Source organism: Perognathus longimembris, chromosome 3 (genome assembly GCF_023159225.1).
Source record: "Perognathus longimembris pacificus isolate PPM17 chromosome 3, ASM2315922v1, whole genome shotgun sequence".
NCBI classification, from domain to species: Eukaryota; Metazoa; Chordata; class Mammalia; order Rodentia; family Heteromyidae; genus Perognathus; species Perognathus longimembris.
In genome coordinates this window covers 75,033,664-75,160,867 of record NC_063163.1, presented here as the reverse complement: position 1 = coordinate 75,160,867, position 127,204 = coordinate 75,033,664, and the positions used below count along the sequence as shown (strand labels likewise).

Genomic DNA, 127,204 nt, shown 5'->3' with positions numbered 1-127,204 from the left:
ACAAACAAAAAAAAGCTATCCTGGGCAGGAAAATCCATGGGACTCTTATTTCTAATGAACCACCATAAGACCAGAAGTAGAGCTGTGGCTCACATGGTAGGGTGCAAAGGCTGAGCGTGTGAGGGCTGGGGGCCTCCAGCTCCAGTACCAGCCAATCTTCCCTGAGAAGGGGGTCCCAGGCTTCCAGGCTCCTGTCCGACATGGAGGCACCCGGGAGAACACAGCTGGCCACACAGTGAGCAACTCTTCCACACTCAGAGGTGGAAGGTGGCACAACACTCACCTGCCAAACAAAACCCCACTGTCCTGCTCTACACCAACTATAAAGGTACAGACTTCAAGGTCAAGCACAGTAGCATTTGAACCCCTGGGCAAGTGGGAGAAACAGGAAAGACCACAAGAAACATGCTCAGTGCCCCAGAATCACAGAATGGAAGGAGTCCTCACCCAGGGCTGCAGGGAAGCGAAAATGAATTTGCTTACTCCAACTGTCAGCAAGTCAGGTAAATCAGGTATGATTTGCCACATCCATGGAAGTTCCGATTATAAATTCATGTGCTGGGAAAAGTTTCTACTAAGTGTGAGTTTATCCCAAACTACTCATGATAGTTTTTCTTATCTTCCCCTTAGTAGCACAAACTCACACAGTGCCAGCCAGAACTATATAATAAACCATGGGAACAACAGGAAGCCCCATAGTTTTTGTTGGTTTTGTTTATGTGTGTATTTGTGCATGTGCCGTTCTTGGGGCTTGAACTCAGAGCCTGAGCCTTGTTCCTGAGCAATCGGCTAATTCCTGGGCTTAAGGAATTCCCCTTTATGTTTCAAGGATTCTGGGACTTTGGGTCTCCTACCGTGAGCCCAGCCCAGGGCAATAATTAGGATCTGCCCAGAGGGCTGCCAAGAAACAGTCATCCCCAACACTGAGGGAACTGAAGGGGTGGGGCAGGGGGAGGCTGCAATCTGCCACTGGAAACTGGGACAAAGACTATTTTATTACAGGGCGAAATCAGGTCAGCCATCAAAATACACCAAGCCCTTTTTTCTCCATGTAGCCAGAATGTAAACATGGCCCTTCAAAGACTTCACAAGGGGTGCAGATTCAACTCAGACACAATTCTGTGTTTGCAAAAGCAAACACCTGGAGATAGTGACTTTACCTGCGGTCTTGTAATAATGCTTATAATTCTGGTAATTCTAGGAGTCCTGATCAATCGGTTTGTCCGAAGAACCTTTCATCCCCAGAATTTCTGAGCAAACACTCTGCCTGTTATACACAAACACAATTGGTGTGTATGAGTGTGTATGTGTGTGTGCCGATCCTAGGGCTTGAACTCAGGGCCCGGGTGCTCTCCCTGAGCTTTTTGATTCAAAGCTGGTGCTCTACCACATGAGACACAGCTCCACTTGCAAAAGTTTTTTTGAAACAACCCTGAGATATCACCTCACTCCAGTTAGAATGGCCTATACGCTGAACTCAGGCAACAACAAATGCTGGAGGGGGTGCGGGGAAAGAGGAGCCCTTCTCCATTGTTGGTGGGAGTGCAAATTAGTACAACCACTTTGAGAACAGTATGGAGGTTCCTCAAAAAGCTCAACATAGACCTACCCTATGACTCAGCAGTACCACTCCTAGGCATCTCTCCTGAACAACAGGTCCCAAGATATCAAAAAGACATCTGCACTTCCATATTTATTGCTGCACAATTCACAATAGCCAAAACATGGAAACAATCCAGATGCCCCTCCACAGATGAATGGATCCAAAAATATAGTACCTATACACAATGGAATACTACATAGCCATTAGAAATGGTGAAATATTGTTATTCTCAGGGAAATGGTCAGAACTGAACAAATAATGTTGAGTGAGACAAGTCTAGAACACAGAAAACAAAGGGGCATGATCTCCTTGATATATGACTGTTAAGGTGGGGGGAGGGGGAGACAGTAGAGACTAGGTCTGCGAAACCAAAAACTTCTTGTCAAATGGTATTTCCCACAGGTTTGGGTCAGCAACCCTACATTATGCAACTAAAATCAAACAACTACTCAACATATAAAGGTCAAAAATAGACTTCTTAGTGGATCACAATAGCTCAAAAGCTATGTATGTACGTTCATATAAGACAAGGATAAGCAAACTCTATTGACATTACATTTAAAGCCCTAGGTGAATTTCCTTTGGCGTAGGCCACTGGCTACTGTATATGTTTTTGGTACACTGTGTATTGTAAATATGTCTACCTGACCTAGGGAAGGGAAAGAAAAACAGGGTGTAAGATATCACAAGAAATGTACACACTGCCCCATTATGTAACTGTACCCCTTTTGCACAACACCTTGTCAAAAATTTGTTTAATTAATAAATTATTTTTAAAAGGGCTGGGGATATGGCCTAGTGGCAAGAGTGCTTGCCTCGTATACATGAGGCCCTGGGTTCGATTCCCCAGCACCACATATACAGAAAATGGCCAGAAGTGGCACTGTGGCTCAAAGTGGCAGAGTGCTAGCCTTGAGCAAAAAGAAGCCAGGGGACAGTGCTCAGGCCCTGAGTCCAAGGCCCAGGACTGGCAAAATAAAAAATAATATATATATATATATTAAAAATGCAAAAAAAAAGTTTTTTTGATGGTTAATTTTGGAGATAAAGAGTGTCCCAGCCCGGGGTTGGTTTTGAACCTCAATCCTTGGCTCAGTCTGAGTAGCTGGGATGAAGGCGTGAGCCACCTGCTCCCAGCAACTCACACTCTCCCCTTCCCCCCCAGAGGTGCACACTTTGCACATTCCCACTTGGTGTCTCAAATGGTTAAATGAAAACAGGTCCAGAGACACTAAGCACTTGCCAAGGGAACTGGCCTTCAGTGTGTCCCCATCCTCCAAGCCCCGGGTGTCTGACTTGGGGCCAGGCTGTGGAGTGCTGCACTGGCCTGGCAAAGCCCTTTCCTCCGGACAGGGCAGCAGGGCTTCCCTCCTCAGGGCAATTCCTTCCAACCAGCAAGGTCCCATCTGGCCTCCATTGGCTCATCCCAAGCAAACAGGTAGGGCCCAGGGCTGTGGAGGAGGCTGAGATCCGAGGATCACAGTTCGAAGCCAGCTCAGACAGGAAAGTCCATGAGGCTCTTATATCCAGTGAACCAACAAAAAGCCAGAAGCAGAGCTGTGGCTCAAGCGGTGGAATGACCAAGTGAAAAAGCTCAGGGAAAGCGCCCAGGCCCAGACTGACGGCAAAAATCAAACCAAAGCCAACAACACTGGGGCGTTTCCAAACGTCACAAGAGGAAGGGTGATGTCACAGAGCCTCAATCTCCCCCCTCCCCCCCGGGCCCGCCACGTGCGGGACTGGACATCGTTGGGCATCCCCATCCCCAAGTCCCCTGGGGCACTCGGTCCCGAGCTCGGGTCGGCCTCTGCGGGAGACGTGGTCGTTAGTCTAGCTGGCCTGGCCGCGCCTCGGGCGGCGGCTGTCTCTGCACCCCTCATTGGACAGATCCGCAGCAGCAAACAGCACCGTGACTGGCTAACGCTTCATGGACCGCCCCCACAGCGCCTGATTGACAGGAGCAGCAGCCATTCCCTGGCGAGAATGGAATCTCAGGCTAATTGGGAGGTCAGAGTCTCACCAACTCCATTGCCCCAGACTGGCTTCGAACCTCGATCCTCAGCTCTCAGCCTCCTGAGCCAGCTGGGATGACAGGCATGGTCACCAGTCCTAATCTCTTTTGGAGGTCTGCAGCTGCCTGACCTAAAGTAAGTATACAGGAAACCTCCCTGTGGGGAGGAGGAATGACTGCCGGAGCCTGGCGCCTGAGGACGGGGCACAGGATAACTCTGATCCCCTGCTTAGAGGCGGCCCACCCACCACCAGCCACCGCAGACGTGCCCTGAGCATAGCAGCCGGGAGCTGGGGAGGTGGCACTGGCCGTATACACATAATACACATAGAATACACATCTGCTCGCTTGGCACTTCACCTTGAGGAGAAGAGGCAGGCAATGGGTTCCCGTTGACATTTCACACAAGATTGTGAAGAGAGGGAGGTGTCCATTAACATGAACTGGACAATCTCTGAGGGCTGGGCAGGCAGAGGAGGGGAGGGCCTGCCTTAGGAGGAGGTATTTCAGCCCTGCCATTCTGCTCAAGGCTTGCACCCAAAAGAGAGACCGCCCTATGCAAAGGACCTGAGGTAGGAAGAGGATTGTCCAGCCAAAGAGAGGGGAAAGGTGGATAGAACAGCACGCCTGGGCAGCAAGCACAAGAGAGTGAGTGGCTCAATAAAAAGACGGATATCCAGGTGTTGGTGACTCACTCCTGTAATCCTAGCTACTCAGGAAGCTGAAATCTGAGGATCATGGTTCAAAGCCAGCCCGGGCAGGAAAGTCTGTGAATCTTTTTTCTAATGAACCACCAAAAAGCTGGAAGCAGGGCTGTGGCTCAAGTGGTAGAGCGCTAGCCTTGAGCAAAAGAGCTCAGGGACAGTGTCCAGGCCCTGAGTTCAAGCCCCAAGATCCCCCTCCCCCCAAAAAAGCAGGGGTTAAGACACTAAGGAATCTTTCCCTGCCATGAGACAACACACGTTGGTACATTGGACCCTGCATAGGTGGCTTCATGTGATGTGGTCTCATCTGAAAAATGCATGCATTCAATGACAGAGCCTACTGCAGGCTGAGGGCATAGCTCAGTGTGCTCAAGAGCCTGAATTCAAACCCCAGTGCTGCCAAGAGAGAAAGAAAGACATTAGCTTGTTGGCTTAGAATTTGAGCATTACCATCTGCTAGGCAGTGGGAACAAAGTGTCGAACAAGTTCAGCATGGCTTTTCTTTCTCAGGGCCCTGAGATGAGTGGAGAGAGGGAATAGATGTTAGACAGTTAGTGGGGTGTGTGTGTGTGTGTGTGTGTGTGTGTGTGTGTGTGTGTGTGTTTTGCATGGGTGCTGTCCTTTAAGTTTTTTCTGTTCAAGGCTGGTGCTTTACCATTTGAGTCACACTTCCAGTTTGGGCTTTTTTTGATATTTAATTGGAGATAAGTGTCTCACAGACTTTCCTGCCCTAGGCTGGCTTTAAACCATGATCCTCAGCTAAGTGTTAGTAGATCACCTCTCTGATCCTAGTTACTCAAGAGTCAGAGATGTGAGGATCACAGTTCAAAGCTAGCCTTTGCAGGAAAGTCCCGGAGACTCTTATCTCCAATTAACCAGAAAGCTGGTAAAGCACTAGCCTTGAGCGCAAAAGCTCGGGGACAGCACCCAGGCCCTGAGTTCTAGCCTCAGGACTGATAAAAAGACAAATACTCCCTACCCTCCCTACTTCCCATGAGCCTCAGATCTCAGTCTCCTAAGTTTCTAGGATTGCAGGTGTGAGCCACCAGCACCCAAGTGATTCCTACAAACTTGATATCCCATTCCTCAGAGGATACAATCTGACAAAATTTGCACAGCAGACACAAGTGCATGTGGTGCTTCTATAAGTGCATTCTGCTTATTAACTTGTATTCTTGAGAATTATTTTCTCCACACTAGGAGTTTAATACCAGGATATCCAGGGACCTCCTATTTCTGACTCTGTGTTTGAATTCCCAGAGCCTGGAAAGCAGAAAGTGCTCAGTAGAATTTGATGAATGATGAGTGAATGGCCACCCATCTGCCATATAGCCAATGGCAGACATTCTTTAGGACTCCAGTGAAATAGTAGTATCTGCTATTAATTTATTTAACATGTATTATGTGCCAGCAAGCTAAATGCACACCATGGTGAGGCAGGTACTCTTATTATTAGCCTTCTCTTTGGCTGGCAGAGGTTCTGAGAAGTAAATTTACTTCCTCACACTCATGTAGGATTTGAAGTCAAGTCTGTGTGCATGTGTGTGTGTGTGTGTGTGTGTGTGTGTGTCTGTGTATGTGTGTGTATACATGCATGCATGCCTGAGCCAGTCCTGGGGTTTGAACTCAGTGTATGCACTTTCCGTGAGCCTTTTCCCATGGGGCTGGTGCCCTACCACTTAAGCCACGGTGCCACTTTGGGCTTTTTGATAGTTAATTGGAACTAAGTGTCACAGACTTTCCTTCCTGGGATGGCTTTGAACCACGATCCTCAGATCTCACCCTCCTGATTAATCAGGATGACAGACGTGAGCCCCTGTGCCTGGCTTGTACCTATCTAAAGTTGAGTCTTTGTGCTTGTCAGCTATTCTTTGAGTCTCTCTTTGGTTATTAATGTGTGTTGAAGCACCTGGCAAGCAACAATCCACCCCAGTGACTTGTTGTCTGATGTTTAAAGTTCAAAACAAGGCACTAGAGAGAGGCCAATTAAAATCACACACTGAGACCCCACAATTAGAATTTGCTAGAGTCTGCTGTCAGCAGCCCTGCTCCCCAGTTCCCAGCGCCCATCAAGTCAGAGGTCCATGGGGTGGCTCTCCCTGGGGTTCACATCATAGACAAGAAGGTTCCAGTGTCCCCTGGCAATACAGAGCCCTTTGGGATGTCTGCCCATACAACTTGCCCTAACAATCCCTGAGCGTCCTATTCTAAGTTTCCTGAGTGAATCCACCACGGGCCTTGCCCGCCACGGACCTTCTCCAGTCACCGAGGAGTTTGTTAAAAGTTGGCCTGCAATTTTACACCTCCAATTTCATTTGTGCAAATTAAAAACAAAATTCTCTAAGGGCCTGCTTGGGTGCTGCAGGCGGGGGAGCTTTAGAGCTGAGCTCAGGGAGAGATAATGAGGTTACACCTCACCCCAGGGGCTCCTTGCTTCCGCTTAGCTTGCAGTTGAAACTTTGCTGGCTGATTAGTAACAAAACAGAGAGGAAGAACTTTTTTTCTTCCCCCTGAGAAAGTTCCAGAAATCCAAACATCCTGCAATGGGAAACCTTGGGCCAAAGTGTCTCTGCCTTGAACGTGCCACCCTGAGGGCTCACCAGCCACTAGCGGCTCACTCCTGTCACTCCAGCTGCGTAGCAGGCTGAGATCTGAGGATGGCAGTGTGAAGCCAGTCTGGGCAGGAAAGTCTACGAGACTCTTATTCCCAATGAACCACCAAAAAATAGGCAGAAGTGGAGCTGTGGCTCAAGTGGTGGAACATCACAGCCTTGACTTAAAGAGCTCAGGGCCAGCGCTTGTAATGCCCAGATTTCAAGGCCCCCAAAGACAACCATCAGAGTCCAGAGTCAAAGCCAAACCGCAAGGGTCATTTATTACGAGTTCAAACCCGGACCCCCCCCCCCACGTCCCCCCCCCCCCCCCCCGCACTCATTGCCAGTGACGCTGAGAGGCCCCGAGCACAATTCCAGCATAGCTTTTATAGACAAGTACAGGGAAGTTGGGGAAGACCCCTGGTTACAAGTACATGATTGGTTGACATTTGCCCTAGTTTACTGGTCACCTCAGGATTGGCCTGGGTCTTCCCGCTGAAGCATGGCGCCAGACGGCTTTAACCTTGGGGTACAGATCCGGGTGGGCCTCCAGGAGTGGTCACATAGCCACATTCCTGGAGCCAGATGGTTCCTATCTCTTGTGCCCAGATCCGGGCCGGGGTCTGAGACCGGGCACTTAGTCATGTCCAAACTTGAGTGGGCTCCGGGCGTGGACAATCACGTCCCGGCGCCAGATGGCCGTTATCTCCAGTGCTCAGATTCGGGTATGTACAGAGTTCACAGAGGGGTGTGTGTGGGGGGGGGGGGCGTGTGGTTACAGAGTAGATATAGGAAGACTGCTGGTATTTCTCCACTTCCCCATGGGTCAGCAAGCAAAGGTACAGAAGCAAAATAGCTGTTAGGAACATAATGGTCACAATTTTATTCTCTACGCTCTTCACGCTCAGGCCTTGAGTTCAAGCCCCAGCACTGGCACTAAAAATAAACAAAATCCAAGCAGAAAGCACTCATTTGTCAGTTATGTTTCCTAGGGCATTTTTTTTTGCCAGTCCTGGGGCTTGAACTCAGGGCCTGGGCACTGTCCTGAAGCCTTCTGTGCTCAAGGCTAGCACTCTACCAATTGAGCCAGAGAGCCACTTCTGCCTTTTTCTGCTTTTGTGGTGCTGAGGAATCAAACCCAGGCCTTCATGCATGCTAGGCAAGCACTCTACCGCTAAGCCACATGCCCAGCCCTCCTAGGGCAATTTCATTCTATGAAATCCCACATCTTTATTTATGCCATTTTGTTTTTCTGACTACACTGGATTTTGTTTTCCTGTAAGAAATCTATGAGTAGCCGGGCCCTGGTGACTCTCAACTGTCATCGTGGCTATTCAGGAGCCTGAGATCTTAGGATCGCCATTTGAAGCCAGCCCTGGCAGGAAGTCCATGAGACTCTTACCTCCAATGAACCACCAGAAAACCGGAAGTGGTGTGGTGGCCCAAAGTGGTAGAGCACTAGCCTTGAAGTAAAAAGCTCAGGGACAGCACCCAGGCCCTGAGTTCAAGCCTCAGGACTGACCAAAGTATAAATAAATAAGTCCTTGTGGAATGATGGATTTGCAGTGGCTTCTGTAGGAATTAGGAATCTTATGATCCAGGCAATCCTCTGTGCTTCTCACTTTCCCGCCTGCCTGCCTGGCCGTTGGTGTTACCCAGGCAGGCTGCCTCCTCCACGCAGTGCTTCTGAGCTTCATTCCAGAGCTCCGACTTTCCTTAAGTGGTGGCAGGAACCCGGAAATGCCAACTCATCTTTGGGGCACTGCTCACAGAAGGAACCTGAAGAGGTAAGGAAGTCGAGTCAGCTCCTCTGGGGCTGGGAGCTGTGCTGCTCCCTGTGCTGAGCCCCTGATGACAATGTGCAATTGCTATCCCGAACCCCACCATGTGCTGGTGATGCTTTCCTCTCTGAGCCCAGTCCAAAACAGAGTACTGCAGCACAGGCGGCCTCCGATTCTACCTCACGTTGGAGGGCCATGGATGTCAAAGGCCCCTCGCAGACTTGTCTTCTGCAAGAACTGCCACCATTGACAGCACTTTAAAGGACAGCATCTCTTTGACATTGCTGTAAAGAATGGAGCCAGAGGACTGGGAATGTGGCTTAGTGGTAGAGTGCTTGCCTAGCATTCGTGACGCCCTGGGTTCGATTCCTCAGCACCACATAAACAGCAAAAGCCAGAAGTGACTCTCTGGCTCAAGTGGTAGAGTGCTAGCCTTGAGCAAAAAGAAGCCAGGAACAGTGCTCAGGCCCTGAGTTCAAGTCCTGACGGGCAAAAAAACAAAAAGAGAATGGAGCCGGAGTCAGTACACACATGCTCAGAAAAGTGCTGGTAAGGGCTGGGAATATGGCCTAGTGGCAAGAGTGTTTGACTTGTATACATGAAGCCCTGCGTTCGATTCCCTAGCACCACATATATAGAAAATGGCCAGAAGTGGCGCTGTGGCTCAAGTGGCCGAGAACTAGCCTTGAGCAAAAAGAAGCCAGGGACAGTGCTCAGGCCCCGAGTGCAAGGCCCAGCACTGGCAAAAAAAAAAAAGAAAAGTGCTGGTAAAATCAAGACTTCCATGCTAAGGAAGGGATCACATTAGTAGTACATTCAGAAAAGTGTTGAGATAATTAATGTAAGCGCTAGGGAAGAGGGTAGGAATCAGTAAATATGTTTAGAAAAAAGTGCTGGGATAGTCAATGATTCCATTCTGGGGAAGGGGCCTGGATCAGTATATATATCCAGGAAAGTGCTGGAAGAGTCAAAAACTTTCATTTTAGCTTAGCGGTAGAGTGCTTGCCTAGCATGCATGAAGCCCTGGGTCCAGTTCCTCAGTACCACATACACAGAAAAAGCCAGAAATGGCGCTGTGGCTCAAGTGATAGAGTGCTAGCTGTGAGCTGAAGAAGCTCAGGAACAGTGCCCAGGCCCTGAGTTCAAGTCCTAGGACTGGCAAAAACAAAAAACAAAAACTTTCATTCTAGGGGAAGGAACAGGGATCAGTTTGCGTACTCAGAAAAGTGCCTAGATAGTAAATGCTTCCATTCTAGGGAAGGGAGCAGGGGTCAGGTCAGATACTCAGAATTCATGGGATAGCCAAGACCTTTATTCTAGGGAAGGGAGCAGGGGTCAGTATACACACTCTCAAGTCCCACCACTCAAATCTGCCCCTGATTTCTTAGCATTTCCTGCTCCAAAGCCTCACTTTGCCAGAATATTTCTCCCTGCACAATGTCCCTTTTGTGTCAACCATCCCCCCGGTCCATGCAAGACTAGCAAAGCCATCGCAAGGGGCAGCTTATATTAGGGAAGCTGAAGGGAAAAGGCTGGGATAGGATTTGTTTCAGTCATGAGAGCAAGGGGTCAGTACATACATACACAGGAAAGTGCTGGGATAGTCCAAACTTCCATTCTAGGGCCAGGAGCAAGGGTTGGTACACACATTCACACTTAGAAAAATGCTAGGCTACCTCAGGCTTGTGATTAATTCTATTCGAGAAGGAGATTACTGCGCTCATCATTGAACATCTGTGTATGATGGCATGCTGGCGGCCGTAAGCTTCCTCCTCCTCTGCGGTGGGGATCATTGAGGAATAACACTAAACCCAGAACACCTCTGGGGTTCACACCTATTCTCTCCCCAGTCTCCAGACTTCCCCGACTTCCCTGGCTCGCGGTTGCTGGGAGGAGGCTCTGTCCAGCCTCTGGCCTCTGTGCCCTCCTCTAGGGTCACAGTCACAGGAGGACACATCCAGCCTGTGGGAGGAGACACTGCTCTCCCTGAGTGTCAGAGGTTCCCTCCTCACCCAAGGGGGCTCCAGCCTGGAGATAAGATGCCATCATCCCCAATCTTGGGGAGACATTACAGGCATTGAGGGGAAGATGGTTTGTCCCAGTAATTTCCACATAATAGTCAACCTTCTGTAAGCGGGTGGGTCAGAAACTTCTGGAAGCGAATAGGGTAAATCCTCAGATCTCAGCCTCCTTCTGTGTGTCTGTCTGTGTGTCCGTGGGTGTATGTCTGTGAGTGTGTCTCTGTGTGTCTGTGAGTGTGTCTCTGTGTGTGTCTGTGTGTGTCCTGAGTGTCAGTGTGTCTGTGTCTGTGTGTATGTGGGTGTGTGGGTGTGTGTGAGTGTGTGCCCATGGGTGTGTGTGTGTGTGCCCATGGGTATTTGTGTCTGAGTATGTCTGTGTCTGTGTGTGAGTGCCTGTGTGTGGGTGTGTCTGTGAGTGTGTCTGTGTGTGGGTGCCTGTGTGTGGGTGTGTCTGTGAGTGTGTCTGTGAGTGTGTCCATGGGTATGTGCATCTCTGTGTTTGTAGTTTTCTTTGCGGAATCATTGGAAATATGAATTCTCATGGACCCTCCTGCTTGCGCTGGCCTCGAACCTCCATCCTCAGGTTTCGGTCCTCTAGAGAAGCTGGGATTCCAGGCACCGTGGGGTGGCTTCATCCCATCCCATGTGGTGGTGGGGGCACGGTGAGGCGGCCATGGGGCATGGTTCCCCACCTGACCCCGCCCCACCTGCCCAGGCCCCGCCCTCCAGCCTAGACCACGCCCACCACCCACCCCTCCACAAGCCCCGCCCACCCAACTTGACCTCTGCCCACTCTGGCTGTCAGTGAGGCGGGGACACGGTGGGCTCAGTTTTATTGGTTCCGGGTGGGGGCGGGGTTAGCACAGGGGCTGCGCGCGCAGCCACAGGCCGCCCTCTGCGCGCAGGATCAGCTCCGGCTTCCGGCACGGCTCGGGCCCCGAGGTGTCGGGCAGCACGCGGAAGCGCAGCAGCGTCAGTGCCAGCGCCACCTTCATCTCGCTCAGCGCGAAGGTCTGCCCGATGCAGTTCCTGCAGGGAGCGGGGGCCCCGGCCGGAGTTGGGGGACGGGGGAAAATGGGGCCTCCAGCCGGAGTCGGGGGATGGGGGAAATGAGGGCCCCTGGCGGAGTCGGGGGATGGGGAGGTGGGGGCCCCGGGTGGGGTTGGGGGATGGGGGTGGCGGCCCCGGTGGAGTCGGGGGATGGGGGCGTGGGGGCCCCGGGTGGAATCGGGGGTTTGGGGGGAGTGGGGGCCCCGGGTGGGGTCAGGGGATGGGGGTGGGACCCGCCAGGCTGATTGGGGGGACCCTGACCGGAGTTGGGGAGATGATGATCCCAACTGAGTGGCTGGAGGACCCAGGCTGGACTGGGTTTGGGCGGACTGGGGGTGTTCTGGTCCCCAGCTCAGACCAAGGGGCGGGAGGAGCTCAGAGCAGCTGCCCCCCCCCCCAATCTCCGCACGGTTTCCCTGCCCTCCCTGGCTGCAGGAGGCCGGGACTGTGAGCCCCGCTGTCCTGAGTCTGCCTGAACCCGTGCGCCTCAGCCTGGCTGGCCTCACCTGGGCCCCGCGGAGAAGGGGATGAAGGCCAGCGGGGACCGGTCCTTCCCCTGCTCCAAGTCGAAGCGAAAGGGGTCGAAGACCTGCGGGACACAGAGGATGGGGCGCTGGCAGCGCTGGTGGTTCCCAGTCCCCCGCCCCCCACTCGGGAACCCGGGGCGCAGCACCTCGGGGTCTGGCCACACCGACGGGTTGTGGTGAATCCCAAAAATACTGATAAGGCAGACGACACCTGCGGGAGGGGACATGGTGACGGGCGGGCCGCGTGGTGGGCCCACTCCCTGCCCCGGAGGCCCCGGCCAAGGCCACACCTTTGGGGATGACTCTGCCGTTGGGCAGCGGAACGTCCTGAGTGCAGCAGCGGGAGATGACGGTGACTGGCGGGTGCAGCCGCAGGCTCTCCTTGATGCACATGGTCAGGAAGGGCAGCCGGGCCAGGTCGTCCCTGAGGGCAGTGCCCCCCCCTCCCATTATCCAGGAAGCAGAACCAGAGCCACCCAGTCTGCCTGCCAGACTGCCTTACCAACTGCTTCTGGCCCTTAGTCTTTGATAAGCCTAAACCTTGACAGTTTAAGCATTAGAACACGAAGTTAAGAACGTCCTAGAAGAAAATACGACCCCCGGAAGTGGTGCTGTGGCTCAAGTGGTAGAGCACCAGGATGGAGCTGAGGAGCTCAGGGACAGCGCCAGGCTCAGAGTTCAAGACCCACGACCAAGGTAAGAGTCCATGAGACTCTTACCAAAAAGCCAGATGTAGAGGTGTGCCTCAAGTAGTACAGCGTCAGCCTTGAGCAAAAAAATGCTCAGAAACAGCGTCAGCCCAGGACCTGAGTTCAAGCCCCAGGATGGGCACAAAAAAAAAGAAAAAAAAATCTGTCCTTTGCTAGCCAGGCCTAGTACTTGCCTCTGAGCTCAGTTTTTATTCCCACCAAGCAATGCCGGAATCAGGAAAAGGAGCCTCCTTTCCCCTCCTGGGGGTGCGGAGCCGAGGAGAGGAACGGGGGACCGGCCACCGGGCTCTGCGCTCACCACTCCAGCTCCTTGGGCTCACGGTCCCTCAGGAGCTCCTGCACCTCCTGCCGGCAGCGCTCCTGGTGCTCCGGGTGCTTGGCCAGGTTGTAGAGGACCCAGGAGAGGCCGCTAGCCGTGGTGTCATGGCCTGAGGGGCAGCAGGGCAGCCGTGGGTCACTGGGCTGCTTCAGCACCGGGGATCGTGGACAGCGCCCGGGCAGGGCGGAGAGGAGCGCAGCTCAGGATGGGGCCATCCACGATGGAGGGGCTCCTGCCCTATCTCTAGCTCCCGTGTGGGTCTGGAAAACCTCACCTTCAAACATGAAAGTGTCAGCCTCCGCTCGGACGTCCTCATCCGACAGGGCCTTCCCATCCTCATCCTGGAGAGAAAGCAACGCTGCAAAACCACAAGAGGCCCAACCACAGATCATCTCTGAGCATCCATCTTCCAGCCAAAAACTCGGAACCGCCCTGTCACCAGTGCCCAAGGCCTATGCCACAGGCTCCTAGCCTGGGTCCTTGTCTCCTAGCCACAGCTCTACTACTGGCTTCTTCATGATTAGCTGAAGATAAAAAGTTTCACAGATTTTCCTGCCTGGGCTGGCTTTAAACCATGATCCTCAGATCTCAGCTTTCCGAGTAGCTGGGATGAAAGGCGTGAACTACTGGCACCCAGTTATTCCTCTTTCTAACTCTCCTCCTCCTTAAAAAAAGTTTTTGTTGGATAATATACTATTTTCACATACATATAATGTACACACACACCTATTTAACCATGCTTACTCTGATCCACCTCTCCTCCAACATCTGCCTGAGTTCTAACGTCCCCTGCACTGAGCCCACGTTGTTTTCTTCCCATCCACAAAACCCAATCTGCCCTGCCGTTTCTTCCCACACTTGATCACAAGCCGCTGATGAAGTAGCGAATGAAAGAAAACTCATCTCTCCCATGTCCTGGGAGCCCACCTTGGCCAACAGAAGCACGTCGATGAAGTCCAGGGTCTTGGCCTTGGCCTTGGCTTGGAGGAAGTCATCCAGGCCCTGACGGGGGAGGGTGCGGCGCCGCTCCCGGATGACGGCATCCGTGAAGGCGTGCACCAGGTTGCAGGCCTTCCGGAAGCGGCGGCCGTCAGGGGTCAGCTGGTACAGGAAGTCCAAGTGCAGAAGCGGCTGCTGGTGTCTCTTCACCACCAGGGCGCTGAGCTCCAAGATGGCAGCGATGTACTCGCTGGGCTTCCTGCAGGACAAGCCCAGAAGGGAGGCAATCCCTGAGCCTCCCTGACCTCCAAAGGCTGGCTTTGAACCACAATCCTCAGATCTCAGCCTCTGGGATGGTGAGGTGAGGCACAGTGCCCAGCTCTCTCTCTCTTTTATATCACTCACCTTGAGGACTCTGTCTCTGTGATGGAAACTTTACTCACATGGGCATGAAAGCTTCCGTGGTTCCTGGGAAAGCTCAAGGGAAGTTTACACCTTTTGCCAGACTTTGCAATATTCCTTCCAGCCTCCTCTCCCCTCCAGCCTCCCTTCCAAGTTGTCTCCTCACTACCTGCCTGGAAAGACTGATTACCCAATCTCCCTCCACATCCTTTAAGGACACATCTGACCTCCCTCTTCCAGAAAGGCCACCTTCGTTCCCCTTTAAGTCCACCCTATCTAAGTCCACCTTCTTCTAACTCCTTCCTTGGGTCCATAGCTTAGGGGTCCACATCCTGGATAGGACTTCACTCCTTAACTCTACCCAACCAGCAAGGTTTCTCTAGAAATGAAGCCTGGAAATGACCCCTGCACATATGGTCCCAGGGACTCACTCCTGGCAGTTGCTGTCAAAGCTGAAGACACATTTCAGCAGACTGTCCAAGGTCATGAGGCTGATGTGCTCAAACATGTCCAGACGCTCGATGCCCTCAGAGATCAGACGCTGCCACTTGGCCTGACCAGAGAAAGGGACTTGGCTGAGGCCAAGAGTGACATAGCCTCAGAAGGGACAGAGCTGGAGTCCGGCACCGTAGCTCATGCCTGCAATCGCAGTTACTCAGGAGACTGAGATCTGAGGATCTCAGATCGCTCAGATTAAAGCCAGCTGGGGCAGAAAAGTCCCTGTGAGACTCATCTCCAATTAATCACCAGAAATGCCAAAGTGGAGCTGTGATTCAAGTAGTAGAGAACTAGCCTTGAGCCAAAAAGCTCAGGGACAGCACCCAGATCCTGTATCCAAGCCTCAGGACCTGCACCAAAACCAAAGAAAATAGAAAAAAACATAAAGTGAGGGCTGAGAATGTGGCTTAACTGTATGTAAAGTGCTTGCCTAGCATGCATGAAGCCCTGAGTTCTATTCCTCAGCAGCACATAAAGAGCAAAAGCCAGAAGTGGCTCTCTGGCTCATGTGGTAGAGTGCTAGGCTTGAGCAAAAGAAGCTAAGGGACAGTGCCCAGGCCCTGAGTTCACCCCAGGACTGATACTAAAATAAAACAAAAACAAAGTGAGTGTGGCTCAATCTTCACCCCTTAGTGGAAATTGGAAAATCACGTGGCAAGGTTTGGGTGAGGGTAAAGGAAGAAGAAAAGAATTGGGAAGGGGCTGGGAATGTGGCTTAATGGTAGAGTGCTTGCCTAGCATGCATGAAGCCCTGGGTTCGATTCCTCAGTACCACATGAACAGAAAAAGCCAGAGGTGGTGCCGTGGCTCAAGTGGTAGAGTGCTAGCCTAGAGCAAAAAAAAAAAAAAAAGCCAGGGACAGAGCTTAGGTCCTGAGTTCAAGCCCCAGGACTAGCACACACACACAAAAAAAAAAAGAATTGGGAAGGAGACATTTATGAAAGACATAGAATTTTCTTTCCTCCACACCCACTTCTGACTTTGTGAGGAACCCTCACTGGCCAACACCAGGTGAGGGAAATGGATGGAGCCATCACTCCTTATAAATCTAAGCTCCCAAGTGCAATTCAGAGTCTTTTTGCTCTCATGGAATGGTGTTTGTGCCATCAGAACAGCAAGGGAGGGAATCACAAGAACCAGAATCCAATCATCCCAATTAAGAACACTTAAAATCAGCCTGGAGTTGACTAAGCCCCAGTCATGTCAGAAGCACAGGGCCAAGACCAGCCTCAAAGAAACAGAACCTACACCATAAGCACCTACTGTGCACCATAAGAGCACCTACTGTGTGCCAGGTGAGCACCTTCTGTGTCCCAGAGATGTGATTCCATTGTCTCCTGGACCAGCCTCAAAGTTAAAGAGATTTCTCTCCTTCTCATTTGGCAGAAGCAGAAATCATGGCACAATGAGAAATGATGATGTCCTCCCAGCTGCCCCTCAGAACCCAGGCCCCAGACCAGATCTCCATTTTCCATTTGGGACCCCAGGTCCGGGCACTCACATGCATGATATTCACACTGTCCTGGAAAATCTTCAGGTATGGCTTCAGGATGTTGAAGTGGAAGGTGGGGGTCAGCATGCGGCGGTGGCGACCCCACTTGTCCCCTGCGCTCAGCAAGAGTCCATCCCCTGGTGGGCAGCATGCGCAGTGGGTGAGGGCAGAGCCCCTGCTTGTCCCCAGGGCTGTCCCCCTTCCCTGTCCCACAGCCACTCACCCAGCCAGGGCCTCAGTAATCGGTAGAAGACCAAGTCCTTGATGGCAACCGCCGCTGGTGAGAGAGAAAGCCATCAGGAGTGGATGGTCCAGCATGGGGGTGCCATCCCTCCACAGCATGGGTTGGCCTGATATGACCATGCACCAGCTTGCCTTGTCATGCCTCCCGCATGGCCCAACATGTCTGCCCTAATCCTAGCTACTCAGGAGGCTGAGATCTGAGGACTGTGGTTTGAAGCCAACCCAGACAGGAAAATTTGTGAGACTCTTATCTCCAATTAAGCACCAAAAAGCAGAAAGTGAAGCTGTGGCTTGAGTGGTAGAGTTCCAGCCTTGAGCAAAAAGTTAAGGTTCAACAGCCAGGCCCTGAGTTCAAGACCGAGTATGTGTGCCAGTCCTGGAGCTTGAACTCAGGGTCTGGACACTGCCCTGGAGCTCTTTTGCTTAAGGCTAGTACTCTACCACTTGAGCCACAACAGTACTCTTGGTTTTTGAGTAGTTAATTAAAGATACGAGTCTCACAGGGACTTTTCTGCGTGGGCTGGCTTCAAACTACCATCTTCAGATCTCAGCCTCCTGAATAGCTAGGGTGCCAGGTGTAAGCCACTGGTGCCCAGCAATACTGGCTTCTTCCTAGTTAAGGAGATAAAATATATCTTAGGGGCTGGGAATGTGGCTTTGCAGTAGAGTGCTTGCCTGGCATGCATGAAACCCTGAGTTCGATTCCTCAGCACCACATAAACAGAAAAAGGTGGAAGTGGCGCTGTGGCTCAAGTGGCAGAGTGCTAGCCTTGAGCAAAAGAAGCTCAGGGACAGTGCCTAGGCTCTGAGTTCAAGCCCGAGGATTGGCAAAACAAAAAAAAAAGTTTCCAATTTGTTTGTCCAGGGCTGGCTTTGAATTGGGACTTTCAGATCTCAACCTCCTGGGTAACTGGGATTACAAACTTGAGCTGCCTGCGCTGGCCCTAGACTGCCTGAATTATTAATCATTCAATCTCTTGTTTCCCAAGTCAGTCTTGCTAATGGTGGCATGTCTGCCAGCCCTTGGCTGTTGGGAATCATGGGTAACATGAGGATTCTGGACTTTGAGGCCAGGATGAGTCAAGTGAATTATGGCCAATTTATCAGCATACTGTGGTAAGGTGAACTCTCTCATGGTACTAAATTTATGTGATCCTGGATCCACACGCTGAGGGCAGGGCTGCTTTGAAAGGAACAGTGACACGCAGAAAGGCAACTCCATCACAGGGAGACAGATTTCACTGGTATTTTTTTTGTGTGTGTGTGCCAGTCCTGGGGCTTGAACTCAGGGCCTGAGCACTATCCCTGGCTTCTTTTTGCTCAAGGCTAGCACTCTGCCACTTGAGCCACAGTGCCACTTCCACCTTTTTCTGTTTATGTGGTGCTGAGGAACCAAACCCAGGGCTTCATGCATACAAGGCAAGCACTCTACTGCTAAGCCACATTCCCAGCCTGTCCATCGGTATTCTTTGATACCTGGGTACAGCCATGCCTGAATGCCACTTCATCCACTCTGCGGGTGGTGATTCCCTCTCTGCTTACATCACACTTCATCCATTGCTCAAAGCCATGAGTAAAAAAACCTGGCAGCCACAAAGAGCCATGACCTGCCCTAGCAGTGTCAGAGCCACAGCCCCTAAGAACATGGCCTGGTCCCATCCTTGGCCTGGCTGGTCTGACGTGGGGAGGGCTGAGGCCAGGGGAGGGTCCAGGCTGGAGTGAGGGAGGGCTCCCAGTAGAGAGACCAGCCGTGAACTGGTGCTGGTGCTTCAGGTGCTGGACCTGGAGGTGATCACAGCTAGTGGCATGTGTGGCAGACAGCCACAGCAATGGAGGGAGCCAGCAGGAGAGGAGCCAGCAAAGACCCCAAGGGAAAGACATGGAAATCAGGAAGAGATGAAGCAGGGCCTGCAGGCATGTGGTGGGGGGTGAAGGCTCCAGGCTCTCACACCCACAGCGCCGGCCACTGCCAGCTCCCGGAGATACCTGAGGCATTGAGGACAGATCGCACGATGTCAGGGTGGCACAAATTGATGAGGGGAAATATGGGACCCAGCCACACCATAAAACCCTGGGGGTAGGTGCCCACCAGCGCCGTCAGTTCCTTCATTCCCTGCTCTGTGGGTGGGGCCTGCAAGCAAGACAAGGGAAGGGGGTCACTTCTTGAATGATTTCTGAATTGTGCCCCAACCCAGGAAGTTTGAGATAAAATTAGCATTTGCCCCAGTGGAGTGAGTAAGGAAGATCTAACATCCATGGGGGAGGACTGGATAAGACAGAGAGGCAGGGGTGTCGGTGGCTCATGCCTGTCAGCCTAGCTACTCAGGAGGCTGGGATCTGAGGATTGAGGTTTGAAGCCAGCCAAGGCAGGAAAGTCCATGAAACTCTTATTTCCAGTGAACCATCAGAAAACTGGGAGGTGGCAGTGGTTCAAAGTGGTGGAGTGCTAGCCTTGACCCAAAGACCTCAGGGACAGTGTCCAGGCCCTGAGTTCAAGCCACAGGACTGGCAAAAAACAAAAACCCACCAACCAAACAAACAAACAGCAGAGAAGGGGCCTGATTACTCTTCTTATTTTCCTCTCCGTTCCTCTCTCCTCCCCCTAAACACCAGAACTCTGGGTGAAGGAAAGTGCCAGAACTTATGCCAGCAGCTTCTCTCACCCCAGATCTCCACCCAACCTTTGTCTCCCACAGAATTCATCACACAACCTGCCACCCTGGTCCCACAAGCTTGCAGACTGCACATGAGATCACACATGAGGTACCATCCTGGATCTTGTATTATGTAATTTCATAAGCCAATTTTTCTCTTCTTTCTGTCTTTCATAAATAGATGGTAGACAAATAGATAGATACATAGCTGATAGAATATGCACATACATACATACATACATACACAATACATGCATTTATATGCCCTGTGTGTGTTTGCTTGCAAGATCAAAGATCATTCATTTAGTCAATGTGTGTTTGTGTGTGTGTGTGTGTGTGTGTGTGTGTGTGTGTGTGTGTGTGTGTCCTGGGGACTTAAACTCAGGGCCTGAGCGCAGTCCCTGAGTTTGCTTGATTTTTTTTTTTTTTTTTCTCAAAGCTTGTGCTCTACCACTTGAAGCACAGCTTCGCTTCCAATCTTTTCAGGGGGTTAATCAGAGATAAGAGTCTTATGGGCTTTACTGCCTGGACTGGTTTCCCACCACGATCCTCAGATCTCAGCCTCCTGGGTAGTTAGATTACAGGCGTGAGCCACTGGCACCTGGCCAACATTTGATTTTTTTTTAATCTTTAAAATTTTTTTGTTTTTTTGCCAGTCCTGGGGCTTGAACTCAAGGCCTGAGCACTGTAGTCCCTGGCTTCTTTTTGCTCAAGGCTAGCACTCTACCACTTGAGCCACAGCACCACTTCTGGCCATTTTCTATATATGCAGTGCTGGGGAATCGAACCTAGGGCTTCATGTATATGAGTCAACACTCTTGCCACTAGGCCATATCCCCAGCCCCTAGCCAACATTTGAAAAACAAAAACCCCAGGCATGGGGTGGCTCAGAGTCAGCCCTGGACGGGGCCCCTGTGAGACCTTAAGTCCAGCCACAGGACACTTGGGACACTTGCTGGGAGGATATTTCCCTGAGGCATTTCATGGGTGCACCAAGAAGGAAAGACGGTGTGGAGAAGAGTGCAAAGAAGGATGCGGCTGGAGGGACAGTGAGGAAATAAGATTTAGTGGGAACAACCGAGACCTCAGCCTACAACTTTCACCAGACTCCTCTAGTCCCTCCACCAGCAGACCGCTTGCTGGCACTCACCAGGCCCAGGTGCCCCAGGAGCCAGTTCCGCCTTGGGGGCTGCGGGAAGCATCGCAGGCGTCGAGTGTTTGCACAGAAGGTGCAGACGTGGGTGAGGACTCTAGCCAGGAGCCAGCATGCCCCAGCCAGCAGCAGCAGCAGCCATGGGGAGGGGACCAAGGGCCCCAGGCCCGGCCAGGACAGGCTCAGCCACAGCATCCTGCAGGACAGAGGGCCTGAGGGAGCTCCAGGGATGCTGGACGGGGTAGGGGAATGGAGGAGACACAGTACAATCATGGGAGAGGCCCTGAAAGGTAGAGGAGGATGAGGAAGAGGAGGAGAAGGAGGGAGAGGAAGAGAAAAGGAACAAGTGAGAGGGGAAGGACACTGGTGGCTCACACCTGTAATCCCAGATACTCAGGAGGCTGAGGATCGTGGGTCAAAGCCAGCTTGGAAAAGAAAGCCTATGAGAATCTTATCTCCAATAAGCAGAAAGTAGAGCAGTGGTTCAAGTGGTAGAGCACCAGCCTTGAGTGAAAAAACTCAGGGGACAGTGCCCAGGCCCTGAGTTCAAATCCTAGGGAAAAATAAGTAGAAGGAGAGAAAAGGAAGAAGGAAAGGACAGGGTGGACAAGGACAGAGTGTAACCTGTGGGAATTAGAGAGAGATGGGTATGAACTTCAGGAAGAAACCACAGCGGCCTTTGTTGCTGCCCAGTCTTGGGCAGACATCTTTCTGGAGATAGCCCAGCCTTAAGAAAAGCCCTCCCATAAAGTCAGGAGCCTCCCTCCTTACTGTCCCGGTCCTGGAACCTTCTTTGCTGGAGTCACTTGTTCCTCTTTCCACCTCTTCTCCGGAATTCAGTGAGGAAATTTCGGTTGGGACTCCTGACCTGGCGAGATTGTGGGGGCTGGCTGGGCGAGCCAGCCAATCCCCTGCAGGATTGGGGTGGACTGGCCAATCCCCTGCAGGCCCAGCTGCCTCCTCCCCACCCAGGCAGGTGGCCAGGACACACGGGGGCGGGGCTGGCCAGCCAGAGCAGAACAAGCTCTCTTGGATGCAGTGTGGGCATCAGACTCCTCGCATTCAGCCTCCCCTCAAGATGCAGGGGTAAGGGGGATCCCTAAGTTCCAACATATGCAAGTGCAAGTATAGGGGATAAAAGCAAGACTCAAGGCCAGCCTTGGTCCCAGAACATGTCCCCCTATGGTGGCCCTGCTCCTCCTCAGAGAATTCAGGGACTGAGACCTGCCAGCCTCTGCCCAGAAGCTGCATTGCCTGCGAGACTGTAGGGCCTTCCTCTAGAAGAACCCAGCCCCTTGGGGGATTTCCTGGGTCAGATTCCAGGGATGCAGCCTGGGTTGATAAGCCACACCTGGAGGCTGGGCACAGAGGGAGCTGGCAGAGGGAGCTTGGGCAGTGCAGAGTTCAGGAAGGGCTGGGCACCTGCTTTTCTGTAAAAAGTCTCTATAGCAGTTTAAATAATAAGTAACCTGGCAGGCACCTTTGGCTCATGCCTGTAAATCCTACTCAGGAGGTTGAGATCCAGCCTGGGAAAAGAAAGCTTGTGAGACTCGTTTCTCCAGTTAAGTACCAAAAAGATGGAAGTAGAGCTGTGGTTCAAGTGGTAGAGTACCAACCTTGAGGAAAAAAAAAAAAACCCTCATGGATAGCACCCAGGCCCTGAGTTCAAGCTCCATAACCAGCACACACTTTTTTAAAAAAGTAATCAACTGAATAAGATAGAAGATGATGGGGCTGGGGATATGGCCTAGTGGCAAGAGAGCTTGCCTCGTATACATGAGGCCCTGGGTTCGATTCCCCAGCACCACATATACAGAAAATGGCCAGAAGTGGTGCTGTGGCTCAAGTGGCAGAGTGCTAGCCTTGAGCAAAAGGAAGCCAGGGACAGTGCTCAGGCCCTGAGTCCAAGGCCCAGGACTGGCCAAAAAAAAAGATAGAAGATGATGATAAAAAAAGATAGATATATAGACAATAGCTAATTAGAGAGATACATGATAGCTAAATATATAGATGGTGGGGAGGTGAGCTAGGGTTGGGGGGCAGAGGTCAAAGCCTCCCCAGAGCCAGGGAGCGGGGTCCGCCCATTCCCACCCTCAGAGCAAGAGCAGCTTGTGTGCACTTCAGGGCAGAGGACAAAGACACAGGTGCCTGGCGGGAACACAACCCAATCTAGACAGTTACACTGACTGAACACACACACGTGTATGCACACACATACATACACCCCCACATGGCACACACCTACGCACGTGCCCGGAACCCAACACTTCAGGCCCTGCTGTTCCCGCAGTGTCCAGCAGAGGCCACCCCTCCTCACCCAGATGGTGCAGGCTCCAGGGCAGCCTCCCCAGCACTGGAAGGGGTTTTGAGATTGACACAGCAGGTGCGCAGAATCCTGGAGACCCCCAGATCATACGCCGCCTCCACTCATTCACCATCCTCTAAGCACCATAGGACCTTTACCTCTCCAACATCACATTGCCTAAAGGGATTCAGCCCCTCACCTCACCCAGCAGAGATGGAGGTAGGAGAGGGTTGGGAGCAGGGTGGGGTAGGCATGAGAATAAGCCTTGGGCATTTCTGAACAATCTACCAATTCAGTTTCTGTATTCTAGGGTCATCAAACTATAATCTGCAGCCCAAGGCCATCCTGTGATCTCTTTTTGTGTGTGTGGGCTAGGAATGGTTTAGAAATTTAAAAAGGCTGGAGGAGCTGGGCTCCTCCTGTACTCCTCCTGTACCAGGGGCTCACTCCTGTACTCCTAGCTCCTCACTCCTGTACTCAGGAGGCTGAGATCTAAGGAATCACAGTTTGAAGTCAACCCAGGGAGGGAAGTCCTGGAGACACTCATCTCCAATAAACTTCTCAGAAAAGGTTGCAAGTGGTGCTGTGGTTCAAGTGGTAGAGTGCTAGCTTTGAGCAGAAAAGCTCAGGGACAGTGCCCAGATTTTGAGCTCAAGTCTCACCACTGACAAAATAAAAAAAGGAAGCAAAGCCTTGACATGGATAGATCTCAAATCTAATATGCTTATGTAAAAAACCAGGTACCAAAGCTACACACTGCACAATCTTGCTTACCCAATATCATGGGAAAAGCACAATTGTAGGTGTAAAGAATAAATGCATGGGTTTCTACAGAATAAGAGTAGAAAGAAATTTCTGGCTGCCAAGGTAAGGCTAGGGATGGGCTGCAACCTTGCTGTCTCTGTTCTGCACAGTCTACTTCTCATAACAGGTCCCCCAAATCAGTGTCTTGGGAACTGGAAAGTCAAACTTGTTCTGGGAAAACTTGTTCCACCATATCCAGACCCTCCATTTAAAACATTATGCATTCTTTGCTATAAAAATAAAATCTCTGGGCCAGATGTTTATGGCTCATGCCTATAAGCCTAGCTACTCAGTAGACAGAGATCTGAGAATCATGGTTCAAATCTCCAACGAACCACTAGAATGCTGGAAATGGAGCTGTGGCTCAAGTGGTAGAGTGCCAGCCTTGAGCCTCGGGGGCAGTGCCCAGGCCCCGGGTTCAGGCCCCAGGACCTGGCAGGCCTGGCTCTGGCCATGACAGCAGCCAATCTCCTTGCTGGGGAGACAGGTATAAATGTTTTTTGCCCAGGCTGGCTTCCTGATCTCAGGCTGAGTGCCAATGGGACTGGACCAACCTTGGCTGCTGTACATGCATCTAGTCACCGCCCTGTCACCTGCAATGTGGGGCAGGGTGGACTAGGGCTATGGGCAGTACCAGCCCTGACCTTGCCCTCAAGGGCTGTCAGCCCTCCCCCAAGGAAGGGAGTCAAAGACCCAGGTCCTCTCAAAACGACACACGCTGGGGACCCGGACAATGGCTCGACATAAATTATGAGACTGCAGGGCTGAGACGTGGCTCGGTGGTAGAGCCTTTGTCTAGCATGAGTGAGGACCTTAGTTCACCCCTCAGGGTCCCCCAGGACTCCCAGGTCCCACCTTCCCCCCCTGACAGTCAGTGAGGCTCAGACATAGGTGGGGGTACAGCTTTATTGGGGTCCTGCCCGGGCCGGAGCAGTCAGTCCAGGGGCTGCGCGCGCAGCCACAGGCCGCCCTCTGCGCGTAGGATCAGCTCCGGCTTCCGGCGCGGCTCGGGCACCGAGGCGTCGGGCAGCACGCGGAAGCGCAGGAGCGTCAGCGCCAGCGCCACCTTCATTTCGCTCAGTGCGAAGGTCTGCCCGATGCAGTTCCTGCGGGGAGTGGGGGGTGGGGGCTCCGGCCGAACTCAGGATCTAGCCCCAACTCAGACTAGCTGGCAGGGGAAGCTCAGAGCAACTGCGCTCCCATTCTCCAAACCACTGCGTCACCTGTGCGCCCCAATCTCCAAACTACTGCACCACCTGAGCAACCCAATCTCCACTGTGTGAAACCTGAGTGCCCCAATCTCCAAACCACTGCGAGCAACCAGTGTGCCCTAGTCCCCAAATTGCTGTGCCACCTGTTTACTCCAATCTCCAAACCATTGCATGCAACCCACTCACTCCAATTTCCAAACCACCTGCGCAGCAGAAGACTTGAAAGGTGAGCATCCATCTCCCCATTGTCCTGTGTCCAGCTCCATCCGCCCTCTCTGATTTCACCTCCAGGTCTCACCTGGGCCCCGCCGAGAAAGGGATGAAAGCCAGTGGTGATCGGTCCTTCACGTTCTCAGGGTCGAAGCGGTAGGGGTTGTAGATCTGGGGGCCAGTTGAGACTGCACTGCTGTCTTTCCATTCACCCAGCCACCCCCTCCCACACCAAAAACCAGCGGGCTGGGGATGCAAGAGCTGGACTGGGTCTGACTGCCCCATCCCTGTCCACGCCCCTCAAGAGGAGGAGGGGCGGGGCCATACATGGCCATGCCTTTCAGCCTGGGTGGGGGGTGGAGGGGCAGGCCACATGCTGACCACGCCCTTCATTGGATCGCATGATGGACAGGCCATAGGGTCTGGTGATGAAGGGGTGGGGCCGTACATGACCACGCCCTCACAATTCTGAAACGCAGGGGTGAGGCCGTGCTGACCACGCCCCACAAGGGGTCCAGGTATGGGGGTGCAGGGCCACACCTCAGGGTCCGGCCAGACAGAAGGATTGTGATGAATTCCAAAGATACTAATGACACAGATGTTCCCTGTTGGACGAGATCGAGCAGTTAATATGAAGTCAGTGTTGCCTGATGGACCCCAAACACCCAGAAAACCCCCCTCCCACAGTGGCACCTTTGGGGATGACCCGGCCATCAGGCAGCGGAATGTCCTGGGTGCAGCAGCGGGAGATGACAGTGACAGGTGGGTGCAGCCGCAGGCTCTCCTTGATGCACATGGTCAGGAAGGGCAGCCGGGCCAGGTCGTCCCTGAGGGCAGTGCCCCCCCTTCCCATTATCCAGGGAGCAGAACCAGAGCCACCCAGTCTGCCTGCCAGACTGCCTTACCAACTGCTTCTGGCCCCTAGTCTGTGAAAAAACTGATAAAGGTCTAGCCCAGTGCTGATGGCTCATGCCTGAAATCGTAGATACTCAGGAGGCTGAGATCTGAGAATTACAGTTGAAATCCAGCCCGAACAGGAAAGTCTATGAGATTCTTATCTCCAATAAACTATCAAAAAAGCTGGAGGTGGAGCTGTGGCTCAAGTGGTAGAGTGCTAGCCTTGAGCAAAAGTGCTCAAGTACAGTACCCAGGCCTTGAGTTCAAGCCCCAGTACCAGCATGTGTACGTGCGCACACCCACACCCATATGCACACAGTTATCAAATGCACTAATAAACAAAGGTCCATAGAAGGCTTACAAGATGTTTTGAATTAATAATATACACTGGGCCTGGTACCTGTGGCTCTACCACTTGAGTCACACCACCACTTCCAGTTTTCTGGTGATTCATTGGAGATAAGAGTCTCAGGGACTTTTCTGTCCCTGCTGGCTTTGATCCTCAGATCTCAGCATTCTGAGTAGCTAGGATTGCAGTCATAAGCCACCAGCACCTGGCCTGGCCCCTATTCTTACCAAGCAATAATGAAAGAATCCACAAATAGAGTCCCCCTTTCCATTCTGTGGCGCAGAGCTGAGGAGAGGAACGAGGGACTGGCCACGGGGCCCTGCGCTCACCACTCCATCTCCTTGGGCTCACGGTCCCTCAGGAGCTCCTGCACCTCCTGCCGGCAGCGCTCCTGGTGCTCCGGATGCTTGGCTAGGTTGTAGAGGACCCAGGAGAGCCCGCTGGCCGTGGTGTCGTGGCCTGAGGGGCAGCAGGGCAGGCGAGGGTCACTGGGATGCTTCAGCACCGGGGATTGTGGACAGTGCCCGGAGGACAGAGAGGAGCGCGGAGAGGAGCGCATGCGCGGAATGAGTATCCCCAGGTACCGGCCGCCTTGTCCCCAGGATGGAGGGGCCCACCCATGACCCTCACCCCCAAACATGAAGGTGTCGGCCTCTGCTCGGATGTCCTCATCCGACAGTGGCTTCCCATCTTCATCCTGGAAAAGAAAGCAATGCAAAATCCCACCATTCTGAGGGCGCTGGAATCTAACCTGCTAATAACACAATCCTCTTGGCCCCTCGGAGCTTCCTCCCCGGGGTGTTTGCTCCTTCAACACAAACCATCAACAGAGTCTCCTCTAAAAGTTACCTCCACCTTCCTCCCACTCTTTCTCTGTGCCTCCCCAGTGCCTTCTGGATCAAGTCCAATTTGTTCTGACATTTTGGCATTGTGTGTGTGTGTGTGTGTGTGTGTGTGTGTGCTGGTACTGGGACTTGAACTCAGGGCCTTGCACTCTCCCTTTAACACTTTCACTCAAGGCTGGGGCTCTCTCACTTGAGCCACACCTCCACTTCTGTCTTTCTGCTGGTTACTTAGAGATAAGAATCTTATGGATTTGAGCCATGATTCTCAGATCTCAACCTCCTGAGTAGCTGGGATTGCAGGCATGAGCCAGTGGCGCTGGGCCTAACTGACAGCTAACTTCAAAGGTCTGTGCTACTTCCCGAGTTCAGACCCCAGGGCGGCCCACCTTGGCTAGGAGCAATACATCGATGAAGTCCAAAGTCCTGGACTTGGCCTTGGCCTTGAGGCAGTCCTCGGTGCCCTGGATGGTAAGGGTGTGGCGCCGTTTCTGGATGATAGCATTAGTGAAGTTGTGCACAAGGCGACAGGCTTTGCGGAAGCGCCGGCCATCAGTGGTGAGGTAGTAGAGGAAGTCTGTGTGCAGGAAGATCTGGTGGTACCGTTTCACTATGAGGGTGCTCAGCTCTAAGATGGCCTCGATGTATTCACTGCGCCTCCTGCAGGGCCAGGACAGAGGCAGGGTGCAGGGGCTTTGCTGTGGTTGCTTGGTAGAACTGGATTCAAACTCAGGACCTCAAGGTAGCTAGGCAGGTGCTCTACCATTTGAGCTAGGCCCCCAGCCCTTTCTACTTTTGTTTTTCAAAGAAGGTTTTGCTTTTTACCCAGGTTAGTCTAGACTGCCATCCTCCTATATATACTTCCTGCACAGTGGGCATGACAAGGGCCTGTTGTTACTAGTTGAGATGGGGGGAAGGGTCTCTTGAACTTTTTTTTTAGGCTAGCTTTGAACCATGACCCTCAGATGTCAGCCTCCTGAGTAGCTAGGATGACATGTGTGAGGCACCAGAGCCCAGCTCTGTGATGGTTAATCTCATCAACCTGATCATAGGAGAGACACCTAGGAGATGTGTCACGTGCACTCTGACCTGTCTGTTGCACCTATCAGGGAACTTCCAGAAAAGACTAAGGAGGGGAGAAGATTCCTTCTGAATATGGGAGGCACCATCCCCTATATGGAGGCCCTGATAAGAGAACAAAAGGGAAGAAGGAAGAAGCCAGCAAGGCCCAGGCTGTCTCTGTCTCTGTCTCTCCCCACCCCCGCTCCCCCGTCTTGTTGTTTCCTGGCTGCCATGAGGTGAGCTGCTCTACTCTCATTGCTATGATGAAATGAAACCTCTGACTGTGAAAGAAAATCAAATCTTTCCTGCCTTAAGCTGTTTCGTTCAGAGCTTGTGTCACAAAAAGAGGAAGTCTGGGTAACACGTTGTCTCTGGACTCACTTATAAGTCCCCATCACCCACGCTGGCTTTCCTTGACTCAGAGAAATCTCCCTGTTTGGAGGGACCACTCATTCTCCCCTTCCCTGTCCTTCAATTCCAGCTCTTCTTCTTCTCCTCCTCCTCCTCCTCCTTTTCCTCCTCCTCCTCCTCCTCCTCCTCCTCCTCCTCCTCTTTCACTTCCTCCTCCAGGAAGGTCCCCAGGGTTCCTCCAAACATTCCTCCCTCCTCTCCCTCCTCCCTTGTGTCCATGATCCAGATTCATCTCAGGGACTCACTCTTGGCAGTTGCTATCAAAGCTGAAGACACATTTCTGCAGACTGTCCAAGGTCATGAGGCTGATGTGCTCAAACATGTCCAGACGCTCAATGCCCTCAGAGATCAGACGCTGCCACTTGGCCTAGCCAGATAATGGGAGGACAAGGCTGGGACTGTGTCCTGACTGTCTGAGCCCATCCCATCCCCAGTGCTAGGATGGTGACTAGGGTCAGGCCAGCCTTCTTCATTCTCTGCCCAGGCACCTGACTCCAGGGAAGGAAGTTGAAGCTGTAACTGGTAGATGAAGGGTAGATGAGGCTGGGGAACAGGAGCCACAGGTTCAACAGAAAAGCTGACCTGCTTTTGAATCTGATGAGCCAGGTTTGAATCCCTGGTCCACTACTTAGCATCACCCACTGCCAAGTGAACTTGAACAAGTCCCCCCGCCCCCCTCCTCTTCCTCCTCTTCCTCCTCCTTCTCCTCCCACTCCTCCTCGTCCTTGGGCTAAACAATAATCTCTATCTCAGCAGGTCATAAGTTACAGTAGATGCCATATATGCATGCTTTTTCTGGTATATAGTATGTGCTTCGTTAAGTGGGAGCCACCAGCATCATCCTTTTCACTAATGCAGTGGTGAGTGGTTACAATGTGACCCCAGTTCTTCATCTCTGCTCCTTCCATTGGGAAGTGGAGCCTGCTCCTCCCTGTCTTAGCTCTGGCTCTGGCTTTGCAGAGCTGTGGGGAACTTAACATCTCTGCCAGGCTGGCAAACCCAGGTGCTCCTGGAAGAAAAGGACACAGGACCCCAGGTGCTCACGTGCATGGTGTTCACACTCCTGTTGAAAATCTTCACGTATGGCTTCAGGATGTTGAAGTGGAAGGCGGGGGTCAGCATGCGGCGGTGGCGGCTCCACTTGCTGCCGGCGCTCAGCAAGAGTCCATTACCTAGCAGGGGGCAGTGAGGATGACTCAGCATGGAGGTGCCTTGCCCTCAGCCCCAGCCTCGCTCGCTCGCCCATGCCCGCAGGCACTCACTCACCCAGCCAGGGCTTCAGGAAGTTGTAGAAGGTCATCTCCTTGGGTGCAAACCCAGCTGACATGGAGGAGAACCATCAGGGGCCCCGGAGATGGGCAGGATGTAGGGCTCCCAGTATGGGGGTCCCCATTTTCCCCCTCCACATCCAGAAGGAAGGGGGTCAAAGACAGAGGAGGAGAGGAGAAAAGGAAAGCCACAGACCAGGCTAACATGGCATAGCATACATCTAATACGTCCCACCTGACCAGGGCAAAGCATGCTACGCACACACCTCTCTCATTTATCCCCACAAAGTCATCCTGCCTCTTCTCCTACCCTTCTAGAGGGGGCGGGGTGGGGGCAGAGCTGGGAGGAGAGGTGAGGGAAGTGCCAGTGATTAGAATCCTAGCAGAGATACCTGGAGCCTGGAGCAGGGGGGCCACGAACTTGGGGTGGACGAGCCGCAAGATGGGGTAGATGGGCCCAATCCACCACAGGTGGATATCGCGGAAGTAGTGGCCCAGTTCCTCCATCAGCTTCATGCTCTCCTCATTGCTCTTTGTCTAGGGAAGAAGAATCTGAGGCCAGTCCAGGCAGGAGGCTTACAGGGCCACCAATGCATCTCTTTGTCTCTCTTCTTTCCCCACCCCAACCTGCTCATCACCCCCTTCTCTGGATCATTCGTCTGTGCCTGTCACTGAGTCAACCTCTGTTGGTCCACATCTATGTCTTTTGGTACCTGTGCATCTCTCTTTGCTAGTGCTTCTCTCTGACTTCTTACTCTCTTCCTCTGGTTCTTGCCCTAGATAGGAGTATGGATGATGGATGGGTGGAATAGATGAAGCGATGGATGGATGGATGGATGGATGGATGGATGTAAGAGATAGATAACAGCCTGGCATTCATGGCTCACACCTGTAATCCCAGCTACTCGGGAGGCTGGGATGTAAGGTTTTCAATTTGAAGCCAGCCCAGGCAGGAAAGTCCATGAGACTTTTATCTCTTATTAACTAGCAAAACAATTGATAGTGGAACTGTGGCTCAAGTGGTAGGTAGAGTGATAGCCTTGAGGAAAAAAGCTCAAGGACAGGGCTGGGATGTAGCTCAGTGGCAAAGCACTTGCCTAGCAAGTGAAACGTACTGGGTTCGATCCCCAGTACCAAAAAAGAAAAGACAAAAAAAATCCCCAGGGGCTGGGGATATGGCCTAGTGGCGAGAGAGCTTGCCTCGTATACATGAGGCCCTGGGTTCGATTCCCCAGCACCACATATACAGAAAACAGCCAGAAGTGGCTCTGTGGCTCAAGTGGCAGAGTGCTAGCCTTGAGCAAAAAAGAAGCCAGGGACAGTGCTCAGGCCCTGAGTCCAAGGCCCAGGACTGGCCAAAAAAAAAAAAAATCCCCAAAAGCTCAAGGACAGTGACAAGGCCTTGAGTACAAGCCCCAGGATGGGCACATACAAAACAAGATAGATAATAGATGGATGGATGGATAGATGGAGGGATATGATGAAGATAGTTGGAGATAGATGGTTAGCTATAGATAGATAGATAGATAGATAGATAGATAGATAGATAGATAGTGGATGGATGATGGGCTGAAGAATGGATGGAGAGAGATGAAGAGGTTAGATAGATGGGTAGCTAGATGATAGGTGTGAATGTACAAGTGATGTGATGTGCTGTGATGTGATGCTTGATATATAAGATATTTTAGATGAAATAGTGGGATGATGGGTAACTGATACAGAGAGACAGACAAGGAGATAAAGTAGATTCTTAACTAGAAATAGACATGTGTATGTATGTATATATGCATATTTTTTTCTATTCTTTTCTTTTTTTGGCCAGTCCTGGGCCTTGAACTCAGGGCCTGAGCACTGTCCCTGGCTTCTTTTTGCTCAAGGCTAGCACTCTGCCACTTAAGCCACAGCGCCACTTCTGGTCATTTTCTATATATGTGGTGCTGAGGAATTAAACCCTGGGCTTCATCTATACAAGGCAAACAAACACTCTTGCCACTAGGCCATATTCCCAGCCCCTGTTTTTTCCTTATTCCCTATTTATCTGTCCTTTCCCCTTCCTCCCTCCTCTCTCTCTCTCACATTCTCTCCCTCCTTTCCTCCTACCCTTCTCCCTTTCTTTGTCCCTCCTTAATGCCTTTCTCCCTCCTTCCTTCTCTCTCTTCCTCTTTCGATTTCCTTTGTGTATATGAATGTATGTGTATCTTACTGTGTATATGGGTGTATGTGTATCTTTCTGTGTATATGTGTCTTACTGTGAGTATGAGCATATGTGTATCTTACTGTGTATGTACTGGATTCTTCCCATCTCCAAATCATAATCTTGTAATTTTATTTTTTGTCCAAGACCGGGACTGAAACTCAGTTATCTGAGTTTATACTCATTGGCAAGAGCCCTATCATCTGAACCACAGCTCCAACCCCATTTATCTTTTTTTTTCAGTTGTGGAGCTTGAACTCAGAGCCTTGGCCCCCATTCATCTTGAACTCTTGCTGTTTTTGTGCCAGTCCTAGGGCATTTTGTCAGGGCCTGAGCACTGTTCCTGAGCATTTTTTTTGCTCACGGCTGGTGCTCTAACACTTGAACCACAGCTCCACTTTTGGCTTTTTTGGTGGTTAATTGGAGATAAGAGTCTCATGGAGTTTTCTGCCTGGGCTGGGTTCAAACTGAGATCCTCAGATCTCAGTCTCCTGAGTGGCTGGGATGACAAGTGTAAGCCATGAGAGCCTACCTAGCATCTTGTACTTTCTTTCTCTCTTCTCTGTGTCTCTGTCTATTCCCACCTAAATCTTACTATTCACCCTCACTAAGAGTAACCGTAGAGTTAATTTCACTCCATTAAACTCTCTTCATGTCCCCAGAACAGGGACAGCCTCCTGCATTGTCTCTGGCCCTCTGCCTCCTCAAAAATCAAAACAGCAAAACAGAAGATGGGCACAGCCCTGTTCTTCCTACCCAGCTCAGAAGAATATGGACTTGGAAGTTGCTTCAAGAAGGAACTGCTGGGCCAGGTTCCCATCAGTGGCTCACACTTTCCATCCTAGCTACTCAAGGGGCTGAGATCTGAGGATCGTGGTTCAAAGCTAGCATGGGCAGGAATATCTGTGGGACTGTTTTCTCCAAAGAACCACCAGAAAACTGGAAGTGGCACTGTGGCTGAAAGAGGTAGAGCACTAGCCTTGAGCTGAAGAGCTCAGAGACAGCTCCCAGGCCCAGAGTTCAAGCCCTATGACCAACTTAAAAAAACAGAAAAGAAGGAATTGATGGCCAACTTGGGAGCTGGACACCTGGGTAAGCATATGGCAAGAGGGGGTGGTTAGGGAACCCTATCTGGAAAGGTCAGGGGAAGGAGGGCCAATGGGTCAGTGTGCCCAGCAGGGAGGTAAATGATATACTGCTGGGATTCGGAGACTAGGTCTTCTCAAAGAGCAGGAAACTCCTGAGACCTTTTTTTTTTGCCAGTCAAGGAGCTTGAACTCAGGGCCTGGGCCCTGTCCCTGAGCTTCTTTTGCTCAAGGCTAGTGCTCTACCACTTGAACCACAGGGCCACTTCGGACTTTTTCTGTGATTAATTGGAGATAAGAATCTCATGGGGGGCTGGGGATATGGCCTAGTGGCAAGAGTGCCTGCCTCATATACATGAGGCCCTGGGTTCGATTCCCCAGCACCACATATACAGAAAATGGCCAGAAGTGGCGCTGTGGCTCAAGTGGCAGAGTGCTAGCCTTGAGCAAAAAAGAAGTGCTGAGTCCAAGCCCCAGGACTGGCCAAAAAAAAAAAAAAAAAGAATCTCATGGGGACTTTTCTGCGCTGGCTGGCTTCAAAATGAGATCCTCAGACCTCAGTCTCTTGTGTAGCTATGATTACAGGCGTGAGCCACCAGCCCCCGTCTCCATGAAACTCTTATCCCCAACTGATCACCAAAAAGCAGGTGGTAGAGCACCAGCCTTGAGTAAAAAATCTCAGGGACAGTGCTCAGGCCCTGAGTTCAAGCCCTAGGATGGGGGAAAAAACGAAAGGAAGGAAGGAAGGAAGGAAATCAGTCAGTCCATTGGTACATCTAGGAGGAGAGAGGAAGATAAGGAAAATTATTATTATTTTTTTGCCAGTCCTGGGGCTTGGACTCGGTCTCTGGCTTCTTTTTGCTCAAGGCTAGCACTCTACCACTTGAGCCACAGCGCCACTTCCGGATTTTTCTATATACATGGTGCTGAGGAAACGAACCCAGGGTTTCATGTATATGAGGCGAGCGCTTTACCACTAGGCCATATTCCCAGCCCCATGGAAAAGAAACTTTACAGAGTTGTCCACACCTCTGCTCTGACCCCCTGGTGCCTCTGCTAGTGAAAGACATGAGAGCACCACTCATGGCAGCCCAGCGAGAGGTAGACACGTGCCTGAGGCTAGGAGAGATGAGTCACACAGGGAGTAGACTCTATGTGGTCTGAAAAGTAGGCCTCAAATTCAAGGGTGGAAACTGAACTGGTGGAGGGGGATCTGTGCTTGGTGTAGCCCATCCTATGAGCCCTCCATAAGCTAGGGATGCGCTCATAACAGAACAGGCAGAAATGTGGGTGGATGGGGACAGGAATAGATTGGGCAAGATAATGAAGAAAGAGAGGCTCCCCTTGGCCTCTCTCCTCCCTCTCTCCCGCACTTTTCTGCTGTCCTAAGCCTCAACCCCACCCCCACCCCCAAGTCCAATGCCTTAAGCCCATTCCCTACCCCTTTGGGAAACCATCCTGGTATCTGGACCCATCATGCTCACCAGGCCCAGGTGACCCCAAAACCAGTTCCGTTTGGGGGGCTGTGGGAAACATCGGAGGCGACAGCAATTGTTGTAGAAAGTGTAGGTCCAGGTGAGGATTCGAGCCAAAAGCCAGGAGGCCCCAGCCAGCGTCAGGAGCAGCCATGGGGAGGTAGTGAGCAGCCAGCCCAGGCCCAGCCAGGACAGGCTGGACTGCAGCATCCTGTGGGACAGAGGTGAGCTCAGAAGAGGAACAGGAAATTCCAGGAACACAGACGCATGGACTGTGAGTGCTGGGGGAAAGAAGACAATCCAGGGAAGCAGGCAGCAGTGAGAGAGGAGAGGAGGAACAGGAGTTGGAGAGGAGAGACCAAGAAAGATATGTGGAAGAACACAAACCTGTTTCCAGTCTAGAGCAGCCTACTCGGAATCAAAGGGTAAGTTGTGAGAGAATGTTACCCAGAAACCACCAGTCTCTAGAGCCACTTGGCTCCTGGAACCTCCCTGACCTTGGGCAGTGCCCTCCCATTTCAGGCCAGGACCACCTCCCCCAGCCTAGCACCTTCTTCCAGGAGCAACTTTTCTCCCACAAACTTCTCTTCCCTCATCTGGGACTTCCTTGTCTCAGGCTACTAAGCTGGAAGAGTATGTGGGAGGTTGGGCTGTGTTGCCCTAGCCAATCCCCTGCAGACTCAGCTGCCTCCTCCCTGACTGGGCAGGCAGCCAAGGTAGGAGGGCAGGGACAGCTGGGCAGGCGCAAAGGTAACCCAACTCAGGGTCACAGGCAGACAACGAGCACGGGCTCCCAGGATTTAGCACCTCCTACTCATTCAGAGGTTAAAGATAACTTTAAGCTCCAAAGTTTACAGCCACCCCAGCAACTTTCAAAGGCCAAGGATGAATTTGAAGTTCAGGGCCCCGGAGACCAGGGCTAGCCCAAGCAGTGTCTCATCATCTCCTCAGAGCCCCTAAGGTTGGGCTGGGAAAATGTAATGTCCTGTTTCTTCTGGAGAATTCTGAGGCTCTGGATGTGAATCTCTGCCTACTAGCTGTACAGCTTGACAAGGTTTCAAGTCCTACCTGCAAGCAGCCCAAGGTATGGGTTGAGCTGTGACCTTTTTGTTACTTTTGTGGTTGTAGCTTCAACTCAGCGCCTGGGCACCGTCCTTGAGCTCTTTTTGCTCTAGGCTAGTGCTCTACCACTTTGAACCTCAACCCCACTTCCCGTTTTCTGGTGGTTCATTGGAGATAAGACTCTCATGGGCTTTCCTGTACTGTCTGGCAGTGAACTGTGATCCTCAGATCTCAGACTCCTGGGTAGCTAGGATTACAGATGCCCAGTGAGCTGTGACTTTTCAGAGCAGAAACAGAAGGCTGTAGTTGGAGTGGTGGAGCAATGTAGCTTAGCAACTTGGGATTTCTTGGTTTAGGTACATAGAATCCAGTCAGGCTGATTATCTGGGTCTGATTATGGAGATAAAGTGCTCAGCTGGAAAATACCTGGAGGCCTCAGCTTCTGTGGGCGGAGAGGGCAGGGGAGAAGCTTGGAGAGAAAAAGGCTAAGGGGAGCCAGGAGCCCAAGGGGAGGGCAGGGAAGGAAGACCTGGGGTAGAGTCCTAGCTGGTGCGTAGCCGGTGGGTGTGGGGGGTAATGTTTTGTCCAGGAACTTCCAAGTTCCCCAGTGTACTGGTCTGAGCTTTCTCCCCAGGCAGATTCCCCAAATGAAGAGGAGTCTGAAGGGTAAAACTGCCCAGCGAGATAAAACGAGGTGAAGGTTCTTGGAAGATGTCTCGATTTTCTTCCCCAAATTCTTGACTTGAAAACATGCACTTTGGGGCCTGGAGGCCCTGGGAGCCTCAGGAACTCGGGGTGCACCGGAAGCAGATCTACCTGCTGGGAAGTCCACCCCGAGTTGAACCAGTAGCAAAGCTGTGGTTGCCAAAGAGTGGCAGGGGCAGTGACCATGCACTTCCGGGAGTGCTGGGGGCGGGGCTAGGAGGACCAGCTCTGCAGAGCGTGGCTCCACCCACAGGCCATGGCTTCCAGCAGCCATCTTTGCCAGAAGGCATCCCTACTGGAAGTCATCTCTACTGGAAACTATCCCTACTGGGGACCCTTTTGCGAAGTCACCTTGTTCCTGGAGCCATTTTTGTTTATTCCACCCCTTTCCCCCAACCTCCATACCAGGAGCCATCCCTTCCAGGAACCATCACTTCCTACAGTCATTCTTTCCAGAAGCCATCCCTACTGGAAACCGCTGCTTCCGAAAGCATCACTTTTGGAACCATGGCTTCCGGCACCATTCCTCCTGAGAGCCCTTTCTACCGGAAGCCATCTCTATGGGAAGCCATCCCTACCGGAAGTCATCCCTTCCTAATGCCATTGCTCCTTCGGGCTGAAATCCTCTGAAGACTTGCAGGGAACAAGTTCAGATTCAAAGTCAGGAATGAATGGTTGTCGAGGTCTCAAAGGAACAGTTTGCTCCAGCCAAATCACTGAGATAATATACTGCAGACCTTCTCTGTGTCCAAAATTCTACAGAAATGAATGATTTCTGGTCAAATAAGGAAATTTGAGTGGAGTAAAGATTTTTTGTTGTTTCTGTTTTTTGGGCCAATCTTGGGGCTTGAACTCAGGGCCTGGGTGCTGTCCCTGTGCTTTTTTGCTCAAGACTAGCTCTTTACCACTTGAGCCAAGGCCCTACTTCCAGCTCTTAGGCAATTAATTGGAGTTAAGAGCCTCATGGACTTTCCTGCCAAGGCAGGCTTGGAACCTCTGAAAACATAGGTATCAGCCATCCCAGAGGACCAGGCGGAGATAACCACAGACAGGAGAAGAAGGTTCATAAGGAGGTTTATTAGTGGGGCCATAGTTCCCACGGGAGAAGGAGCTACATGGCGTCTGCACCTTATCCAGGTGGCAGCTTCTCTCTGGGGGTAAAAGGGAAGTAGGAGTGGCTCATTAGGTATGGATGGATCTGGGGTCTAGTGGGAGGAGCTGAGGACCTGAGGCTAGGGAAATGCTAACATTCCACCATTTGTCGTTTACTAATAACAGAGGAGGGGTACCAGGCCTGGAATATAGGCAGAGGTTGTCTCTTCTGGAACTACTTCCTGCTGAAAAGGGGTGAAGTAGTCAGGGGTCCCTGATTTGTTATTTGGCCTGGTACCATCTAGTTTGGTAGGTAAAAGTCCTCATCATTTCCATGAACATGGTTATCAGGGCCAATGGGTGTCATGGTCTCCTCTGGCTACCTCCTGCAGCTTGGGCACATCAAGGAGCTCCTGGGCCTGGGGTCTTCAGGGTCCAGATCTGCGCTGGGCAGAGAAGTGTAGTAAGAGGATGGCCTTGAACTGCAAGTTCCCAAGTCGCGTCCTAGGTGAGGGATGTTGTCCTGTTAAAAGAAACTTGAAAAGGGTCAGGCATAAGGCTGACAACATGAACGACATGGGAGAACACACCCTGGGCACAAGCCAGAAAAGTTTCATTTGGAACATAAACCCAATTGTGGCTCATTACAAGGAAGGAGGAATAACTGGACTGAGGGCAGGAAGGAAGTGTTTAGAGATAGTGGACTTGTTGGGAGTAACCAGTCAGAGGCATATATATATATATATATGTATATATATACATGTATATATATGTATACATATATATACATGTATATATGTATACATATACATATACATATACATATACATATATATATATATATATATATATATATATATATATATATATAACTAGGGCAAGAATGCAAGTTTCTGTCCAGATGGAAAAAGGACAGGTATGGACATTAGGTGGGTAAACAACTATTCCTCTTGATCTCCCAGCTCTGATTAATTTTGAAAGGGCGAGACAAAGTGACTCCATTTAAGATGAGACATCATTCTCCACTTACTCCTCTCCATGATCCTTTTTCCCTGGATTGGCTGAGTCCCATGGGTCTAGGTGCTTGTTGCTGGGATGGCATGCTCCCATTGGGATTCACAGGGTTTGAGCTCAGAGCCTGGGCACTGTCCCTGAGCACTTCTGCTCGAGGCTAGTGCTCTACCACTTGAGCCACAGTGCCACTTTCAGCATTTTGCTGGTTCTCTTGAGCCAAGTTTCCTGCCTGGCTCTTTGCTGGTTAGTTGGGAGATGGAGTTTTAGAGAGATTTTCTGCCTGGGCTGGCTTCAAACTGTAATCCAAGGAGTTCTAGCCATAAAAGCCCTTTTTATATCCAATTACAGCAACAAGGAGAACAATAGGAATAGAACTCACCTGTAACTTGTTGAAAATTGACCAACAAACACTTGCCAGAGTTTACAGTTAGAGAACAGCAGACTGAATGAGATCCATGTGCCATCAAATCAAATCATATCATTTAACCTTACCGGCAGGTGGAAGAGAGTACAAATGAATGACAATCAAGAGGGCAAAGGGTCAGGACAATGTAAAAGTCTCAGCTTCAGCAGATCCGAAGTGGCTATATCTTCCATACTGGATCAGCTGGCTTCATTAGTCATGTGTGATGGAGGCAGGTAGGAGAGATGGGTTGGATCTGGGCAAGGATGCAGTGGCATCTCTCAGAATCTGGATAGATTGTCACACCTCCTGCTGGATTGCCTGCAAAATTCTACACAGACTGGTTAAAGACATTTACTATGGCTTTTGTAGGCTGATGACCTACTGGTTTAAGCAGGGTGACAACTTTAAAAGATTTTAGAAGGCTTGGGCCTTTAACTATCTTCCTAGTCACAAAATCCTCACAGACCAAAGGCCAACCAAGTCTGCTCTCTGCAGCAGCCACAACAGTTTCTGAGACATGGAGGGGGAAGACACCAATGCTACCCCAATGCAACCCTGTGGCCACCAAATACAACTCTGATGTTTTTAACCTTGGAGTAAGTCTCGGTTGCAACTCTGTCATCATAGGCCTGCTATAAACCCAACTCTAACCTGGGGGTGGGGGGGTGTCCAGAGCCAGGGCAGGAACACTCTGGGCCTGTCAAAATCTTCACAGGAAGATCACCAGTGACTCCTAGATTCCCTGAGCAGTTTTGCAAGAGAGGAGAGAATAAGGAATCACTAGTAGTGAAACCAGGCAGTTTGGGAGCAGACTGTGGAGGCAGCTTCCTGTAGCCACAGACTGCCACAGTCCACGCAGCTAGCACACATGTCAACCTGCATCCTATAAAGCAAAATATTAATCCTGGGTCAGGAAAATTGAGGTTAGCACTCTGGTCCCTTGACCTTAAAGAGTTTGAGAGCACAGGAGAGAAAAATGGAGAAGCAAAATCTTAATCTATACCAAAGAATTGTCAGGATCAGATGTACACTTGACTCTTAGCATAGATGGACATAAGGAATAACACACTGGCTTTACATCATCGTACTTATACCACATGCTGTATATTAGATCGTTTTGGAATTTTTCTTGCACCCAAACATGATCAGTTTGGGTTTAAAACCTGTTGTTGTTTTTTTTTTCCTTTTGGCTTGAAGTCTGGTGATAAGAGTCAGGATTGCCTCCAGGCTGTTCAATGTGACTCCACCCACAGGCTGCAAAGACCAGTTTAACACAAGAATTAAAGTAAGTTAAAATAGTAGTCAAAAAGCAAGTAATTTTGAAACCATGATGCCAGATTTTACATGTTTTACTAACACAGACAGACATACATACATACAGACACTTGTGCACAAGCTTTGAGGCACGCTTAGAATTTTTTTTTTAATTGGCCATGTAAGTTTTTGGAATCCCAGTGGCAAAATTATATTATTTTGCCCATATTTTAGAACCATGTGGTCAGTTAGAAAACAAAAAAACTTTTCCTAGGAAGCAAAAATTTTTACAGATTATCTGGCGAGGAAATGAAGAAAGCCACATTTTGAGAAACCAGTTTAGCATTTGAATTGCAAGGCAGTTACAGAATTTAGGGTGGGGGGGCAGGGTTACCAGGAGCTTGAATCTCCCAAGTCCCTGCCCTGCCTCAAGGAATTCGAGGAATTTTGTATGCCCATTACCTGGGGGATGGGTGGGACTCCACCTCCAAGAGTTTTTTGGACCATTGATGGAACCAAGATGGTGCTTGCTAAAATTAATTCTATTGTCCACGTGGTCAATGCTAGAGAAAACAGGATTTAGCCAACAACAAGCAGAACTTAACCGAATCTCCAAGCTTAACAAACATCAATCAAAGCAGATGTTAAACAAATATTGGTACCTGTGGAAGCTAGTACCAGCCCATCACAGGCAGGCAGGCAGAGCTTAGAGAGAGGCAGAAAAAGAGAGAGAGAGAGAGAGAGAGAGAGAAACTCCATCCCCCCGAGCGCTCATAGAAGTTATGTAAGTCCAAATTTGAAAGATTGTGAGCAGCTTTAGACTGTTCCCCACTTGATGAGTGACCAGCGAAGCTGAACTAGAGATCAGTTGACTCCAAACACCCACAATTGCTGATTCCCTTGACCTAGCCCAGTGGCTTAAGGTCGGCGGCCCAGTGGCCTTCCCTGGGAGTGGGGCTCAGAACTTGGAGTCTAGATTTACAGTGACCCAGTGGCCTTAAGGAAAATCTAATCCAAGCCCCCGGTAATGGTCACTCACCCTGGTTGGAGGTTCAAATCTATTGTGGTGGATGATTGTGCCCCTCCCATGGTAAGTGATTAGCGGAGCTGAGGAGTTAATACCAAGCGTCCTCGGTATTACTCTGGTCAGCTAAAATGTGAGAGACAATCAGCAATGGAATTGTCACCCCAATCACTGTGTCTTGGACCGAGCGCGGAGTGTGGCCCTGTGGCCGCAGCCCTGTGGCCCTATGCTATGGTCATTGAGTGGGGCTCGGAACTTGGCGCCAAGATTTTTGGTGTGGCCCTGAAGCCACGGCCCTGTGGCCCTATGATAAATCAAAAAATCGGATCCAAGCCCTCGTTTGGATGATCACTTACCCTGGGTGTGAGGGCAAATTTGTAGATTGTCGTGGTGGATGGAAGTAGAGCGCTCAGTCAGAAGAAGTTACCTCAGTGGTCGTCTGGGTGTGCTTAGGACAGCAGAATAGGTCCCGGAGGCAGCTTGGACCCCCCAGAATGGAGGAGCAAATCCACCGGGGAGCCTATCCCAGGTTTGGCACCAATGAAAGCACAGGTATCGGCCATCCCAGAGGACCATGCAGAGATCATCACAGACAGGAGAAGAAGGTTCATAAGAAGGTTTATTAGCAGGGCCATAGTTCCCACGGGAGAAGGAGCTACATGGCGTCTGCACTTTACCCAGGTGGCAGCTTCTCTCTGGGGGTATAGGGGAAGTAGTTAGGTAGTGAGTAGGAGTGGCTCATTAGGTATGGGTGGGTCTGGGGTCTAGTGGGAGGAGCTGAGGACCTGGGGCTAGGGAAATGCTAACATTCCCCCATTTGTTGTTTATTAATAATAGAGGAGGGGTACCAGGCTGGGAGTATGGGTGGAGGTTGTTTCTTCTGGAACTACTTCCTGCTGAAAAGGGGTGAAGTAGTCAGGGGTCCCTGATTTGTTATTTGGCCTGGTACCGCCTAAGAAGTATTTGACAGTTTGGTTGGTAAAAGTCCTCATCATTTCCATGAAAATGGATATCAGGGCCAATGGGTGTCATGGTCTCCTCTGGCTACCTCCTGCAGCTTGGGCACATCAAGGAGTTCCTGGGCCTGGGGTCTTCAGGGTCCAGATCTGCGCTGGGCAGAGAAGTGTAGTAAGAGGATGGCCTTGAACTGCAAGTTCCCAGGTGACATCCTAGGTGAGGGATGTTGTCCTGTTAAAAGAGACTTGAAAAGGGGCAGGCATAAGGCAGGAGAAGAAGGTTCATAAGGAGATTTATTAGTGAGGCCGTAGTTCCCACGGGAGAGGGAGCTTCATGGTGTCTGCACCTTATCCAGGTGGCAGCTTCTCTCTGGGGGTACAGGGGAAGTAGGAGTGGCTCATTAGGTATGGATGGATCTGGGGGCTAGTGGGAGGAGCTGAGGACCTGAGGCTAGGGAAATGCTAACAACCTGAACTTTAAATCTCAGCCTCCTGAGTAAATAAGATTATGGGCATGAGCCACCAGTGCACAGCACTGGGTTTTTGGTTTTGCTTTGTCAGTGGTGGGGCTTGAACTCAGGGCCTAAGCACTGTCCCTGAGCAGTTTTGTTTTTCTGTTTTTTGTTTTGCCAGTCTTGGGCCTTGGACTCAGGGCCTGAGCACTGTTCCTGGCTTCTTTTTGCGCAAGGTTAGCACTTTGCCACTTGAGTCACAGCGCCACTTCTGGCCGTTTTCTGTATATATGGTGCTGGGGAATTGAACCCAGGGCTTTATGTATAGGAGGCAAGCACTCTTGCCACTAGGCCGTATTCCCAGCCCCTCTGAGCAGTTTGCTCAAGGCTAGTGCTCTATCACTTTGAGCCATAGCTCCACTTCTGGTTTTTGAGTGGTTAACTGGAGATAAGATTCTCATGGGGACTTTTCTGCCAGGGCTGACTTCAAACTGTGATTCTCGGATCTCAGCCTCCTGGGTCGCTAAGATTATAAGCATAAGCCACTGATGCCCAGCTAATCTAAATTGGAGACTCTTATTTCCAATTAACTAGCGGAAGTAGCACTGTGGCTCAAGGTGCTAGAACCTTAAGCAGAAGAGCTCAGGAACTGTGCTCAGGCCCCAAGTTCAAGCCCCACCATGGGAAAACAAACAAAAGATCACCTGCACCAGGCACTGATGGCTCATGTTTGTAATCCTCAGGAGGCTAAGATCTGAGGATCAATGTTTGAAGCCAGCCTGGGCAGGAAAGTCTGTGAGATTCTTATCTCCAATAAAGAAACAGAAAACTGGAATTGGCTCTGTGGCTCTTCTCATAGAGTGGTAGCCTTGTGCTGAAGACCTGAGGGAAAATGCCCAGGCCCAGGGTTCAAGCCCCATGACCGACAACAACAACAACAAAGAATGAAATTATGTAGTATGTCGTGCAAGAAAATGAATGGACTTGGAGATCATTCCAGGTGAAACAAGCAAGACTCAGGCAATATCACGGGGCTGGAGGCCTGGCTCAGGTGGTACAGCACCAGCTACTGAGGGAAAGTGTCAGATACTGAGTTCCAGTCCTGATCTCAGATGGAAAAAGACAATACATTTTTACTCACATGTAACCTAGGGTTAAATAAAACATAAAGGTAGGATTATTAGGAAACAGGATGGAGTCTAAAGGGGATATAAAAGAGAGCCAGATATGGTGACTCACACTGGTAATCCTAACTATTCAGAAGTTTGAGATCAGGAGGCTTTAGGTTTCAGACCAGTCTGGGCAAAAAGTTCACAACCCACCCACCCCCATCTCATGAAAACCAACAAAAAGCGGGGCACAGTAGTACACACCTGTCACTCAGGAAATGTCAGTAGGAGAATTAGTCCAGCCATGATCAAAGAGCAAGATCTTATTTTGAAACACTAGGAAAACTAAAAGAACTGGATGTAGTAGAGAGGCTCATGTAGCAGAGTGCCTGACTAACAGGTGTGAAGCTCTGAGTTCAAACAGATTAGCAGAGCCAGCCAAGGAGTCAAATACAAATACTTTATTTGGAAATGACAAGAATTCAAGTCAATGGTCTCAGGGAGTTGATCCCAGGATCCCCAGCAGGACAGTGGGGAAGTGATATGGGAATGGAGGGTGGGGGAGTGGTCAGAGAGGTTAAAGGAGAAGAGACAGCACCAAACACAAATCCTCAGTATTGTTCCTCCCAGAGCGAGGTAGCTGGGCTCTTTACGCACTTATACTCAATACCAGGGCTGCTTGCTAGGGCAGAGGTCCCCCGAATGCCTTGTCTGCACTTCAGGGCAGCGGACAAAGCCAGGGACTCCAGCCATGTGAAGAAGCTGGGGTTGGCCAACACATAGACCACAAATCTCCCTGTTGTCTCCCGACTGTCCAGCAGAGGGAGTGACTTCCCCGTGGAAACGAGGGCCTGGAAGCAACGGCTGAGGCCCATCACCTGTGCTCAGGCTGGGCTGTGTTTTGCAGGAGTGGCAGAGTCCAGGAAAAGTCACAAGCTCCCTCTGCTCTTCCTAACTCAGATTAGAGTTTTCCCTGACCTACCCCCCACCCCCACTATACCCTGCACCATGGAATGGAAACCAGCATTTTGAGTGTGGAATTATTTGGTCAACATCTGTACCCTCTTGCTTTTGATTCCCCCCCTCCCCTCCACGGTCCCTGAGCTCTTCAGCTCAAGGCTGGTGCTCTACCACTTGAGCCACAGTGCCACTTCGGGTTTTCTGGTGGTTAATTGGAGGTAAGAGTCTCACGGACTTTTCCGTCTGCGCTGGCTTTGAACTGCGATCCTCAGATCTCAGCCTCCTGAGTGGCTGGGATTACAGGCATAAGCCACCCGCCCTGGGCTCCTCTTGCTTTTTATTCTTCACAAATCAGAGCACTCAGAAAGGAAAGAGGGAAGTGGCTTTGTGGAGGGGTGTCTGGATTTATCAAGCAACGAAAGCCCAAGTCTGATTCCTGACTTGGGGTCCTGAGCTATCCCCATTTGACCTGAGGGGCTCAAGGTGACATCCAGGCTCACGAATCCTGCCTTGGGCTCCAGCTTCGTGGTCCTCAAAGTAGAAGCCAGCCTGGTCCAGCCAGCCGGGAGGCGGGTCTTGAGTCCTCCTGGAGCGAGGCTTAAGGCGAGGGGGCGTGGCGTAGATGGTCTGGTCTTTCAAACCAGAGGGGAGGGGCGGGATCAGGTCGTCGAGGGCGTGGCCTTGCCTTGAGGGGCATGGCCAGCACCAACAAGCCGCTCCATGGCAGAGCCTGATCCTTCAGGAACGAAGCCTGGAATTCGAGGGGCGTGACTTATTCTCTTGGGGGCGTGGCTTATGTCCTCGGGATCGTGGGGCGTGGCCTGAGCCTCTGTGGGCATGGCCTGAGCCATCAGGGGGTGGCCTGGCCTCCTCCTGGGCGGGACCTTGGCTTCCTTGGACTTCCCTGGGCGTGGCCTGGGCCTTACTGGGCGTGGCCTGGGCCTCCCTGGGCGGAGCCTGAGCCCGAGTCCTGGGCGGCCCGTAGCAGTGGCTCCACGTTGAGCCAGATGCCATTCTCGGTTCGCAGGATGAGCTCGGGCTTCCGCCGCACCTTGCGCGTGCGGTCCACGCTCAGGCGGAAGCGCAGCAACGTCAGCGCCACGACCACGCGCATCTCCGCCATGGCGAAGCTCTGTCCGATGCAGTTCCTGGGGAACAGGTGACAGAGAACTTAGCAGGTGTACCCCTAAACTTAGCAGGTGTACCCCTGAACTTAGCAGGTGTCCCCTGAACTTAGCGATGAAACTGCAGACTCTGACTTGGGAGTCTCCTGCTTTCTTGGCGGGATGGGGAGGTGTCTGTGCAGAAAGGACTTGGGTTGGTGGGAATGACAGGTGGGGAGGGCATGGTCTCTGCTTCCTTAGGGGAAACTGAGTCCTTACCTGGGTCCCGCAGAGAAGGGCACATAGGCTAGTGGAGATCTCTGTTGTGGCTGGTCCGGGTCAAAGCGGAAAGGGTTGTACACCTAAACAGGAATAGATTAGAGGTGAGCCTGGGGGGGGCAGGTCCAGACTGACAGCTCCCACAGACAGTGGGATCCCCCACTAGGATTCAGCCTTCGATTGTCAGGCCAGCCAGGCTTCCTACTGCAGGACCTTTGCACTTGCTGTTTCTTCTGCCTAAACCATTTCTCTCCCTATTCTTCACACTGTTATTTAGGTATTAGCTCCATCATCAGCAAAGTGTTTCTTGACACCTGAGCTAAGGTGACCCCCCTCCACTCCACCACTTTTATTTCTTTATCGACCCCCCTCCCCAAATCATCTTATTTATTATTTTATTTAACAAAGGGGGCCTCATCACCCCCGAGTGGCACCTCTGGGCAGTGGGGAACGGGCAGGAGCTCACCTTGGAGTCAGGCCACACTGTGGGGTTGTGGTGGGTTCCATAGATGCTGATCAGACAGATGATTCCTGTGGGGACAGATAAGGATCATGGGGGAGGGGCTGAGGAGGGTCAAGAAATCTAGGAATGCAGAGGCCTCTTCCAGAAACACCCCTTCTGGGCTGGGGATATAGCCTAGTGGCAAGAGTGCCTGCCTCGGATACACGAGGCCCTAGGTTCGATTCCCCAGCACCACATATACAGAAAACGGCCAGAAGCGGCGCTGTGGCTCAAGTGGCAGAGTGCTAGCCTTGAGTGGGAAGAAGCCAGGGACAGTGCTCAGGCCCTGAGTCCAAGGCCCAGGACTGGCCAAAAAAAAAAAAATAAATAACAGAAACACCCCTTCTCTCCCCCCAGAGTTTCATTTCATTCTCATTTACTCCCTCAACTCAGTCACCTACCTGCCTTGGTTCCCTACTGCCCTCAGGATGGAGTTTAAGTGCCTGCAGCTGGCATTCAAGGCCCCTTACAGCCAACACCCTTCAAGATGGGCCCCCACATTGCCTCCTACAGGAAGTCTTCCTGGCTCTCCTCACTGGGATGATACCATTCCTCCATTTACAGGCATTTTTTCAGCACCTGTCTCTCCCTTTAGCCCATCCCTCACTCCACATGGCTAGGAAGATCTGTCCATGTCCTGTTGTAACTGCCCACAGGCCAGGTTGATGGCCCAGGCCTAGGAATGTTCTGGATTCCCAGCCGGTTCCAAAACACAGCTTGGTCACCAAGGGACTGCTGGCAAGAGAATTAAAACAGAGTCCTCTGCCATCCTGCCCCTTCCCAATACCAGTCTCCCTCACCAGCTCCTTCCTTCCTACCCTGACATGCCCTTCTTCAGCTCCCCTATATGAAACTGGGTTTCTCAGATCACCCCCAAAGCAACAGGCACAGCTAGCTAGCTGCCTCGTGCAGCCAGGACAGGCCCAGCCAGGCCTCTGTGGACAACAGAGCAGCTGCAGCACTGGGAGGGTGCCCAGGCAGCAGGGGGCACACAGTACGCACCTTTGGGGATGACACGCCCATCTGGAAGTTTGATGTCTTCTGTGCAGCGGCGAGAGACCAAGGTCACAGGTGGGAACTGACGCAGGCTCTCCTTGATGCACATGGTAGTGAAAGGCAGCTGGGTCAGATCGTCCCTGGAGAGAAGAGAGGCGTGACTCCCCAGTACATGCATGCGCACTTGCACCAATGAGCACATGCAAGCGCCCATGCACACACATGCAGGCAGAAAGCCAGTCCAAGAGTTCAGAGTTGCGACCAGGCTCAACCACCTGCACTAGGCCCTGGCGGGTACCAGGATACAGGATGGAAAATGTCAGGCCATGGAAGCCAGGCACCTGTGGCCCACATCTGCAATCCCAGCTACTCAGGAGGCTGAGATCTGAAGACTGGAGTTCAAAGTCAGCCTGGGCAGGAAACTCTGTGAGACTCAAATCTCCAGTCAATCACAAAAAAGCCCTAAGTGGAGCTGTGGCACAAAGTGGTAGAGCACTAGTCTTGAGCCAAACAAACAAAAAAAGCTCAAGGACAGCGCCCAGGCTTTGAGTTCAAGCCCCTGGACCAACACCAAATAAGTAAATAAATAAATAAATAAAAATTAGGCCACTGACCAATCAAAATAGCTGAATTATATGTGTGTGGGGCGGGGGTGCTGGAAGTTGGGGTCATTGTTGGGTCCAGCATTAACTCTTCAATCGAATTGTGTAATGCACAGGGGTATACAGGAGAGGTGCCAGGGAGCTGTGGGAAAATAGCTTGTATGGGTTTATTTCGGGGCTTTTCGTTTTGATTTTTGTTATTAACACATCAAGATCTCCCTGTCTCCACTTCCTAAGTGTTGGGATTATAAGGGTGTGCCACCATGCTAGGCAGGCTTTTTTTTTTCCCCTGTTGTTTGTTGCTTGCTTTTTTCTTTGTTTCTTTATTGTGGTACTTGAATCTAGAGCTTCATTAGGCAAGCATTCAATAACATTAGCTACAATACCAGCTGGTCCTCTTTCTTTCTTTCTTTCTTTCTTTCTTTCTTTCTTTCCTTCCTTCCTTCCTTCCTTCCTTCCTTCCTTCCTTCCTTCTTCCCTCCCTCCCTCCCTCCCTCCCTCCCTCCCTTCCTCCCTCCCTCCCTCCCTCCCTCCTTTCCTTCTGTGTGTATGCATGGGTACTGGGGCTTGAAATTAGGGCCTCTTGCTTAGTTTTTGTGCCCAAGACTGACTGACTCTCTACCCCTTGAGCCACACCTCCCCTTTTGGTTTTCTATTTCGCTGCCTTTTTGGCCTCCTGACTTCCCATACTGACCACTCTAGTTCCTCCAGCTCCCGGCCTTTCATGACTTCTTGGATCTCTTCCCGGCACTTTTCCTGGTATTCTGGGTACTTCGCCAAGTTGAACAACACCCAGGACAGCCCACTGGATGTGGTGTCGTGACCTGCAAGCACAGGGGGTGCTTGGAAACTGCCACATCTCAGCAGATGATAGCAGATACTTTTGCCAAACCCAGGGCACCCACGGTGCCCTTTTCTGTGCTCCCTCAGCCACCCCTGTGTCCTTACCCTCAAACATGAAGGTGTCCGCCTCAGCTCGGATGTCCTCGTCAGACAGTTCCTTCCCATCTTCATCCTGGAAAGAACAGGAGAGGATGCTCAGTGAATTTCTGCTCCCCCACTATTTCCCATGGACCCCAAAGGCAACTGTGATGCCACTAATTAATCTAATTGTGTGTGTGTGTGTGTGTGTGTGTGTGTGTGTGTGTGTGTGTTGCTGGGAATGGAAACCAGGGCCTGTCAATGGTAGACACAGGCTCCACCACTGAGCCCCAGCAGAGTGATAGGTTGACCAAAATGTCATTGTAGGGTACCTGACTATCTGCTAAGCAGTCTCCAACCCCAAGCATCCCACTGAGTGCCCCAACAACTTTGTCATCAGATTATTATTGTTGTTGTTGTTATTGTTATCAGTGGTGATGGTGGTGGTGTAGTGGTGGAGGGACCAAGATCTAAACTCAGGGCTTCAAACTTGACTTTCTGGGCAGGTGTCCTTGAGCCATGCCTCCTGCCCTGTCTCCAGGTCTTATGATCACTATAATTAAGGAAACCAAGTCTAAGAGAAGAGTATTATCACCAAGGTAAAAAATACAAATGACATAGCTGGGCTGCGGTGTCTCACGCCTGTAATCCTAGCTACTCAGGAGGCTGAGACCTGAGGATCGTGGTTCAAAGCCAGCCCGGAAGGAAAGTCTGTGAAACTTTCTTTTTTCTTTCTTTCTTTCTTTTTTTTTTTTTTTTTTTTCCAGTCTTGAGGCTTGGACTCAGGGCCTGGGCACTGTCCCTGGCTTCTTTTTGCTCAAGGCTAGCACTCTACCACTTGAGCCACAGCACCACTTCTGGCTTTTTCTATATATGTGGTGCTGAGGAATCGAACCCATGACTTCATGCATGCTCCGCTAGCTCTCTACCACTGGAACCCCAGAGCCACGTCGGGCCTTTTCTATGTCTGTGCTCGCCTTGGCCAGCAGGAGCACGTCGATGAAGTCCAGCGTCCTGCCCTGCTTGGCCTTCAGCCAGGCCTCGGCGCCCTGGCGGCGCAGCGCTCGCCGCCGTTCCTGGATGACCTCGGTGGTGAAGCGGTGCACCATGTCGCAGGCCCGGCGGTAGCGCCGCCCGTCCGCCGTCCGGTAGTAGATGCAGTCCAAGTAGTGGTGCAGGCGGTACTGGCGCCGCACCACCAGCGCGCTCAGCTCGATGATGGCCGAGATGTAATCGCTCATCTTCCTGCCGGGAGCAAGAGGAGCGGTTAGCCGCCGGCCGGGACCGAGCTCCCATTTCCACTGAGCGAGCGATTTATTAATATTATATTAATTAATTAATATTAATATTAATCTTAGCTTGATTAATAAGTGGGCCCCGTCATTAATTCCTGGGGGGTGGGTAGGGCTGGGGAAGGAACGCAGGATCTGCTGCAAGCTGGGTACTGAGCCACGCCCCCAGTGCCTAACCACGCCCATCCACTAGACCACGCCCCCAACCCTAGCCACGCCCCTGCGCTGGAGCTGTTCCCAACACTAAAGCTACGCCTCCTATCTGCTGAACTACACCCCAGCGCTAAGACACCCCTCTGCAGTGCCAGGCAACCTTACTGCCTATCTGCGCCCCCGACGGAGCCACGCCCAATCAGTGAACCGTACTCCAGCACGGAACCACGCCCCTTCCACGGAGCCATATCGCCTGCCTTCATGCAGCCCAGCCCTCAGCCTCCACCCTGAGTATTTGATGGATGAGTGAATGAACCATGGTAATATTTTATTTGCTCATCCAACAAATACTAAGCACTTGAGTGTCAGGACAAATGGCACCTCATTTTACTCTAAAAGAATCTCTCGGAGTCAGGCACTGTCACCTCAGTGCAACAAACAAGGAAACTGAGGCTCAGAAAGCAGTGGTGGTACACATCTATGATCTTGACACTTGTGAATTTGAAGTAGGAAAATCATGAGTTTGAGGTCAATCTGGGCTACAATAGCAAGAATCTCAAAATAAAGGCCAGGAACAGTGGGTCACACCTGTAATCCTAGCTATTCAAGAGGTGGGGACCCAGAGGATCACACAGTTCATAGCCAGCTCAGGTAAGAAAGCTAACAAGACCACATTTCAGCCAACAAGCCCCGCATGGTCATACACATCTGTGATCCCAGCTACTTGGAAGACATAAATAGGACGCTTGTGAAACCAGCCCTAGGTGGGTGGGTGGGTAGGTGGGGAAACTGGAGGCTCTATTTGAAATAAAATAACTGAAGTAAAAAAGGGGACATGGCTCAAGTAATTAGAGCACCTGCTTAGTAAGCACAAGATGCTTAATTTAAATATTAGTACTGTCAAAAAGAAGGAAAGAAGCTGGGCACTGGTGGCTTACACCTGCAATCTTATTCACTAGGAGACCAGATCTGGAGGTGTGGTTCAAGTGGTAAAGCACCAGTTGTGAGCAAACAAGCCAAGCAAGAGCAGGAGACCCTGATTCAAACTTGGTATTGGCAAAATAAACTGAAGACAATATAGGGGTGGGGTGGCCCATTTCCACAGAATCACAGTTCTCTTTGTGGAGAAATGAAGGAGAAGTAGCCTTTTTGTGAGCAGTCATTGCATGCCAGTCTTTGATTTGCATCTTCTCCTTGAATTCTCACAGGATGACCATGGGTCATGGGGTGGGGGGGGGGCGGCTGAGGACCCACTCACTCCTGGCAGTTGCTGTTGTAGCTGAACACACACTTCTGGAGGCTGTCCAGGGTCATGAGGCTCACATGCTCAAACATGTCAAAGGAGGCCATGGTGCTCTGGCCCACATGGCGCCTCCACTTAGCCTGGAAGAAAGAGAGAAACACACACAAACACACACACACACACACACACACACACACACACACACACAGGGCTGCATGGGCGTGGCAATCGCAGGCCCAGGGGCCTGGCTTGCATCCTGGCTACAGACCCCGGGAAGTGAGGGTCCCCTGACACCCCCATATCTAGGCTCCCCTGCATACTCACGTGCATGATGTCTGTGCACTGGTTGAAGATTTTCATGTACGGCTTCAGAATGTCGAAGTGGAATGCGGGTGTGAGCATGCGGCGATGGCGGCTCCATTTGTCACCTTTGCTGAGCAGAAGCCCATCTCCTAGGTGCCAAAGATGGAGGTTTGGAGCCCTCTGCTGTTCCTCTAAGTCCCCCCGTGCTTCGCCCCCTTCCTCCCTTCCTCAAAGCCCCCACCCTGGCCTCCCCTGTCTCACCCAGCCATGGTGTCAGGAAGCTGTAGAAAAGGTCATCCTTTGGAGCAACTGCAGCTGTGAGAGAGAGGAGGCAGTAGTTCAGCTGGGTGCCAGGCACGCCTGTCACCCCAGCTACTCAGGAGGCTGAGATCCGAGGATCGTGATTCAACACGCCAGCCCAGGAAGGAAACTCCATGAGACTCTAATCTCCAATAAACAACTCAAAAAGGCTGGAGTGGCACTGTGGCTTGGGTGATAGAGTGCTCATGCTGAGCAAAAGAAGCTCATGGGCAGTACCCTGGCCCTGGGCTCGAGCTCCGGGATTGGCAAACAAAACAAAACAAAACCAAAAATAGTTCCAAGACACACATCTGACCCTTGACCTTTGCTTTGACTTCCACATATGAGGTCCTTGGGTCTCCTTTCTGGGCTCTGACCTCCCATCTCCTCCCACACTCGTCCACCCACTATATCTGCCCAGGAGGATCCTTACAACACCCTGATCAGAGCATGGCTCTCCAGGTCAAACACCTCCAGTGGCTCCCAATTGCCCAAGTTCAAGCTCAGCTTGGCACCCAAGGCCACACCTCGCCTGTCCTTATCTTTGGAAAAAAGTAACAACAGAGAACCCCAGCCTCCTCCATTCGGCGGCAAGCCAAATTCTCCATCAGAACAGCATCCTCCAGTGTGGGCCAGCCCCATTCTTCTCTGCCAGCTCAAGCCACCTGATGTCCCCTCCCCTCCCCTCCCATCCCTGCCCTCTCCACTCTCCTTCACTGTCCTCCTTGTGGGCCCCAGGTGGATTTCACCTCCCTGTCACATCTGACCTCTCCCAGCTCACACACCAGTCATGCTCAAGCACCAGTGACTCAGCTCCTCTTCAAAGCTCCGTCTACATCCAACTGTCCCTGAAGATGGCACCTCCCTCCTCAGGCCCCACTAGACATCAGAGAATCATCACTCAGTGGCTACCACCCTCTGCCCTCAGCCTCTGGCCTTGATGGGGCTACTGCCCTCCTTCCCACCCATCCCACCACTCGCACAGTGGCGGGACTTGGAGAAAGACCACATTAATTATTGGTATTTGAAAGTTTTCATTGGTGAATGAATGTATGAATGAATCAAAGGATGGCTGAATGAAAGAGCAAGTTAATGGACAGGTGGATAAATGGATAGATAAGTGGGTAGATGATTGGCTAAATGAATGAATGAGATGGAGATGAATGGATTGTCGGGTAGGTAGATGGGTAGATGAATGAATGTGTGGATGGATGGATTGTGGGTGGATAGATGCAGGATAGATAGACTAGTGGGTGGAAGGACAGATGGACTGCTGTATGGATGAGGTGAGCACTTTACCACTAGGCCATATTCCCAGCCCACTGCTGTATGGATGATTGGATAGATGAATGGATAGATAGGTGGTTGAGTGGATGGACCACTGGAAAAGTGTGTGGATGGATGATAAAAGGATGGATGATGGGTGGGTGCATGATGGGTGGATGGATGGGTGGTGGATGCATGAATGGGTGATGGATGGATGATGAATGGATGAATAGATGGATGATGGGTGGATGGGTAGGTAGATGATAGGTAGACGGATGAATGAATGGATAGATGGGCTGGGGGACAAATGAATGGGTGGACAATGGATAACTGGATGAATGGATAACAGATGGATGGATGGGTAGATGGATGGATGATGGATGTATAGGTGGATGGAGGGACAGACTCATGGACAGGTGAGTGGGTAAATGGATGGATGATGGGTAGATGGATGCAGACATGCATGGGTGAACTCCCTTTCCATAAACTGAACAGCTTTGGGCCAAATGGGGTTGGGATGGGAGGGGAGCATCTGAAGCTGCAGTGAGGTCACTAATTGCTGCCTAGGACTCTGCCTTGGGCGCGCACACAGGCACGCACACTCCTCAGGAACTGGGTGGCTGCACATGGTCACCCTCTCTCCCTCCCTCCTAGCACACCCTGTTGCCGCCTGGCTCTGCCCAGCCCATGCGGAGCCATGCCAGGGGCCTGGAGATGACTTGGCTCCACACCCTGCCTGCAGGAGCTCAGGGTGGCGTGGGAAAGGGAAGCAGAAACGTGCATTGCCTCATAGCAGGAAGGCAGAAATTAAGCGTGCCAGGTGCAAAAGGAGCCAGACAGAAAGGCCTGCTGGAAATCGAAGAAGGCTTCCTGGAGGAGGAGGCTTCAGAGAGGGAGGCATGTGTCTGGTCCTTCCTTTCCTCTCTCAGCTTTGCATTCAGGCTGGGGTCTTTCTGACACCCAGCTTTTGTCAGTGGCTGCCACTATGGCTCCCAGTAAACTCCAGGATAAAGTTCATTCATCTTTCAGCTCCTGCTTCACTCTCAGTCTGTTTTCCAATGTCATCCACTCCACATCATCTTCAATGCAGGCATCCGGGCACCTGACTTCCCCCAGCACCTCCCTACATCTGTACTTTTGGACTGACAGGCTGCCTGGCAAACTCCCATGCATCCTTCAAAACACATGTGCACTGACAGTTCCGCCAGGAAGCCTTCTCCAAGTCCTCTCCCCAGCGGAACCTTCCTGACTCTTAGTACCAGGCTGCCTCTCCCATCCTTCCTCCTCCAACACATAAGGCTGGTTAATACCTACCTGGGAGAAAATGGAACCAGAAAATCTTCAAGGCACCCAGCAAGAAGGAGCTCTTTGTACACAGTGCCACATGCTAGGGTTCACAGTTGGGTTGGGGCTCAAACCCCAGCGCTGGCACTAACTAATGGTGTCAATTTTGACATGTTATTACTGTCTTCCTCATAGTATCCTCAAAGGACATGCTGAACGTGTTCCTGGCATGCTATAGATGCTCATTAAACATGGATGTGGTGCTGGGTGCCAATGGCTTATGCCTGTCTTCCTAGCTACTCAGAAGGTTGAGGTCTAAGAATCAAGGTTTGAAACCAGCCTCGACAGGAAAACTAGTGAGACTCATATCACCAATTAACGCAAAGGCTGGAAAGGGAGCTGTGGTTGAAGTGGTAGAGATCCATCCTTGAGCAAGCGGACACAAGGTTCAGACCCTGCAAATTCATGAGACAATGAGTGGGTGAGAGGTTCCCTGGACAAGAAAGCAAAGTGGTTGCTCAATAGGCACAAAGTATTTATAGGGTGATGAAATGCTTTGAAACTAGTGATTGCACAACTATCTATAAACACATCAAGTAGCACTGACTACTTTCTTTGAAATCATGAATTGTATGTTAGATGAACTCATCTAAAAAAAAAAAAAAGAACATAAGCTGGGTGTAGTGGCATATACCTATAATCCCAGAACTGGGAAAGCTGAAATGGGCAGATCCCAAATTCAAAGCCTTAATAATGAGACTCTACCTCAACAAAAAAAAAAAAAAAAAAAAAAAAAAAAAAAAAAAAGGAAGAAGGTAGCTGGGCGTGGTAGTGCATAATCCCAGCCAAGCTGAGTCAGGAGGTGCCTAGTTCTAAGCCAGCCTGATGGTCTTAGCAAAACTTTGTCTCAAAAGAAAAGAAAACAAAATAGCACTGGTGGCAGACACCTGTAATCCTTGCTACTAAGGAGGTTGAGATCTGAAGATCACGGTTTAAAGCCAGCCTGGGCAGGAAAGTCTGTGAGACTCTTATCTCCAATGAATTACCAAAAAGCTAGAAGTGGAGCTGTGGGCTCAAGTGGTAAAGCACCAGCCTTGAGTGAGAAAAAGCTAAGGGACAGCGCCCAGGCCTTTCTGGCATTAAGTAAATAATTAATATGAGAGGGGGATGGAGAGGGGGATGGGGAAGAGGGGAAAAAGGGGAAAGGGAGAAAGGGGGAGAGGGGGGAGGGGGGAAGGGAGGAGGGAGATGAGAGACAGAGAGACAGAGAGAAATGGCTTCCCAAACGCCTTTGAACCACACCATCGCCAAGCCACGCCCCCTACCAGTGAGCCACGCCCCACAAGCAAGCCTACCAAGTCAAGCTCTACCACCAGACACGCCCCCTAGAGACGAGCCACGCCCCTACATCTAAGCCAGACCCCCGTAACTGGGGCACGCCCCGATCCCAGAACTACTCACTATTGAGTCTGCGCAATGCACTGGTTTTTGTTTTTTTGTTATTTTTGCCAGTCCTGGAGCTTGAACTCAGGGCCTAAGCACTGTCCCTGGCTGGTTTTTGCTCAAGGCTAGAACACCTCTTGAGCCACAGCACCACTTCCGGCTTTTTCTCGGCCTTTTCTGTGTGTGGTGCTGAGAAATCGAACCCAGGGCTTCATGTATATGAGGCAAGCACTCTACCGGCTAAGCCACATTCCTAGCAATGCACTCGTCTTACAGATAGGAAACTAGACATGGAGAAGTTATTAAATGAACCGCAAGCTTCTCACAGACAGAATGTGCTGACCCCAGGATTTGAACCCAGCCCCCAGCGTCCACACTCAAGGCTCTAGCCACAGATTGATCCCTATCCTTTGAGAGAATCATTTCTCCTGGAGGTGTGGGAGGAGGGGTAGGCTCCCCTGGGAATCATAATTCCTGCACAGAATTATTCCTGTAATAAGGGGAGGAGGGCTGGGGAAGGGCAGAGGGGGAGAGGGGAGTCAGCAGGCCTCTTTCCGCAGCTCTTACTTGGCAGCCTTGGGACCATCCCTGGACCAAGCTGGGACCAGACCCCTAAAATCCCATGTCAGGTGCTGGGGGAGGCTCCCAGCTTATCTAAGGCCATGGTGAAGGCCCAGAGCCCCAATCACAGGCTGGGGCAGTGGCTCAAGCAGGCTCTGTGTTCAAACTCCACTACCACCAAAAAACAAACCCAAACCTCATTTGCAGAGTACCACTTCTAGAAGGCAGCAATGATACCCCTCACTCCCAAAGCAGTGGTATTCAGCACCCTCAAATCCAAAGGATGGACTCGTGTTCTACTGAGCCCAGGAAGGCTTCTTGGAGGAGGGGGACAGAGAAACGGGGCATTGCAGGACGAGTTAGAGCTTGCCAAGCTTGTCCTCCAAGCTCATTGCCATTCCTGTTGGGTGAACTTGTCCTGGAAGCCCTGTTCACAGGTCCCTTCCTAGGGAATGTGCATCTGCCTAGGCACCCCGGGAATTGTGAGGTTTCTTCTGGTTTTACTCAGAGACTCAGTCTGCATACCTGAGGCGCTCAGCACAGGCTTGATGTAGTCAGGATGTATCAAAACCAGCAGCGGCAGGACAGGCCCCACCCACACCAGGACCACGTGGTGCATCTTGTCCAGAACCTTCTTCTCATCTTGAAGGCCCTTCTCAGTTGGAAGATACTGCAGGGCAAAAGAAAGGGCATGAGGATGTGCTCAGCTCCTCCCCTCCCCTACTTTCCCACCCTTCCCTCTCCTACTCTGCTACTTCTCCTCCCTAGAGACAAACTCAGAAGGGCTGGATAATCCTGACACAGGCTTCCTTACCACATGAAATTATCTCATGCAAATACTGCTTGACCAAACAGAAAATGAGGGCCAGTGCTGATGGCTCGGGCCAGTGCTGATGGCTCACGCCTGTCATCCTAGCTACTCAGGAGGCTGAGATCAGAGGATCATGGTTCAAAGCCACCCCCGGCAGGAAAGTCTGTAAGATTCTTATCTCCAATGAGCCAGCAAAAAAACCAGTAAGTGGAGTTGGGGCTCCAGTGTTAGACTGCCGGTCTTGAGTGAAAAAGCTTAAAGACAGTGCCCAGGCCCTGAGTTCAAGTTCTTATACAATAATAATGATGTAATAATTATATATAATGATTATTATGTAATATATTATTAATCGGAGGCTGGGGGTGCGCCTCAGGTTTAGCAAGGTGAAAAATCCTGAGCTTATCTCATGCATCACAAAACAAACAACCAAACAAAACAAGTTCATAGCCCCTTGAGCTATGAAGTACATATGCCTCCTGTTTCTTCTTAGGAGTCTCTCAATCCAAGCAATATGTAAAAGATGTCAATCTCTGCATACTCCTAGTCCCAAAGCCAGGCACACTGCCAGAAGCATGCCTAGAAACCAAAAAACCAGTTCCATGAGACTACTCAAAACTGTTATAGGCTGGGCATAGTGGCTCATGCCTGTCATCCCAGCTAATCTGGAGGTAGAAGTTGTGTGTGTGTGTGTGTGTGTGTGTGTGTGCGCGCGTGCACGCAGGCACACATGCCCACACATGTGTGTGCATGCTCTCTCTCCTGGAGCTTGAACTCATAGCCTCAAGCTCTCACTTGAGAGCTTTTTTGTTTAAGGCTGGTTCTCTACCATTTGATTCATGCCTCCACGTCTGCCTTTTTGCAGGTTCACTAGAGATAAGAGTCTCACAAGCTTTCTTGCTCTAGTTAGCTTTGAGTCTCGATCCTTGGATCTCAGCCTCCTTAGTAGCTGAGATGACAGTGGTGAGCCACTAGCTCCTGGCTCCAAAAAAGAAAAAGAAAAGAAAACCAACAAAAAATAAAATAGCCTGGGGCTGGCCCCTTATGCCTGTCATCCTAGTTACTCGGGAGGCTGAGATCTGAGGCTCCCAGTTTGAAGGCAGCCCAGGTAGAAAAAGTCTGAGACTCTTATCTCCAATAAAGCTACTCAGAAAACACCAGGAGTGGCGCTGTGGATCAAGTGGTAGAGTACTAGTCTTGAGAAATAAAGAAGCTCAGGGATAATGCCTGGGCCCTGAGTTCAAGTCCCAGGACCTCCACCAAAATAAATAAATAAAATAAAGTGGTCATCTCTGCTCCCTCCCAGATGTGCAGCTGGAGACAGGGCTTGCCAGCTCTGAGCTGCACTTGGATCTGCTGACCGGATGGTGAGAGCTGCCCAGGCCCCCTCCCTGCGGACCCTAAGTCAAACGCACTGATCTCAGGTGACCCATCAGCCAGTTGCGTCCTGGCGGCTCAGGGAAGCAGCGCAGCCGGCGGCAGGTGAGGTGGAAATTCCAGCAGAGCTTCCCCAACTTCAGGAGAAGGTGGAAGAGGAAGAAGAGCAGGGAGAAGAGCAGCACAGTCAGGGCAAATCTGCGGAAGGCCGTCTTCTCCAGCCCCAGAAGGTGGAGCAGGTGGTCCGCGTCCAGCAGCATCCTGTGGGATGCAAGGGGAAAGAGCGGCTGGACCAAAGGCTGGACCAAAGTTGGGCCAGACCTGGGGGCGCAGCAGGCCCTTGGGGCTGGAAGGGGGGGCTCCCCTGACCTGGTCGAGGTGCCATGCTCCACTGCAAGGTCCCAGAATGTGTGCGTGTGTGCGCGCGCGCGTGCGCACACGCGCACACCAGTCCTAAGACTTGAACTCAAAGCCTGGCAGCCGCTGTCCTTGAGCTTCTTCCACTCAAGGCTGGTGCTCTACCACTTGAGCCACACCTCCATTTGTGGCTTTTTGGTGATTCACTAGCAATGAGTCTCATCAACTTTCCTGGCCTGCCTGGCTTTGACCTGCTGCGATCCTCACATCTCAGCCTCCTGAGTAGCTAAGATTGCAGGTGTGAACTGTACCAGGGCTTGAACTCAGGGCCTTGCCTTTCTTGCCTCCTCCTCCTCCTCTTCCTCCTCTTCTTCCTTCCCTTCCCTTCCCTCCCTTCCTCTCCTTCCTTCCTTCCTTCCCTCTTTCCTTCCTTCCTTCCTTCTTTTCTTCTTTTTTTTTCCTCTCAAGGCTGACTCTTCTATTTGAGTCACATCTTCAAATCTGGCCTTTTGCTGGTTAATTGGAGATTAGTGTTTTTGCAGGGCACTAATGTCTCAGGCCTATCATCCTAGCTACTTAGGAGACTGAGATCTGAGTACAGAGGTTCAAAGCCAGTCTGGGCAAGAAAGTTTGGGAGATTCTTTGCTCCAAATAGTCAGCAAAAAAACAAACCCAAACAAAAAGAAGAGCCAGAAGTAGAGGTGTAGTTCAAGTGCTAAGAGTCCAAACTTAAGCTGAAAACAAACAAACAAACAAACAACTAAGGGGCTGTGGCCAAGCCCTGAGTTCAAGCTCCAATTCTGACTAAATAAATAAAAAAAATGAATTTCTTTGACTTTTCTACCTGGGCTGGGTTTGAGTGCAAAGTCTCAGATTTCAGCCTCTTGCATAGCTGGGATTGAATATGTGAGCCACGAATGTGTCTTAAGAGTATATATTTCAAGCCAGGCACCAGTGTGGCTCACGTCTGTCATCCCAGCTACTCAGGAGGCTGAGATCTGAGGATGGCAGGAAAGCCTATGAGACTCTCGTCTCAACCCCTTAGAAAGGCTGGAAATGGCGCTGGGGCTCAAGTAGAGCACTAGCCTTGAGCACAAAGAAGCTCAGGGACAGCCCCAGGCCCTGAGTTCAAGCCCCAGGACTGGGGGAAGAAAAAGTATTTCTCTAACAATTGAACAGTAGCTAATGACTCTCATGCTAGGGAATCCAGTTAGTGGTTGGGACAATTTTCAATTTTGGGTCCTCCTGTCTCTATGGGCGTATGCCCACCACACCCTCACTAAGAGCCCTATGTGGATTTCTTCAACATCTCAGCTGGCAAGGGACCCAAGGAATCCCCAGCTGTGGGTGTGACAAACATGGTCCTCTCAGGGGAGGAGGTAACTCAGGGTCAGGATGGAACATGCTAGAAAGTATGGAGCAAAGTTGTGGAGGAAGAAAGGGATGCAGATGGCTATGTGGGGTGATGGCCTCAAAGCTACTACTTCCTGTGGGCCGGGCTCCGAGGAGCAGGCGTGGCCTGGATATGGAGCATGGCCCAGATGAATGGGCATGGCTCAGATATCGGGCATGGTCCGGGGAGGGTACGTGGTCCTGGAAGGGGCATGCCTCGAGTGCTAGACTGGGCCCACCTAGCAAACATGAGGTCCTGAGTTTGCAAACAGATTCACCTTTCACTCAGGTGGCAGAGAACGCTGGAGCCCACCAATAAAATCCCGGCACTTGGGAGGCCGAAGCAGGAAGATTTTGAGCTCCAAACCCTCTTGGGCTACACAGCAAGATCCTGACTCCCAAATGAAGACAAATAAATCCACAGTATTTGGGGGGAAAGTTTTGTTCCCCTCTGTGAGACTGTGACTGGAAGCCTGGGCCGGCCGATGTGTTGGGAAAACACCCTAACCTGCAGCTTTCATCCGGAAGGGCTTCTTTCTGCTCTAAGGGTGTTTCTTCCTGACACCCCTAAGATGGGGTTACAAAAAAAAAGCTTTGGGGGTGGCACAGCCCCTGTGTGATTCAGGGGCCTGTTTCTGGGTAAGTTGAACATAGCATCATCACATGACCCAGCAAATCAAGTTCTAGATGTGTAGGGTTTTTTGGGGGGGCGGGGGGAGGGCAGGACTAGCGTTTAGAACTCAGGGCCTCACACTTTGCTCTACCAGTGGAGCTGCGCCTCAGGCCTTGATTTTTTTGTGCTGGTTATTTGAAATTGTGCTGAGCCTTGATCCCCCTATCTTAGGGTTCCCTTCAGCGCTGAGGCCCCCTATGCTACCCTGTCTAGCTCTCCTTCTGTGAAGATGGAGATGACCTTTCCTGCCAAAGCCGGCATCATCTTTCCAATCGCAGCCTCGCACAGAGCTTGGGGTGACAGGCATGCTCGATAGCACCCAGCTATCGGTTGAGATGGGGGGGGGGTCATCTTACTAACTTCTCTCCCTAGGTTGGCTCAAACCACCATTCTCCCAATCTTAGCCTCCTCCAGGATTACAAGTGTAAACACCACTGCCTGTCAGATGTGTATCTTGAGTGTTCAAACGAAGACTGGGATACAAGAATTCCACAGCAGCTCTGTCCACAATCATCAATAGGTAGGAAAGTCCAAATGTCCATCAATGGATGAGTGGATAAATCAATTAGGGCATATACAATGGAATATTATTCAGCCACAAAATAGGGGTGAGGGACTGGGTATTTCACAATATAGGTAGACCTGGGAAGTAATGCTTGCTGAGTAAATTAAGCTGGTCATAAAAGATCACAGAAATGTCCAGAACGTCAAAATCCACAGAGACTCAAAGACAGTGAGGCTAGGCAACATGACACACATCTGAAATCCCATCTATATTGAGAGGCAGAGACTGGGAAGATAAAGGTTCAAGGCCAGCCTGGGGAGAAAAATGATAGTGAGACCAGATCTCAAGAAATAAGCCAGGTGTGGTAACAGATGCCTGTCATCCAAGCTGTGTGAGAGACATAGGTAGGAGGATAGCAGTTCAAAGCTGGCCTGGGCAGTATGGCAAGACCTTATCTGATAAAATAACTAAGGGAAGAAAACATATATGGCTGAAGGTATGGAAGGAGTGATGGTTCAAGTGGTTGAGCACCTGCCTAGGAAGAAATGAGTTTAATCCCCAGAAGTGAAAAAATAAAGTGTGGTGAGGGAAGAGGAGGGAGAGGGGTGGTGATTGGATAGCACAGTGAATATATGAAATGCCTCTCAATCATATACACTTTAGCATGGTTGAGGAATTTGGGAGGGCAGCTCAGTGGTACAGCCTGTGTTTAGGATACAGGAAGCCCTGGGTTCAATTCCTAACACATTAAAAAAAAACCCACACAAAGTGGGCTAGGGTGTGGGAAGAGGTAGAGCATGTGCTAGGCAGGCTAGGCAAGTGAGTTCAAACCCTCCAAAAGCAAAAGGAAATAGTGGTGATAACAACAGTGGTAGAATGGCTCACACCTGCAATCCTGGCTACTCAAGAGGCTGAGATCCTGTAGGACAAAGTATGAGGCTAGCCCAGGGAAAAAAAGTTCAGATTTCATCTCCACAAGAAAAAAGCTGAGCATCGTGGTTCACGCCTTCCATCCCAGCTACAGAGTACTCTTAAGTAGGGGGATCATTGTCCAGTCTGATGATAGTAAAAAGCATGACCTCATTTAAAAAAATAATCAAAGAACAGGAAAAAGATTGGGGACATGGATCAAGAGACGGAGCATCTGCCTAGCAAGTTCTAGGCACTGAGTTCAAGCCCTAGTACAGCCAACATGAATAATAATAACAACAGACTGCACACTGGGGAGAATTCCATGACACCAGGACATGGGGAAAGGCTTTGTCACACAGCACCAGACACATTAGCCATGATTCTTATTCCTACTACTTTACAGCAGTGAAAGACCAGCCTGGGGCCCAAGCCTGTAATCCTACCTACTCAGGAAGTTGAGGTCTGGAGGCTCATGGTTCAAAGCCAGCTCAGGGGAAAAGAAAAATCCAAGAGGCTCTTATTACTAGTTTTTTTTTTCCAGGAAAAACCCAAAAGTGGAGCAGTGGCTTGGGTGGTAGAGCACTAGTTTTGAGAAAAACAAAATGCTCAGGGACAGTGACCAGGCTCTGAGTTCAAGCTTCATTATTAGCATGAATAAAGAGAAAAGAAGGAAAACCCTTCCGTCTGAGCTAGCACCTTCCAAATGCTGTCATGCTGGCTCTATCTTGACATCAGTCCTCTGTGACAACTCCTGATGCCAGGCAAGATGCCCAGCAGCCCTGCCTCGGCAGACAGCCCCAGCACCCGCCCTGCTGGGGCCGCCTTATCTGGAGAAGAATGTAGAGAAAGTCCTGAAGCCCAGCCCCACAGCCCAGCCCATGATCAGGAAGCTCTGGTTTGTCAAGTAGGCCCAGCCTTGACAGCTAACTTGTTAAGCAAGGTGTGTATGTGAGCTTCCGGGACAGAAATGCACCCACAGTGCAGATACACGATCACCCTCAAGCTGGCCCCATCACCCCACCTTTTAGCCACTCATGTCCAGTCTATGGCACCCTGCCGTGATGCACTCAACCCAGAGACTTGTATTCACCCCTCTTACAAAGTGCTAAGAAGCACCCCACATTTCTAGGCTTCAACAAGGTGATGAATACATGAGAACTGGAGTGCCAAAGGTTGGAAATCTGCAGCCTTTGCAGCCCAAAGTGGATCCTGGCAGAAATAGAGAAAGAAAACTTTCCAGGGATCAGTTGCACATCCCTGGGAGGTGTAGTCACCTTGGCATTTCGTCTCTACTATCAGGAAAGGAACCATAGAAAGTCAATTCCGGAAAGTCCGACCCCTTAGCTGTGTGACCTCAGGCAGGTACCCGAACCTCTCTGAGCCACAATTTCTTCATCTGCAACAAAGGAACTACATTTCCCTATCTCCTGGGGATGTGATAACACAGATGCCGTTTTTCATGGACAGGCATATAACAAACACTTCATCAAAAGCATCTCACCCAGCTACTCAGGAGCCTGAGATCTAAGGATAGTGGTTTGAAGCCAGCCTCGGCAGGAAAGTCCATGAACCACCAAAAGCCAGAAGTGGAGCTGTGGCTCAAGTGGTAGGCCAGCTAACCTTGAGTGAAAAAGCTCAGAGACAGCACCCAGGCCCTGAGTTTAAGTCCCAGGACACAGACACAGACAGACAGACAGACAGACACACACACACACACACACACACACACACACACACACACACACACACAGTTTCTGTCAGTTGTTAAGAACATATTACCATTTGTTGCTTGCCTGCTATTGAAGAACAGGACTCTGGGGCTTGTCAGAAAGGAGAGATGGGGTTCTGTCTCCACATGTCACCCAGTTACCCACGTCTGTCTACCGGATAACCAACTCGGGTCAGCGCCAAGACACAGCCCAGGGCTAAAGTTACCACCTGGAAACTGGACCCGGCCTACCCAGAGCCGCTTCGGCCATTAGATTTTGGGGTCACACAGGGCTTGTTGGTTCCAATCGCAGCTCCCCCACTGGGTGTGGGCAGGTGCACCCCCTCCCTCTTGCCCTCCACTTGAGGAGGGGTGGTGAGGCTTCACCAGCTCTGGCAGAGTCTCAGCTCCAGGACGGGGGGGGGGGGGGGTACCACAGAAAGGAACTAGTTGAGGAACTTCCAGACTGCGTTCTCTCCCTCCCATCTCCAGAAGGAGACTCCCCCACCCCCATAGACAACCAGCCACCCCATGATTCACAGAAGGGAGGGTCAGGCCCCAGGCGCATCAGATGGCATCAGTCAGACAAATACCCCTTTGACAGAGGAGCAGCAGGACCCCAGTCAACCCTGGGGATTCTTGAAGGGCACCTGAGCACGCCCCTCTCCCCCATAGCTGGCAGGACACGCGACTGTGCCTTTAAGAGAAATGCCAGGCGGGCACAGGCTGAACCCATCTGGGATGTCCTGGGGGGCCGGTGGGTGGTGGTGAAGGCTCCTCCACCCCAGACTCCCGGAGAGACAGACAGCCAGGGATCTGAAGCCCACATGGACACACGGAGAGATTGTGGGGCGCAGCGAAGGGGCACCCGACGTTCCCCGAGGGTCCAGGATGGTTGGGCAGCCTGCTGTGGGTCACGGTGGTCGGGATCAGGCTGCGCCCCGGTTTCGGCACTCACCCCGCGGGTTTCGGCTTCCAGCCCTGGATCGCGATGCGCGGGCGCTGGCTCTGGCAAGCTCCCCTCTGACCGCGCTGTCCAGCCGCTCGGCCCTTTAACCCCGCCCGGCTGAGCCCCTGGGCCACTCCCCGGCAAGCCCATTGGACTCGCCCAAGACCACGCCCCAGGGGACCGCCCATGGCCACGCCCCTCTAGCGTTTGGTCCTCAAAGGTGAAAAGGGAGGGAGGGATGGGAGATGGCTCCAGCCCGGGACACGTCCCAACTCAGCATGCCTCAGTTACTGTACAGGCCCCCCCCCCCCGCCTCTGGCGCCACCCTAACCCTCCCCACCGGCACCCCTCAAATCCTCCCACGTTAGGACTGCCCTCCTTGGTCATCCCCTCTGACACCCCATTAGTCCCCAGGGGTCCCCAGGAATTTGCAGAGTCTGTGAAGCCTGGCCAACCAGATTTTCTGCTTTTTCTGCATCCTGGGGTGCAAGGAGGTGCAGGGGTGAATCATGTGCGTGTCCAGCCAGCAGCAGGTGACCCCAGGAAAATCTCTAGTCTCCTAAGCAGGATTGGATTGCTTATGTCATCCCACTGGGCAGCCACTACTGGTCCTCAGGCCAGAATGTTGTCCTTGGCCTGCTCACCTGTGTGCAAAGGGCCAACCTGGACCTGGGAGGACGGGCAGACGCCATCCATGGTCAGCTAAGTGTACTCACAGTTGGCTTGAGCCAACTTATATTTATTAAAAACAAAACAAACCCCTGTCTTTGTTTTGATAACTTTCACTTGTGAATCAGTTCCCCAAATAAGGAGAAGGGGGTTAGGAGGAACATGGTTTGGAGCAAAAAGAAGCTACATCTATCCCATGCTGGGGGGCAGGGGCGGTAGAGGCTGTGACATTTGAGATGAGGCTGCAGGGAGCCCATGGTTAGATTTCAACAACTACAGGGGAGGAGGGGGCAGCCGGCTAAGAAGCTGGAAGGTGTGGCTTGCCCCAGTGGCTTTCGCTAGCCTGGGGTGTGAGAGGTGAGGAGGCTCTGTGTGTGTGTGTGTGTGTGTGTGTGTGTGTGTGTGTGTGTGTGTGCGCACGCGCGCGCACAGGGACAGACTCTGATGGAGTCTGGATGGATGGATAGGCAGTGGGCGCCATGGCTGGTGCTTCGGCAAGTGCAGAGCCCCCTGTTGGTTGATTGGTTTGAAAACACATTGGAACTTAGCTCTGGAGTTGGAGTGGAGGTACCACTCAGTTGGTAGAGCACTCGCCAATGAGGGGAAAGCGTCAGGCACAGAGTTCAAATCTACATCTTGGACTTTTAAAAAAAGGGAGAGAGAACTTATTTGCATGCTGTCAAGAGGTGCTTTTAGGAGGACGGGGGAAAATATAGGAAATTTGACACAGATTCCTCAATGACTGAAAGACAAGGAATGAGCTTGGGATACCTGAGGCTAGGGAATAAAGATGCGCTACATCCATTACTGATTCCATGTGACTTTTGGAGGAACTTCCCACTCTCAAAGAGATGGAAGGCAGGAAGGATGAACAGGATGCAGGGTCTTGGGAGGAGGAAGTGCTGACCATGAGTATCCTACTTGTATGGCTTTGGGAAACCCAGAAGACTCCCCTGAATCTCTCTCTCTCTCTCTCTCTCTCTCTCTCTCTCTCTCTCTCTCTCTCTCTCTCTCTCTCTCTCTTTGGTCAGTCGTGGGACTTGAACTCAGGGCCTGTGCCTTGCCCCTGAGCCTCTTTGTGCTCAGCCTCAGCACTACTTCCAGTTTTTGAGTGTTTTATTGGAGATAAGAGTCTCATGGAGACTTTCCTGCCCTGGCTGGCTTTGAACCTTGATCCTCAGATCTCAGCCTTCTGAGTAGCTAGAATTACAGATGTAAGACTCTGGAGCCCAGTGGCTCCCCTCAATTTTGATTCTCCTAAGGACAAAACAGGGATAAGAGGTAGATTGTGAAATCACATGTTCTGAAGGGCTTTGAGTTTAGGGGGTTGATTTGGGTTAACCTAGAGGTTTTCAACTACAGCAGATTTGGGCACTATCTATATAGTTACCATACTGGCATCGGAGGTGCCACTGGTATACAATTGTTACAGAATACAGATGCTCTTCATTATCCAACAACAGTCAGGGGTGGCCCCCCACAACACAGTGCCAGAAGCCCATGTGTCAACCCCAGCACTGAGGTTGGGAAATGATATTACCTTCTGTCTGAAAGGGCCATGGGATATTTGGGCAGGAGCAAGCAGGCTGCTGGCACGTCTGAGAGTCACCTGCATGAGGCAGAGGGAGTAGACACCAAGGAAGTGGGTGAATGAGGTCACTCAGGAAGGGAGAGGGAGAAAGAGAGAAGGAAAGGATATAGTTGGTCACAGAGCATTTAGGAAGAATTGGGGCAGAGATTAAAGGAAGGTGGTGATGCGTGTCCAATATCATGTGTGAGATGAAGAGCTCTGGGTCTTAGCAAGCAATGGAAATGGGTAGTTACTGGGTCACAAAGACAGTAGATCCTTGCAGCTCTGGTCTCAGTAGGCTGAGGTCAGAGCCAGATGAGAGAAAATAGAGGCTGGTAAGAGAAAGGCCTGGGTCTGGCTGACGTTACGCCTTGGGCCTCTCTAGTTCTTTTTTTTCTTTTTTTTTTTGGCCAGTCCTGCGCCTTGGACTCAGGGCCTGAGCACTGTCCCTGGCTTCTTCGCGCTCAAGGCTAGCACTCTGCCACCTGAGCCACAGCGCCCCTTCTGGCCGTTTTTCTGTATATGTGGTGCTGGGGAATCGAACCTAGGGCCTCGTGTATCCGAGGCAGGCACTCTTGCCACTAGGCCATATCCCCAGCCCCAGCCTCTCTAGTTCTTGATGTTTCCTGGAGTCCTTTAGGCTGACAGCAGAATTACAAAAAAGACAGAGGAAGAGCCGGGTGCTCGTGACTTGCACTTCTAATCCTGGCTACTCAGGAGGCTGAGATCTGAGGATCATGGTTTGAAGCCAGCCTGGGCAGAAAAGTCTGTGAGACTCATCTCCAATAAAACACTCAGAAAAAGCTGGAAGTAGCATGTGCTGTGGTTCAAGTGGTAGAGCGATAGTTTTGAGCACAAAGAGGACCTGAGTTCAAGCCCTGGGACCAGCAAGCAGAAAACAAAACTGGAAATGGCGGTGTGGTGCAAAGCAGTAGAGGGCTAGCCTTGAGCAAAAGAGCTCAAGGACAGCACCCAGGACCTGAATTTTAGCCTCAGGACTGGCATGCAGAGAGACAGAGACACAGAGAGTAAAAGAGAGGGAAGGAGAGAGAGCTGCAGTGGGAATGTAAAATGGGGCAGATCTACAAACCTATGAACCCAGCATGGAGGTGACAGGATATGTTGTGTAGGGGCCTGGGAGGAAAGTTGGAGGCATGGAAAGTTCTAAGCAGAAGACCATGATCTGACAAGTCCTCATTTGTTTGTTTCTTTGTTTGATGGTGGTAGTTGGGATTTGATATCAGGGTCTCAGACTTTTGGGCAGGCAAGAGCCCAAAGCCATGCTTCCAGCCCTTGGTTTAGGCTTTTGGGGTGTGTGTGTGTGTGTGTGTGTGTGTGTGTGTGTGTGTGTGTGTCCTAGATCATGAACTCAGGGCCTGGGGGCTGTCCTTGAGCCTTTTCCACTCAAGACTGGTGCCCTACCACTTGAGACACACTTCCACTTCTGGCTTTTTCTTCTTCACTGGAGATTGGAGATAAGAGTCTCTTAGACATTCCTGCCTGGGCTGTCTTCAAACTGTGATCCTCAGCCACCAGCACCTGGCATTGACTTAGATTTACCAGGCTCTCTCTGGCTGCAATACTGAAGCCAGGAGCAGACCATCACCAGCACCCAGTACCCAGCCCCCAGCCCCAATGGGAGTGAGAGTTGGGGGAGGGGGTAAAATTTGGAAAGAGATGAGGTGTGCTGAGACTGATATAGTGGTGAGTAAAGAGTCACTTGCTGTGACTCAAAGGTTTTGACCTGGGTGATTATTTAGCCTGGAGTTTCTAATGGAGTGAATGGGAGAGAAGAGAGGAGGAAGAAAGGAGAGAGACAAACATACATAGGAAGGGGGAGGGGAGGAGCATTTCAAGAGGTCACTGGCGATAAAGGTCCAGGTGGGAGTCAGCGATGATGTTGACACCTGCAATCCTGGCATTTAGGAGGCAGAGGCAGGAGGATCATGAGGTCTGGGTCAGCCTGGGTTACACAGGGAGACACAATTTATTTTTTTGGCCAGTCCTAGGGCTTGGATTCAGGGCCTGAGCACTCTCCTTGGCTTCTTTCTGCTCAACTAGCACTCTACCACTTGAGCCACAGTGATCACTTCCGACTTTTTCTGTGTATGTGGTACTGAGGAATGGAACCCAGGGCTTCATGCATGCTAGGCGAGCACTCTACCACTAAGCCACATTCCCAGCCCCTATTTTTTTTTAAGTTGTTACCCAGTCATTGGTGGCTCATACTTGTAATCCCAGCCACCCAGGATGCTGAGATCTGAGGATTGTGGTTCAAAGTCAGCCCAGGCAGGAAACTCTGTGAGAATCTTATCTCCAATGAACCACCAGAAAACTTGAAGTGGTGCTGTGACTCAAAGTGGTAGAGCACTAGCCTTGAGTGAGAAAGCTCCAGGACAGTGCCCAGGCCCCAAGTTCAAGTCCCAGGACTGAAAAAAAATGTTTGTTTTTTTTATTTTATTTATTTTATTTTTTGCCAGTCCTGGGCCTTGGACTCAGGGCCTGAGCACTGTCCCTGGCTTCTTTTTTGCTCAAGGCTAGCACTCTGCCACTTGAGCCACAGCGCCACTTCTGGCCATTTTCTGTATATGTGGTGCTGGGGAATCGAACCCAGGGGCTCATGTATATGAGGCAGGCACTCTTGCCACTAGGCCATATCCCCAGCCCAAAATGCTTTTATTTTTAATAAATAGGAATAGGGGAGAAGAGCTCGGAGCTGCTTTGGGAGGGGAGGAGGGAAGAGAGCTCTTTGTTTTCAGAAACCACAGAATCCTGATGGTGATGATTCAAAGTACCTAGGAGGCAGAAATGGAGGATTACAGTTCAAGGCCATCCTGGCTGAAAATAATAATAATAATAATATTAATAATAAGTTGATGACACACCCTCTTAACCAATAGCTGGGTGCAGTGGTGCATACCTGTTGTCCCTAGAGGCATTTTGGGAGGAGTACAGATATGATTGCAGTACAGACCAGCTCTGGCACAAAGCAAGACTACTATGATGGAGTGGCTCAAGTGGTATAGCACCTGCCTAGCAAGCTCCGGCCATAAGTGCAAGTCCCAGTACCACCCCAAAATAGATCTGTCTCCCCTAGAATGGAAGATTATGACTTGTTTCCCCTCCACCCCCTAGATCAGGCATGATGGGGTCATGGAAACGAGACATCTCACTAGCTGAGGCTGAGAATTTGTCTGCTCTGGCCTTTGTCTGGGGTGCCCCAGCCGCTCCCCTTCTCCACATGCACCCACCTCCATTTCCCCATAGGTAGGGATTAATCTCCACCTCCCTCTCCTAAGAGCAGAGAGACAAAGGATTTGAAAAGTAGCTAAAGGACAAGGCCAAGACCAGGGACAAGTCCTCCTGAGTTCCCTCTCTTCCTACTCACTCTGTAGAACCTGCCCACCCTCCAACCAATCAAATGCTCTCTTACTCCTCAGCCAATCAAACTGAGTCCTCTGTCCCTCAGTCTATCAAACTCTGCAGTCCTACCTTTTAGTCAGTCAGATGCTGTCCTCTTTTCAGCTAATCTTCCGCTTCTCAGCTGACTAGACTCCTCCCACTTCCCAGTCAATCAGAGTTTGTCTCTTTGCCCATTTAACCAATGGTTTTACTCTCTTATCTCAGCTAATCAGGTTTGGCCCTACCCCTTCCTTAACTTATCAGAAGCAATTCTCTTGTCCCTCAGCTAATAATAATGCTCCATTGTATTCCTAGGAGAATGAGTGCTGGAGACTGTTCAGTTAAGCCAGCCTGGGTTACATAGCAAGACCCTGTCTCAAAAGGAAGGAAGGAAATCGAGCACTGGTCATTTGTGTCTGTAATCCCAGCTACTCAGGAGGCTGCTATTTGAGGATTACAGTTCAAAGCCAGCCCAAGTAGTCAAGTCCATGAGACTCTTATCTCCAATTAACCAGCAGAAAGCCAGAAGTGGAGCTGTGGCTTAAATAGTAGAGTGCCAGCCTTGAGTGAAAAAGCTAATGGACAGCACCCAGGCTCTGAATTCAAGCCCCAGGACAGGTACAAAGAAAGGACTGGAAGTGTGACTCACTAGTAAAGAACCTGCCCAGAAAATTTAAGACCTTGAGATCAAACCCCACTACCACCACCAAAAAAAAAAAGGGTGGGGGGCGGGGGGAAGAGGCAGTTCTAGCAACTTCTCAAAAATAAAGCCAGGCACTTGGTGGTCATGCCTGTCATCCTAGCCATTCTGGAGGCTGAGATCTGAAGCCAGTCCAGGCAGAAAAGCTCTTGAGACTGTTATCTCTCATTAACCATGAAAAAGCTGAAAGTGGTGCTGTGTCTTAAGTAGTAGAGCGTCAGCCTTGAGCAAAAAGGCTCAGGGATAATGAAACAAGTACATGTGCCGGAACATTCACAGCAGTACTGCTCACAATGGGCAACAACCCAACTGGCCATCCAATGCTATACACATACACAAAATGACATCTATCCACACGATAGAATATTACACAGTCACAAAAAAGGAACAGGAGCACAGTTACAATGTGGCTAATCATGATTGAACCCTAAAAGCTCGATACTGAGTGAAGAAAGCCAGACAAAAGAAAGGCCACAGCAATGTATATTCCTATTTACATTAAAATGTCCAGAGGAGGCTGATTCATAGAAATAGACATTGATTAGTTGCTGCCAGGGCCTGGTGGGAAGGAGAGTGGGGGTGTGATTGCTTTAATGGGTGCAGGGTTTCCGTTTGAGGTGATGAAATGTTTTGGAAACAGGAGGAGGGGGAGTTGCACAATGCTGGGAGTGTCCTAAATGTCACTGAATTGCTTGCTTGCAATTGATTGCTTTCATGTCTTGTGAATATCCCTTAATAAATAAAGAGGGACAGCTGGGTGCTGGTGGCTCATGCCTCTCATCCCAGCTACTCAGGAGGCTGAGATCTGAGGATCTTGGTTCAAAGCCAGCCCTGGCAGAAAAGTCCCCTTGAGACTCTCACTTCCAATGAAGCACTCACATGGAAGTGGAGCTGTGGCTCAAAGTGGTACGGCACCACACTTTGAGCAAAAAAGAGCTCAGAGACAGTGCCCAGGCTCTGAGTTCAAGCCCCATGACCGACAAAACTAAATAAATACATAAATAAGTACATAAATAAATAGGGAAATGGCAGGGACTAATCTGTTATATTTGCATATCACCAATTCCTTTAGCCCTGTCCGAGACACATGTGTCATTGTTCCCATCTTGGAGGTGGCAACATAAGAGGCTGGGAAAAAGACCTGCTGTGCTTGGGGAATTGGGAAGCCTGGAATTTTGGGGTCTCCTGAAGCTTAGGCAGACTCTACTGTCCCGTGACTGAGTTGCCAGGCAGGTAAGAGATGCCCACGGTGGAGTCACGCCATCACACACAGGTGAGTCAGAGAGAGGGCAGAGAGGCAAGCCCAGGTTCTTAGCCATGTGACCTGGTACTTTTACCTTCACCCAGCATCACCCAGACAGGGTGGCCAGAACTAAGGGAGAGCCCACAGGATCCACCTTGGGACTGGATTCTGTTTGTTTGGTTGTTTTTTTGGGTGTTTGTTTTTTTGGCCAGTCCTGGGCCTGGGACTCAAGGCCTGAGCACTGTCCCTGGCTTCTTTTTGCTCAAGGCTAGCACTCTGTCACTTGACCCACAGTGCCCACCTACAGCTTTTGCTGTTTATGTATACTGAGGGCTTCATGAATGCTAGATAAGCACTCTACCACTAAGCCACATTCCTAGTCCCATTTATTTATTTTTAAATTTGTTTATTGTGTATCCATCCTTGAGCTTGAACCTGGGGCTTCGGGGTGCCATCCTTGAGCTTTTTCATTCAAGGCTGGTGCTATAACACTTGATTCACAGCTCCACTTTGGGCTTTTTTTTGGGGGGGGGGTGTTTCATTGGAGAGAAGAGTCTCTTACAGGGATATTTCATGCCCGGGGTGACTTTGATCTATGATTCTCAAATCTTAGCCTTCTGAGGAGCTAGGATTACAGGCATAAGCCACCTGGGACCTGGCTGTCACCAGATTCTGCACATGCTCAACTTGTCCACAAATGCTTCTCACCCACTCAGAGTCAGAGAAAAGGAGCCTGGAGTGGAGCCCAGAAAAGGAAGCCACAAGGAAAAGGAACACTTCCTACAAATGGGGCTACTACAGGCTGGTTTTGAAGGATGTACAGGAGGACACCACACACTAAACCTCAATGAAAGCTTAGGCATGCTTTCCAACACACTTTATTAGCTGCAGTGTAAACTAGAAGCCTGGGAGCGGGAGGAGCTAAGGATACCATGTGGCAAACTTGTGCAGGCGTTTACACACACATCATCCACTCCTGGGAATAGAAGTGCGAGGGTTCACTTGCAAAAATGAGAATATATATATATATATGAGGTTTTCATAACAACGAAATATCAAAAGATTGAAAAGGCTGGGCACCAGGGGCTCATACCTGTCATCCCAGCTACTCAGAAGGCTGAGATCTGAGGATCGGGGTTCCAAGCCAGCCCTGGACAGCAAAGTCTATAGACTCTTATTTCCAATTAACTACCAAAAATAAAAAGGCTAGAAGTGGAGCTGTGGCTCAAGGAGCACAGTGCTAGCCTTGAGCAAAAAAGCTCAGGGACAGAGCCCAGGCCCTGAGTTCAAGCCCCACAACTGACCAAAAGAAAAGCCAGGCTGGAGGCATGGCTCAAGTGATAGAGCATTTTCTCTAACAAGCCAAAAAACAAAAGTGGGGGAGGATACATATCACCCAGCCCCCACATGCCCACATCTGATCCCTCATTTTCTTCTCCCTCATTGACCCCGGGCCTCCCAAGCACTGACCTCAGGTGTGCAATACCTGTGGCTTTGATTACCACACACACCCCTCCCAGTGTCTAGAGATTAAATCTCACCTCTGTTCTTACTACAAAGACTGGAAGTGAAAGGAGGCCCGGGTGGAGCCAGGGATTCTCATCATCACTGGCTTTTAATGTTCCTCTTTAGCAAACTGGGTTCAACCAATTCCTAGCGCGGCTGCCAAGACTGGCTCCAATGACATGGCTGCAGGTAGGGCTGAATCAAGGCCCAGCCTTAAAGGCCTGGCTGGCTGATGGGGACAGGAGTGGGGTGCATGGGGTGGTGGTGGAGGGCAGCTAGGGAAATTCTGGAAGATGCCTCTGGTACAGAAATAATTCGTGAGAGAACACTTGGACTCCACTCCGGTGTAGGCAGGCGAACCTCTAGTCTTTGAATGGATTGCACCTGCGGGCCAGGCTAAGGCTGGTGGGGTGGGTGGCCTCTAAAAACACAGATCACCCCAGTCCCAACTCCCTGCTCATCATGAAAGGCAAACCTGCTATGTGCCGTGTGCAAAGTGCTTTAGAACTGAGAGGAGCCCTCCTTCATCTCAGAGATCAACAGAATTGAGATCACAGAGAGAGGCAGGGCAGAGATTCCGGTCCAGATGGGCGGCTTAAGAGAGACTCACATGTTTTTCTTTTTGTTGTTGTTGTTGTTGCTGTTGTTTGTTTTTATGTGCTGATCCTAGGGTTTGAACTCAGGGCCTGGGTGCTGTCCCTGAGGGGTTTTTTGCTCAAGGCTGGCCTTCTACCACTTGAGCCACAGCTCTACTTCTGGCTTTCTTGTAGACTTTCCTGCCCAGGCTGGCTTTAAACCTCCATCCTCAAATCTTAGCCTCCTGAGCAGCTGGGATTATAGGTGTGAGCCCCAGTACCAGGCTTTCTTTCTTTCTTTTTTCTTTTTTCTTTTCTTTTCTTTTTTTTTTTTTTTTTTTGCCAAGCCCTGGACTCAGGGCCTGAACACTGTCCCTGGCTCTTTTTTTGTTGTTGTTGTTGTTTCTTTTCTTCCTTCTTTCCTTCCTTTCTTCCTTTCCATTGCTTGGCTTTTTCATTCAAGGCTGGCACTCTATCACTTCAACCACAGCTCTACTTCTGGCTTTTTGCTGGTTCATTGGAGATAAGAGTCTCATGGACTTTCCTGCCTGGGCTGGCTTCAAACTTCAATCCTCCAGGCCTCAGCCTCCTAGATGAGATGCAGGGCCCCTGGTGCCCACTGCCTGCCTATGGCCATTGCAAGCACAGCCCCCTCCCCACATTCCCAGTCCCCAGGAAATTGCCTCTCACTCCCCTGGGCACTGGCCCTCGGTGGGTCCCTTAGCACCTTCCCTTCCTAAGCCCATACTGTGACCCCAGCTTTGTGTAAGAGGATGGCTGGGCCTCCAGAAATTGGCCCTGACAGCTACACCCCATGGGTGGCACCTGGGGGAGTTCTAGGCCTGCGTCAGTCTGGGCTTTCCTGGGCCTGCCTCACCCCAGTTCCCAGCCTGGAGGAGCTCTGGAAACTAGTTTGGGGCAGGAGGCCCACAAGGGGAGCAACTTACATATATAGATCCTGCCTGGCCTACTGCCTGTCAGAATAAAAGAGATTGGGGCCGAGGCTCATGGCACACCCCTGTAATCCCATCAACTCAGGAGGGGGAGGCAGGAGGAGAAAGATACCAGGAAGGGGGAGGGGCGTCGCTTGGTAGAAATCAGCCATAAGCACCCTGAGAAGAGGAAGAATCTCACCCAGGAGGACTCAGACACCAAGTACCCAGAGAAAATGAAGGATCTCAACTGGGAGAACTCAGCTATAAGGACCCAGAGAAGAGTGGGCATTCCATTCAGAAGGGACTCAGACACAAGTACCTAGAGGAGAGGATTATTCACAATCCACCTACCTAAGTGAATCAAGACACTGGCTCCTGGGATAAAACCAGGATCCCCAAGGCTCTGGTCCAACATCTGCTCTCAATCCCATCCAGAAGGGGAGCTGAGTGATAGCTGGCATGACCAGATCTTCATAGGCTTCAAATAAGGCTGAGCAAATGCAATCCTCAGCCCTTTAGTGAGCCTGGAGCTCAGGCAGTACAGGAAGTAGGGGGCAGGGCCCACCTGGCTGGTTTGAATCTGAATGTCTCCCAAACTCAGCCCATGGCACTGCTGGGAGGAAGGGAAGCCATTCAGAAATGTGGGTTAAGCTGTGCAGTGTGGCTCACGTCTGTAATCTCAGCTACTCAGGAAGCTGAAATTTGATGATCATGGTTGCAAACCAGTCTAGGCAGGGAAGTTAGTGAGACATCTCCACTTAACTACCAAAAAAGCTGGAAGTGGAGCTGTGGCTCAAATGGTAGAGCATCAGCCTTGAGTGAAAAAGCTTAGGGACAACACCCAGAACCTGAGTTCAAGCTCTTTTTTTGTTTATGTTTTCGTTTTCCTTTGTTCTGTTATTTATTTATTTATTTAGCCCATCTTAGAACTTGAACTAAGAGCCTAGGTGCTATCTCTGAACAATTTTTATTTTTTTCTCTCAAGGCTGGGACTCTACTACTTAAGTCACAGCTCCGTGTGTGTGTGTGTGTGTGTGTGTGTGTGTGTGTGTGTGTATGTGTATGTATTTAATTGAAGATAAGAGTCTCCAAGATATATCTGTCCAGGCAGGCTTTGAATCTCGATCCTCAGATCTCAGCCTCTTGAGCAGCTGGGATTACAGGAGTGAGCCACAATGCCTAGCATGGCCTCTTGACATCGTGGCAGGACTGGGAGGATGGGATAGAAGAGGGGAGACCTTGAGGCCCAGATGACCTTTGGCCTAGGCCACAGGGCTCCCATGCATCCTCTGCTCCCCGCCCACAGCTCTGCAAAAGGGGCAACGGGTGCCATTCACCACTGGACTTTGAGAGGGCTAAAGGCCGGGCTGGGTGCTTCATGCCTGTCTCTTTCCAGCACGTCCGACGTGACACTGTCTGCTGAGGGAAGTTGGAGCCCACCATGGCCCAGGGCGGGCTCTGGATCCTGCTCACACTGCTGCTGTGGCCCCAGCTGGAGGCAGGTGGGTCAGAAGGCAGAGGCGTGGGGTGGGTCTCTGAGCTCAGCAGAAGTTTCCGGGTTCCATGTGGGCCGAGGCCAGAGACAGCAGGAGACCCAGCTCTCCAGAAAGCTCCAGGCTGGGGACTCAGCCGGGGGCAACAAAGAAAAAAGTTAGAAAAAGAGGTTTTATTTTTGTTTGTTTATGCTGAGACTGGGACTTGAACTCAAAGCCTCATGCTCTGGCTTGGCCCTTTCCATTCAAAGGATGGCACTCTACCACTTGAGTTGCAGCTCCCCTTGAGGATTTTTTTCTAGTTAATTGAAAATAAGAGGCCCACAGATGTTCCTGCTTGAACTGACTTCAAGCTGTGATCCTCAGATCTCAGCCTCCTGAGTACCTAGGATTACAGACGTGAACTACTGGCACCAAGCTTTATTTATTTATTTAGCTAGTCCTGGGGCTTGAACTCAGGCACTGGGCACTGTCCCTGAGCTTCTTTTGCTCAAGGCTAGCCCTCTACCACTTGAGCCACAGTACTACTTCTGGCTTTTTCTGTTTATGTGGTACTGAGGAACTAAATCCAGGACTTCGTGCATGCTAGGCAAGCACTCTACCACTAAGCCACAATCCCAGCCCTGGCACCTGGTTTAGAGAGTTTTAAGGAGAAAAGATGAAAGTTAGAAAACAACGGTAAAATGGACTTTCTGAAGAAGATTCAGGATTCTAAACAGCAGGATATGGCTATTAAAACTTCCTGACTGGGCACTGGTGGCTCATACCTGTAATCCCAGCTACTCAGGGGGCTGAGATCCAAGGGTCATGGTTCAAAGCCAGCCAGGGCAGAAAACTCTGTGAGACTCTTATCTCCAATGAACTACCAGAAAACCAGAAGTGCAGCTGTGGCTCAAAGTGGTAGAGACCTAGCCTTAAGTGAAAGAGCTTAGGGACAGCGCTCAGGCCTGAGTTCAAGCTCCAGGATGCACAAAAGAAAAAAGAAAACAATTTCTTGGGAGACCAGATATGGTGGATCATGTCTGCAGTCCCAGTTCTTGGAAGGCAGAGGCAGGAGGATTGATGGATCAAGGACAGCCTGGGCTACAAAGAAAGTTTGACCCTAACTAGGTCTATATGAAAAGACCTGTCTCAAAAAGAAAAAAAATGCAAATGTATGGGTTCGAATCCTGCTTCTGCCACTTAAGAGTTATGTGACTTTAAGCTGGTAACAACCTCTCTGGGCTTCAAGGGCCTTTATCTGTTAAGGAGGCTAAGAAGATCTGTTGCATGGTGTTGTCATGGTCTGCAACCATGGTGCCTGAGACATAGTAAATGTTTAATAAACCTTGGCAATGATCCAACACCTTACTCCTAATCCAGCCCTCTACAGCAGGGAGCCACTGCACAGAGCCTACTCTCCCCCTCACCTTTCCTTCCATGCCAGGCCACGCTGTGCCTTCATCACAGTCATGGTGGGGCGTCATGGCAGGGCAGCAGGACTGTAGGGTGGATGTGCTGTTTCTTCTTGTAGATTCTTTGCCTTTACTCATGGACTCCGTCATCCAGGCAGTGGCCGAGCTCGAGCAGAAGGTGTGGGAGGTGGAAGCCGGCCAAGCCACCCCTGCAGGGGTGCTGCTGATCCCCACCCACCCCAGCTCCCCCAATCCTCTCCATCATGCCCTCCTGGAATCTCTGAGCCTCAGTGGTGCCCGGCTCGATCCTGACCCACTGAGCACAGAGCTTCGAGCCCTGATGGACCAGGTGACCCAACACCACATTCGAGGTGGGCAGGAACATGGGGTGGTGCTGGCTCCTGATGGCTCCACCGTGGCTGTGAGGCCTCTGCTGCTGGGGTTGGAGGCTGGGCAACAGGGGCGTAGGGCTGTGCCGCTACCCTTGGGTGACAGCCTCATCCCCCATGGGGACACCGGAGGAAATACCTTGGCAGGATTCAGGAACGACTCTGTCAATTTCACCTCAGTGGGGGACAAAGCTGAGCCCCCCACCATGGTGGACAGTCTCTTGGCCGTCACCCTGGCTGCAGAACTGGGCCTGGCTTTCCTCCATCCTCGCCAGACTCCAAGCCAACCTGGCCTGGCTACTGAGGGCTGCTGGGACCAGCTTTCTGCCCCCCAGACCTTCACACTGCTGGACTCCCAATCGTCCCCGCTCACCATGGCCTTCCTCAATGGTGCCCTGGATGGGGCCCTCCTGGGAGACCACCTAAGCCGCCTCCCCCAGCCCCGGTCCCCGCTCAGCCACCTGTTGAGAGAGTACTATGGAGCTGGTGTGGATGGACACCTGGCATTCCGCAGCAACTTCCGGCGGCAGAACGGGGCTGCTTTGATGTCAGCCGCCAGTCTGGCCCAGCAGGTGTGGGGGGCCCTTATTCTGCTACAGAGGCTGGAGCCCAGACACTCACAGCTACACAACAGGAGCCAAGAAGAACTGGCCCACGTGGCCAGCTCTGCTTCAGAAGAGTTCACAGAGGCCTTCCTAGGTAAGAAAGCCACTCCCCACCCCTCCACCCCCCCACCCCGTCCCTGGGACCCAGCCCCTCAGAGGTAGGTACTCCCATTCCCACACAGTCAGGAGGATCTGGGGCCATGGGGCTCCCCCAAAGGGGACAGCGGATCGGCACACACAAGAATATGCTGACATCGGACCTTCAAAGATGAAGAGGAGTCCATCTGAAATTTTTATTTCTTTTCTATTTTTTGCGGGGGGGGGGGGGGGGTGCTGGTCCTGGGGCTTGAACTCAGGGCCTGGGCACTTCCTCTGATCCTCTCTGTGCTCAAGGCTAGTGCTCCAGCCGTGCCACTTCTGGCTTTTTCTGAGTTTCCTGCCTTGACTGGCTTCAAACTGTGATCCACAGACCTCAGCCTCCTGAGTAGCTGGGAGTAAGGGATGAGCCACTGGTGCCTGGGTGCTTGTTTTTTTTGTTGTTGTTGTTGTTGTTTTGTTTTTTTGTTTTTAAGAAGGCAATGTTAAGTCAGCTTTCCATGACTGTCACAAAATATGTGAGAAAATGCAACTGAAAAAGAACAGAGAGGCTGGGAATGTGGCTTAGTGGTAGAGTGCCTGCCTAGCATTCATGAAGCCCTGGGTTTGATTCCTCTGAACTATATAAACAGAAAAAGCCAGAAACAGCACTGTGGCTCAACTGATAGAGTGCTAGCCTTGAGCAAAAGAATCTCAGGGACAGTGCCCAGGCCTTGAGTTTAAGCCCCAGGACTGACCAAAAAAGAAAGAAAGACAGAAAGAAAGAAAGAAAGAAAGAAAGAAAGAAAGAAAGAAAGAAAGAAAGAAAGAAAGAAAGAAAGAAAGAAAGAAGTAAGGAAGGAAGGAAGGAAGGAAGGAAGAAAGAAAGAAAGAAAGAAAGAAAGAAAGGAAGGAAGGAAGGAAGGAAGAAAGAGAAAGAAGGAAAGAAAGAAGAAAGATTTATCTGGGCTAACGATTGGTATGTTTCATTCCCTCTGTCCCATTGGTTCCAGGCCTGAGCCTACAACATGACCTAACTTCCTCCAGCTAGTCCCAGTCTCTTACATTTTCCCACCACCCCCCAGTTACACCAAACTGAAGACCTCCCCTTTAACACCTGGGGCCTGCCGGGAGCTCCAGACTCATCTGGGGTATATATGTATAGACAAGTATGTGCAAAGGCATTCCAGCCAGCAGCTCAGCACATACAGGGCTCCAACCGGGAGTCTGGCCAGCAGCCACCCCTGCACATGCATCTCCAGGCACCATGGGTCACCTCCTCGAATCTCATGATCCTTTTGTTTTTTGTTTTGTTTTGCCAGTCCTGGGGCTTGGACTCAGGGCCTGAGCACTGTCCCTGGCTTTTTTTTGCTCAAGGCTAGCACTCTGCCACTTGAGCCATAGCGCCACTTCCACCTTTTTCTGTTTATGTAGAGCGGAGGAATTGAACCTAGGGCTTCTTGCATTCGAGGCAAGTACTCTACCCCTAAGCTACGTTCCACAGCCCCGAATCTCATGTATCTCATGTTCTTTAGAAAAGCTGCATTTGCTGGATTTGCCGGATGGTGAAGAAGTTGAACACAACTGGAGAGCTCATTAAGCGAAAACTCCTTTAGGTTGTCGTCGAACTCACAGTCTCCCTTGCCTCTGCCCTGAGCCCTAGGGTGACAAAGATGAACCACCACAGCTAGCCGAGATGACTATATTTTTCCTCCTGAGGGCCTGTTTCAGGGATCAGAGGAGAGACATCAGATCTGGACCTTCAGTGGGACAGGATGATTCCAGCAAGGACCCCCCCCCCCCCCCACCATGTCAGCCAGCACGGGGTGACCGTGGCGGGGCCGAGGGGATGCCAGCCTTGGGCGCTTGTTTGCAGGGTGCCCGGCCATCCACCCCCGCTGCCGCTGGGGTGCCGCGCCATACCGAGGCAGCCCGACGCTGCTGCAGCTGCCGCTTAGTTTCCTCTTCGTGCATCACACGTTCGAGCCCGCGCAACCCTGCACCAGCTTCGCGCGCTGCGCCGCCAGCCTGCGCGACGTGCAGCGCTTCCACCAGGACGTGCGCCACTGGGACGACATCGGCTACAGGTGGGCGGGGCGGAGCCCGGCCGCAGGGCCGGACCGAGTGGGGCGGGAGGGGCCAGGCACGCAAGTGTGGGCGAGCGGGCGTGGCAGACTGGAGTGGGCGGGGGCAAGTAGAGTGATGGGAGGGGTTTATTGGTGGTGGGCGGGACTCGCAGACAAGCGTGGGCTGGCAGTCCGTGAGGAGGGAAATGGGGCGGTACTGGGTAGAAAGGTGGGTGGGGCTGAGTAGAGTGAATAAGCAGAGTCAGCAGACAAGTGTAGAGTGGGTGTGGCTGGCATTCAAGAGTAGACTGGGCGGATGGAGCCGCAGCCAATGAAGGGGGGATAAGGGGCGGCACTGAGAAGGAAGGTGGGCAGGGCTGAGTAGAGTAGAGCTACGTGTTTGAGTCTGCGCTGTACTGCCCTGCCCCTGATAGCAGACTAGAAAGACTGAGTGGGTTGGTGAGCAGATAAGAGTATGCAGGGTGGGCGGAGCTGGATAGAGTGGATGAATGAGGGGCTTAGTGATAATAGTAGAGAAGGTGGGCGGGGCTAGACAAGAGTGGATGGATCGGGCTGGATTTAGTGGTAGGAGGAGCTAGAAGATGAGTTCAAAGTGGATGGGCGTGGTTTCGTAGAATTGGTGGGCATGGCTAAAAGACAAGAAAGAGTTGGTAAGAGGAGTAAGAAACAGCCACTGTGTAGATGAAGGGCCTAGCCTTAACTGGGACCAGAAATAGCTAACCAGTGGGAGATTCTTGGATTAGAGAAGACTCGACCTGTGGTGGGGTCTGGGTTTGGGATAGGACAATGATGGCTCGAAACAGAAAATGGCTGTGAATTTAGCAAAAGAGATGAACTTGGGTGGGAACAAGTTCACCCGAGGATGAAGTTAAACTTGAAGACAAGTTCAAAATGAGGATGGGGACAAAGTGGAAGGGGGAGTGGCCAATGCTGATCCAGAGAGGGGACCGGGAGGATCTGGGGACGCTTGGCACTGAGATGAACGGGACAGACAAGTGCAGTGTATCGGCTCTGCACTTGGGGTCCTGTGGCCCCAGGTGGAAGGGCAGGATTTGGGGGCAGGGCCTTCCTCACACCATGTGGTGCCTCCCTTCGGTTCCCTCTTACAGTTTTGTGGTAGGCTCTGATGGCTACGTGTACGAGGGCCGCGGCTGGCACTGGGTGGGCGCTCACACGCGAGGCCACAACTCCCGGGGCTTTGGCGTGGCCTTCATAGGCAACTATACGGCGACCCTGCCCACTGAAGCCGAGCTGCGCACCGTGCGGGACAGGCTTCCCAAGTGCGCCTTGCGCACCGGCCTTCTGCGACCGGATTACAAACTGCTCGGCCACCGCCAGCTCCGGAGAGGCACCGACTGCCCTGGCGACGCCCTCTTCGGCTTGCTACGCACCTGGCCGCACTTCACCCAGGTGAGGCTGCAGCTGACCCCTGACTCCCTCCCTGTCACTCCCTGGGCACACAACCTTCCCGTATGCATTAACGGACCTCCACTCAGTTCACCCAGGCCTTGACCTCACCCCTAGGCCCTACACAAAGGCTTTCTGGTGGAGCGTGAGTGGCTCACGCAGTTAATTTTAGCTACTCAGCTGTTAAATGTCTGATCTGCCCACCCTGGCCTGCAGCCAACTTTGTACCCACTCCCTCATTTGGAGCCTGGTCCCTCCACCTTGGGGGAGGACAGACCCGGCCACACCCCTTCCCCAAGCCTCACTCTGCCTTGTCTCTTCTAGACTGAAAACTACCAGTTACCCAGAGAGTCTGTCAGAGACCCAGGAAGGCACTACCGGGGATGATCCTACCAGAAGCCACACACTTGCAATAAAAGAACGGAGGAAACAAAGTTTCTCTGCACACCTTGCCTGTTTTTGCGAGCATTTGTGGTCGTATGCCTTGGCCCAGAAGCAATCCCTGGGACAGAAATTCCAGTAGGAAGTGCTGGTGCTGTGGCTCAGTTCTAGGGGGCATGGCTCTGTATTAGGGGCGTGGCTCTGACGTGGGGCTGCACACTGGGGGCGTGGCTCAGCACTGGGAAGCTTGGTTCAACTCTAAGGGGCGTGGCTCAGTGTGAGGGGCGTGGCCCAGTAGTGAAGGGCGTGGTTCTGTGCTAGAGGGCTGTGCCCAGCATGTTAGAGACCCTGGGTTTTACCCCTAGCACCACACACACACAAAATAAATAAATTTATTTTTTTCTAGCTAGGCACAATATAATCCCTGTATGTAGGAGGCATAGGTAGCAGGACATCCACATCAGCCCAGGCACAAAATGTGAAACTAAAGTAAAAAGCACTGAGGGTGTAGCTCACAGGATAGAGCACCTGCCTAGCAAGTGTGAGGCTTGAATCTAAAACCTAGCACCAGGTTGGGAATGTGGTTTAGTGGTAGAGTGCGTGCCTCACATGCATGAAGCCCTGGGTTCAATTCCACAATATCACATAAACAGAAAAAGAGGGAAGTGGCACTGTGGCCCGAGTGGTAGAGTGCTAGCCTGGAGCAAAAGAAGCTCAGAGACAGTGCCCAGGCCCTGAGTTCAAGCCCCAGGACTGAGGGGGAAAACCAAAACCAAAACAAAACCTGTACCACCAATTGCCCATGACTCCACCTGTCATCCTAGCTATTTGTGAGGCTGAGATCTGAGGATCACAGTTAGAAGCCAGTCAGGGCAGGACAGTTCTTAAGATACCAATTAACCAGCAAAAATAGCCAGAAGTGAAGCTACGGCCTGAGCACAAAAGCCAAACAGGATTGCCAGACCCTGAGTTCAAGCCCCAGTACCAACACACACACACACACACACACACATCCTAAACAGTTTTTCAATACAGGTAACTCTGGACAAAGAACTTTTTCTTAGGAAGACTATGAGGCTCAGAAAGAGAGAGAGACAGAGACAGGCAGAGACATAGAAAGAGACACACAGACAAGTAATTGCTGCCTCAGCCCTTGTTACTAGAATAGGGGCACTACCACCTCCCCTCCACCCCTACTCCATATCCTGTCACCAGCTGCCAGTGGGACGGACAGACAGGGTCACGTGGAGTTGGGGTTCAGTGGGAGGAAGTAAAAGCAGGGTGCAAGGCGGTTGGTTGCTGAGTCTGGAGCTGATTTAAGGTTAAAAAGAAAAGAGAATAAGAGGGGACCCCCACTCCTTTTCATATGGGTTCATTGGGAGACAGAGCTGAGAACCGACAGGAGGGTAAGATGAGGATGGCATGTGGGCAGACACTCAGCAGGACTGTCACCTTCTCATTCTCCACCAGGACCTCTACCATGGACCCACCACCGCCGAGCCAAGACTCTCCAACCCAGCCAGCGGCCACCTCTCCACTGTCACCCTACCGTTGGCACACAGGAGGTAGCCGGGAGAAGGGATCTGGAGGGTCCCGCTGGGGTCTCCTGGCCGGCTGGGGGAGGGCACTGAGCCACCAGGAGCCCCCGGTTAGCAGCCAGCCAGCTCGACGCTCCCTATTTCGTCGGGTGCTCTCTGCACCCCCCAAGGAGTCTGGAACCAGTCGCCTGCGGCTCTCCAGGACCCTGTGGGGGAGGCATAAGAGCCCATCGCTGGAGCCAGAGGCCAAGCCAGAAGCTCCAGGTACAGTGCTCCCTTACCCGAGCCTGGGCCAGATGCTCGAGTTTTGTCTTTGTCTGCCTCTAGAACACAGATCTCTCTCTAGACACAGGAAGTTGCGGGTAGAGCACCAGCCCAACAGGAAGTGACTGGGGGCCCCATCAGCCCTCTTCCCTCCTGCCGCCTCAAGTGAGGTGAGGGGGAGAAGCCAGGGGAGACTGTGAACAGGGGGGTCCTGCTAAGGAAAGGACAGGGAAACACCCCTGTGAGAAGCAGGCCTGTCCAGATTCCAGGGGCCTCTGGGCCCTGCCATCCCTCCTACATTGAGTGGTCCACCCTCAGCATGTCTTCTTGCCCAGAGACTACCTCTTTCCCAAGGAAGAGCCCTCCCCTACCCGGAAATTCTTTTGTATTATTTTCTCAAACGTTGTGAGCTTTCCAGGTTAGATTAGCCATCTTTTCAGGGAAACAGAATCTGGCCTGTGTTTTCTTATACTGTTTCTGTTGGAAGAATTCCGAGTCGGAAGCCCAGTTCAACCATTAACAAACTGTGTTGTATTGTGATACTGAGCAAGTCACTCAACCTCTCTGGGCCTCAGAGTTGAATTGTTGTTTTTCAGTTTCATGTAGTTTCAGTTTTTCAGTGCTAAGGATTGAAACTAGGACCTTGTGTACGCTGGGTAAGCACTCTACCACTTGCCATGTCTCCAGTTTATTATTATTTTTTATTTATTTATTTATTTATTTTTTGGCCAGTCCTGGGGCTTGGACTCAGGGCCTGAGCACTGTCCCTGGCTTCTTTTTTGCTCAAGGCTAGCACTCTGCCACTTGATCCACAGCGCCACTTCTGGACATTTTCTGTATATGTGGTGCTGGGGAATTGAACCCAGGGCCTCATGTATATGAGGCAAGCACTCTTGCCACTAGGCCATATCCCCAGCCCTTATTTTTTTTTTTTTAATTTAAAAAGTGTTTCGGGCTGGGGATATAGCCTAGTGGCAAGAGTGCCTGCCTCGTATACATGAGGCCCTGGGTTCGATTCCCCAGCACCACATATACAGAAAACGGCCAGAAGTGGCACTGTGGCTTAAGTGGCAGAGTGCTAGCCTTGAGCAAAAAGAAGCCAGGGACAGTGCTCAGGCCCTGAGTCCAAGTCCCAGGACTGGCCAAAAAAAAAAAAAAAGTGTTTCCTTGTACAGGTACTAGGGCTTGGGTACTGTCCCTTCACTTTTTCTCTTAAGGCAGGTGCTCGACCACTTGAGCCACACCTCCACTTCTGGTTCTTTTGCTGGTTTTTGGACTTTCCTGCTTGGCTGGGCTTCAAACCATGGTCCTCACATCTCAGCCTCCTCAGTAGCTAGGGTTACAGATGTGTACCACCAGCACCCAGCTCAGCTTCTATTTTTTCAAAGTATTGTTTTGGAGACCGAATCTCACTACCTTTGTCTGAGCTAACCTGAACTCTCCTCCTATCTGTACCTTCTCAGTAGCTTGGATGAAAGGAGTGAACCACTGTGCCTGGCTTTTGGCCTCAGTTATAATAAGGGCTTTAAGGGCTGGGGTGTGGCTCAAGTGGTAAAGCACTTGCCTAGTATGCTTGAGGCCCTGGGTTTGAACTCCAATCCAAAAAAACACAAAAAACTAAAAACAACAAATCCCTAATTGCTGGTGGCTCACACCTATAATTCTAGGCTGAGATCTGAGGATTAGGGTTAGAAGCCAACCTAGGCAGGACAGTTCATGAGTCTATCTCCAATTAACCAGTAAAAAGCTGGAAGTGGAGCTGTAGTTCAAGTGGCAGAACGACAGTCTTGAATGAAAAAAAAAAGACAGTACCCAGGTCCTGAGTTCTAGCCCCCAGCACTAGCTTAATAATATTAACATAACCATTAATAAATACTAATATCAATACTTAATAATTAGCATTAGTGATAATTAATATTGATTAGTATTAATGATAAGTAATACACATAATAGTAACAGTCAATGGCTTCTGAAGGACTGAGAGAGCCACGGGAAGTGGCAAGGGTAGGACCGTATGGCAGGTGGTAGGGACTCCCAGATGAGACTTGAGGTGAAGAGAGTGCCCTGAACAAGAAGAAAGGGGCTCTCAGGTCTCCCAACTCTGCATTCTCTTCCCAGAGCCTGAGCTGGAGCCACAGCCAGAGCCACCTGTGTCACAGATTCCTGAGGCCCCCAGCCCTGATGTGGCTGTCTGGGACATTGGGGGGTTCACCTTGTTGGATGGAAGACTGATGCTGCTTGGAGGCGAGGAAGAGGTGAGGGGGAGGGGGAAATGTGAAGGAAGAGAAGGGAAAGGACTGGGGACAGAATCAGGGTTGGGGTGGGAGAGGGAGAGGGACTTATAAGACCACCCCTCTCTGTGTGTCTGTCTCTGTCTCGGTGTCTGTCTCTGTCTCTCTGTCACCATGGGGGAACAGAGTCCTTGGAGGCCCCGGGCTGGAAGCGGGAGCTCAGAAGGCAGCACACAAGCCTTCCTGGGGAAACTCCGGGACCCAGGCAAGTTGGGGGAGATTGTGGGAGGCTGGTGCATGTGGAATCTGTCCAAAGTGGGACAGGACAGGAGAGGACAGAAGATGATTCCAGGCCCTGACATCCTAACTCTGACCACCCACAGATCGAACCCCTGGGAAGACTGATCTAGAAGCTTCTGGCTCCAATCAGGTTCACAATGTGAGGGTAAGACAGCCACTGGGGAAGGATTAGATGTGACAGAGGATTCCCTGAGCTCAGAGCTGAAAGGAAACTTTTGCTGCATAATCTGGAACTGGTGCTGAGCCACTCTGGTCCTCTGTGTCTGCTGTCTGGCACATGTAGAGCTGAGGAGAGAATTTCCCTGTCTTGGGTTTGAACTCAGGGCCTCTCACTCTTACTTGGCTTTTTTGTTTGTTTGCTTTTGTTGGTCCTGGGGCTTGAACTCTGGGCCTGGGTGCTGTCGCTGAGTTTATCAGCTCAAGGCTAGTGCTCAACCACTTGAGCCACAGAACCTCTTCCTTTTTTTTTTTCTTTTTTTGCTCAAGTCTGGTGCTCTACCACTTGAGCCACAGCTGCATTTCCATCTTTTTGGTGTTTCATTGGAGATGAGAGTCTCACAGACTTTCCTTCTGGGCCTGGCTTCAAATGCGACCCTCAAACTTCAGCCTTCTGAGTAGCTAGGACTACAACTGTGAGCCACCAGTGGTGTCCAGATTTTTTTTAAGTTGCTGTTAGTATAGTCCAAGTTTGGATTTGGGCAACCAACCAAATCCAAGTCAGGGCTTGCCCTAGGAGAGAAGGGGCTACACAGGAAGCCCAGCATTCTCTCTAGCTCACATTGACCACCCCCTACCCTAGGGATTGCTCAAGAGAATCAAAGAGAAGAAAAAGATCAAGTCGGAACTGGAAGCCAATGCTCTCCGCGATGGGTAAGGGCCTCTAAGGGGCCCCAACAACGTCCCCCCTCCTTCTCCTCCTGCTGTAGTCTCCTGGGTACTCTTGCTCCAGGTCAGGAGAAAACAAGGACCACAAAAACCCTAGTAAAGAGCCAGCTCTTAACTGAAAGGGGCAGGGAAGGCTCAAGGATGAATCATACTAAACCATTGGAGCTAAGTCAGTTCACTGGTCTAGGACAGTCAGGGAAGGGATTCTTCAACTAAGATCTGAAGGACTTATGGAAATTTTAACTTAGCTAGAAAAGGGCTGGGAAAAGCATGCCCAGCCAAAAGGAACTTCAAAGGCCAGGAGGCCAAAAGGGACTCAAAGAAGGACTGCTAAAGTGCTAGAGTTCAGAGAGCCAGGCATGAATGAGGTTGGGGGTGGGGGAGGGATGAGAACCAAGTTCGGAAGGGCTGGAACCAACCAGAAAGAGTTGGGTTTATCCCTAAAAGGATGAGACCACACGGGGTGCTTGGAAAGAGCAATGCAGACTCCAGGTCTTCATCCTCCTTGTTCTCTCAGACTGCAGGGGGACAAGTGAGGGAGGGATGATGGCTGGATACCCCTGCTCTCTCCCTAGACCTCCCAGTGCTCTGGGCTCCAGAGAGTCACTTTCCACGCTCTCAGACTTGGACCTGGGAGCCAAGCGGGATGTGCAGGTGTGGCCACTGCACCACAGCCTCCTGGGGGAACCCTATTGCTTCCAGGTAAGTCCACCTGGATCCCACTCCTCATGGAGTGGCTCCACCGGACTCGGCCTTAACCATACACCCTTGGATCTTTCACCCACCCCCCCCCCCCGCAGGTGACTTGGGTGGGCGGGAGCCGCTGCTTCTCCTGCCGATCAGGCGCTGAGAGAGATCGATGGGTAGAAGACCTGCGCCAACAATTCCAGCTCAGCCCGGTCAGTGCCAGGGAAAAGGCCTCCCGCGGAGGCCACGCCCACAGACAGATCCCGCCCACAACCAGGCCATTCCCCAAATCCAGCTTCCCTCCCTTTCCATTTGCTACCGCACCTGTCCGACCCGATCAGACCCCGAATTATTGATGTGTGTGTGTGTGTGTGTGTGTGTGTGTGTGTACGCGCGTGCCGATCTTGAGGCTTGAACTTAGGGCCTGAGCACTATCCGTGAATTTTTTTCTTGAGCCACAGCTCCACTTTTTCCTGACTTTTTCGCGGTTAATTGGAGATCAGAGTCTCAGGGACGTTTCCTGCCTGGGCTTGGTTTCCAACTGCAATCCTCAAATCTCTGCCTCTTGAGTGCTGGGATAACAGGAGCGAGCCACTGAACTATTTGTAACCAATGTCGTGCCTACCAAATAGTCTCCAAGATCCCCACCCCACTAAGCCCCCATCCCTTTATATCTTCCGAGAGAGTCCCCCAACCCCCCCAAAAGTTAGGATCCTGCTCAGCCACCTCTGGATCTCCATGACTCACTGCTCCTTCCCCCGGGAGTCACCCCAGACCACGCCGGGTGCGTCGCACACGGGGTTCGTGGCTCCAGGTGGCTGTCCTGGAGCACTGACACCTCCGAAAGCTCCGCATCCCTGCCCGTCCCGCCCCCAGGACAACGCGGAGCGGGAAGAGACGTGGCTGAGCGTGTGGGTACACGAGGCGAAAGGGCTGCCCGGAGCGGCAGTGGGGACCCCCGGTGTGCGCGCCGAGCTGTGGCTGGACGGGGCGCTGCTGGCGCGCACGGCGCCCCGGCCTGGCCCGGGCCCGCTCTTCTGGTCCGAGCGCTTCCACTTCGAGGCGCTGCCGCCCTCCCGCCGCCTGTCGCTGCGGCTGCGCAGCGCGGGCCCGGCGGGCGCCGCTCTGGGCAGGGTGTCGCTGGTGCTGGAGGACTCGAGCGCGCCCGGAGCTCCCGCCGCCGGCGTGGAGCGCTGGTTCCCGCTGCTCGGGGCGCCGTCGGGGGCCGCGCTGCGGGCGCGGATCCGGGCGCGACGTTTGCGCGTGCGGCCGTTGGAACGCTACAAGGAGCTGGCCGAGTTCCTCACCTTCCACTATGCGCGCCTCTGCGGGGCGCTCGAGCCCGTACTACCCGCTCAGGCCAAGGAGGAGCTGGCCGCTGCCATGGTGCGCGTGCTGCGGTCCACCGGCCAGGCGCAGGTGAGGCCCGGGACCGCAGCAGGGACGCTTTGCCTGGGTGGACTGACTATAGCCGGGGCTGGAGTGTGGGTCTGAACCGTGCCTGCGAGGGACGCAAGCAGCTGGGATGTGAGCGCCGCAGGGGGCGGGGCCTGGGCTCCAGCTGCTAGGGGAGGGGCCTGAGCTGGACTTGTAGGGGGCGGGGCTCCGAGAGGGGCAGGGCCTGAGTCACAACTAATGAGGGGCCAGGCCTGGGCTCCAGCTGCTGGGGGCGCGGCCTGAATGGACGTGTCAGGGGCGGGGCACCTTGGGGGCGGGGCCTTAGACATGGGCGGGGCCTGAACTCTGGCTGATCCGGAGGGGGCCAGCACCACGCCAGTGAGGGCGGGGCTGGGCTCGGCCTGAAGTTCACTTTAGAGCGCAGAGCCTTATCCCAGCCTGCGTCAGACATACCTGTTTCTGCAAAATGTGAAGTGGAGGAGATTCTAGCCCCACTGAATGGGCGGGCCCCAGCAGTGTCTACTGGGCCTGAGTATCAGTCACCTGTGGCCCAAGGGTGAAGGCTGGGTCAAAAAGGCAAGTGGCAAGAGTGCTTGCCTGGTATACATGAGGCCCTGGGTTCGATTCCCCAGCACCACATATACAGAAAATGGACAGAAGTGGCGCTGTGGCTCAAGTGGCAGAGTGCTAGCCTTGAGCAAAAAGACGCCAAGGGGGGGGGGGTGCTGGGAATATGGCCTAGTGGCAAGAGCACTTGCCTTGTATACATGAAGCCCTGGGTTCAATTCCCCAGCACCACATATATAGAAAATGGTCAGAAGTGGCGCTGTGGCTCAAGTGGCAGAGTGCTAGCCTTGAGCAAAAGGAAGCCAGGGACAGTGCTCAGGCCCTGAGTCCAAGCCCCAGGACTGGCAAAAAAAAAGGCCACGAATTCCCTCTGGCTGGGTCTGCACCCTGTGACACCTCCAACCTCTACTCAGGCGTTGGTGACAGACCTGGGCACTGTGGAGCTGGAACGCTGTGGAGGGCGGGAGGCTTTGCTGTTCCGAGAAAACACATTAGCCACCAAGGCAATGGATGAGTACATGAAGCTGGTGGCCCACGATTACCTTCAGGAGACCCTGGGTGAGTTGGGTCTGAGGACTCCAGAGACGATCTAGGAAGCTCCTGGTCACTTGGATTGTGGTAGTGGGTGGTACTTTGGGATCTTGGGATCCTGAGTGGGTGGGTGGGTGGAGCTGGGAGATCACCAGTGCTGTTATATGCCCGGGGAGTAGGTTGGAGATGGGGTGTGGTGGGTTAAGGTGTTCTGTGTTGGCTACAGGACAAGTCTTGCGATGTCTCTGTGCCTCCACTGAGGACTGTGAAGTGGACCCCAGCAAATGCCCAGCCTCAAAGCTACCACAGCACCAGGCCAGACTCCAAAAGAGCTGTGAGGAGGTCTTTGAAATCATCATCCACTCCTTCAAGTAAGAACCAGAGCCCCAGTGTCTTGAGTCCACCCCCATCTCTCAGCCAGAGTGGTGGTAACCTTAACCTCCCCCAATTGAGGCCACCAGATAGGATGAAGACCACTCAATTATTTGGTGCAATATTAGAGGCATATTCATACTTCATAAAGTATTTACTGTTTTCCAGGCATTGGTGCCTCCACCTGGAAGATTAAGGTTCATGGCAAATCATTCAGGCAGAAAAGTTTGTGAGATCCCTTCTCAACTGAGAGTGTAGTGATGGGTGTAGTGATGTGTCTATTACTCTAGCTATGACAAGAAGGCTGAAATAGCCTAATCAAGACATAAGCACATATCCAGGAAGTAAGCAAGACCCTAGCTAAAAAATAACTAGAATTCTAGCTGAGTGCTGGTGGCTCATGCTTGTAATCCTGGCTACTTGGGAGGCTGAGAATGGTAGTTCAAAGCCAGGTTTGGCAGCAAAGTCCACATGACTCTTATCTCTAATTAACTAGCAAAAATCCAGAATTGGAACTTTGGTTCAAGTGGTAGAGAGCTAACCTGAGTGAAAAAGCTATAGGACAGTCCTTGGGTCCTCTGATCAAGCCCCTAAATCCTCACCAAAATAAATAGTCAAATAAAATCACACTTGCAATTAGAACTACATCCTAAGTCCATGACCTCTGTCCCCCACATGATCCTTTGGGCCCAAATCTAAGAGTAGAGATTCCAGAGGTTACTATACTCACTACAGTATAAGCCCTGGCCCCATGGGGATCTGTAGCCCCAAGCATTATTATTCTAGATGCCACCAATCCTGGAAGCCAGACCCCATGTTCAAAGGGGAAAAAAACTACACAGTTCATAAATAGTTTTCTGGCACAAACCATGTTATGCTTCCTATATGTTTGACTCCTTAGCCTTATGAGCTTTGCCATTCATTATGTGTGTGTGTGCATGTGTACACGTGTGCATGTGTGCACACATGTGCACATGCATACACCCATGCATGTGCCAGTCAGTACTGGGGCTTGAACTCAGGGCCTTGAAAGCTCACTTTGCCTAGCATGCACAAAGCCCTGGGTTTGATTTCCTCAGTACCAAATAAACAGGAAATGCTGGAAGTGACACTGTGGCTCAAGTGGTAGAGTGCTAGCCTTGAGCAAAAGAAGCTCGGGAACAGGTCCTAAACCCAGAGTTCAAGCCCCAGCACTGGCAAAAAGAAGAAGAGGAAGAAGAAGAAGAAAAAGTGGAAGAAGGAGGAGGAGGAGGAGGAGGAGGAGGAGGAGGAGGAGGAGGAGAAACAGCTGAAATCTTATTTGCTTTTTCAGTCAAGGCTGTGTTCTACCACTTGAACCACACCTCTACTTCTAGCTTTTTTTTTGCTGGTTAGTTGGAGATTAAGAGTCCTTTGAATTTGTCTGCCCAGGCTGGCTTCTAACTGTGATTCTCAGATCTCAGCTTCCTGAACCCATCTCAATCATGATCTTATGCCCACAGCCTCCTCCTCTAACCACTGCCTTTTCTGCCCCCAGCTGGTTCCCGGCAGAACTGAGTGCTGTGTTCTCAGGCTGGCGAGAAGTGTGCAAAGCACGCGGATGTGAAACGCTAGGCCCCAGACTGGTGTGTGCCTCTCTCTTCCTGCGACTCCTATGTCCTGCCATCCTGGCACCCAGCCTCTTTGGCCTAGCCCCAGAGCATCCAGCACCTGGCCCGGCCCGCACCCTCACGCTGATCGCCAAAGTCATACAGAACCTGGCCAATTGTGCTCCGTAGGTGCCAGGAAGCTGGAGACAGGGTAATGCTGGGGAGCGGGGAGGACCACAGGCAGCAAGTGACTATGCTGACTCTCCCAGCCTGGCCACTACCCCAGGTTTGGCGAGAAGGAAGCCTACATGGACTTCATGAACAGCTTCCTGGAGGCCCACGGACCAGCCATGCAACACTTCCTGGACCAAGTAGCTGTGGTAGACGTTGATGCCACACCTAGTGGGTACCAGGCCAGTGGCAATCTAGCTCTCCAGCTGGCAGTCCTGCATGCCCAGCTCTGTACCATCTTTGCAGAACTTGACCAGGTGCGGCCTGAGCCTAAAATCCTGGGATACACGGTAGGGAGGTATAAAGGCTGGGAGCCTTTGAGCCCTGAGAGCTTGCCAAGTAGCCCCTTATTACACCTCCCAGACCACCTGTGACAACCTGGAACCACTGCCTACCATCCTGAGAGCCATTGAGGAGGGCCGGCCTGTGCCAGTGTCTGTGCCAATGCATCTGCCGCTGCCTCACACCCAGATTCACTCCAGGTAACCTCAAGTGTCTTCCAGATTCTGATCATTAGGAGCAGTGGTGGGGGTGAAGGGGGGAGTGTCATGCTCACATAAGGGTCAAGGGTGAAGATGAGTGATGGGAAGGGAAGGGACAAGGGATGTTGGGGTCAGTGTCAGAGGCTAGCAATGGAGTTGTGTAAGGAGACAGAGTCTTGTCTGGAACATCATGTGGCCAGAGGACAGGCAGTCATGGCAGAATTGAGAGCAATCTTATCGGAGGTCAGGAAAACTTGACCTCTGGGTCAGAGAGAGAGAGAGACAAAGAGACAGGCTGCCGATGGCTTCAAATCAGACAAGGGATTGATCTTAGATGTTAGAATGGAGTCTGTGGTGGTGATGGGGCAAGATCAGATTTAGGTCAGATGGGACGACCTTTCCAGGGTTGGTGGGGCTCTGCCTCCAAGTGTTCACTGATTGGCCATTACATCATAACTATGTTAGGCTCTGACCCAATCAGGCATCAGATACAACTAGGCCCCGCCCTCCAACCTGAACAAGCCCCGCCACTACTCTAAACCCCTCCCTTTGGACCTCCAGATAGGTAATCCATCTGGAACTGGAAGAGATTTTCTCAGTAGATTGGGTCTGGCATTGTGGGTGGGATCAGAAGCAAATTAGGGTCGGGCCAAGAGTTGGATCTGTCTAAGCCAGGCACCAATGGTTCATGGCTGTAATCCAAGCTACTCAGAGGCTAAGATCTGATGATGGCTGTTCAAAGCCAGCCAGGGATGGCGGTGGGGGGGGGGGGGGAGGCTGGGAATCTGGCTTAGTGGTAGAGTGCTTGCCTAGCATGCACTAAGCTCTGGGTTCGATTCCTCAGCACCACATACACAGAAAAATACGAAAGTGGTGCTGTGGCTCAAGTGGTAGAGTGCTAGCCTTGAGCAAAAAGAAGCCAGGGACAGTGCTCAGGCCCTGAATTCAAGCCCCAAGACTGGTCAAAAAAAAAAAAAGCCAGCAGAGGAAGACCAACCTGAGACTCTTTTTTCTTTTTTTGTTTCTTTTTAAACTTTCCAGTCCTGGGCCTTGGACTCAGGGCCTGAGCACTGTCCCTGGCTTCTTTTTGCTCAAGGCTAGCACTCTGCCACTTGAGCCACAGCGCCACTTCTGGCTTTTTCTGTTTATGTGGTGCTGGGGAATCGAACCCAGGGCTTCAGGCATGCAAGGCAAGCACTCTACCGCTAAGCCATATTCCCAGCCCCAACCAATTAACCAGTTAACTAAGTGGAACGGTGGCTCAAAGAGCTAAGGGAGTATGAGGCCTTGAGTTCAAGCTGCGGTACACTTAAGGACAGGGTCTCGTCTGGGTCATGGGTAGGGTCACAGATGTCACTGGTCAGGGATAGGGTCATTTCTGGTGGGCATGGGGTCCGTCTCTGAGGATAGTTGAGGGTCTGATCTTCCCTGTTCCCCCCTCCCCCCTCCCAGCATCTCCACAGGGGAAAAGCCTGGCTTCTTGGCTCCCCGAGACCTCCCCAAGCACACCCCTCTCATCTCTAAGAGCCAGTCCCTGCGCAGCTTTCAGGGCTCGGGGAGCTGGGCCCGCAGACGGCTGGAGGAAGAACGACCCCCGCCGCGGCCCCGGCCGGTGCAGCGCACACAGAGCGCCCCGGCCCGCCGGCCCGCCCGCCGCCGCCCGTCTGTGGGGCCCCGTCCGCGACCCAGAGGCTCCCTATACACGGGGCCTGCGGCCCGCAGCCGGCCCCGGACCGAGGCCTCCGCCACGCTGCCTCGGAAGCCGTCGGTGCCCTGGCAGCGCCAGCTGGACCAGCCGCGGGATCGAGACCAGGTGCTGGGCACGTCCCGACCGGTGGGCAAGGTGAGATCTTGGGGGGTGGAGGAGGAGGGGGTGATGGCAGGCAGTGAATTGGACCTAGACTGAGAATGGACTGAAGGCTAGGCAAGAGTGAGTGCAACTACAGAGCTTGCTGTGCTGTGTGATCCTAGGTCTAGCTTAAACCTCCCAAAGACAAGCCTGTTTCTCCCAAAGACAAATCAAGGTCTCCGGCGAGAGATGGCGAGTGGGATTACAGCTGTTGTCGTTCTCTCCCCCCAACCCGCCTCACAGCTGGCTGAACTACAGAGCGAGGTGGCCACGCTGCGCGAGGAGCAGAAAGCGCTGTCGCGCCACGTGGAGTCGATGAGCTCCGAACTCCGGGTCCTGACCCAGCAGCAGGAGCAGCTGCGCCGCCAACTGCAAGACCTGGACTCCCCGAGGCGAGCTGGGTGTGCCCAGATAGCCCCGCCCCTGGCAAGCCCATGCTCCACGAGGCCGTGCCCCTCCGAAGACATTGGTCCCTGTACTGGAAGCCCCGCCCCTAGGCAGGTCCACCCACGTGGCCTGCTCAGGCACCTGACAGGCCCACTCCTCCCGGGCCCCACCCTTCAATCAGCCTCCTCTAGGTGGGCTAAGCTTGAGATACCTCAGTCAGGAAGCGTCCTCACTCAGGATCCCACCTGAAACCGGTCAAGCTCCGCCTCCAGGTGTTGATTGACGGGTCCTTACATCACACCAAACCTGGCTCAAGGTCAAATCCTGCTGCAGACATGCTTAGGCCCCGCCCCTGCCCCAGCAAATCCCGCCCCCCTCCGTGACTTGCCTTCTGAATCCAATTCTAGATTGGAAGCCTCTGACCTTATTTCCTAACCCTTGACTTTCAACAGGACCTCAAAACTGGATCCGAAGGATGATGGTCTTCCAAGCAATGAAGACCACATACTGAAAAGTCTGGTGAGACTCCTCTGGAAGCCCAGGGGGAAAGTCTGTGTAGTTGGGAACTAGGGCTGGGGAGAGACTCTGACTCTCAACCCATTTCCCCCCCTGCCTCCCCAGCATGATCGCCTGGCTCAGATGGAGCGTACTCAGGTCCAACTGAGGGATGTAATCCAGAACCTGCAGCTTGTTTCCAGGACAACAGGGTCCCAGAGCCAGCCTCTGCCCCTCGAAGCTCCCTGCACCAATGGAGACACCACTTGAGCAGTCCATCCCACTGTACACGGCCTGGGTGCGAGCCTCAGATGTCACCATCTTTGGGGAGGGGGGTGATGATGAAGAAAGGTCTTGAGTTGCCCAAGTCATGTAAGATGCCCTAAAGTGAGGAAGTAGAGGTGTGGACTACTCGGGTTGCCCAGTAAAAATCTCGATTTCAGTAAAAAAATAATCTCTTGGAGAAGGGACATGTAATAGATTTTCACATCAACTGTGTGTCCTTAGGACCATCTCCTAAGAGCCTCCATTTGGCCATCTGCAAGATGACCAAATATATCACACACACACACACACACACACACACACACACACATATCCAATGATATATACCCTTCACAATGAAAACCCTTGGATAATGGTATTCAAGAAAAGCTAGTCAACCTCGATTATGAGCAGCAAGATCAAACCCGTGTTCCACCGGCACTCACCCCATCCCTGTCAACTCCCAAGTCCCAAATGACAGAATTCTCCTAAATCACAAATCCTAAAACATAGCTCTGTCCTGGCAGAAAGGGTATTGGTCTGGGAAGGATGAAGGAAGGATTGGTAGGTGTGCTGTTTCAATTCTGTGAGCAAACATATATATATATATGTCATGGATGGATGGGTATATATGCCTTGGTAGATGAGGAGTTGGGAAGGTGACCTCTACCTAGAAAAGGCCTGGCTCCTAGGAGATAAATATTTGAACTCGAGAAAGTGTAGATAGTGTACGTACATTTGTTTAGTTGTATGGAGAAGTAGACAATAAGTTGGATGATGGGGAGATGGGCGTGTGGGTGGGTAGGATATGGGGGTGGTAGCAGAGTGACTGGATAGTTGAATGGTTTATCATTTATCATTGATACCTGACAGCTAAGGATTGGCCGGATGCAGTCTTCAAATGGCCCGCGAAAGACCCGTGGAGCAGCCTCTCTGTCCCTTTCCCACTTTCCCGGTGCTATTAGCGAGCAGTAGGACCGTGAAAGCCATTGGGGGCAGACGGGAGGGCAGAGGTGTTGTCATGGTAACAGAGCCCGCCCCGCCCCGCCCCGCCCTGACGCTTGGGCGGCGGTGGCTCTTTAAAGGCGACCCTCCTGGCCACTCCCAACATGGCGCCGCGCCCGCCGCGTGCCGCCCCCCGGGGGGGCGCGGACCTCCTCATCATGGCGGCGCGGCGGGGCTGTCGCGCTGAGGTCACGGCGGCGCGCCAGGGGGCGGGGCGGCGGGGGGAGCGATTTAAAGGGACAATGTCCCCCGAGCGGTGGAGGCGGCGGCGGCGGCTGCGGAGGCCGCGGCACCGGCACCCGGAGCGGCAGCGGTCGTAGCGGCGGGTGACGGCCGCACCGAGGAGGGGAAGCTCCGAGCCCTGGCACCCAGCCGGTGCGCCGCCTCCCTGGTGAGGCCCGGCTGGGCCTGGGGAGCCCCGCGGGTGGGGCGGAGCCGGGGCGGGGAGGGGGAAAGAGGCCTGGGCCGGGCTGGGCCGGGCCGGACCCCCCGTGGCGGGGGCGGGGCGGACCCGGGGGCGGGGCAGGCGGGGGCGGGGCCGGCAGGTGGGGGAGGGGCGGGGGTCTCGGGGCAGGTGTCTGCCCCCCCCTCGATGCGTCCTGCGGGGTCTCCCGCCCCGAGGTGCACGGGCGGCAGGCGCATCTCCGGGACCCTGGCCCCTCGAGGGGTGCGCCGGCGCGGTGCACGGGAGCGGGGGCGCCCCACTTCTTCCAACCCGGTGGTGGGGTGGGGGGCTGCCGGGGCAGAAGCCCCCTCCCCAACCTGCCAAAGTGCTCCGAAGTTGCGGTGCAGCCTGTGCCCCGCAGGCAGTGCCTACCTCGTAGGTACCCCCAGGTGCTTCCCCCAGACCTGGGTGGGAGACTCCCGGCACCCCTCGGCCGAGACTGCCAGCGCACTGACGGGCCCCCCGGGAGCCCCCAGCCCCCCCGAGGGCAGCGCCGGCAGCCAGGCCCGGAGCGCGGCCCCGCCCCAGTTGCCTGGGCCCGGCCTCCCGCCGGCTCCCTCGGGAAGGCGCCTCATTCCTGCCCTTCACTTTCTGCCGTTACCTTGAAGGTATTTATAGGTGGAGAGCACAGCCCCCGTCCCTCCCCCGAGGGTCCTCATTTCTGGACCAGGAACCCCATTGGTCCTTTTTGCCTTCGGACCAAAGCAGTCTTGGTGGAGGGTTTTTGGGGTGGGATGGGTGGGGAGGGGGTTGGTAGGCCTGCAATGGAGGAACACAAGCTGGGGGATGCATGGAAGGATAATGTTGGGGAGAAGTGGAAAGGGTTAATAGCGGGGTCACTTGAGGCTGTGCGATGGGGTGAAGGGGTTAACACTGGGGGGTGAGGAGAAGGATGGGGGGTCAGTGGGAAAAGTGAAGATGTGATGGTGGAGGGGGGGGCGTGGTAGGACCTCGGGTGGGTTCAGAATGGAAGTGGCTGGGATTTGCTGGAAGCTGAGGGCACTGGCCACACCAAGTGCATGTACAGAATGTCAGGGAGCCAGTGGGGAGAGACGGATTGATGACAGAGGGGAACACAGTTAAATGGGGACAAACTGAGGCACAGAGGATCTGGGTGACATCGGGAGGAGTTAGTCACTCAGACCCAGACATGCTTTCTGGTGGGGGGGCGCTGACTAGGATGGAATGGTGTGTGGATAAGGCCTTTGTTATTATTTGTATAGTTCACCTGGACAGGGATGTAAACTGAGGGAGGGGAGTGAGCTGCACTGTTGAAAGCTGGGTTTTGTGTTGGGGGGCGGGGGTGCTGTCTGTATTTGAACTCACAGCTTAGGGCACTGTCCCTGAGCTTTTTCACTGAAGGCTGGTGCTCTACCATTTGAGCCAGAGCTCCACTTCTGGGCTTTTTTTGGAGGTAGGAGTCTCAACAGCCTTTCCTGCCTGGGCTGGCTTCAAACTATGACCCTCAGGTCTCAACCTTCTGAATAGCTAGGATTATAAGGGTAAGCTACAGTGCCCCACTAGGTCTGGTGTTTTGAGGGAGAACCTGAGTCCCTTTCTTTTCTCCCCTAAGCCCTTTCTTCTCTCTGTTCCTAGACGCAAAATGCTCCACTGAGCCAGCCCAACACTGAAGTGCCCCCATGGAGGGTCCCCTCCCAGGCAGCCTGTCTGCCCCAGATGGTCTTCGAGGTCCAGAGAGACTGCCCAGCCTGGCCCCAAGGGAGGACATTGGTGGTGGGGCCGAGGCTGCCGAGGGAGAAGGTGACATCTTCCCGACGACCTGTTATCTACCTATCACCAAGGAAGGTCCCCAGGACATTCTGGATGGAAGAGGTGGCATCTCTGGTAAGAGGGTGGCCCTGGTGGCTTTGAGCAGAGTCTTCAGCATTGTCCCTGAGGCTCAGAGAGCCCAGAGGGGGCTGAGTTGGGGTTCTAATTTCTGTGTGCGTTTAGAGTCTTGCCTGGGTACTCGGCTTTGTTCCTGGGTTTACCATGGTGAGCAGGTGACCTCACCAAGGCCTCCCAGAGAGCGCCAGGGACTCAAACTCAAGGTGCTGTGGTTGCTTCCTCTGAGCTACTCACTGACTGGATCCAGATGCCCCACCATACATCCCCACTTCTCTGTCCCAAGCTCCCCTTTTTCCCAAGTGTACCCCACTCCCAGCAGCTCATCCCTTTGCTCCGGAAGCCTAAGCTAAGGCAGCTTGTGCCCTCTAGTGGTAAGGGGGAGAGTAGGGATGCCTGCCACCCTGTTCTGTCTCAGTTTACCTTGCGTTATCCACACCTCAAGATTTGTTCCTTAACTCATTCAATACTGAGCAGTTATTAAGTTCCAGACACTGTTCTAGATGCTGAGAAAACAGCCCTTAAATGAGAGAAGCAAAAGTTTCTGCCCTCCAGGGCCTGGCATTTTAAAAGAGAATGCCAGGCAACTGACACCTAAACAAGTGCCTTGAGGGCAGACAGTAACACAAGCTGTGACAGTACTAAAGCAGAGTGCCAGGAATCATGCCCGGAGGGCCTGGGTGACACCTCCCTGAGAAGGTTGGCATCTGATGGTGGGAAGAGCATCCATATGAAGGGAACAGCAAGTGAAAAGGCCCTGTGGTGGGGAACTTCATCTCCTTGGTCCAAGCGTGAGCAATCATGTCCTTAGTAGAATCTGTTAGCCTTGGCTATTATCACCTTGTGTTAAAGATGAGGAAAATGAGGTCCTGTGTGTGTGTGTGTGTGTGTGTGTGTGTGTGTGTGTGTGTGTGTGATCAGTCACCTCAAATTGCATGTCAATCAGTAGAGTTGATAGCCCTTATCTCTTCACTTATTTTTAGATGTTTTTAATCTTTCTTTTCTTTTTGTGAGTGTGAGTCCTGGAGCTTGAACTTAGGGCCTTGAACTCTCCCTTGGCTTTTTCACTTGAGGCTTATACTCTACCACATGAGCCACATCACTACTTCTGATTTTTTGATAGTTGATTGGAGATAAGGGTCTCATGGACTTTGCTGTCCGGGTTGGCTTTGAACCATGTCCTCAGTTCTCAGTGTCTTAAATAGCTAGGATGACAGAAGTGAGACACTAGGGCCCAGTTCCTTATCTTTTTAAAACTTTGATTTTGTTTCCCTTTCATCGTGTGTGTGTGTGTGTGTGTGTGTGTGCTCTGTTGTGCCAGTTCTGGGGCTTGAACTCAGAGCTTCATGTTCTGTTTTTTTCTCTCAAGGCTGGTGCTCTGCCACTTGAGCACACTTCTACTTCTGGCTTTTTGATGGTTCATTAGAGATAAGAGTCTCACAGACTTTTCTGTCCAGGCTGGCTTTGAACTGTGGCTCTCAGATCTCAGCCTCCTAAGTAACTGGGATTACAGGCATGAGCCACTGGTACCCAGCCCCTTCAAGACTCCACACACACCATCTCTGTTGCCATAGACCCCCACCACATGGGATATACCCAGGAAGTAGGGTAGGGGGTAATGAGCAAAAGAGGCAGGAGAGGCACTGCATATACAAAGGCACTGTGGCAGCTGCTGGCATTGCAGGTAGCAGGCAGCAGTGAAAAGGAGCAGTAACTGGGAGCACTGATGGCAGAGTGCCCAGAAGACCTTAGCAGTCCCTTCCTGGAGGCCCAGCAGGAGGCAAAATCTTGCCCTATGCCATTTACAGGCTGGATGTGAGGGGGTTTAAGTCCAGCCCTTGATGGTTTGCTGAGTGAGCAAGGACCTGGTGTACAGTAGGCTGCAGGCAGGCCAGGACCCGGGACACCACGTCTGGCTTGGCCTGCTCAGCACCCCACACCCTTCCCTGGATGGTTGGGGGCTGTTGTCCTACCCAGCCCCCACTCGGCCCTCTGATATCCCCAAAGACTCCCTTGGACTGGCCACCTCCGAAGCTCCCTGCTCCCACTTTATCTCCCACTCTGGCTCTCTTGCCCTGACCCTCCCTCTCCCCCCCGCTTCTTAAGCTAGTCCCTCCCTTCATAGAGCAAAGTCGGGGGTGGGGATGGGCTTTGACACTATTACACTATTCCTTGCGGCTCGATAAACAGTTGGATGTGCGCCTGACCTCATGTGGGCGACAGGATGGACCGACACACCATTCTTTGCCCTCATGAGGCCCCAAGCTGGAGTTGGAAGCCAGAGAGTGGAGTATACCAAGCAGAGGCTCAGAATCCAGCCTCCGCCCTGGACATGAAGGAGTCAGCTCCGACCCTGCTCCCCACATCCCCTCCTCTCCAGGAAGTCCCACTGCCGTGTCTGAAGATCCAACATGTCCTATAACCTCCCTGGCACCTGTCACTGATCTGCACCTATTCCTCCGTCCACAGAGGGAGAAACCAGGGCGAACCCTTCAAGTCCCTACACTGAACCTCGAACTTATATCTCTCTGGCTCTCAGGCCTCCAGATTCTTGGCTTGTGGGTTCAAGTTCCTACTGGATACGTCTCATCCACAAGCAGCCTTGGAGGTCCCTGATAGCAGGGGCCAAGGAGCGTCCCTTGGGCCATTTTGTGTGGCACCCCCCAGGTCTTATGTACCCCCATGAGAATGGGGGGAGGGAGGAGCCTCCACCTGCAAAGCCGCAGACACAGGCCCTGCCAGGCCTCCTTCTGCCAATGTCACTGCCACTAAAAATAGGAGCCTCACCAGGAGCTACACAAAGAGGCCACCGTGGCCCCCAGACTTCTCCGACAAACACCGACCGACCAACCCACCGTCACAAACCATCAAATTTGGGCCACTGGGAAGTGGGACATTGGGGACCTTCAGACCCACTCCCCCCCACCCCCTCCCTCCGTGCTGGGTGCTTCTCCTCCTCCATTTTCTCAGAGTCTTGCTGCTGGGACTTCCTGCATCCTAAGAAGACGCTGTTTCAGGGGGTGGGCTGGGGAGGGTGTCATTCTGGATCTTGTTTCTCCTGACCCCTCCCCTCCACCCTCTCCAGCAGCTGTTTCCCTGTCCATCTACCCCAGGACCTCTCAGTTGGGTTTCCCAGGAGACACTTGGGTCATATGTGAAGATATATACATACATACATATTTTTTTCTTTGGTTGTCATGGTCATGGGATAGAGAAGCACTGGTGTCTTATGGGCAGGGGCTTCTTAATGTCTACAGTGCTTAGGTAGTCCTTAGGGAATGATCTAGCCTTAAATGTCAAGATTAAACAACAGGGCTGGGGATATAGCCTAGTGGCAAGAGTGCCTGCCTCGGATACACGAGACCCTAGGTTCGATTCCCCAGCACCACATATACAGAAAACGGCCAGAAGCGGCGCTGTAGCTCAAGTGGCAGAGTGCTAGCCTTGAGCGGGAAGAAGCCAGGGACAGTGCTCAGGCCTTGAGTCCAAGGCCCAGGACTGGCCAAAAAAAAAAAAAGATTAAACAACAATAACCACCAAACTGTGCTGTGGTCCAGGCATGGTGCCTCATGCCTGTAATCCCAACTAGTTAGGAGGCACAGATAGGAGGATCAAGGTTAAGAGAGACTATTAGGTCAAAGAACCTGTCATCTTGGTGACTGGAGGAGGGAGTGGAGGCAGGAGGATCACAATCCCAGGCCAGGCTGGAGCAAAAGCACAAGTCCCAGATCTATAAAACAAAAGGACCAGGCTGGGAATATGGCCTAGTGGTAGAGTGCTTGCCTTGCATACATGAAACCCGGGTTTGATTCTTCAGCACCACATAATATAGGGGGAAAAAGCCAGAAGGGGTGCTGTTGCTCAAGTGGTAGAGTGCTAGCATTGAGCAAAAAGAAGCCAGGGACAGTGCTCTGGCCCTGAGTTCAAGCCCCAGGACTGGCAAAAAACCAAAAAGGACCACAAGGAGTATGGCTCAAGTGATAAAGCACCTGCCTAGCAAACAGGAGGCCCAGAGTTCAACGCTTAAGACTACCAATAAGAAAAAATAAAAGCAAAGAGCTGGGCACCAGTGGCTCATGCCTGTCATCCTAACTACTCAGGAGGCTGAGATCTGAAGATCATGGATCAAAACCAGCCCGGGCAGGAAAGTGAGACTTTTATTTTGAATTAACCATCTAAAAACTGGAAAGTTGAGCTATGGCTCAAGTGACAGTGCCCCAGGCCCTGAGTTCAAGCCCCACAATTGGCAACAAACAAAACAAATTAAAACAAAATAAAAATTAAATCTTTTCTGGAATATGAAAATTTCCATGGTCTCCATTTAGAGCCATTTTCTCAAGCAGCAACCAGCTGCACCTTCTTCACCACCCCCTCCCACCCCCTCTCATTTCCCGACTGCCAGGGTTCAGATCTCAAATTGGACAGAGGTGGAGGTGGTGAAGAATTAGCCTCAGGCCTCACTGGCCCTCTCTCTGGACCATCCTCAAATTGAGACATGTCCAGCAATTGCATCTGTCGGGCCCCTGGCTGGAGGACAAATTCCTCTTCATGTGTTAACCTTGGCTCAGACACTTGGCCTGCTCCCCAGCTGGCACACTTGTTCGTGGCAGGCAAGCATGGTGGGCAGAGCGGCATGAGCCAGGATTCCTGTGGTCATTCTAGACATTGGCTCAGTAGGCGGATAATGGAGAGTTGGCTCTATCTGTGTTGTGGGGGCAGGAGAGGAAGGGGGAAGTTCCTGGGAAATAATTTAGTCTAGGATTTAGGCCTGGAGAGGTATCCTGTGTGGGTCAGCCTGGACCCACGCCTCCATCTATCTTCCCTCTGGCATTTATCAAGCATTTCCATGCCAGGCACTAGCATTCTGTAAAACCAACAAAATCCTCACACTCCTTGAGGCTTGGGTGCATGCAGGGAACTCTGAAAAGTAAAGCCATCCAGAACGAGAACCCTGGAATTTGTAGAAAGAAATTAAACTGGAGCCCAGTGTGGTGGTACATGCCTATAATCCCTGCATTTGGGAGGCTGAGGTTAGGGAGATTGTGAGTTTGAGGTTAGTTAGGATGATATAAAAAGACTCTGTCTCAAAAAAAAGTGTGTGTGTGGTGGGGGTGAAGAGTTGCTGAGAAAAACATAGAGGCTCCCCTGAGTAGGTGATCTGGGGCATGAATTCCAGTCTGGTAGAACAGTAAGTGGAAAGGTCCTGAGGTAGGCTAGAGCTGGACACCTGTACTCACAGCTACTCAGGAGGCTGAGATCTGAAGATCTCGGTTCGAAGCCAGGCTGGGCAGGAAAGTCCATGAGACTCTTATCTCTAATGAACCACAAAAAAAAAAAAAAAAGCTGGAAGTGGAGCTGTGGCTCTAGTGGTAGAGCACTAGCCTTGAGTCATAAAAGCCAGGTGAAAGTGAGAAATCCTGTGTTCAGGATCCAGTAATGTCACAGATGAGAAACTAGAAGGGATAGGCTTTGAAGCTGTACAGGCAAGCTGAGGCACTGAAGGTGGAGGAGAGACAGGCAAGATTGGAGAAACCATCCACAGATGCCAGTTAGGAAATCTGGTTTTTATTGTAGGTGGGATGAAAAGCCAGGTGGGTTTTCCACCACCACCGCCACCACCACCACCACCACCAGGCTATAACGTAAAATTTACCCTGGCTGCCAGATTGAAAGAACAGGATTGGAAGGTATAGGGACCCTCCCTGGGGTACCCTAGGAAATCTAAGGGGGTTCCTTCAAAGAACCTCCCGCTCCCATTTTTCAGGACTCAGGAATGCAGAGGCCAGAGGCCTCTCAGGGCGGGGCTGGGAGCCAGCAGGGCCCTTCTGAAGTGCCAGAGGACCCCCTCCCCGGAAGCTGGGGTGCTCAGAGCCCCAGCCAGGGGGATCCCAGCCCCTCAGGGTCTCCCCTCTTTATTGCAGATGGGCGGCCCCATGCTGGCCTCAGCGAAGCCCTCCCCCAAGCCGCCTCCGCCACCCGTCGGATCAGCAGTTGGTGAGTGGCCATGCTGGCTCTGACCTCAGGGAGGGCAGGGGGACAAGCAGGCTGGAGAGGAGAGAAGGCCCCAGGGACCAGGACCAGGGGACAGAAGGGAATGAGGAGGCCAGGCAGGAAGAGGAAAACCCCTGGGATGTGTGCTGGGGTGTGCGTGTAGTGGGGTGGAGGTCTGAACGCAGACAGTCAACTCTCATTACCCGTGCCAAGAGCCAGGCCCAAGAGCCCAGGGGTGAGACCTGTGCAGGGGACCCTTCCAATGACACTCCGCCCTCTCTGAGCCTCAGTTTGCTGTCTACAAAATGGGGACAACCTGGCCCCAGGGTGCAAATCACTAACTTACCTTGAGGAACCCAGGGGGCATCGAGGATGAGTAGACCAGTGGCCACACTGCCTTTCATCAAACAGCCCAACGTGTGCTAGCTGGTGACCATCATCATGATTGTTTTTTAGAGCGTTAGGGTTTGAACTCAGGACTTTGCCTGCCTCTGGAAGCCAGGCCGCCAGCCCTGTGTTGGCTGGGACTTTTGAGATAGGGCTTCACTCCTTTGCTGTACACAATCTGTTCTAGGCACCTGGTCATCCCCCAGATCACAGGTGCACACAGCCTAGTCCAGCTTCCCATCCATGGACATAGGATCTTTTAGACTCCTCTCTCCAGGCTGGCCTCAAATATTGCTCCTCCTATCCTTAGCAGCCTCCCAAATAGCTAGGATTATAGACCAGCTTGAGCCTCAGGCACCCAACCTGTAATAATCATCTTTATTGAGGTTAATAATATGCTCTTGGGATTCATATTAACTGCTATGCTCTAGGCTCCACTGGGTCTCTGCTACAGGTCTGGGAGGGAGGAGGGCCGCTCTGTGGCACGCATGGACATGTGGCTGATCACCCCTCGTGGAACCAAGATCTTAAAAAGAAAGGGGTTGTCATGACCAAATCAATGAGAAAAAACATACCCCTGAAATGGAGGTTTGGGGGTATAGTGGTACATACCTGTCATTGGGGAGACTGAGGCAAAAGGATCACAAGTTCAAGACCAACCTGGGCTACCTTATAAGATCTTATCTCAAAAAAACAACAACAAACCAAAAAGGGACCAGCCATGTAGCTCATACCTGGAATGTCAGCAATTGAGGGAAATCACAGTTAGAGGGCAGCCTGTGCAAAAAGTTAGCAAGACCGCCTTCCCCCCATCTCAGTTAATAAGCTAAATGTGGTAGCCAAGAGGTGTGACCCAGACAAGTGAGTGGATAAGAGGATCTAGGTCCAAGACTAGCAAAAACAAGGCTGGACAAAAACATGAGACACTCTGAAAAACTGAAGAGATAAGAGTCTCAAGGAGGTCTGGGAATGTGGCTTAGTATTAGAGTGCTTGCCTTGCATGCATGAAGCCCTAAGTTCTATCCCTCAGTACCACATACACAGAAAATGCCAGAAGTGGCACTGTGGCTCAAGTGGTAGAGTGCTAGCCTTGAGCAAAAGAAGCTCCAGGCTGGGTACCAGCGGCTCATGCCTGTAATCCTAGTTACTCAGGAGGCTGAGATCTGAGGATAGTGGTTGAAAGCCAGCTGAGCCCCAGCAGAAAAGTCCATGAGACTCTTATCTCCAATTAGTCACCAGAAAACTGGAAGTGGCACTGTGGCTCAAGTGGTGGAGGGCTAGCTTTGAGCTGAAGAGCTCAGGTACAGTGCCCAGGCCCAGAGTTCAAGCCCCACAACTGGAAAAAAAAAAAAAAAAGAGTCTCAAGGACTTTCCTGCCTGAGTTGGGTTCAAACCAAGAATTCTCAGATCTCAGCCTCCTGAGGAGCTGGGATTACAGGTGTGAGCTGTTGGTACCCAATTTTTTGCTGGTGATGTGAAGCACCTTAGATACAGGGTTGAGGTTTCTGGTTTTTGGAAATCATCTCCATTTTTGCGATCAGAAAACTGAGGCCCAGAGAAGTTGCTTTGCCTCCCCTTACCCCAAGCCCCCACTTACCTCCCACTTAGAAAGATCAAAGTCACCAGGGCTAGGGGCTGAATGGGGGACTATCACCCCCCTCCTAACTTTGCCCATCCACAAAGGGGTGGGGGTAGGGGACACAGAGAGAAAAGGTGCCTCTCTTGAACTGTTCTACTGTGAAGTTCACTTTTCACCAAATTTGGGGGGAAAGATGTAGTTGACTAACTAAAATTTTCTGGCATGGGAGGACCCAACTGGAAATCGGCCTGGAACACAGATCTTGAGTCCTCCTGGAAGAGAGATGAGAGTTGACTGTGCTATGGGGCTTAGGCATGCTCCATTGAGGTGGTTCCAGATGACCCTGCTCCAGAACCCCTCCACCAACACCCCCTCCCCCCACACCATCCCTCCACATTCTCCCATGATGCAGCGGGGCTGGGCTCTTGGAACAGGTGCAACCTGGGAGCTGAACCCAGAACCATCCACTTGGCCTTCCCCACCCTTGGCCCCACATCACCTGCCTCTCTAGGGTCACCCTGGAGTTGGATCTGTGGGGCCTGCCTTGGCCCATCTGGGAGGATGCCCTGCCACCATGCTAGGATGCACAGGCCCCGTGGGCTAACCTGTCCCCGTTGGCACTCCCTTACAGTTGCTTTGATGGAGACAGCCTGGACTTCCGACTGGGTTCCCCACCACCCCACCTCTTCCCCGGGCCCCCTGATGGCCTGGGACCCTGGGAGCACCCCTTGGTTCAGGAGGCCAGGGAGGGCCACCCATCTGAGCGGAGGTTTGAAGACTCAGTTATCGTGAGATCCGTGAACCCCCACGCCCAGCTTCAGGGTTCTAGAAGGTTCTTACATCACCAGGGTGAACTGAAGGCATGGGAGAAACCCCCCCAGGGTCACCCCTCATTTGACTGGCTCCAAGATACAGACAGTCAGGGCCCCCAGAAAGACCTGGGGCCTCGTGGGGATCTGCCACCCCTGGCTTCCTTTGGGAGGGTGATGGTTCCGTTGGGTGCCCTTCCCAAAGTGTCGAACATGGAGGTGGCAGATTCCAGATGTGACCCTGAAGACATTGAGGGGCTGGCCCGGCCCTCAGAATGGTACCTGCCAGCCTCTGCCTCGGAAGTGGCCACACAGACCTGGACGGTGAACTCAGAGGCGTCCGTGGAACGTCTGCAGCCTGGGCTGTCCCCAGTGCCCACGGGGACGTATCTGGGCGAGCTGCTGGAAGAGGTGACCGGTGGAGGGGGCAGCCCTGATGATGATGAGGAGGAAGAGGAGCAGGAGGAGGAGGAGGAGCCGGCTGTGTTCCCATGCATAGAGTGTAACATCTACTTCAAGCACAAAGACCATCTCTTGGAGCACATGAGCCAGCACCGGCGAGTCCCAGGCCATGAACCCCCCGCTGACGCAGCCCCGCTGGCCTGCGGTGAATGTGGCTGGCCATTCACCGACCCTGCTGCCTTGGAGCAGCACCGCCAGCGGCACCAGGCTTCCCGGGAGAAGATAATTGAGGAGATACAGAAGCTGAAGCATTGCCCGGGTGATGAGGGACGCCAGGCGCGTTGCATCTTCAGTACCAATTCCTCCAGGTCATTCATGCAGCATGCCAAGCCGTATGGGCGGCACGGGCGCCAGCCACCACCTGGCCCACGCCTTGAGGAGACACCTGGGGGTCATAGCAGGGCCAGCAGCCCTATCCCCAGTGCCAGCTCCCTTGTCTATCCCCACTATGGAGCCTCCTCTAACCTCAGTGCCTGCCTCTCCTGCAGCTTCCTGGCACCCAGCGAGAGCCTGCTCAGGGAGCATGTGCGCTTGGCACACAGCTGTCCCCAGTGGGAGGCCTTCCCGGAGGACCTGGCCAGCCAGCCCGGCACTAGCCAGCATGCATCTGCTTGCTCTCCTGACACAGCCACGGTGGACTATTTTGGCAAAGCCGAGCCGCTCTTGGCTCCCATGTGGCGGGAAAACCCTGCTGGATATGACCCTGGGCTGGCCTTTGGCCCGGATGGACAGCAGCTGGACATCACGAGGAACTTCCCATTGTCAAAGCCACTGCTTCACCACTCTGGCCCAAGGCCTCTTGGAAGGCTGGCCTTTCCCCCTCCACTGGCATCTACACCCTACCCCATACAGCTTGGTGGAAACAAGCGCCGGAGGTACCCTTGGAGTGAAGAGGAAGAGGAAGAAGAGGAGGAAGATGAGGAAGAGGAGGAAGAGGAAGATTTTGCCCTTGAAAATGGAGTCTTGCCACCCCTAGCCACCCCCAGCCTCATCCCAGAGCCAGCCTTACATCTGAAGAGAACTTTCCAAGAAGCCCTGAGGACCGCCGAGGCATCTTGGGCCCAGCGGGAGCAGCTCCAAGGCATGGTGCCCCTTGTCCTGGTGGCCAAGCTCAGGCCACAGGTCATGGCTGCCGCGGCCAGGGTGCCCCCAAGGCTACAGCCTGAGGAGCTTACGCTGGACTTGGAGGGCACCCACCCCTTAGATTTTCTGCTTCTGGATGCACCCCTAGGTGGCCCACTGGGGCTGGACAGGCTTCTTGGGGGAGACCTTGTTGGGGGGCTGAAACCTGAAGATCGCAAGTGCCCATACTGTCCTGATCGCTTCCACAATGGCATCGGGCTGGCCAATCATGTCCGGGGCCACCTGAACCGTGTGGGTGTCAGCTACAATGTGCGCCATTTCATCTCCGCTGAGGAGGTAAAGGCCATCGAGCGGAGCTTTTCCTTCCAGAAGAAAAAGAAAAAAGGTAGGGCAGCTTTGCCTCCAAACAAACCACACACACATAAGAAAAAAACCCAAACCACCCCTCCCCCCAAACCCCACCACTCTCTGTGGCCTGGGAGCCACAAGCCTGTGCTGCTGAGTTCTAAATCCACCCACCTGTCTCTAATTCCTCCCTTAGCGCTGTGCAGGGGGAGCCTGGGGGTCTTCCCTCCTGCGGGACCTGGGAGACACGGCAAAGGTGGGTGGCAGTGCCAGCTGTTGGAGCAGGGAAGGGGGAGGAGGGTGGTCTGGGCAGGGCAACCAGCCCCAGACAGATTCCAGGCAGCTCCTTTCTGCAAGGAATATTTGTTCGGGGAAGGCAGTGGGAGTGGAAACAACTCTTGTTCTCTTGGAATTCCTGGCCCCGGCCAGACAGGACAGGATCCTGGGTGGGTTTCAAGACATGGGGCCACTGGTGACATAATACAGATTCACAGGCTGACCAGGATTCCAGAACCCAAAAGCAGTTCCCTGTGGTTCTGATATTGGCAGCCCACATGGGGAGGTGTTGAGACGGATGCCAGGCAAAGGGTAGATGGGCAGGAAGACAGCCATCAAGTGACCAGGATGTGGGGGAGGGAAGCCCCATAGGTCCCCAACCCACCCTCAGGAAAGGTTCGCAGAGCTGGGAGTCATAGGTTCCATTCATTGGTGTTTTTGTTTTTTAAGGTAGGAAGTACTTGGGTTTGAACTCACGGCCCCCAAGCTTGCTGGGAAAGCCCTCTATCACTTGAGCCATGGCTCTAGAATCCCCTCCTATTTTCTTCTTTTTTTACAATTGCTTGCCATTTAGGGTCTCCCACTTTTATTTGGGCTAGCCTGGACCATGCACCTCCAGTTTAGGTATACATCTCTCTTGTAGCTGGGATGACAGGCATATGCCACCGTGCCTAGCTTTATTGGTTGAGATGGGGATTTTACTCCATGTTTCACCTGGATTGGCTTCATAATAATGGGGTCCTTCCATGGCTTACCTCCCAAGTAGCTGGGATGAGGTACTGCACATGGTCGGTCCACCGTTCATTTCTTCATGCAACCCCTATTTAACTTAGTCCTGGGGCAGGCAGTGATGGGCAGAATAAAACATAGATGTAACAGGTATCCAAATCCTCAAACCTACCAGCTGGAGTGGCACTAGATAGGCAAAGGAGGCCTGAGAGGCCAGGTTTTCTAGAATGGGGGGTGGGGAGGCGAGCTCAGAGCTGTAGGTGTGGCATGAGTATCATAGAGTAGGGAAAAGAGGCAATCCAGGGTTATAGGCAGAGGGTGGAGGCATTGGAGCTGCAGAGTGGCTACCCCTACCCCTCTGCCCATCCCCTCAAACTGTCTTCTCTTCCTTTCTCGGTAGTGGCCAACTTCGACCCTGGTACTTTCAGCTTGATGCGATGCGACTTCTGTGGGGCTGGCTTCGACACACGGGCGGGCCTCTCCAGCCATGCCCGCGCCCACCTGCGCGACTTTGGTATCACCAACTGGGAGCTCACTGTGTCACCCATCAACATCCTGCAGGAGTTGCTGGCCACCTCGGCTGCCGAGTTGCCCCCTAGCCCCTTGGGCCGGGAGACAGCAGGGCAATCTGGGGGCTTCCTGACCCCCCGCCGGCCTCGCTTACCTCTTACTTTGCCCTTCCCACCTATCTGGGCTGAGGACCCCGGGCCAGCCTACGGAGATGGTAAGCAGAGGGGGAGGAGGAGGCTGGGGGGAGCCTGACCCTTCCCAGGGTCTCCAAGGGGTAGAGAGCTGTGGTCTCTTGCTGCAGTTGCACCCTACGAAGGTGCATTGAGCACCTATTAAGAGCCAGACGCTGTGCTGCACACTTTACAGTCACAGACTCATTGAGATCCTTACCGTAACTCTATGAAGGCAGGTGTTGTCACCCTCCCCCCATTTTACAGATGGGAAAACTGAGACACAGAGAGCTTAATTAATAGGTCCAAGGTTACATAGCCAGCAGGAGTCGGCCTTTGGAACCCAGGCAGTTGGACTCGAGATTTCTGTGTTCTTCAACAATCTTCTACATTGAGCAGAGAGCTGCAGTAGAACTGTCTGGGATGGTGGGAATGTTCTCTGCACCTGTATTGTCCTGGGGGGCAGGCAGCCTCCTGAGCACTTGAAATGGTGCTAATACTGAGCAGGTGGCCATCCTACTGCTAGAATTTCAGCATGGATAATGTCTTCCTCCCAGCCTTGAACATGGCACAGTGTTTCAAGCTGTGTCCTACTGGACATGCCTAGAAACAATGCCTGTGTGTGTGTTTGAGGTTGAGTGTGGTTTGGTGGTGCTAGGTGTGAAACCCAGTGCCTTGTGCATGTCAGGCAATCCCTCTACCTCTAAGCTCAGCCCCAGCATCGTTGCATACACATGTTATAGCCAGGGAAGCTGTGGATCATCCTAGCCATGGAGGCAGGGCTGGACTTCGGAGTGCCTTATTTGGTGGCATCTCTGATGTAGGATGGCTCTGGAAATCCAGAATCAACATTTGGTGCAGGATCCCAGAGTGGGTTACTGTGGAGTTAGTGCACAAGCCAAGATCTTAGTCCTGCAAAGACTAACTTGGCAGGAGTTTTTACTAGAGAGGGCATGGGGGTGACTCACGCCTGTAATCCCAACTATTCAGGAGGCTGAGGTCTGAGGATGGCAGTTCCAAAATGGCCCAGGTAGGAAAATCAGAGAGATTCTTATCTCCAATTAACCACCAAAAAGCTGGAAGTGAGGCTGTGGCTCAAGTGCTAGAGCACCAGCCTTGAGTGAAAAAGCTGAGACAGCGACCAGGCTTGATTTCAAGCCTTACAACCAGCATGTGCATAAACACACAGGCGCGCGCACACACACACACACACACACACACACACGCTCTTCCATGGACAGGGAGGAAACTGAGGCACAGGCAGCTCAGTAGCTGGTTGAGGTCACAGGGAGAGGCAGACAGGACAAGATCCTGCTTGGTTTTGTTTGGGTCTCTGGATGGAGCTGCTCTGAAGGACAGCTTGTAGGCTCAGGCTCTGCCCACTTCCTTAAGCCACATCCATGCCACAAAATCTAGATGCCAAGCTCACATTATTTGGCCACTTGGGCCAGTCACCCTGAGGGTGGGAGCATGAGCCCGATAGATTGATTTCCATCTGGCCAAACGATTTCCCTGTAAGAGACCGATGTGTGGGTCCCCAGTGAATGAATGGGGTGTGAGGGTTCACAGTAAATGGAAACCAGTTTGGCTGGGCCCTGGCTGTGTCCAGAGAATGAGGGGAGGGCTCTGTCCCGTGTGTGCCGTGGACACCTGCTGTGTGTGGGGGGGGGGAGTGAGTTAAAAGGCAGGAAAGCTTCTAGAAGCCATGGAAGGCCTGGACCTCCAAGGCAGTTCATTCAAAGCAGCCCTCGTGGGGGCGGAGCCTGCGCCGGGCAGGGGCGGGGCTTGCTCAGTGCCGGGGGTGGAGCTTGTGCCAGACAGGGGCAGGGCCTGCAACGGATCGGGGCTGGGCTTTCGTCACGTCGGACGCGGGGCCTGCGCTAGACGGGGGCGGGGTGAGCCTGGGTGGCCCCGCCCCCCTGTCAAGGGCTTGCGGTGGGGAGCACGTGGTGCTCCAAGTGTAGGTGGGAAAAGGGAGGTGACGGGACTCGAGGAGGAGCCCTGCTGGAGGGCTGCTGCTGGCCATCGTCGAGGTGGTTGAAGGTCAGGTGTCTTCCAGGACGGTGCGGGAAGCTCTGGCCCCAAACTTGGACCAGGTGCGTCGGCCGGAAAGAGGCGCGGGGTCGCCCCGTCGGGGTTCGCAAGTCCCAGTGCTAAAACCGAGAACCGAGGTGGATGCTTATGGCTGGACTCCCATCCTCGCCGCAGGGTTGTCTGGAGCCCGGGCTGGGGGGAGCGGCTGGAGGCTGCCAGGGAGGCGGCGTACCTGCGCGAGGCACGGGTGGGAACCCGCGGGTGGTTGGCGGGGCCGGGCGAAGCCTGGCGCTCGGCGCGCTCGGCGCTCGGCCGGCCGCCCTGGGCGCGCCCCGAGGGGGGCGGAGCGGAGTTCGCTCCGAGGCCGCGGCGCTCGGCGCTCGGCCGCTCACGCCTGGGGCGGCCGCCCCGCGTGCGCCGGAGCCAAGATGGCCGCCTCCACCGCCCAGTGCCGAGTGACAAAAGCGGAGAGCAAAGCGGCGGCGGGGCCGCGCGCGGGGGGCGCCCGGGAGCGCGCGCCCGCGGGGGCGCCCCCGCCCGGTCCCCCGAGTCCGGGCCCGGCGGCCTTCTCCGCGCCGCCGCCGCCGCCGCCGCCGCCGCCGCCGCCGCGGGACGGGCCCAAGGCCGAGCCGGGGCCGGGGCCCGGGCCTGCGCCCCCGCCCGGTAAGCGTCGCCGCGGGGAGGGGAGGGAGGACGGGGAAGGCGGCCTGCGCCAGCCGCCGCAGACCCCCGCGCCCGCCGTTCGTGCCCCTGGGGATCCCCTCGCCGGGCCCTGCCTTCGCTCGGGTCCCGGGCCTCCGCCGCCGCCGCCGCCCCGTGGGCCCCAGGACCGCTCCGCCGTCGCGCCTCGGGAACCCGCGCCCCGTCTGACAGATGCCCCCGGACCCTTCGGGCGTCCCAGAGCGGCCCCCGTCACGGCCCGGGCCCCACGGGGAGGGACTCGATTCGTCTGACAGATGAGCCCATTTTACCTGCAGACTTTGTCAAAGTCCTGAGTGTCCGCCTTCCCCCAACCCGGCCCGCTCCCTCCTCACACCTAGCCGGCCGGTCCATGCCTCCTGCTCCCTGCCTCCCTCCGTGCCTCTCTCCAATCCATCCACCCCAGATCGTCACCCCCACCCCCCCACCCGAGGTCTTGCCAGGAGCCGAACTCTTCAACCCGGCGCCCTCAGCGCCCTCCCAGGCCCCTCCCAGCGCCTTCCCAGGCCCCCTCCCAGACTCTGGAAGCCTAGTGTGGATTCCTGTCCCCTCTCGGGAGGGTTCCCTCCCCCACAGATCCTCCTAGAACTCCCCACAAACTTGCCTACTCTTACTCCTCTCCATGCAGTTAGCTGTGAGTCTGGGATCCTGGTTCCCACCTTACCCCACTTAGGGTCCTGCCCCCACCCACCTCTATTGTGTCTGAAGCCCCAGCTGGCTTGTCTGGTGACAGTCTCTCCGTGTCTTGAGCTCCTTGCCTGCCTCTTCATTGCCCAGTGGCCCCTGGACCCTGGTGTCCACTTATCCAGTCTTTCCTTCTGACAGTTCCCACATCCACCTCACCCACAAACAGCCTGCAGAGATGGTTTTTATATGATCCCTTCACACTAGAGCCTCAGCTCACACTTGCTTGGGTGGAGGCTGCGGCTGTCTCTTATATGTCATTAGCCCTTGTCTGGTACTGGTGCTGGAGGCTGTGGGGTGCAGGCTCAGCTTTCATGGGGCAACTAGCTTCTCTGAGCAAGAGCAGATGCTCAAGATGAGGAAGGCGTGCCATCCTCAGTCCTTTTAGGGGTAACAGCCAGGCCTGGGCTTAGCCTGTCTCCTCCACCCACAGGCCTGGGTCCTGAGGAAAGCACAATGGTGGCTATGGACTTGGGGTCCTCCCCTCTCCCCAAGAAGAGCCTGACTGTCCCTGGGGCCCTGGAGCAGGTGGCCAATCGGCTGAGCAGCAAAGTGGCCGCAGAGGTTTCTCAGAGCAGCAAACAGGAGCTGCCGGACCTCAAGGGTGAGTGAGTGGCCCAGGTGACTGCTGGGGTTGCTGACCAGGCTGGTTGTTCTCACGGGGAAGCTCTGGGGTCTTAGGGTTAGCGAGGGTGCCCAAGTTGGTAGTGGCTCCCTTCCTAGCACCTGGAGGCACCCAAAAGACACCTAGATGTCTTCTCAGGGTTTCAGCAGCTTGGGGCCCTGCAGGCTCCCAGGTGTGCCCTGACAGGCAAGGGAAGCACATCCAGAGAAGCAGCGGACATGGGGGTCCACAGTCCATGCCCAGGGCATTTGCTGGCTCTGACCTGTCAGCAGCATGAACTTCTGAGCAACCCATCATCTGTATACGATTGCTAGTTCCCAGGGATGTGAGAGCCATGAATGGGCCTGGCCCTCGCCCTTGGGTCCTCAAATTCAGAGGGTGGGGAGTGAGTAAGGTTCTCCCATAGGAGCATGGCTCCTTAGGCTTCTTGCCCAGCGTGTGAGTTGAGCCATGGAGAGCAGCTAGGACTTAGCTCTGTGTGAAGCTTGTAGCTGGCAAGGCAGTGTTGGTGTGAGCCTGTTGCTGGGGAAGCCTGGTGCATTGGAGATCTGGAAGTTGTCCCGCTGGCTGGACTCTGGAAGGGCTGTGCCTCCTGCTGTGTGCTCTCAAGCTCAACTCTTCCCCTCTCTGAGCCTCAGTTTCCTTGTTTGCAAACCCTGCCTCTAGAATCATGGTGAGGATCGAGTGGGGTTGACTGCAGCAAAAACACGTACACGGAGCCCAGGTGAGGGGAAATGTGGGCCAGCTGTGCCCTGAGGCCTCACAGCCCACTCTCCTGGCCTCCATCTCACCCTCCAGCCCAGAGCCTGACCACCTGTGAGGTCTGCGGTGCCTGCTTTGAGACCCGTAAGGGTCTCTCCAGCCACGCGCGGTCCCACCTGCGGCAGCTGGGAGTGGCGGAGTCAGAGAGCAGTGGCGCCCCCATCGACCTCCTCTATGAGCTGGTGAAGCAGAAGGGCCTGCCGGACGCAGCCCTTGGCCTGCCCCATGGCCTGGCCAAGAAACACAACTCACCGAAGGATCTGATCACAGGGGCCTCACGGCCTGGCCTGCTCGCCTTGGCCAAGCCCCTAGATGCTCCAGCCGTCAACAAAGCCATCAAGTCGCCTCCAGGTTTTTCAGCCAAAGGCCTGGCCCACCCACCCACTTCTCCACTTCTCAAGAAGGCACCACTGGCCCTGCCGGGCTCCACTGCCCCCAAGAATCCCGAGGACAGGAGTCCCCAGCTATCCTTGAGCCCCCGGCCGCTCTCCCCGAAGGCCCAGTGGCCCCAGTCTGAGGACGAGGGGCCCCTGAACCTCAGTGAGTGTGGGTCTGGGAGCAGGGGGAGGTACCAGCACTGGGAGGGACCGAGGCATCAGGCCTGGGTGGGGACAGCAAACCGCAGTTCCTGTGTCCTATGTCGTCCAGGCCAGAGGGTTTGTTCCAGCTTTTTCTGCTGGGCTCCCCTGTCTGAGCCTGTGTGTTGCCTACCTTGCAGCACCTTCCCAGGAAGCCCGGCTTCTGCTCTGACCCTATCACAGTCCCCACTGCTTCCAGGCAGCTCCTGTCCTCTTGGCTAAGGGTGGGTAGCATGAGTCACCAGGACCCCATGGTCCTGGCCTCCCTAGTGGGAATTCTGGCATCTTGCCCCTTCAGTGGATGGGAGGGCCCTGGAGCTGGCCCGTCTTCGTGTCTTCCTGGCCATCCTGTCTAGGTGTCTCTCTGTGTGTCCAGGGCTGGAGCCCCTCCACCTGAGATGCTGGTGGAAAAAATCTTCCAAAACACAGGGTTTGTGAGCAGGTCCCTAAGTAATCAGGTCTTCCTTAAGCCTGCAGGCAGCAGAGTCTGGGGTGTCTGCAGAGTCTGGTCTTGGGCCCCTTGAGCAGCCCAGTCCACATCTTTTGTTCATTTGGAGCTGCTTTTGCTGAGTGTGCCTTAGTTTCCGGAGCAGGGACTGCAGCAGCTGTCACTTGGCTGTACGGTGCTCAGCAGCCCAGTGGGAGCCCGACCCTAGACCCATCATTTGCCTGTGGGGCTTCCACAGAAGGACCCAGGAGAAAGGGCCTGAGAGCATCCAAATCTGCCATGGGAATTCTGTCATCACCTTTCTACTTTACATCCTTAAGCTGTCAATGTTCAGCTCAGTGCCAAAGAGCCAGTCAGGGAAACCAGGCCATTCTGTGCCCCCAGACCTCTCAGAATCAACCTTCAGCATGACTCTTGGACCCCAAACTGCCTGGGCAGTGGAGACTCAGGCCAGGCCTCCTGCTTCCATCCCCCAGGGCCAGCCACGGTGGCGGCCGTGAACGCCCCCTGTGTTTTGTCTCCGCAGCTTTAGATAGTGACGGGGGCAGAGAGCTGGACTGCCAGCTGTGCGGTGCCTGGTTTGAGACCCGAAAGGGCCTGTCCAGCCACGCCCGTGCCCACCTGCGCCACCTGGGCGTCAGCGACCCGGATGCCAAGGGATCCCCCATAGACGTGCTCTACGGGCTCATCAGGAGGGACGGCGTCCAGATCCGCCTCCCACCCGGGCGCGGAGCCCTGGCCCAGCTGGGGCAGCCTCCTCCCGCCTCCGTGGCCCTCTCCTTGCTCCCCCCCCCACCGCCGGCCAAGAAGGCCAAGCTGAAGGTCGCTGGTATGGCCAGCCCCTGGGGGAAACAGGACCTCTCGGCCGCCGGCATTTTCTGGGCCTCTGATGTGGAGCCATCTCCTCTCAACCTCTGTAGGTCCTCGCTTCAGCCGCCTCCTCCTCCCTGTGGGCCCTGGAGCCCCTCCCTTGGGGGGGGGTCCTGGCCCCCTCCTTCCTCCCTCCTTGTTTGGGTAGGGAGTAGACGGGCCCTTGGCAGTGGGCCGGCTCTGCTCAGAGAGCTTGTTGTCAGTGGGCTTGTTCTGCACTCTCGCTTGGCCTTGATCTTCATCACGACTTCCCGAGAATGAAGGCCAAGGAGAGGGGCCTGACTTTTGGTGGAGAAGGTGTCCACATGTGCCCCCAGTCTGGAAGGCACAGGGCACCTAGACTGCCGCTTCCTATCCTGCCCCATCCTTGTTGGGACCTGCGGAGACATGAGGCTTAGTTTTGTCCTCTGCCGGGACTGAGGCCCCTTTGCTCTCTGTAGTGTGCCCTGCTCCTCCTGCCCGGTGTCTAGCCCCCTGCCCTGCATCATCCCTCGCTTCCACCTGCCTTCCATCATCACCCTGGCCTGTAGGCACACTGTGGCCCATACCCAACTGACCAGAACACTCCTGCAGGTGGCCAGGCTGCCAGTGCCCTTGGTTCTAACTGCCCCTTCTCCTCTGCCACAGCCTCTGGGCCAGAGCCAGCACGAGACATTCGCTGTGAGTTCTGCGGCGAGTTCTTTGAGAACCGCAAGGGCCTGTCCAGCCACGCACGCTCCCACCTGCGGCAGATGGGCATCACCGAGTGGTACGTCAATGGCTCCCCCATCGACACGCTACGGGAGATCCTGAAGAGACGAACCCAGTGCCGGCCAGGCGGGCACCCCCACCCGCCAGGGCCTAGCCCCAAAGCCTTGGCCAAGGTGGTGGCCAGTGGAGGTCCTGGCAGCTCGCTAGAAGCCCGCAGCTCCTCAGACCTTCACATTTCACCCCTGGCCAAGAAGCTGCCGCCGCCACCAGGAAGCCCCCTGGGCCACTCACCAACTGCCTCTCCTCCCACGGCCCGGAAGATGTTTCCAGTCCTGGCGGCAACCTCCCTGCACAAGAAGCTGAAGCCGGAACAGATGCGGGTGGAGATCAAGCGGGAGATGATGCCGGGGACCCTTCATGGGGAGCCACACCCATCTGAGGGTCCCTGGGGGGTGCCACGGGAAGACATGACACCCTTGAATCTATGTAAGTGTGACTCTGTGGCAGGCAGGGTGGGAAGAATGGCTGGAGGGGTTTCCCTTTGCCTCTTTTTGGGGTTACCCATCGCACAGGGCTGAACTAGAAGGGTGGGTGCATGGGATCCTGTTGCTGAGCTATACTGCCTCACCCATTTTTCATCCAGGGCAAGTGAGACTATGTCACTCAGCAATGGCAAAGAGACTTCCTCCCGTGCCATCTTCAATTGAGTAGTGTAGGCTGCCAACCAGATCCGTGTGGAGAAAGATAGCAGCAATTAGTGATGTCTGCCATGGACAGGAATAGAGGGGTGGGGTGGGAGGGTGTCTGAAGCAGGGTCATTGCTTGCTTGGTGTTTGGAGTCATGGAGTAAGTATGACTACAGTGTAGAAGTGACTGGGCAGGTTCCTCACCTGGAAGGTGGAGATGAGCTGAGCCTCTCATCTGTAGGTAGAGTCCTACGTCTCTTTTCCTTCGGGATAGTGGGATACAGCACTTAGCACACAGCCTGGTTACTGAGCTTTCCCCATATAGTGCTTGTCACCATGCCACTATCTCTTGCTTCCCCAGTCTCACTGCTGTGGCTGTGTTCATTCTGCTTGGGTTGATGCTCTGCTGGGCAGGTGAGGATGGCCCAGCTCAGCTCCGTGCCACAGGCTTGTTTTATGTTCTCCCAGTAACCCTGGGATGGGGAAATCATTTCCATGGTATAGAGGAAGAAACTGAGGCTCAGAGAAGGGAAGTATCACACGAGACAGCATGGAGCCAGGAACACAGAAGGGCTATCTGTGTACCCAGGACTCTGGAGACCTGGATGACGACGCAGGTTCCTGGCCTGGCACTTGGCAGGGGCTATGTGGACAGGGTCAGGCATGCAGCTAGTATGACATGGGCTTGAGCTGCAGCCGCCGCCCCCTTCTTTCCTCCTGCAGCATCTCGGGCAGAGCCAGTGCGGGACATCCGCTGTGAGTTCTGTGGAGAGTTCTTTGAGAACCGCAAGGGCCTGTCCAGCCATGCACGCTCCCACCTGCGGCAGATGGGTGTCACTGAGTGGTCAGTCAACGGCTCCCCCATTGACACGCTACGGGAGATTCTGAAAAAGAAGTCCAAGCTGTGCCTCATCAAGAAGGAGCCCCCAGTGGGAGACCTAGCTCCCACCTTGGCTGAAGATGGGCCCCTGGTGGCTCCGGGGCCCTTGCATTCCCCATTGCCACTCTCACCACTGGCTGGCCGGCCAGGCAAACCTGGAGCAGGGCCAGCGCAGATTCCACGGGAGCTAAGCCTGACACCCATCACTGGGGCCAAGCCATCTGCTGCCGGTTTCCTGGGCACAGTGGCTGCCAAGCGCCCCCTGCAGGAGGATCGCCACCTTCCAGCAGAGGTCAAGGCCAAGACCTACATCCAGACTGAACTGCCCTTCAAGGCAAAGACCCTCCACGAGAAGGCCTCTCACTCCTGTAAGCAGGGGCCCGTTGGGTCTGGGGAGGGCATCCGCCAGGGCCTGCAGGGCCATACCTGTCGTGAGCGCCCACATTGACCCCAAGTAGGGTCCCTGGGTGGGGTGGGGGGCTGGCTCCCAGTCCTGCTCAGGCCCTCTGGGTGTTCCTGCTCCCCTGGGGTTCGTGGCTCAGCAGCAACCCCTCTGCCTGCAGCCACTGAGGCCTGCTGTGAGCTGTGTGGCCTCTACTTTGAAAACCGCAAAGCCCTGGCCAGCCATGCACGAGCACATCTGCGGCAGTTTGGCGTGACAGAGTGGTGTGTCAATGGCTCGCCCATTGAGACGCTGAGTGAGTGGATCAAGCACCGGCCCCAGAAGGTGGGTGCCTACCGCAGCTACATCCAGGGTGGCCGCCCCTTCACCAAGAAGTTCCGCAGCGCCGGCCACGGCCGGGACAGCGAGAAGCGGCCATCCCTGGGGCTGGCCCCAGGGGGCCTGTCCTTTGTCAGCCGCAACACTGGCGGGGAGCTGGGCCTAGAAGCTGGCCGCGCAGCCGACAGTGGGGAGCGGCCCCTGGCAGCCAGCCCACCAGGCACAGTGAAGTCAGAGGACTACCAGCGGCAGAATATCAACAGTGAGTGCCAGGGGAGGAGGTAAGGGTGGTGGGCACCTGTTGGACTCTCCTTATCCTCACATCCCAGGTGCTCAACACCTCCCCCCATCTGCTTAGGTGAGGGTTGGTCACCAGCTGTCCCCACCACACTTACCACTTGCCCTGTGGGGCTGGGGTGGCCCTGTGCTCAGACCCTCCTGCTCTGCTCATCTGCCATCCCTCTTCTTGCCTTAGAATTTGAGCGTCGACAAGCCCGACCCCCGGATGCCTCCACTGCCCGAGGGGGCGAGGATGCCAGTGACCTGCAGCAGAAGCTGGAAGAGGTGCGGCAGCCCCCACCCCGGGTCCGACCTGTTCCCTCCCTGGTGCCTCGGCCCCCCCAGACATCACTGGTCAAGTTTGTGGGCAACATCTACACCCTCAAGTGCAGGTATGCTGCCCCCAGGGACGGCAATGGGGGGTATGCTGCTGGGTCTTGGCCAGGAGGGGCCTAGTCACAGGATGGGAGGGGACTGTCCTCAGGTATGGCAGGGACCATGGACAGTGGTACCTCAACATCAGGCAGCCAGCCAGCCCTGAGTTCAAATTCCAGCTCTGGCACTTAGTATTGGAACTAACAGCAGTGTAATGATCTCAGAAAGGAACCTTGCCTCCAGGTCTCTGCTCCCCACCTGTAAGACAAATTTCCCTGCTAAGTTAGTAATGAGGACTGAGTTTTACAGTTAAAAAGCACTGAGAAGCTCACCCAGCACATCCATGGTCAGCACTCATCAAATCTTCCTGAGGAGGGTGCGAATGTAGCCTAGTGGTAAAGTGCTCACCTCGTATACATGAAGCCCTGGGCTCAATTCCTCAGCACCTCGTATACATGAAGCCCTGGGTTCAATTCCTCAGCACCACATATATAGAAAAAGCTAGAAGTGGTGCTGTGACTCAAGTTGGCAGAGTGCTAGCCTTGAGCAAAAAGAAGCCAGGGACAGTACTCAGGCCCTGAGTTCAAGCTCCAGGACTGGCAATAAATAAATAAATAAACAAACAAATAAAATAATAAAATGTCTTCCTGAGTACAAAAAACAGATCTTAGTTAATTCTTACTAAAGTCTGCATGTATATGAGACACTGGAAACTTCTCAATGTGAGATGACTCATTCCAGACTGTTCTAGCTAAACCCAAAGTGGGATTCAAACCTGAGTCTCTGGAGCCCCAGAACTCAACCTCTGGGCTCCCATGCAATGAGGCATTGCTTTTGCTGCCCCAGGGTGGGGTTGAGGGCTGAGATGGGACTGGTGAGCTGGGTGGCTATAGTCTGTCTTACTACTATCCGCAGTCATAGGCACCAGCTAGAGGGCTCCTACCCAGCCCCTTTTATCCCTAGGGGACCTGGCCACCACCAGTATTGGACAGAGGTGGCTGTCCTTTGGGAGACTCATCTTCCCTCAGATTCTGGGCTTGTTCTGTCTGCACCACCTGGTGGCACTCAGGCCTAGGAGTGTGGACAAGGCTAGGCTCCTACCTCTGAATGCAGCATTGGCCACTCTTTGTTTCCATGTGCAGGTTCTGCGAGGTGGAGTTCCAAGGCCCCCTCTCCATCCAGGAAGAGTGGGTGCGGCACTTACAGCGGCACATCCTGGAGATGAATTTCTCCAAAGCGGACCCCCAGCCTGAGGAGCCTCAAGCCCTGCAGGCACAGACAGCAGTGGCAGAGGCGCCCTAACACAGAAGCATTCCAGATTCCCTCTGTCTACTTCTGCCTGTCCTCCTCTGTCTCCTTCCCTCTCTTCTCCCTTTGTTTTCCGTTTCCAAAGGAGCAAGCCAAAACCTCAAACCGGTGCCCCTCAGGGGCCGGGCACACTACAGCCAGGGTGCCGGGAGCCAGCTAGCCACCCTTCTCCATGCCCCAGGACTCGGGGCCACAGGGTGTCTTCCTTCAGTCCACACCTGCCTGGTTGGGCCTGTGAGGGTAGCCAGATCCCTGGGGGGAGAGGGGGGGCAGTGATTCTGCTCCCAGGAAAGGCCAGGGCTCCCCATGTCTAATAGCCAGGCTGGGCTAGAGCTGCACCCACGGCCATTTGCAAAGACCCCAAAGACCCCTGTTGTGTTTCCCTTGGCAATCATGATGATCCTGTGACACTTCCCCATGCAATCATGCGCACGGGCACCTCGGGAGACCCGGGATCTGCCCCAGCCCTCCAGGTCCCGAGTAGAGCGCCCACATCCCGCCACGGTGCTTGCTCAGGGGAAGCTCTCCCTCTGTGGGCCCCCATTGAGCCCATGATGCCACGGAAATCCTTGTTGGCTGCCCCCCAAGGGTCCTTCCTTCTGGGAAGAGCTCAGAGCTGACAGCTGCCTCCTGCCATGTCAAAGCCCCCAGAGCCTCAGGGGCTCCGGGCTGGGAGGGCAGGGTGAGGGGTGGGACAGTCCCTCCCTGCCTCCCTTCCTCCTTTTCACTGTTGCTTTCTATGTATAGCTCTCTAGACCTCTCACTTTTTTAAAAATGCGTTTTGTGTAGAGAATAAGAAATGTGGATCTTTTTATTTTGCAGTCCTGGGCCAGCTAGATGCCGGGAGCTGATTGACCTTTTAACTTTTTTCAGTGGCCGCCTTTTGGTTATTGATGTACCTAGAAGTATGTAAATTAGATTAAATTTCTCTTCTGGAAACACCTTGGGGCTGACAGCCAGCGTGTGTTTTTCTGTAGAATGGACAGACCAGCATTGGCTGGCAGCTGAGGCTGGGATCTGGGCCTCTGCCACTGCCACTGCCACTGCCCAGAGGCTCAGGGTTTCCTTGATGGCTGCCAAGTCAACCCGCCACGACTGGGGATGAGCCCAGGTTCCCAGCTGTCGGTCCTCTGAGCCATGGCTGGTGGGGGTCTCTGGCTGGCTGTGAGCCAGAGCTCCAGGCCATTGGTCTGGGAAGTGAGCCAAGCTGGAAAAGTAGTTGAGGCTAGGAAGGCTTTGTAATGGTAGGAGCTGCCCAGGGAGGGTGTTGGGGACTCACGGGGAGCATGGGGGTGGTGAGGGGTTCAGAGAGCTGGGACTCAACCTATAATGTGATTTTTTTGTGTGCATGGTCAGCACTAGGACTTTAATTCAGGTTTCCAGCCTTGCTATTTAGAGGTTAATTGGAGATAAGAGTCTCATAGACTTTCCTAAGAGGGCTGGCTTCGAATTGTGATCCTCAAACCTGAGCCTTCTGAGGAGCTAGGATTACAGGCATAAGCCACTTGTGCCCAGCGTGTGTGTGCATGTGCGTGCGTGTGCGCCAGTGCCAGTCCTGGGTCTGGAACTCAGGGCTTCATTCTCTCACCTGGCTTTTTTGCTCATGGCTAATGCTCTACTGCTCGAGCCACAGCTCCATTTCCAGCTTCTTGGTGGTTACTTAGAGATAAAG

At 52.9% G+C, this 127,204-nt stretch overlaps 6 protein-coding genes across 19 annotated transcripts; 3 read left to right on the top strand and 3 right to left on the bottom strand.

Moving 5' to 3' along the window:
• Positions 1-11,530: 11,530 nt before the first annotated feature.
• Positions 11,531-21,577, bottom strand: LOC125348878 (cytochrome P450 4F1-like). 2 transcript variants are annotated; one of them, XM_048342500.1, is made up of 13 exons: positions 21,473-21,577; positions 20,699-20,897; positions 18,881-19,025; positions 16,875-16,928; positions 16,661-16,788; positions 15,093-15,214; positions 14,248-14,518; positions 13,595-13,661; positions 13,300-13,429; positions 12,582-12,715; positions 12,438-12,502; positions 12,271-12,353; positions 11,531-11,743 (listed from the first exon to the last, which is right to left on the bottom strand). In XM_048342500.1, exons 2-13 carry the CDS (start codon positions 20,894-20,896, stop codon positions 11,572-11,574), a joined length of 1,569 nt encoding a protein of 522 aa, XP_048198457.1. In that variant the 5' UTR covers position 20,897; positions 21,473-21,577; the 3' UTR covers positions 11,531-11,571. The 2 variants fall into 2 exon arrangements, with proteins under 2 accessions (XP_048198457.1, XP_048198458.1); XM_048342501.1 differs by lacking the exon at positions 16,875-16,928.
• Positions 11,531-35,459, bottom strand: LOC125348877 (cytochrome P450 4F6-like). Of its 2 annotated transcripts, XM_048342498.1 has the most exons (14): positions 35,348-35,393; positions 34,824-35,025; positions 30,453-30,597; positions 30,059-30,112; positions 29,837-29,964; positions 29,038-29,159; positions 27,709-27,979; positions 27,108-27,174; positions 26,807-26,936; positions 25,925-26,058; positions 25,772-25,836; positions 25,320-25,402; positions 24,745-24,916; positions 11,531-11,571 (listed from the first exon to the last, which is right to left on the bottom strand). In XM_048342498.1, the coding sequence occupies exons 2-13, from the start codon at positions 35,022-35,024 to the stop codon at positions 24,745-24,747; spliced, it is 1,572 nt and encodes a 523-aa protein (XP_048198455.1). In that variant the 5' UTR covers position 35,025; positions 35,348-35,393; the 3' UTR covers positions 11,531-11,571. The 2 variants fall into 2 exon arrangements, with proteins under 2 accessions (XP_048198455.1, XP_048198454.1); XM_048342497.1 differs by lacking the exon at positions 11,531-11,571 and having other exon boundaries at positions 24,697-24,916; positions 35,365-35,459.
• A 9,040-nt stretch (positions 35,460-44,499) lies between these two features.
• On the bottom strand, positions 44,500-59,541 carry LOC125347709 (ultra-long-chain fatty acid omega-hydroxylase). The gene is made up of 14 exons (XM_048340686.1): positions 59,320-59,541; positions 57,622-57,766; positions 52,504-52,557; positions 52,264-52,391; positions 51,955-52,079; positions 50,229-50,496; positions 49,279-49,345; positions 49,025-49,154; positions 47,735-47,868; positions 46,697-46,761; positions 46,231-46,313; positions 45,775-45,996; positions 45,349-45,533; positions 44,500-44,684 (listed from the first exon to the last, which is right to left on the bottom strand). Exons 1-14 carry the CDS (start codon positions 59,539-59,541, stop codon positions 44,500-44,502), a joined length of 2,013 nt encoding a protein of 670 aa, XP_048196643.1.
• An 18,277-nt stretch (positions 59,542-77,818) lies between these two features.
• On the top strand, positions 77,819-84,305 carry Pglyrp2 (peptidoglycan recognition protein 2). Its single transcript, XM_048340885.1, has 5 exons — positions 77,819-77,879; positions 79,384-80,352; positions 82,210-82,420; positions 83,530-83,830; positions 84,152-84,305. Exons 1-5 carry the CDS (start codon positions 77,819-77,821, stop codon positions 84,212-84,214), a joined length of 1,605 nt encoding a protein of 534 aa, XP_048196842.1. The 3' UTR covers positions 84,215-84,305.
• A 1,147-nt stretch (positions 84,306-85,452) lies between these two features.
• On the top strand, positions 85,453-98,444 carry Rasal3 (RAS protein activator like 3). Of its 2 annotated transcripts, XM_048342484.1 has the most exons (18): positions 85,453-85,529; positions 85,679-86,010; positions 88,129-88,265; positions 88,428-88,506; positions 88,625-88,686; positions 89,341-89,411; positions 90,002-90,128; positions 90,227-90,325; positions 90,990-91,532; positions 92,492-92,636; positions 92,836-92,980; positions 94,498-94,734; positions 94,836-95,037; positions 95,144-95,262; positions 96,715-97,105; positions 97,355-97,512; positions 97,951-98,017; positions 98,120-98,444. In XM_048342484.1, exons 2-18 carry the CDS (start codon positions 85,689-85,691, stop codon positions 98,261-98,263), a joined length of 3,048 nt encoding a protein of 1,015 aa, XP_048198441.1. In that variant the 5' UTR covers positions 85,453-85,529; positions 85,679-85,688; the 3' UTR covers positions 98,264-98,444. The 2 variants fall into 2 exon arrangements, with proteins under 2 accessions (XP_048198441.1, XP_048198440.1); XM_048342483.1 differs by lacking the exon at positions 85,453-85,529 and having other exon boundaries at positions 85,620-86,010.
• Positions 98,445-99,517: 1,073 nt separating this feature from the next.
• Wiz (WIZ zinc finger) lies at positions 99,518-126,475 on the top strand. Of its 11 annotated transcripts, XM_048342470.1 has the most exons (14): positions 99,518-99,653; positions 101,304-101,552; positions 107,474-107,546; positions 110,141-112,248; positions 112,405-112,464; positions 113,614-113,937; positions 117,744-117,914; positions 118,734-119,237; positions 120,250-120,639; positions 121,221-121,769; positions 122,693-123,217; positions 123,413-123,832; positions 124,046-124,241; positions 125,367-126,475. In XM_048342470.1, the coding sequence occupies exons 2-14, from the start codon at positions 101,348-101,350 to the stop codon at positions 125,524-125,526; spliced, it is 5,685 nt and encodes a 1,894-aa protein (XP_048198427.1). In that variant the 5' UTR covers positions 99,518-99,653; positions 101,304-101,347; the 3' UTR covers positions 125,527-126,475. The 11 variants fall into 11 exon arrangements, with proteins under 11 accessions (XP_048198427.1, XP_048198428.1, XP_048198429.1 ...); XM_048342471.1 differs by lacking the exon at positions 112,405-112,464; XM_048342472.1 differs by lacking the exon at positions 117,744-117,914.
• The last annotated feature ends 729 nt before the right edge of the window (positions 126,476-127,204 follow it).

What these genes read in the sequence shown, in the direction of transcription:
- LOC125348878 (XM_048342500.1), bottom strand. Translation starts at nt 20,896, where the DNA reads ATGCTGTGGCTGAGCCTGTCCTGGCCGGGCCTGGGGCCCTTGGTCCCC. An exon ending in TCCTGGGGCACCTGGGCCTG is followed by an intron (nt 19,026 to 20,698) that starts GTGAGTGCCAGC and finishes TCTTGCTTGCAG; the next exon opens with GCCCCACCCACAGAGCAGGG. An exon ending in ATCTGTCCTCAATGCCTCAG is followed by an intron (nt 16,929 to 18,880) that starts GTATCTCCGGGA and finishes CTCTCTCACCAG; the next exon opens with CGGCGGTTGCCATCAAGGAC.
- LOC125348877 (XM_048342497.1), bottom strand. Translation starts at nt 35,024, where the DNA reads ATGCTGCAGTCCAGCCTGTCCTGGCTGGGCCTGGGCTGGCTGCTCACT. An exon ending in CCCCCTGCTCCAGGCTCCAG is followed by an intron (nt 30,113 to 30,452) that starts GTATCTCTGCTA and finishes CCTCCATGTCAG; the next exon opens with CTGGGTTTGCACCCAAGGAG. An exon ending in TTTGATAGCAACTGCCAAGA is followed by an intron (nt 27,980 to 29,037) that starts GTGAGTCCCTGA and finishes CTGGCCCTGCAG; the next exon opens with GAGGCGCAGTGAATACATCG.
- LOC125347709 (XM_048340686.1), bottom strand. Translation starts at nt 59,541, where the DNA reads ATGCTGCTGGACGCGGACCACCTGCTCCACCTTCTGGGGCTGGAGAAG. An exon ending in GAGCTGGAGGAACTAGAGTG is followed by an intron (nt 47,869 to 49,024) that starts GTCAGTATGGGA and finishes TCTTCTCTCCAG; the next exon opens with GGACGATCTGACCCAGCTGC. An exon ending in TGGGCGTGTCATCCCCAAAG is followed by an intron (nt 46,762 to 47,734) that starts GTGCGTACTGTG and finishes CTGTCCCCACAG; the next exon opens with GAATCATCTGTCTGATCAGC.
- Pglyrp2 (XM_048340885.1), top strand. Translation starts at nt 77,819, where the DNA reads ATGGCCCAGGGCGGGCTCTGGATCCTGCTCACACTGCTGCTGTGGCCC. An exon ending in TGGGACGACATCGGCTACAG is followed by an intron (nt 82,421 to 83,529) that starts GTGGGCGGGGCG and finishes TCCCTCTTACAG; the next exon opens with TTTTGTGGTAGGCTCTGATG. An exon ending in CCTGGCCGCACTTCACCCAG is followed by an intron (nt 83,831 to 84,151) that starts GTGAGGCTGCAG and finishes TGTCTCTTCTAG; the next exon opens with ACTGAAAACTACCAGTTACC.
- Rasal3 (XM_048342483.1), top strand. Translation starts at nt 85,620, where the DNA reads ATGAGGATGGCATGTGGGCAGACACTCAGCAGGACTGTCACCTTCTCA. An exon ending in TCTTTGCAGAACTTGACCAG is followed by an intron (nt 95,038 to 95,143) that starts GTGCGGCCTGAG and finishes TACACCTCCCAG; the next exon opens with ACCACCTGTGACAACCTGGA. An exon ending in GACTCCCCGAGGCGAGCTGG is followed by an intron (nt 97,513 to 97,950) that starts GTGTGCCCAGAT and finishes GACTTTCAACAG; the next exon opens with GACCTCAAAACTGGATCCGA.
- Wiz (XM_048342470.1), top strand. Translation starts at nt 101,348, where the DNA reads ATGGAGGGTCCCCTCCCAGGCAGCCTGTCTGCCCCAGATGGTCTTCGA. An exon ending in GCCATCTCCTCTCAACCTCT is followed by an intron (nt 120,640 to 121,220) that starts GTAGGTCCTCGC and finishes CCTCTGCCACAG; the next exon opens with CCTCTGGGCCAGAGCCAGCA. An exon ending in CCAGCGGCAGAATATCAACA is followed by an intron (nt 123,833 to 124,045) that starts GTGAGTGCCAGG and finishes TTCTTGCCTTAG; the next exon opens with AATTTGAGCGTCGACAAGCC.